Here is a 144,179-nt window from a genome sequence, read left to right on the forward strand (position 1 = left end):
GGAATCCAAGATGGGGTGACCTCTGGGGCTCTGACCAGGTTCTGTTACCCAGAATCCTTTGCAAACCTCAAAATGTGGCTAAAAAAACACATTTTCCTCACATTTTGGTGACAGAAAGGTCTGGAATCAGAGAGGAGCTAAAAATTTCCTTCCAGCCAGCTTTCCCCCAAGTCTCACGATAAAAATGATACCTCACTTGTGTGGGTAGGCCTAGGGCCCGCAACAGGAAATGCCCCAAACTGCAATGTGCACACATCACATTTTTTTTAAAGAAAACAGAGGTGTTTTTTGCAAAGTGCCAACCTGTAGATTTTGGCCTCTAGCTCAGCCGGCACCTATGGAAACCTTCCAAACCTATGCATTTTTTAAAACTAGAGACCTAGGGGAATCCAAGATGGGGTGACTTGTGGGGCTCTGACCAGGTTCTGTTACCCAGAATCCTTTGCAAACCTCAAAATGTGGCTAAAAAAAACACATTTTCCTCACATTTTGGTGACAGAAAGTTCTGGCATCAGAGTGGAGCCACAAATTTCCTTCCACCCAGTGTTCCCCCAAGTCTCCCGATAAAAATGATACCTCACTTGTGTGGGTAGGCCTAGCGCCCGCAACAGTAAATGCCCTAAACCGCAACGTGCACACATCACATTTTTTTAAAGAAAACAGAGGTGTTTTTTGCAAAGTGCCTACCTGTAGATTTTGGCCTCTAGCTCAGCCGGCACCTAGGGAAACCTACCAAACCTATGCATTTTTTAAAACCAGAGGCCTAGGGGAATCCAAGATGGGGTGACCTCTGGGGCTCTGACCAGGTTCTGTTACCCAGAATCCTTTGCAAACCTCAAAATGTGGCTAAAAAAACACATTTTCCTCACATTTTGGTGACAGAAGGTTCTGGAATCAGAGAGGAGCCACAAATTTCCTTCCACCCAGCGTTCCCCCAAGTCTCACAATAAAAATGATACCTCACGTGTGTGGGTAGGTTTAGAGCCCGCGACAGGAAATGCCCCAAAACGCAATTTGGACACGTCACATTTTTTTAAAGAAAACAGAGGTGTTTTTTGCAAAGTGCCTACCTGTAGATTTTGGCCTCTAGCTCAGCCGGCACCTAGGGAAACCTACCAAACCTATGCATTTTAAAAAACTAGAGACCTAGGAGAATCCAAGATGGGGTGACTTGTGGGACTCTGAGCAGGTTCTGTTACCCAGAATCCTTTTCAAACCTCAAAATGTGGCTAAAAAAACACATTTTCCTCACATTTTGGTGACAGAAAGTTCTGGAATCAGAGAGGAGCCACAAATTTCCTTCCACCCAGCGTTCCCCCAAGTCTCACAATAAAAATGATATCTCACTTGTGTGGGTAGGCCTAGTGCCCGCGACAGAAAATGCCCCAAAACGCAACGTGCATACATCACTTTTTTTGAAAGAAAACAGAGGTGTTTTTTGCAAAGTGCCTACCTGTAGATTTTGGCCTCTAGCTCAGCCGGCACCTAGGGAAACCTACCAAACCTATGCATTTTTTAAAACTAGAGGCCTAGGGGAATCCAAGATGGGGTGACCTCTGGGGCTCTGACCAGGTTCTGTTACCCGGAATCCTTTGCAAACCTCAAAATGTGGCTAAAAAAACACATTTTCCTCACATTTTGGTGACAGAAAGTTCTGGAATCAGAGAAGAGCCACAAATTTCCTTCCACCCAGCGTTCCCCCAAGTCTCACAATAAAAATGATACCTCACTTGTGTGGGTAGGCCTAGCGCCCGCGACAGGAAATGCCCCAAAACGCAATGTGGACAACTCACATTTTTTTAAAGAAAACAGAGGTGTTTTTTGCAAAGTGCCTACCTGTAGATTTTGGCCTCTAGCTCAGCCGGCACCTAGGAAAACCTACCAAACCTATGCATTTTTAAAAACTAGAGACCTAGGAGAATCCAAGATGGGGTGACTTGTGGGGCTCTGACCAGGTTCTGTTACCCAGAATCCTTTGCAAACCTCAAAATGTGGCTAAAAAAACACATTTTCCTCACATTTTGGTGACAGAAAGTTCTGGAATCAGAGAGGAGCCACAAATGTCCTTCCACCCAGCGTTCCCCCAAGTCTCACAATAAAAATGATACCTCACTTGTGTGGGTAGGCCTAGCGCCCGCGACAGAAAATGCCCCAAAACGCAACGTGCACACATCACATTTTTTGAAAGAAAACAGAGGTGTTTTTTGCAAAGTGCCTACCTGTAGATTTTGGCCTCTAGCTCAGCCGGCACCTAGGGAAACCTACCAAACCTATGCATTTTTGAAAACTAGAGACCTAGGAGAATCCAAGATGGGGTGACTTGTGGGACTCTGACCAGGTTCTGTTACTCAGAATCCTTTGCAAACCTCAAATGTGGCTAAAAAAACACATTTTCCTCACAATTTGGTGACAGAAAGTTCTGGAATCAGAGAGGAACCACAAATTTCCTTCCACCCAGTGTTCCCCCAAGTCTCACAATAAAAATGATACCTCACTTGTGTGGGTAGGCCTAGGGCCCGCGACAGGAAATGCCCCAAAACGCAACGTGGACACATCACATTTTTTGAAAGAAAACAGAGGTGTTTTTTGCAAAGTGCCTACCTGTAGATTTTGGCCTCTTGCTCAGCCGGCACCTAGGGAAACCTACCAAACTTATGCATTTTTGAAAACTAGAGTCCTAGGGGAATCCAAGATGGGGTGACCTCTGGGTCTCTGACCAGGTTCTGTTACCCAGAATCCTTTGCAAACCTCAAAATGTGGCTAAAAAAACACATTTTCCTCACATTTTGGTGACAGAAGGTTCTGGAATCAGAGAGGAGCCACAAATTCCCTTCCACCCAGCGTTCCCCCAAGTCTCACAATAAAAATGATACCTCACTTGTGTGGGTAGACCTAGCGCCCGCGACAGGAAATGACCCAAAACGCAATTTGGAGACATCACATTTTTTGAAAGAAAACAGAGGTGTTTTTTGCAAAGTGCCTACCTGTAGATTTTGGCCTCTAGCTCAGCCGGCACCTAGGGAAACCTACCAAACCTATGCATTTTTCAAAACTAGAGACCTAGGAGAATCCAAGATGGGGTGACTTGTGGGGCTCTGACCAGGTTCTGTTACCCAGAATCCTTTGCAAACCTCAAAATGTGGCTAAAAAAACACATTTTCCTCACATTTTGGTGACAGAAAGTTCTGGAATCAGAGAGGAGCCACAAATTTCCTTCCAGCCAGCTTTCCCCCAAGTCTCACAATAAAAATGATACCTCACTTGTGTGGGTAGGCCTAGCGCCCGCGACAGAAAATGCCCCAAAACGCAACGTGCACACATCACATTTTTTGAAAGAAAACAGAGGTGTTTTTTGCAAAGTGCCTACCTGTAGATTTTGGCCTCCAGCTCAGCCGGCATCTAGGGAAACCTACCAAACCTATGCATTTTTTAAAACTAGAGGCCTAGGGGAATCCAAGATGGGGTGACCTCTGGGGCTCTGACCAGGTTCTGTTACCCAGAATCCTTTGCAAACCTCAAATGTGGCTAAAAAAACACATTTTCCTCACAATTTGGTGACAGAAAGTTCTGGAATCAGAGAGGAACCACAAATTTCCTTCCACCCAGTGTTCCCCCAAGTCTCACAATAAAAATGATACCTCACTTGTGTGGGTAGGCCTAGGGCCCGCGACAGGAAATGCCCCAAAACGCAACGTGGACACATCACATTTTTTTAAAGAAAACAGAGGTGTTTTTTGCAAAGTGCCTACCTGTAGATTTTGGCCTCTTGCTCAGCCGGCACCTAGGGAAACCTACCAAACTTATGCATTTTTGAAAACTAGAGTCCTAGGGGAATCCAAGATGGGGTGACCTCTGGGTCTCTGACCAGGTTCTGTTACCCAGAATCCTTTGCAAACCTCAAAATGTGGCTAAAAAAACACATTTTCCTCACATTTTGGTGACAGAAGGTTCTGGAATCAGAGAGGAGCCACAAATTCCCTTCCACCCAGCGTTCCCCCAAGTCTCACAATAAAAATGATACCTCACTTGTGTGGGTAGACCTAGCGCCCGCGACAGGAAATGACCGAAAACGCAATTTGGAGACATCACATTTTTTGAAAGAAAACAGAGGTGTTTTTTGCAAAGTGCCTACCTGTAGATTTTGGCCTCTAGCTCAGCCGGCACCTAGGGAAACCTACCAAACCTATGCATTTTTCAAAACTAGAGACCTAGGAGAATCCAAGATGGGGTGACTTGTGGGGCTCTGACCAGGTTCTGTTACCCAGAATCCTTTGCAAACCTCAAAATGTGGCTAAAAAAACACATTTTCCTCACATTTTGGTGACAGAAAGTTCTGGAATCAGAGAGGAGCCACAAATTTCCTTCCAGCCAGCTTTCCCCCAAGTCTCACAATAAAAATGATACCTCACTTGTGTGGGTAGGCCTAGCGCCCGCGACAGAAAATGCCCCAAAACGCAACGTGCACACATCACATTTTTTGAAAGAAAACAGAGGTGTTTTTTGCAAAGTGCCTACCTGTAGATTTTGGCCTCTAGCTCAGCCGGCATCTAGGGAAACCTACCAAACCTATGCATTTTTTAAAACTAGAGGCCTAGGGGAATCCAAGATGGGGTGACCTCTGGGGCTCTGACCAGGTTCTGTTACCCAGAATCCTTTGCAAACCTCAAAATGTGGCTAAAAAAACACATTTTCCTCACATTTTGGTGACAGAAAGGTCTGGAATCAGAGAGGAGCCAAAAATTTCCTTCCAGCCAGCTTTCCCCCAAGTCTCACGATAAAAATGATACCTCACTTGTGTGGGTAGGCCTAGGGCCCGCAACAGGAAATGCCCCAAACTGCAATGTGCACACATCACATTTTTTTTAAAGAAAACAGAGGTGTTTTTTGCAAAGTGCCAACCTGTAGATTTTGGCCTCTAGCTCAGCCGGCACCTATGGAAACCTTCCAAACCTATGCATTTTTTAAAACTAGAGACCTAGGGGAATCCAAGATGGGGTGACTTGTGGGGCTCTGACCAGGTTCTGTTACCCAGAATCCTTTGCAAACCTCAAAATGTGGCTAAAAAAAACACATTTTCCTCACATTTTGGTGACAGAAAGTTCTGGCATCAGAGTGGAGCCACAAATTTCCTTCCACCCAGTGTTCCCCCAAGTCTCCCGATAAAAATGATACCTCACTTGTGTGGGTAGGCCTAGCGCCCGCAACAGTAAATGCCCTAAACCGCAACGTGCACACATCACATTTTTTTAAAGAAAACAGAGGTGTTTTTTGCAAAGTGCCTACCTGTAGATTTTGGCCTCTAGCTCAGCCGGCACCTAGGGAAACCTACCAAACCTATGCATTTTTTAAAACTAGAGGCCTAGGGGAATCCAAGATGGGGTGACCTCTGGGGCTCTGACCAGGTTCTGTTACCCAGAATCCTTTGCAAACCTCAAATGTGGCTAAAAAAACACATTTTCCTCACAATTTGGTGACAGAAAGTTCTGGAATCAGAGAGGAACCACAAATTTCCTTCCACCCAGTGTTCCCCCAAGTCTCACAATAAAAATGATACCTCACTTGTGTGGGTAGGCCTAGGGCCCGCGACAGGAAATGCCCCAAAACGCAACGTGGACACATCACATTTTTTTAAAGAAAACAGAGGTGTTTTTTGCAAAGTGCCTACCTGTAGATTTTGGCCTCTTGCTCAGCCGGCACCTAGGGAAACCTACCAAACTTATGCATTTTTGAAAACTAGAGTCCTAGGGGAATCCAAGATGGGGTGACCTCTGGGTCTCTGACCAGGTTCTGTTACCCAGAATCCTTTGCAAACCTCAAAATGTGGCTAAAAAAACACATTTTCCTCACATTTTGGTGACAGAAGGTTCTGGAATCAGAGAGGAGCCACAAATTCCCTTCCACCCAGCGTTCCCCCAAGTCTCACAATAAAAATGATACCTCACTTGTGTGGGTAGACCTAGCGCCCGCGACAGGAAATGACCGAAAACGCAATTTGGAGACATCACATTTTTTGAAAGAAAACAGAGGTGTTTTTTGCAAAGTGCCTACCTGTAGATTTTGGCCTCTAGCTCAGCCGGCACCTAGGGAAACCTACCAAACCTATGCATTTTTCAAAACTAGAGACCTAGGAGAATCCAAGATGGGGTGACTTGTGGGGCTCTGACCAGGTTCTGTTACCCAGAATCCTTTGCAAACCTCAAAATGTGGCTAAAAAAACACATTTTCCTCACATTTTGGTGACAGAAAGTTCTGGAATCAGAGAGGAGCCACAAATTTCCTTCCAGCCAGCTTTCCCCCAAGTCTCACAATAAAAATGATACCTCACTTGTGTGGGTAGGCCTAGCGCCCGCGACAGAAAATGCCCCAAAACGCAACGTGCACACATCACATTTTTTGAAAGAAAACAGAGGTGTTTTTTGCAAAGTGCCTACCTGTAGATTTTGGCCTCTAGCTCAGCCGGCATCTAGGGAAACCTACCAAACCTATGCATTTTTTAAAACTAGAGGCCTAGGGGAATCCAAGATGGGGTGACCTCTGGGGCTCTGACCAGGTTCTGTTACCCAGAATCCTTTGCAAACCTCAAAATGTGGCTAAAAAAACACATTTTCCTCACATTTTGGTGACAGAAAGGTCTGGAATCAGAGAGGAGCCAAAAATTTCCTTCCAGCCAGCTTTCCCCCAAGTCTCACGATAAAAATGATACCTCACTTGTGTGGGTAGGCCTAGGGCCCGCAACAGGAAATGCCCCAAACTGCAATGTGCACACATCACATTTTTTTTAAAGAAAACAGAGGTGTTTTTTGCAAAGTGCCAACCTGTAGATTTTGGCCTCTAGCTCAGCCGGCACCTATGGAAACCTTCCAAACCTATGCATTTTTTAAAACTAGAGACCTAGGGGAATCCAAGATGGGGTGACTTGTGGGGCTCTGACCAGGTTCTGTTACCCAGAATCCTTTGCAAACCTCAAAATGTGGCTAAAAAAAACACATTTTCCTCACATTTTGGTGACAGAAAGTTCTGGCATCAGAGTGGAGCCACAAATTTCCTTCCACCCAGTGTTCCCCCAAGTCTCCCGATAAAAATGATACCTCACTTGTGTGGGTAGGCCTAGCGCCCGCAACAGTAAATGCCCTAAACCGCAACGTGCACACATCACATTTTTTTAAAGAAAACAGAGGTGTTTTTTGCAAAGTGCCTACCTGTAGATTTTGGCCTCTAGCTCAGCCGGCACCTAGGGAAACCTACCAAACCTATGCATTTTTTAAAACCAGAGGCCTAGGGGAATCCAAGATGGGGTGACCTCTGGGGCTCTGACCAGGTTCTGTTACCCAGAATCCTTTGCAAACCTCAAAATGTGGCTAAAAAAACACATTTTCCTCACATTTTGGTGACAGAAGGTTCTGGAATCAGAGAGGAGCCACAAATTTCCTTCCACCCAGCGTTCCCCCAAGTCTCACAATAAAAATGATACCTCACGTGTGTGGGTAGGTTTAGAGCCCGCGACAGGAAATGCCCCAAAACGCAATTTGGACACGTCACATTTTTTGAAAGAAAACAGAGGTGTTTTTTGCAAAGTGCCTACCTGTAGATTTTGGCCTCTAGCTCAGCCGGCACCTAGGGAAACCTACCAAACCTATGCATTTTAAAAAACTAGAGACCTAGGAGAATCCAAGATGGGGTGACTTGTGGGACTCTGAGCAGGTTCTGTTACCCAGAATCCTTTTCAAACCTCAAAATGTGGCTAAAAAAACACATTTTCCTCACATTTTGGTGACAGAAAGTTCTGGAATCAGAGAGGAGCCACAAATTTCCTTCCACCCAGCGTTCCCCCAAGTCTCACAATAAAAATGATATCTCACTTGTGTGGGTAGGCCTAGTGCCCGCGACAGAAAATGCCCCAAAACGCAACGTGCATACATCACTTTTTTTGAAAGAAAACAGAGGTGTTTTTTGCAAAGTGCCTACCTGTAGATTTTGGCCTCTAGCTCAGCCGGCACCTAGGGAAACCTACCAAACCTATGCATTTTTTAAAACTAGAGGCCTAGGGGAATCCAAGATGGGGTGACCTCTGGGGCTCTGACCAGGTTCTGTTACCCGGAATCCTTTGCAAACCTCAAAATGTGGCTAAAAAAACACATTTTCCTCACATTTTGGTGACAGAAAGTTCTGGAATCAGAGAAGAGCCACAAATTTCCTTCCACCCAGCGTTCCCCCAAGTCTCACAATAAAAATGATACCTCACTTGTGTGGGTAGGCCTAGCGCCCGCGACAGGAAATGCCCCAAAACGCAATGTGGACAACTCACATTTTTTTAAAGAAAACAGAGGTGTTTTTTGCAAAGTGCCTACCTGTAGATTTTGGCCTCTAGCTCAGCCGGCACCTAGGAAAACCTACCAAACCTATGCATTTTTAAAAACTAGAGACCTAGGAGAATCCAAGATGGGGTGACTTGTGGGGCTCTGACCAGGTTCTGTTACCCAGAATCCTTTGCAAACCTCAAAATGTGGCTAAAAAAACACATTTTCCTCACATTTTGGTGACAGAAAGTTCTGGAATCAGAGAGGAGCCACAAATGTCCTTCCACCCAGCGTTCCCCCAAGTCTCACAATAAAAATGATACCTCACTTGTGTGGGTAGGCCTAGCGCCCGCGACAGAAAATGCCCCAAAACGCAACGTGCACACATCACATTTTTTGAAAGAAAACAGAGGTGTTTTTTGCAAAGTGCCTACCTGTAGATTTTGGCCTCTAGCTCAGCCGGCACATAGGGAAACCTACCAAACCTATGCATTTTTTAAAACTAGAGGCCTAGGGGAATCCAAGATGGGGTGACCTCTGGGGCTCTGACCAGGTTCTGTTACCCAGAATCCTTTGCAAACCTCAAAATGTGGCTAAAAAAACGCATTTTCCTCACATTTTGGTGACAGAAAGTTCTGGAATCAGAGAGGAGCCACAAATTTCCTTCCACCCAGCGTTCCCCCAAGTCTCACAATAAAAATGATACCTCACTTGTGTGGGTAGGCCTAGCGCCCGCGACAGGAAATGCCCCAAAACGCAATGTGGACAACTCACATTTTTTGAAAGAAAACAGAGGTGTTTTTTGCAAAGTGCCTACCTGTAGATTTTGGCCTCTAGCTCAGCCGGCACCTAGGGAAACCTACCAAACCTATGCATTTTTGAAAACTAGAGACCTAGGAGAATCCAAGATGGGGTGACTTGTGGGACTCTGACCAGGTTCTGTTACTCAGAATCCTTTGCAAACCTCAAATGTGGCTAAAAAAACACATTTTCCTCACAATTTGGTGACAGAAAGTTCTGGAATCAGAGAGGAACCACAAATTTCCTTCCACCCAGTGTTCCCCCAAGTCTCACAATAAAAATGATACCTCACTTGTGTGGGTAGGCCTAGGGCCCGCGACAGGAAATGCCCCAAAACGCAACGTGGACACATCACATTTTTTTAAAGAAAACAGAGGTGTTTTTTGCAAAGTGCCTACCTGTAGATTTTGGCCTCTTGCTCAGCCGGCACCTAGGGAAACCTACCAAACTTATGCATTTTTGAAAACTAGAGTCCTAGGGGAATCCAAGATGGGGTGACCTCTGGGTCTCTGACCAGGTTCTGTTACCCAGAATCCTTTGCAAACCTCAAAATGTGGCTAAAAAAACACATTTTCCTCACATTTTGGTGACAGAAGGTTCTGGAATCAGAGAGGAGCCACAAATTCCCTTCCACCCAGCGTTCCCCCAAGTCTCACAATAAAAATGATACCTCACTTGTGTGGGTAGACCTAGCGACCGCGACAGGAAATGACCCAAAACGCAATTTGGAGACATCACATTTTTTGAAAGAAAACAGAGGTGTTTTTTGCAAAGTGCCTACCTGTAGATTTTGGCCTCTAGCTCAGCCGGCACCTAGGGAAACCTACCAAACCTATGCATTTTTCAAAACTAGAGACCTAGGAGAATCCAAGATGGGGTGACTTGTGGGGCTCTGACCAGGTTCTGTTACCCAGAATCCTTTGCAAACCTCAAAATGTGGCTAAAAAAACACATTTTCCTCACATTTTGGTGACAGAAAGTTCTGGAATCAGAGAGGAGCCACACATTTCCTTCCAGCCAGCTTTCCCCCAAGTCTCACAATAAAAATGATACCTCACTTGTGTGGGTAGGCCTAGCGCCCGCGACAGAAAATGCCCCAAAACGCAACGTGCACACATCACATTTTTTTAAAGAAAACAGAGGTGTTTTTTGCAAAGTGCCTACCTGTAGATTTTGGCCTCAAGCTCAGCCGGCATCTAGGGAAACCTATGCATTTTTTAAAACTAGAGGCCTAGGGGAATCCAAGATGGGGTGACCTCTGGGGCTCCGACCAGGTTCTGTTACCCAGAATCCTTTGCAAACCTCAAAATGTGGCTAAAAAAACACATTTTCCTCACATTTTGGTGACAGAAAGTTCTGGAATCAGAGAGGAGCCAAAAATTTCCTTCCAGCCAGCTTTCCCCCAAGTCTCACGATAAAAATGATACCTCACTTGTGTGGGTAGGCCTAGGGCCCGCAACAGGAAATGCCCCAAACTGCAACGTGCACACATCACATTTTTTTAAAGAAAACAGAGGTGTTTTTTGCAAAGTGCCTACCTGTAGATTTTGGCCTCTAGCTCAGCCGGCACCTATGGAAACCTTCCAAACCTATGCATTTTTTAAAACTAGAGACCTAGGGGAATCCAAGATGGGGTGACTTGTGGGGCTCTGACCAGGTTCTGTTACCCAGAATCCTTTGCAAACCTCAAAATGTGGCTAAAAAAAACACATTTTCCTCACATTTTGGTGACAGAAAGTTCTGGCATCAGAGAGGAGCCACAAATTTCCTTCCACCCAGTGTTCCCCCAAGTCTCCCGATAAAAATGATACCTCACTTGTGTGGGTAGGCCTAGCGCCCGCAACAGTAAATGCCCTAAACCGCAACGTGCACACATCACATTTTTTTAAAGAAAACAGAGGTGTTTTTTGCAAAGTGCCTACCTGTAGATTTTGGCCTCTAGCTCAGCCGGCACCTAGGGAAACCTACCAAACCTATGCATTTTTTAAAACTAGAGGCCTAGGGGAATCCAAGATGGGGTGACCTCTGGGGCTCTGACCAGGTTCTGTTACCCAGAATCCTTTGCAAACCTCAAAATGTGGCTAAAAAAACACATTTTCCTCACATTTTGGTGACAGAAGGTTCTGGAATCAGAGAGGAGCCACAAATTTCCTTCCACCCAGCGTTCCCCCAAGTCTCACAATAAAAATGATACCTCACGTGTGTGGGTAGGTTTAGAGCCCGCGACAGGAAATGCCCCAAAACGCAATTTGGACACGTCACATTTTTTGAAAGAAAACAGAGGTGTTTTTTGCAAAGTGCCTACCTGTAGATTTTGGCCTCTAGCTCAGCCGGCACCTAGGGAAACCTACCAAACCTATGCATTTTAAAAAACTAGAGACCTAGGAGAATCCAAGATGGGGTGACTTGTGGGACTCTGACCAGGTTCTGTTACCCAGAATCCTTTTCAAACCTCAAAATGTGGCTAAAAAAACACATTTTCCTCACATTTTGGTGACAGAAAGTTCTGGAATCAGAGAGGAGCCACAAATTTCCTTCCACCCAGCGTTCCCCCAAGTCTCACAATAAAAATGATATCTCACTTGTGTGGGTAGGCCTAGTGCCCGCGACAGAAAATGCCCCAAAACGCAACGTGCATACATCACTTTTTTTGAAAGAAAACAGAGGTGTTTTTTGCAAAGTGCCTACCTGTAGATTTTGGCCTCTAGCTCAGCCGGCACCTAGGGAAACCTACCAAACCTATGCATTTTTTAAAACTAGAGGCCTAGGGGAATCCAAGATGGGGTGACCTCTGGGGCTCTGACCAGGTTCTGTTACCCGGAATCCTTTGCAAACCTCAAAATGTGGCTAAAAAAACACATTTTCCTCAGATTTTGGTGACAGAAAGTTCTGGAATCAGAGAAGAGCCACAAATTTCCTTCCACCCAGCGTTCCCCCAAGTCTCACAATAAAAATGATACCTCACTTGTGTGGGTAGGCCTAGCGCCCGCGACAGGAAATGCCCCAAAACGCAATGTGGACAACTCACATTTTTTTAAAGAAAACAGAGGTGTTTTTTGCAAAGTGCCTACCTGTAGATTTTGGCCTCTAGCTCAGCCGGCACCTAGGGAAACCTACCAAACCTATGCATTTTTAAAAACTAGAGACCTAGGAGAATCCAAGATGGGGTGACTTGTGGGACTCTGACCAGGTTCTGTTACCCAGAATCCTTTTCAAACCTCAAAATGTGGCTAAAAAAACACATTTTCCTCACATTTTGGTGACAGAAAGTTCTGGAATCAGAGAGGAGCCACAAATTTCCTTCCACCCAGCGTTCCCCCAAGTCTCACAATAAAAATGATACCTCACTTGTGTGGGTAGGCCTAGCGCCCGCGACAGAAAATTCCCCAAAACGCAACGTGCACACATCACATTTTTTGAAAGAAAACAGAGGTGTTTTTTGCAAAGTGCCTACCTGTAGATTTTGGCCTCTAGCTCAGCCGGCACCTAGGGAAACCTACCAAACCTATGCATTTTTTAAAACTAGAGGCCTAGGGGAATCCAAGATGGGGTGACCTCTGGGGCTCTGACCAGGTTCTGTTACCCAGAATCCTTTGCAAACCTCAAAATGTGGCTAAAAAAACCCATTTTCCTCACATTTTGGTGACAGAAAGTTCTGGAATCAGAGAAGAGCCACAAATTTCCTTCCACCCAGCGTTCCCCCAAGTCTCACAATAAAAATGATACCTCACTTGTGTGGGTAGGCCTAACGCCCGCGACAGGAAATGCCCCAAAACGCAATGTGGACAACTCACATTTTTTTAAAGAAAACAGAGGTGTTTTTTGCAAAGTGCCTACCTGTAGATTTTGGCCTCTAGCTCAGCCGGCACCTAGGGAAACCTCCCAAACCTATGCATTTTTAAAAACTAGAGACCTAGGAGAATCCAAGATGGGGTGACTTGTGGGACTCTGACCAGGTTCTGTTACCCAGAATCCTTTGCAAACCTCAAAATGTGGCTAAAAAAACACATTTTCCTCAAATTTTGGTGACAGAAAGTTCTGGAATCAGAGAAGAGCCACAAATTTCCTTCCACCCAGCATTCCCCCAAGTCTCCCCATAAAAATGATACCTCACTTGTGTGGGTAGGCCTAGCGCCCGCGACTGGAAATGCCCCAAACCGCAACGTGCACACATCACATTTTTTTAAAGAAAACAGAGGTGTTTTTTGCAAAGTGCCTACCTGTAGATTTTGGCCTTTAGCTCAGCCAGCACCTAGGGAAACCTACCAAACCTATGCATTTTTGAAAACTAGAGACCTAGGGGAATCCAAGATGGGGTTACTTGTGGGGCTCTGACCAGGTTCTGTTACCCAGAATCCTTTGCAAACCTCAAAATGTGGCTAAAAAACACATTTTCCTCACATTTTGGTGACAGAAAGTTCTGGAATCAGAGAGGAGCCACAAATTTCCTTCCACCCAGCGTTCCCCCAAGTCTCCCGATAAAAATTATACCTCACTTGTGTGGGTAGGCCTAGCGCCCGCGACATTAAATGCCCTAAACCGCAACGTGCACACATCACATTTTTTTAAAGAAAACAGAGGTGTTTTTTGCAAAGTGCCTACCTGTAGATTTTGGCCTCTAGCTCAGCCGGCACCTAGGGAAACCTACCAAACCTATGCATTTTTTAAAACTAGAGGCCTAGGGGAATCCAAGATGGGGTGACCTCTGGGGCTCTGACCAGGTTCTGTTACCCAGAATCCTTTGCAAACCTCAAAATGTGGCTAAAAAAACACATTTTCCTCACATTTTGGTGACAGAAGGTTCTGGAATCAGAGAGGAGCCACAAATTTCCTTCCACCCAGCGTTCCCCCAAGTCTCACAATAAAATGGATACCTCACTTGTGTGGGTAGGCCTAGCGCCCGCGACAGGAAATGCCCCAAACCGCAACGTGCACATATCACAGTTTTTTTAAAGAAAACAGAGGTGTTTTTTGCAAAGTGCCTACCTGTAGATTTTGGCCTCTAGCTCAGCCGGCACCTAGCGAAACCTACCAAACCTATGCATTTTTGAAAACTAGAGACCTAGGGGAATCCAAGATGGGGTGACTTGTGGGGCTCTGACCAGGTTCTGTTACCCAGAATCCTTTGCAAACCTCAAAATGTGGCTAAAAAAACACATTTTCCTCAAATTTTGGTGACAGAAAGTTCTGGAATCAGAGAAGAGCCACAAATTTCCTTGCACCCAGCATTCCCCCAAGTCTCCCGATAAAAATGATACCTCACTTGTGTGGGTATTCCTAGCGCCCGCGACAGGAAATGCCCCAAACCGCAACGTGCACACATCACATTTTTTGAAAGAAAACAGAGGTGTTTTTTGCAAAGTGCCTACCTGTAGATTTTGGCCTCTAGCTCAGCCGGCACCTAGGGAAACCTACCAAACCTATGCATTTTTGAAAACTAGAGACCTAGGAGAATCCAAGATGGGGCGACTTGTGGGACTCTGACCAGGTTTTGTTACCCAGAATCCTTTGCAAACCTCAAATGTGGCTAAAAAAACTAATTTTCCTCACAATTTGGTGACAGAAAGTTCTGGAATCAGAGAGGAACCACAAATTTCTTTCCACCCAGTGTTCCCCCAAGTCTCACAACAAAAATGATACCTCACTTGTGTGGGTAGGCCTAGCGCCCGCGACAGGAAATGCCCCAAAACGCAACGTGGACACATCACATTTTTTGAAAGAAAACAGAGGTGTTTTTTGCAAAGTGCCTACCTGTAGATTTTGGCCTCTAGCTCAGCCGGCACCTAGGGAAACCTACCAAACTTATGCATTTTTGAAAACTAGAGTCCTAGGGGAATCCAAGATGGGGTGACTTGTGGGGCTCTGACCAGGTTCTGTTACCCAGAATCCTTTGCAAACCTCAAAATGTGGCTAAAAAAACACATTTTCCTCAAATTTTGGTGACAGAAAGTTCTGGAATCAGAGAGGAGCCACAAATTTCCTTCCACCCAGCGTTCCCCCAAGTCTCCCGATAAACATGATACCTCACTTGTGTGGGTAGGCCTAGCGCCCGCGACAGGAGATGCCCCAAACCGCAACGTGCGCACATCACATTTTTTGAAAGAAAACAGAGGTGTTTTTTGCAAAGTGCCTACCTGTAGATTTTGGCCTTTAGCTCAGCCAGCACCTAGGGAAACCTACCAAACCTATGCATTTTTTTAAACTAGAGACCTAGGGGAATCCAAGATTGGGTGACTTGTGGGGCTCTGACCAGGTTCTGTTACCCAGAATCCTTTGCAAACCTCAAAATGTGGCTAAAAAAACACATATTCCTCACATTTTGGTGACAGAAAGTTCTGGAATCAGAGAGGAGCCACAAATTTCCTTCCACCCAGCGTTCCCCCAAGTCTCCCGATAAAAATTATACCTCACTTGTGTGGGTAGGCCTAGCGCCCGCGACATTAAATGCCCTAAACCGCAACGTGCACACATCACATTTTTTGAAAGAAAACAGAGGTGTTTTTTGCAAAGTGCCTACCTGTAGATTTTGGCCTCTAGCTCAGCCGGCACCTAGGGAAACCTACCAAACCTATGCATTTTTTAAAACTAGAGGCCTAGGGGAATCCAAGATGGGGTGACCTCTGGGGCTCTGACCAGGTTCTGTTACCCAGAATCCTTTGCAAACCTCAAAATGTGGCTAAAAAAACACATTTTCCTCACATTTTGGTGACAGAAAGTTCTGGAATCAGAGAGGAGCCACAAATTTCCTTCCACCCAGCGTTCCCCCAAGTCTCCCGATAAAAATTATACCTCACTTGTGTGGGTAGGCCTAGCGCCCGCGACATTAAATGCCCTAAACCGCAACGTGCACACATCACATTTTTTGAAAGAAAACAGAGGTGTTTTTTGCAAAGTGCCTACCTGTAGATTTTGGCCTCTAGCTCAGCCGGCACCTAGGGAAACCTACCAAACCTATGCATTTTTTAAAACTAGAGGCCTAGGGGAATCCAAGATGGGGTGACTTGTGGGACTCTGACCAGGTTCTGTTACCCAGAATCCTTTGCAAACCTCAAAATGTGGCTAAAAAAACACATTTTCCTCACATTTTGGTGACAGAAGGTGCTGGAATCAGAGAGGAGCCACAAATTTCCTTCCACCCAGCGTTCCCCCAAGTCTCACAATAAAAATGATACCTCACTTGTGTGGGTAGGCCTAGCGCCCGCGACAGGAAATGCCCCAAAACGCAATGTGGACACGTCACATTTTTTGAAAGAAAACAGAGGTGTTTTTTGCAAAGTGCCTACCTGTAGATTTTGGCCTCTAGCTCAGCCGGCACCTAGGGAAACCTACCAAACCTATGCATTTTTGAAAACTAGAGACCTAGGAGAATCCAAGATGGGGTGACTTGTGGGACTCTGACCAGGTTCTGTTACCCAGAATCCTTTTCAAACCTCAAAATGTGGCTAAAAAAACAAATTTTCCTCACATTTTGGTGACAGAAAGTTCTGGAATCAGAGAGGAGCCACAAATTTCCTTCCACCCAGCATTCCCCAAAGTCTCACAATAAAAATGATACCTCACTTGTGTGGGTAGGCCTAGCGCCCGTGACAGAAAATGCCCCAAAACGCAACATGCACACATCACATTTTTTGAAAGAAAACAGAGGTGTTTTTTGCAAAGTGCCTACCTGTAGATTTTGGCCTCTAGCTCAGCTGGCACCTAGGGAAACCTACCAAACCTATGCATTTTTTTAAACTAGAGGTCTAGGGGAATCCAAGATGGGGTGACCTCTGGGGCTCTGAGCAGGTTCTGTTACCCAGAATCCTTTGCAAACCTCAAAATGAGGCTAAAAAAACACATTTTCCTCACATTTTGGTGACAGAAAGTTCTGGAATCAGAGAGGAGTAAAAAATGTCCTTCCACCCACCGTTCCCCCAAGTCTCACAATAAAAATGATACCTCACTTGTGTGGGTAGGCCTAGCGCCCGCGACAGGAAATGCCCCAAACCGCAACGTGCACATATCACATTTTTTTAAAGAAAACAGAGGTGTTTTTTGCAAAGTGCCTACCTGTAGATTTTGGCCTCTAGCTCAGCCGGCACCTAGCGAAACCTACCAAACCTATGCATTTTTGAAAACTAGAGACCTAGGGGAATCCAAGATGGGGTGACTTGTGGGGCTCTGACCAGGTTCTGTTACCCAGAATCCTTTGCAAACCTCAAAATGTGGCTAAAAAAACACATTTTCCTCAAATTTTGGTGACAGAAAGTTCTGGAATCAGAGAAGAGCCACAAATTTCCTTGCACCCAGCATTCCCCCAAGTCTCCCGATAAAATTGATACCTCACTTGTGTGGGTAGGCCTAGCCCCCGCGACAGGAAATGCCCCAAACCGCAACGTGCACACATCACATTTTTTGAAAGAAAACAGAGGTGTTTTTTGCAAAGTGCCTACCTGTAGATTTTGGCCTCTAGCTCAGCCGGCACCTAGGGAAACCTACCAAACCTATGCATTTTTGAAAACTAGAGACCTAGGAGAATCCATGATGGGGTGACTTGTGGGACTCTGACCAGGTTTTGTTACCCAGAATCCTTTGCAAACCTCAAATGTGGCTAAAAAAACTAATTTTCCTCACAATTTGGTGACAGAAAGTTCTAGAATCAGAGAGGAACCACAAATTTCCTTCCACCCAGTGTTCCCCCAAGTCTCACAACAAAAATGATACCTCACTTGTGTGGGTAGGCCTAGCGCCCGCGACAGGAAATGCCCCAAAACGCAACGTGGACACATCACATTTTTTGAAAGAAAACAGAGGTGTTTTTTGCAAAGTGCCTACCTGTAGATTTTGGCCTCTAGCTCAACCGGCACCTAGGGAAACCTACCAAACTTATGCATTTTTGAAAACTAGAGTCCTAGGGGAATCCAAGATGGGGTGACTTGTGGGGCTCTGACCAGGTTCTGTTACCCAGAATCCTTTGCAAACCTCAAAATGTGGCTAAAAAAACACATTTTCCTCAAATTTTGGTGTCAGAAAGTTCTGGAATCAGAGAGGAGCCACAAATTTCCTTCCACCCAGCGTTCCCCCAAGTCTCCCGATAAACATGATACCTCACTTGTGTGGGTAGGCCTAGCGCCCGCGACAGGAGATGCCCCAAACCGCAACGTGCGCACATCACATTTTTTGAAAGAAAACAGAGGTGTTTTTTGCAAAGTGCCTACCTGTAGATTTTGGCCTTTAGCTCAGCCAGCACCTAGGGAAACCTACCAAACCTATGCATTTTTTTAAACTAGAGACCTAGGGGAATCCAAGATGGGGTGACTTGTGGGGCTCTGACCAGGTTCTGTTACCCAGAATCCTTTGCAAACCTCAAAATGTGGCTAAAAAAACACATTTTCCTCACATTTTGGTGACAGAAAGTTCTGGAATCAGAGAGGAGCCACAAATTTCCTTCCACCCAGCGTTCCCCCAAGTCTCCCGATAAAAATTATACCTCACTTGTGTGGGTAGGCCTAGCGCCCGCGACATTAAATGCCCTAAACCGCAACGTGCACACATCACATTTTTTTAAAGAAAACAGAGGTGTTTTTTGCAAAGTGCCTACCTGTAGATTTTGGCCTCTAGCTCAGCCGGCACCTAGGGAAACCTACCAAACCTATGCATTTTTTAAAACTAGAGGCCTAGGGGAATCCAAGATGGGGTGACCTCTGGGGCTCTGACCAGGTTCTGTTACCCAGAATCCTTTGCAAACCTCAAAATGTGGCTAAAAAAACACATTTTCCTCACATTTTGGTGACAGAAGGTGCTGGAATCAGAGAGGAGCCACAAATTTCCTTCCACCCAGCGTTCCCCCAAGTCTCACAATAAAAATGATACCTCACTTGTGTGGGTAGGCCTAGCGCCCGCGACAGGAAATGCCCCAAAACGCAATGTGGACACGTCACATTTTTTGAAAGAAAACAGAGGTGTTTTTTGCAAAGTGCCTACCTGTAGATTTTGGCCTCTAGCTCAGCCGGCACCTAGGGAAACCTACCAAACCTATGCATTTTTGAAAACTAGAGACCTAGGAGAATCGAAGATGGGGTGACTTGTGGGACTCTGACCAGGTTCTGTTACCCAGAATCCTTTTCAAACCTCAAAATGTGGCTAAAAAAACACATTTTCCTCACATTTTGGTGACAGAAAGTTCTGGAATCAGAGAGGAGCCACAAATTTCCTTCCACCCAGCATTCCCCAAAGTCTCACAATAAAAATGATACCTCACTTGTGTGGGTAGGCCTAGCGCCCGTGACAGAAAATGCCCCAAAACGCAACATGCACACATCACATTTTTTGAAAGAAAACAGAGGTGTTTTTTGCAAAGTGCCTACCTGTAGATTTTGGCCTCTAGCTCAGCTGGCACCTAGGGAAACCTACCAAACCTATGCATTTTTTTAAACTAGAGGTCTAGGGGAATCCAAGATGGGGTGACCTCTGGGGCTCTGACCAGGTTCTGTTACCCAGAATCCTTTGCAAACCTCAAAATGTGGCTAAAAAAAACATTTTCCTCAAATTTTGGTGACAGAAAGTTCTGGAATCAGAGAGGAGCCACAAATTTCCTTCCACCCAGCGTTCCCCCAAGTCTCCCGATAAACATGATACCTCACTTGTGTGGGTAGGCCTAGCGCCCGCGACAGGAGATGCCCCAAACCGCAACGTGCACACATCACATTTTTTGAAAGAAAACAGAGGTGTTTTTTGCAAAGTGCCTACCTGTAGATTTTGGCCTTTAGCTCAGCCAGCACCTAGGGAAACCTACCAAACCTATGCATTTTTTTAAACTAGAGACCTAGGGGAATCCAAGATGGGGTGACTTGTGGGGCTCTGACCAGGTTCTGTTACCCAGAATCCTTTGCAAACCTCAAAATGTGGCTAAAAAAACACATTTTCCTCACATTTTGGTGACAGAAAGTTCTGGAATCAGAGAGGAGCCACAAATTTCCTTCCACCCAGCGTTCCCCCAAGTCTCCCGATAAAAATTATACCTCACTTGTGTGGGTAGGCCTAGCGCACGCGACAATAAATGCCCTAAACCGCAACGTGCACACATCACATTTTTTTAAAGAAAACAGAGGTGTTTTTTGCAAAGTGCCTACCTGTAGATTTTGGCCTCTAGCTCAGCCGGCACCTAGGGAAACCTACCAAACCTATGCATTTTTTAAAACTAGAGACCTAGGGGAATCCAAGATGGGGTGACTTGTGGGGCTCTGACGAGGTTCTGTTACCCAGAATCCTTTGCAAACCTCAAAATGTGGCTAAAAAAACACATTTTCCTCACATTTTGGTGACAGAAAGTTCTGGAATCAGAGAGGAGCCACAAATTTCCTTCCACCCAGCGTTCCCCCAAGTCTCCCGATAAAAATTATACCTCACTTGTGTGGGTAGGCCTAGCGCCCGCGACATTAAATGCCCTAAACCGCAACGTGCACACATCACATTTTTTTAAAGAAAACAGAGGTGTTTTTTGCAAAGTGCCTACCTGTAGATTTTGGCCTCTAGCTCAGCCGGCACATAGGGAAACCTACCAAACCTATGCATTTTTTAAAACTAGAGGCCTAGGGGAATCCAAGATGGGTGACCTCTGGGGCTCTGACCAGGTTCTGTTACCCAGAATCCTTTGCAAACCTCAAAATGTGGCTAAAAAAACACATTTTCCTCACATTTTGGTGACAGAAGGTGCTGGAATCAGAGAGGAGCCACAAATTTCCTTCCACCCAGCGTTCCCCCAAGTCTCACAATAAAAATGATACCTCACTTGTGTGGGTAGGCCTAGCGCCCGCGACAGGAAATGCCCCAAAACGCAATGTGGACACGTCACATTTTTTGAAAGAAAACAGAGGTGTTTTTTGCAAAGTGCCTACCTGTAGCTTTTGGCCTCTAGCTCAGCCGGCACCTAGGGAAACCTACCAAACCTATGCATTTTTGAAAACTAGAGACCTAGGAGAATCCAAGATGGGGTGACTTATGGGACTCTGACCAGGTTCTGTTACCCAGAATCCTTTTCAAACCTCAAAATGTGGCTAAAAAAACAAATTTTCCTCACATTTTGGTGACAGAAAGTTCTGGAATCAGAGAGGAGCCACAAATTTCCTTCCACCCAGCATTCCCCCAAGTCTAACAATAAAAATGATACCTCACTTGTGTGGGTAGGCCTAGCGCCCGTGACAGAAAATGCCCCAAAACGCAACATGCACACATCACATTTTTTGAAAGAAAACAGAGGTGTTTTTTGCAAAGTGCCTACCTGTAGATTTTGGCCTCTAGCTCAGCCGGCACCTAGGGAAACCTACCAAACCTATGCATTTTTTTAAACTAGAGGTCTAGGGGAATCCAAGATGGGGTGACCTCTGGGGCTCTGAGCAGGTTCTGTTACCCAGAATCCTTTGCAAACCTCAAAATGAGGCTAAAAAAACACATTTTCCTCACATTTTGGTGACAGAAAGTTCTGGAATCAGAGAGGAGTCAAAAATTTCCTTCCACCCAGCGTTCCCCCAAGTCTCACAATAAAAATGATACCTCACTTGTGTGGGTAGGCCTAGCGCCCGCGACAGGAAATGCCCCAAAACGCAATGTGGACAACTCACATTTTTTGAAAGAAAACAGAGGTGTTTTTTGCAAAGTGCCTACCTGTAGATTTTGGCCTCTAGCTCAGCCAGCACCTAGGGAAACCTACCAAACCTATGCATTTTTGAAAACTAGAGACCTAGGAGAATCCAAGATGGGGCGACTTGTGGGACTCTGACCAGGTTCTGTTACCCAGAATCCTTTGCAAACCTCAAATGTGGCTAAAAAAACTAATTTTCCTCACAATTTGGTGACAGAAAGTTCTGGAATCAGAGAGGAACCACAAATTTCCTTCCACCCAGTGTTCCCCCAAGTCTCACAATAAAAATGATACCTCACTTGTGTGGGTAGGCCTAGCGCCCGCGACAGGAAATGCCCCAAAACGCAACGTGGACACATCACATTTTTTGAAAGAAAACAGAGGTGTTTTTTGCAAAGTGCCTACCTGTAGATTTTGGCCTCTAGCTCAGCCGGCACCTAGGGAAACCTACCAAACTTATGCATTTTTGAAAACTAGAGTCCTAGGGGAATCCAAGATAGGGTGACTTGTGGGGCTCTGACCAGGTTCTGTTACCCAGAATCCTTTGCAAACCTCAAAATGTGGCTAAAAAAACACATTTTCCTCAAATTTTGGTGACAGAAAGTTCTGGAATCAGAGAGGAGCCACACATTTCCTTCCACCCAGCATTCCCCCAAGTCTCACAATAAAAATGATACCTCACTTGTGTGGGTAGGCCTAGTGCCCGTGACAGAAAATGCCCCAAAACGCAACATGCACACATCACATTTTTTGAAAGAAAACAGAGGTGTTTTTTGCAAAGTGCCTACCTGTAGATTTTGGCCTCTAGCTCAGCCGGCACCTAGGGAAACCTACCAAACCTATGCATTTTTTTAAACTAGAGGTCTAGGGGAATCCAAGATGGGGTGACCTCTGGGGCTCGGAGCAGGTTCTGTTACCCAGAATCCTTTGCAAACCTCAAAATGAGGCTAAAAAAACACATTTTCCTCACATTTTGGTGACAGAAAGTTCTGGAATCAGAGAGGAGTCAAAAATTTCCTTTCACCCAGCGTTCCCCCAAGTCTCACAATAAAAATGATACCTCACTTGTGTGGGTAGGCCTAGCGCCCGCGACAGGAAATGCCCCAAAACGCAATGTGGACAACTCACATTTTTTGAAAGAAAACAGAAGTGTTTTTTGCAAAGTGCCTACCTGTAGATTTTGGCCTCTAGCTCAGCCGGCACCTAGGGAAACCTACCAAACCTATGCATTTTTTAAAACTAGAGACCTAGGAGAATCCAAGATGGGGCGACTTGTGAGACTCTGACCAGGTTCTGTTACCCAGAATCCTTTGCAAACCTCAAATGTGGCTAAAAAAACTAATTTTCCTCACAATTTGGTGACAGAAAGTTCTGGAATCAGAGAGGAACCACAAATTTCCTTCCACCCAGCATTCCCCCAAGTCTCACACTAAAAATGATACCTCACTTGTGTGGGTAGGCCTAGCGCCCGTGACAGGAAATGCCCCAAAACGCAACATGCACACATCACATTTTTTGAAAGAAAACAGAGGTGTTTTTTGCAAAGTGCCTACCTGTAGATTTTGGCCTCTAGCTCAGCCGGCACCTAGGGAAACCTACCAAACCTATGCATTTTTTTAAACTAGAGGTCTAGGGGAATCCAAGATGGGGTGACCTCTGGGGCTCTGAGCAGGTTCTGTTACCCAGAATCCTTTGCAAACCTCAAAATGAGGCTAAAAAAACACATTTTCCTCACATTTTGGTGACAGAAAGTTCTGGAATCAGAGAGGAGTCAAAAATTTCCTTCCACCCAGCGTTCCCCCAAGTCTCACAATAAAAATGATACCTCACTTGTGTGGGTAGGCCTAGCGCCCGCGACAGGAAATGCCCCAAAACGCAATGTGGACAACTCACATTTTTTTAAAGAAAACAGAGGTGTTTTTTGCAAAGTGCCTACCTGTAGATTTTGGCCTCTAGCTCAGCCAGCACCTAGGGAAACCTACCAAACCTATGCATTTTTGAAAACTAGAGACCTAGGAGAATCCAAGATGGGGCGACTTGTGGGACTCTGACCAGGTTCTGTTACCCAGAATCCTTTGCAAACCTCAAATGTGGCTAAAAAAACAAATTTTCCTCACAATTTGGTGACAGAAAGTTCTGGAATCAGAGAGGAACCACAAATTTCCTTCCACCCAGTGTTCCCCCAAGTCTCACAATAAAAATGATACCTCACTTGTGTGGGTAGGCCTAGCGCCCGCGACAGGAAATGCCCCAAAACGCAACGTGGACACATCACATTTTTTGAAAGAAAACAGAGGTGTTTTTTGCAAAGTGCCTACCTGTAGATTTTGGCCTCTAGCTCAGCCGGCACCTAGGGAAACCTACCAAACTTATGCATTTTTGAAAACTAGAGTCCTAGGGGAATCCAAGATAGGGTGAATTGTGGGGCTCTGACCAGGTTCTGTTACCCAGAATCCTTTGCAAACCTCAAAATGTGGCTAAAAAAACACATTTTCCTCAAATTTTGGTGACAGAAAGTTCTGGAATCAGAGAGGAGCCACACATTTCCTTCCACCCAGCATTCCCCCAAGTCTCACAATAAAAATGATACCTCACTTGTGTGGGTAGGCCTAGTGCCCGTGACAGAAAATGCCCCAAAACGCAACATGCACACATCACATTTTTTGAAAGAAAACAGAGGTGTTTTTTGCAAAGTGCCTACCTGTAGATTTTGGCCTCTAGCTCAGCCGGCACCTAGGGAAACCTACCAAACCTATGCATTTTTTTAAACTAGAGGTCTAGGGGAATCCAAGATGGGGTGACCTCTGGGGCTCGGAGCAGGTTCTGTTACCCAGAATCCTTTGCAAACCTCAAAATGAGGCTAAAAAAACACATTTTCCTCACATTTTGGTGACAGAAAGTTCTGGAATCAGAGAGGAGTCAAAAATTTCCTTTCACCCAGCGTTCCCCCAAGTCTCACAATAAAAATGATACCTCACTTGTGTGGGTAGGCCTAGCGCCCGCGACAGGAAATGCCCCAAAACGCAATGTGGACAACTCACATTTTTTGAAAGAAAACAGAAGTGTTTTTTGCAAAGTGCCTACCTGTAGATTTTGGCCTCTAGCTCAGCCGGCACCTAGGGAAACCTACCAAACCTATGCATTTTTGAAAACTAGAGACCTAGGAGAATCCAAGATGGGGCGACTTGTGGGACTCTGACCAGGTTCTGTTACCCAGAATCCTTTGCAAACCTCAAATGTGGCTAAAAAAACTAATTTTCCTCACAATTTGGTGACAGAAAGTTCTGGAATCAGAGAGGAACCACAAATTTCCTTCCACCCAGCATTCCCCCAAGTCTCACAATAAAAATGATACCTCACTTGTGTGGGTAGGCCTAGCGCCCGTGACAGAAAATGCCCCAAAACGCAACATGCACACATCACATTTTTTGAAAGAAAACAGAGGTGTTTTTTGCAAAGTGCCTACCTGTAGATTTTGGCCTCTAGCTCAGCCGGCACCTAGGGAAACCTACCAAACCTATGCATTTTTTTAAACTAGAGGTCTAGGGGAATCCAAGATGGGGTGACCTCTGGGGCTCTGAGCAGGTTCTGTTACCCAGAATCCTTTGCAAACCTCAAAATGAGGCTAAAAAAACACATTTTCCTCACATTTTGGTGACAGAAAGTTCTGGAATCAGAGAGGAGTCAAAAATTTCCTTCCACCCAGCGTTCCCCCAAGTCTCACAATAAAAATGATACCTCACTTGTGTGGGTAGGCCTAGCGCCCGCGACAGGAAATGCCCCAAAACGCAATGTGGACAACTCACATTTTTTTAAAGAAAACAGAGGTGTTTTTTGCAAAGTGCCTACCTGTAGATTTTGGCCTCTAGCTCAGCCAGCACCTAGGGAAACCTACCAAACCTATGCATTTTTGAAAACTAGAGACCTAGGAGAATCCAAGATGGGGCGACTTGTGGGACTCTGACCAGGTTCTGTTACCCAGAATCCTTTGCAAACCTCAAATGTGGCTAAAAAAACAAATTTTCCTCACAATTTGGTGACAGAAAGTTCTGGAATCAGAGAGGAACCACAAATTTCCTTCCACCCAGTGTTCCCCCAAGTCTCACAATAAAAATGATACCTCACTTGTGTGGGTAGGCCTAGCGCCCGCGACAGGAAATGCCCCAAAACGCAACGTGGACACATCACATTTTTTGAAAGAAAACAGAGGTGTTTTTTGCAAAGTGCCTACCTGTAGATTTTGGCCTCTAGCTCAGCCGGCACCTAGGGAAACCTACCAAACTTATGCATTTTTGAAAACTAGAGTCCTAGGGGAATCCAAGATAGGGTGAATTGTGGGGCTCTGACCAGGTTCTGTTACCCAGAATCCTTTGCAAACCTCAAAATGTGGCTAAAAAAACACATTTTCCTCAAATTTTGGTGACAGAAAGTTCTGGAATCAGAGAGGAGCCACACATTTCCTTCCACCCAGCATTCCCCCAAGTCTCACAATAAAAATGATACCTCACTTGTGTGGGTAGGCCTAGCGCCCGTGACAGAAAATGCCCCAAAACGCAACATGCACACATCACATTTTTTGAAAGAAAACAGAGGTGTTTTTTGCAAAGTGCCTACCTGTAGATTTTGGCCTCTAGCTCAGCCGGCACCTAGGGAAACCTACCAAACCTATGCATTTTTTTAAACTAGAGGTCTAGGGGAATCCAAGATGGGGTGACCTCTGGGGCTCGGAGCAGGTTCTGTTACCCAGAATCCTTTGCAAACCTCAAAATGAGGCTAAAAAAACACATTTTCCTCACATTTTGGTGACAGAAAGTTCTGGAATCAGAGAGGAGTCAAAAATTTCCTTTCACCCAGCGTTCCCCCAAGTCTCACAATAAAAATGATACCTCACTTGTGTGTGGTAGGCCTAGCGCCCGCGACAGGAAATGCCCCAAAACGCAATGTGGACAACTCACATTTTTTGAAAGAAAACAGAAGTGTTTTTTGCAAAGTGCCTACCTGTAGATTTTGGCCTCTAGCTCAGCCGGCACCTAGGGAAACCTACCAAACCTATGCATTTTTGAAAACTAGAGACCTAGGAGAATCCAAGATGGGGCGACTTGTGGGACTCTGACCAGGTTCTGTTACCCAGAATCCTTTGCAAACCTCAAATGTGGCTAAAAAAACTAATTTTCCTCTCAATTTGGTGACAGAAAGTTCTGGAATCAGAGAGGAACCACAAATTTCCTTCCACCCAGTGTTCCCCCAAGTCTCACAATAAAAATGATACCTCACTTGTGTGGGTAGGCCTAGCGCCCGCGACAGGAAATGCCCCAAAACGCAACGTGGACACATCACATTTTTTTAAAGAAAACAGAGGTGTTTTTTGCAAAGTGCCTACCTGTAGATTTTGGCCTCTAGCTCAGCCGGCACCTAGGCAAACCTACCAAACTTATGCATTTTTGAAAACTAGAGTCCTAGGGGAATCCAAGATGGGGTGACTTGTGGGGCTCTGACCAGGTTCTCTTACCCAGAATCCTTTGCAAACCTCAAAATGTGGCTAAAAAAACACATTTTCCTCAAATTTTGGTGACAGAAAGTTCTGGAATCAGAGAGGAGCCACACATTTCCTTCCACCCAGCATTCCCCCAAGTCTCACAATAAAAATGATACCTCACTTGTGTGGGTAGGCCTAGCGCCCGTGACAGAAAATGCCCCAAAACGCAACATGCACACATCACATTTTTTGAAAGAAAACAGAGGTGTTTTTTGCAAAGTGCCTACCTGTAGATTTTGGCCTCTAGCTCAGCCGGCACCTAGGGAAACCTACCAAACCTATGCATTTTTTTAAACTAGAGGTCTAGGGGAATCCAAGATGGGGTGACCTCTGGGGCTCGGAGCAGGTTCTGTTACCCAGAATCCTTTGCAAACCTCAAAATGAGGCTAAAAAAACACATTTTCCTCACATTTTGGTGACAGAAAGTTCTGGAATCAGAGAGGAGTCAAAAATTTCCTTTCACCCAGCGTTCCCCCAAGTCTCACAATAAAAATGATACCTCACTTGTGTGGGTAGGCCTAGCGCCCGCGACAGGAAATGCCCCAAAACGCAATGTGGACAACTCACATTTTTTGAAAGAAAACAGAAGTGTTTTTTGCAAAGTGCCTACCTGTAGATTTTGGCCTCTAGCTCAGCCGGCACCTAGGGAAACCTACCAAACCTATGCATTTTTGAAAACTAGAGACCTAGGAGAATCCAAGATGGGGCGACTTGTGGGACTCTGACCAGGTTCTGTTACCCAGAATCCTTTGCAAACCTCAAATGTGGCTAAAAAAACTAATTTTCCTCACAATTTGGTGACAGAAAGTTCTGGAATCAGAGAGGAACCACAAATTTCCTTCCACCCAGTGTTCCCCCAAGTCTCACAATAAAAATGATACCTCACTTGTGTGGGTAGGCCTAGCGCCCGCGACAGGAAATGCCCCAAAACGCAACGTGGACACATCACATTTTTTTAAAGAAAACAGAGGTGTTTTTTGCAAAGTGCCTACCTGTAGATTTTGGCCTCTAGCTCAGCCGGCACCTAGGCAAACCTACCAAACTTATGCATTTTTGAAAACTAGAGTCCTAGGGGAATCCAAGATGGGGTGACTTGTGGGGCTCTGACCAGGTTCTCTTACCCAGAATCCTTTGCAAACCTCAAAATGTGGCTAAAAAAACACATTTTCCTCAAATTTTGGTGACAGAAAGTTCTGGAATCAGAGAGGAGCCACAAATTTCCTTCCACCCAGCGTTCCCCCAAGTCTCCCGATAAACATGATACCTCACTTGTGTGGGTAGGCCTAGCGCCCGCGACAGGAAATGCCCCAAACCGCAACGTGCACACATCACATTTTTTGAAAGAAAACAGAGGTGTTTTTTGCAAAGTGCCTACCTGTAGATTTTGGCCTTTAGCTCAGCCAGCACCTAGGGAAACCTACCAAACCTATGCATTTTTGAAAACTAGAGACCAGGGGAATCCAAGATGGGGTGACTTGTGGGGCTCTGACCAGGTTCTGTTACCCAGAATCCTTTGCAAACCTCAAAATGTGGCTAAAAAAACACATTTTCCTCACATTTTGGTGACAGAAAGTTCTGGAATCAGAGAGGAGCCACAAATTTCCTTCCACCCAGCGTTCCATCAAGTCTCCCGATAAAAATTATACCTCACTTGTGTGGGTAGGCCTAGCGCCCGCGACATTAAATGCCCTAAACCGCAACGTGCACACATCACATTTTTTGAAAGAAAACAGAGGTGTTTTTTGCAAAGTGCCTACCTGTAGATTTTGGCCTCTAGCTCAGCCGGCACCTAGGGAAACCTACCAAACCTATGCATTTTTTAAAACTAGAGGCCTAGGGGAATCCAAGATGGGGTGACCTCTGGGGCTCTGACCAGGTTCTGTTACCCAGAATCCTTTGCAAACCTCAAAATGTGGCTAAAAAAACACATTTTCCTCACATTTTGGTGACAGAAGGTTCTGGAATCAGAGAGGAGCCACAAATTTCCTTCCACCCAGCGTTCCCCCAAGTCTCACAATAAAAATGATACCTCACTTGTGTGGGTAGGCCTAGCGCCCGCAACAGGAAATGCCCCAAAACGCAATGTGGACACGTCACATTTTTTTTAGGAAAACAGAGGTGTTTTTTGCAAAGTGCCTACCTGTAGATTTTGGCCTCTAGCTCTGCCGGCACCTAGGGAAACCTACCAAACCTATGCATTTTTGAAAACTAAAGACCTAGGAGAATCCAAGATGGGGTGACTTGTGGGACTCTGACCAGGTTCTGTTACCCAGAATCCTTTTCAAACCTCAAAATGTGGCTAAAAAAACAGATTTTCCTCACATTTTGGTGACAGAAGGTTCTGGAATCAGAGAGGAGCCACAAATTTCCTTCCACCCAGCATTCCCCCAAGTCTCACAATAAAAATGATACCTCACTTGTGTGGGTAGGCCTAGCGCCCGTGACAGAAAATGCCCCAAAACGCAACATGCACACATCACATTTTTTGAAAGAAAAACAGAGGTGTTTTTTGCAAAGTGCCTACCTGTAGATTTTGGCCTCTAGCTCAGCCGGCACCTAGGGAAACCTACCAAACCTATGCATTTTGTTAAACTAGAGGTCTAGTGGAATCCAAGATGGAGTGACCTCTGGGGCTCTGAGCAGGTTCTGTTACCCAGAATCCTTTGCAAACCTCAAAATGAGGCAAAAAAAACACATTTTCCTCACATTTTGGTGACAGAAAGTTCTGGAATCAGAGAGGAGTCAAAAATTTCCTTCCACCCAGCGTTCCCCCAAGTCTCACAATAAAAATGATACCTCACTTGTGTGGGTAGGCCTAGCGCCCGCGACAGGAAATGCCCCAAAATGCAATGTGGACAACTCACATTTTTTTAAAGAAAACAGGTGTTTTTTGCAGTGCCTACCTGTAGATTATGGCCTCTAGCTCAGCCAGCACCTAGGGAAACCTACCAAACCTATGCATTTTTGAAAACTAGAGACCTAGGAGAATCCAAGATGGGGCGACTTATGGGACTCTGACCAGGTTCTGTTACCCAGAATCCTTTGCAAACCTCAAATGTGGCTAAAAAAACAAATTTTCCTCACAATTTGGTGACAGAAAGTTCTGGAATCAGAGAGGAACCACAAATTTCCTTCCACCCAGTGTTCCCCCAAGTCTCACAATAAAAATGATACCTCACTTATGTGGGTAGGCCTAGCGCCCGAGACAGGAAATGCCCCAAAACGCAACGTGGACACATCACATTTTTTGAAAGAAAACAGAGGTGTTTTTTGCAAAGTGCCTACCTGTAGATTTTGGCCTCTAGCTCAGCCGGCACCTAGGGAAACCTACCAAACTTATGCATTTTTGAAAACTAGAGTCCTAGGGGAATCCAAGATGGGGCGACTTGTGGGGCTCTGACCAGGTTCTGTTACCCAGAATCCTTTGCAAACCTCAAAATGTGGCTAAAAAAACACATTTTCCTCAAATTTTGGTGACAGAAAGTTCTGGAATCAGAGAGGAGCCACAAATTTCCTTCCACCCAGCATTCCCCCAAGTCTCAGAATAAAAATGATACCTCACTTGTGTGGGTAGGCCTAGCGCCCGTGACAGAAAATGTCCCAAAACGCAACATGCACACATCACATTTTTTTAAAGAAAACAGAGGTGTTTTTTGCAAAGTGCCTACCTGTAGATTTTGGCCTCTAGCTCAGCCGGCACCTGGGAAACCTACCAAACCTATGCATTTTTTTAAACTAGAGGTCTAGGGGAATCCAAGATGGGGTGACCTCTGGGGCTCTGAGCAGGTTCTGTTACCCAGAATCCTTTGCAAACCTCAAAATGAGGCTAAAAAAACACATTTTCCTCACATTTTGGTGACAGAAAGTTCTGGAATCAGAGAGGAGTCAAAAATTTCCTTCCACCCAGCGTTCCACGAAGTCTCACAATAAAAATGATACCTCACTTGTGTGGGTAGGCCTAGCGCCCTCGACAGGAAATGCCCCAAAACGCAATGTGGACAACTCACATTTTTTGAAAGAAAACAGAGGTGTTTTTTGCAAAGTGCCTACCTGTAGATTTTGGCCTCTAGCTCAGCCGGCACCTAGGGAAACCTACCAAACCTATGCATTTTTGAAAACTAGAGACCTAGGAGAATCCAAGATGGGGCGACTTGTGGGACTCTGACCAGGTTCTGTTACCCAGAATCCTTTGCAAACCTCAAATGTGGCTAAAAAAACTAATTTTACTCACAATTTGGTGACAGAAAGTTCTGGAATCAGAGAGGAACCACAAATTTCCTTCCACCCAGTGTTCCCCCAAGTCTCACAATAAAAATTATACCCCACTTGTGTGGGTAGGCCTAGCGCCCGTGACAGGAAATGCCCCAAAACGCAACGTGGACACATCACATTTTTTTAAAGAAAACAGAGGTGTTTTTTGCAAAGTGCCTACCTGTAGATTTTGGCCTCTAGCTCAGCCGGCACCTAGGGAAACCTACCAAACCTATGCATTTTTGAAAACTAGAGACCTAGGAGAATCCAAGATGGGGCGACTTGTGGGACTCTGACCAGGTTCTGTTACCCAGAATCCTTTGCAAACCTCAAATGTGGCTAAAAAAACTAATTTTCCTCACAATTTGGTGACAGAAAGTTCTGGAATCAGAGAGGAGCCACAAATTTCCTTCCACCCAGCGTTCCCCCAAGTCTCCCGATAAAAATTATACCTCACTTGTGTGGGTAGGCCTAGCGCCCGCGACATTAAATGCCCTAAACCGCAACGTGCACACATCACATTTTTTGAAAGAAAACAGAGGTGTTTTTTGCAAAGTGCCTAACTGTAGATTTTGTCCTCTAGCTCAGCCGGCACCTAGGGAAACCTACCAAACCTATGCATTTTTTAAAACTAGAGGCCTAGGGGAATCCAAGATGGGGTGACCTCTGGGGATCTGACCAGGTTCTGTTACCCAGAATCCTTTGCAAAGCTCAAAATGTGGCTAAAAAAACACATTTTCCTCACATTTTGGTGACAGAAGGTTCTGGAATCAGAGAGGAGCCACAAATTTCCTTCCACCCAGCGTTCCCCCAAGTCTCACAATAAAAATTATACCTCACTTGTGTGGGTAGGCCTAGCGCCCGTGACAGGAATTGCCCCAAAACGCAATGTGGACACGTCACATTTTTTGAAAGAAAACAGAGGTGTTTTTTGCAAAGTGCCTACCTGTAGATTTTGGCCTCTAGCTCAGCCGGCACCTAGGGAAACCTACCAAACCTATGCATTTTTGAAAACTAGAGACCTAGGAGAATCCAAGATGGGGTGACTTGTGGGACTCTGACCAGGTTCTGTTACCCAGAATCCTTTTCAAACCTCAAAATGTGGCTAAAAAAACACATTTTCCTCACATTTTGGTGACAGAAGGTTCTGGAATCAGAGAGGAGCCACAAATTTCCTTCCACCCAGCATTCCCCCAAGTCTCACAATAAAAATGATACCTCACTTGTGTGGGTAGGCCTAGCGCCCGTGACAGAAAATGCCCCAAAACGCAACATGCACACATCACATTTTTTGAAAGAAAACAGAGGTGTTTTTTGCAAAGTGCCTACCTGTAGATTTTGGCCTCTAGCTCAGCCGGCACCTAGGGAAACCTACCAAACCTATGCATTTTTTTAAACTAGAGGTCTAGGGGAATCCAAGATGGGGTGACCTCTGGGGCTCTGAGCAGGTTCTGTTACCCAGAATCCTTTGCAAACCTCAAAATGAGGCTAAAAAAACACATTTTCCTCACATTTTGGTGACAGAAAGTTCTGGAATCAGAGAGGAGTCAAAAATTTCCTTCCACCCAGCGTTCCCCCAAGTCTCACAATAAAAATGATACCTCACTGTGTGGGTAGGCCTAGCTCCCGCGACAGGAAATGCCCCAAAACGCAATGTGGACAACTCACATTTTTTGAAAGAAAACAGAGGTGTTTTTTGCAAAGTGCCTACCTGTAGATTTTGGCCTCTAGCTCAGCCGGCACCTAGGGAAACCTACCAAACCTATGCATTTTTGAAAACTAGAGACCTAGGAGAATCCAAGATGGGGCGACTTGTGGGACTCTGACCAGGTTCTGTTACCCAGAATCCTTTGCAAACCTCAAATGTGGCTAAAAAAACTAATTTTCCTCACAATTTGGTGACAGAAAGTTCTGGAATCAGAGAGGAACCACAAATTTCCTTCCACCCAGTGTTCCCCCAAGTCTCACAATAAAAATGATACCTCACTTGTGTGGGTAGGCCTAGCGCCCGCGACAGGAAATGCCCCAAAACGCAACGTGGACACATCACATTTTTTGAAAGAAAACAGAGGTGTTTTTTGCAAAGTGCCTACCTGTAGATTTTGGCCTCTAGCTCAGCCGGCACCTAGGGAAACCTACCAAACTTATGCATTTTTGAAAACTAGAGTCCTAGGGGAATCCAAGATGGGGTGACTTGTGGGGCTCTGACCAGGTTCTGTTACCCAGAATCCTTTGAAAACCTCAAAATATGGCTAAAAAAACACATTTTCCTCACATTTTGGTGACAGAAAGTTCTGTAATCAGAGAGGAGCCACAAATTTCCTTCCACCCAGCGTTCCCCCAAGTCTCCCGATAAACATGATACCTCACTTGTGTGGGTAGGCCTAGCGCCCGCGACAGGAAATGCCCCAAACCGCAACGTGCACACATCACATTTTTTGAAAGAAAACAGAGGTGTTTTTTGGAAAGTGCCTACCTGTAGATTTTGGCCTCTAGCTCAGCCGGCACCTAGCGAAACCTACCAAACCTATGCATTTTTGAAAACTAGAGACCTAGGGGAATCCAAGATGGGGTGACTTGTGGGGCTCTGACCAGGTTCTGTTACCCAGAATCCTTTGCAAACCTCAAAATGTGGCTAAAAAAACACATTTTCCTCACATTTTGGTGACAGAAAATTCTGGAATCAGAGAAGAGCCACAAATTCCCTTCCACCCAGCATTCCCCCAAGTCTCCCGATAAAAATGATACCTCACTTGTGTGGGTAGGCCTAGCGCCCGCGACAGGAAATGCCCCAAACCGCAACGTGCACACATCACATTTTTTGAAAGAAAACAGAGGTGTTTTTTGCAAAGTGCCTACCTGTAGATTTGGGCCTTTAGCTCAGCCAGCACCTAGGGAAACCTACCAAACCTATGCATTTTTGAAAACTAGAGACCTAGGGGAATCCAAGATGGTGTGACTTGTGGGGCTCTGACCAGGTTCTGTTACCCAGAATCCTTTGCAAACCTCAAAATGTGGCTAAAAAAACACATTTTCCTCACATTTTGGTGACAGAAAGTTCTGGAATCAGAGAGGAGCCACAAATTTCCTTCCACCCAGCATTCCCCCAAGTCTCCCGATGAAAATGATACCTCACTTGTGTGGGTAGGCCTAGCGCCCGCGACAGGAAATGCCCCAAACCGCAACGTGCACACATCACATTTTGTGAAAGAAAACAGAGGTGTTTTTTGCAAAGTGCCAAACTGTAGATTTGGGCCTTTAGCTCAGCCAGCACCTAGGGAAACCTACCAAACCTATGCATTTTTGAAAACTAGAGACCTAGGGGAATCCAAGATGGGGTGACTTGTGGGGCTCTGACCAGGTTCTGTTACCCAGAATCCTTTGCAAACCTCAAAATGTGGCTAAAAAAACACATTTTCCTCACATTTTGGTGACAGAAAGTTCTGGAATCAGAGAGGAGCCACAAATTTCCTTCCACCCAGCGTTCCCCCAAGTCTCCCGATAAAAATTATACCTCACTTGTGTGGGTAGGCCTAGCGCCCGCGACATTAAATGCCCTAAACCGCAACGTGCACACATCACATTTTTTGAAAGAAAACAGAGGGGTTTTTTGCAAAGTGCCTACCTGTAGATTTTGGCCTCTAGCTCAGCCGGCACCTCGGGAAACCTACCAAACCTATGCATTTTTTAAAACTAGAGGCCTAGGGGAATCCAAGATGGGGTGACCTCTGGGGCTCTGACCAGGTTCTGTTACCCAGAATCCTTTGCAAACCTCAAAATGTGGCTAAAAAAACTAATTTTCCTCACAATTTGGTGACAGAAAGTTCTGGAATCAGAGAGGAACCACAAATTTCCTTCCACCCAGTGTTCCCCCAAGTCTCACAATAAAAATTATACCCCACTTGTGTGGGTAGGCCTAGCGCCCGTGACAGGAAATGCCCCAAAACGCAACGTGGACACATCACATTTTTTTAAAGAAAACAGAGGTGTTTTTTGCAAAGTGCCTACCTGTAGATTTTGGCCTCTAGCTCAGCCGGCACCTAGGGAAACCTACCAAACCTATGCATTTTTGAAAACTAGAGTCCTAGGGGAATCCAAGATGGGGTGACTTGTGGGGCTCTGACCAGGTTCTGTTACCCAGAATCCTTTGAAAACCTCAAAATGTGGCTAAAAAAACACATTTTCCTCACATTTTGGTGACAGAAAGTTCTGTAATCAGAGAGGAGCCACAAATTTCCTTCCACCCAGCGTTCCCCCAAGTCTCCCGATAAACATGATACCTCACTTGTGTGGGTAGGCCTAGCGCCCGCGACAGGAAATGCCCCAAACCGCAACGTGCACACATCACATTTTTTGAAAGAAAACAGAGGTGTTTTTTGCAAAGTGCCTACCTGTAGATTTTGGCCTCTAGCTCAGCCGGCACCTAGCGAAACCTACCAAACCTATGCATTTTTGAAAACTAGAGACCTAGGGGAATCCAAGATGGGGTGACTTGTGGGGCTCTGACCAGGTTCTGTTACCCAGAATCCTTTGCAAACCTCAAAATGTGGCTAAAAAAACACATTTTCCTCACATTTTGGTGACAGAAAATTCTGGAATCAGAGAAGAGCCACAAATTCCCTTCCACCCAGCATTCCCCCAAGTCTCCCGATAAAAATGATACCTCACTTGTGTGGGTAGGCCTAGCGCCCGCGACAGGAAATGCCCCAAACCGCAACGTGCACACATCACATTTTTTGAAAGAAAACAGAGGTGTTTTTTGCAAAGTGCCTACCTGTAGATTTGGGCCTTTAGCTCAGCCAGCACCTAGGGAAACCTACCAAACCTATGCATTTTTGAAAACTAGAGACCTAGGGGAATCCAAGATGGTGTGACTTGTGGGGCTCTGACCAGGTTCTGTTACCCAGAATCCTTTGCAAACCTCAAAATGTGGCTAAAAAAACACATTTTCCTCACATTTTGGTGACAGAAAGTTCTGGAATCAGAGAGGAGCCACAAATTTCCTTCCACCCAGCATTCCCCCAAGTCTCCCGATGAAAATGATACCTCACTTGTGTGGGTAGGCCTAGCGCCCGCGACAGGAAATGCCCCAAACCGCAACGTGCACACATCACATTTTGTGAAAGAAAACAGAGGTGTTTTTTGCAAAGTGCCAAACTGTAGATTTGGGCCTTTAGCTCAGCCAGCACCTAGGGAAACCTACCAAACCTATGCATTTTTGAAAACTAGAGACCTAGGGGAATCCAAGATGGGGTGACTTGTGGGGCTCTGACCAGGTTCTGTTACCCAGAATCCTTTGCAAACCTCAAAATGTGGCTAAAAAAACACATTTTCCTCACATTTTGGTGACAGAAAGTTCTGGAATCAGAGAGGAGCCACAAATTTCCTTCCACCCAGCGTTCCCCCAAGTCTCCCGATAAAAATTATACCTCACTTGTGTGGGTAGGCCTAGCGCCCGCGACATTAAATGCCCTAAACCGCAACGTGCACACATCACATTTTTTGAAAGAAAACAGAGGGTTTTTTTGCAAAGTGCCTACCTGTAGATTTTGGCCTCTAGCTCAGCCGGCACCTCGGGAAACCTACCAAACCTATGCATTTTTTAAAACTAGAGGCCTAGGGGAATCCAAGATGGGGTGACCTCTGGGGCTCTGACCAGGTTCTGTTACCCAGAATCCTTTGCAAACCTCAAAATGTGGCTAAAAAAACTAATTTTCCTCACAATTTGGTGACAGAAAGTTCTGGAATCAGAGAGGAACCACAAATTTCCTTCCACCCAGTGTTCCCCCAAGTCTCACAATAAAAATTATACCCCACTTGTGTGGGTAGGCCTAGCGCCCGTGACAGGAAATGCCCCAAAACGCAACGTGGACACATCACATTTTTTTAAAGAAAACAGAGGTGTTTTTTGCAAAGTGCCTACCTGTAGATTTTGGCCTCTAGCTCAGCCGGCACCTAGGGAAACCTACCAAACCTATGCATTTTTTAAAACTAGAGACCTAGGAGAATCCAAGATGGGGCGACTTGTGGGACTCTGACCAGGTTCTGTTACCCAGAATCCTTTGCAAACCTCAAATGTGGCTAAAAAAACTAATTTTCCTCACAATTTGGTGACAGAAAGTTCTGGAATCAGAGAGGAGCCACAAATTTCCTTCCACCCAGCGTTCCCCCAAGTCTCCCGATAAAAATTATACCTCACTTGTGTGGGTAGGCCTAGCGCCCGCGACATTAAATGCCCTAAACCGCAACGTGCACACATCACATTTTTTGAAAGAAAACAGAGGTGTTTTTTGCAAAGTGCCTAACTGTAGATTTTGTCCTCTAGCTCAGCCGGCACCTAGGGAAACCTACCAAACCTATGCATTTTTTAAAACTAGAGGCCTAGGGGAATCCAAGATGGGGTGACCTCTGGGGATCTGACCAGGTTCTGTTACCCAGAATCCTTTGCAAACCTCAAAATGTGGCTAAAAAAACACATTTTCCTCACATTTTGGTGACAGAAGGTTCTGGAATCAGAGAGGAGCCACAAATTTCCTTCCACCCAGCGTTCCCCCAAGTCTCACAATAAAAATGATACCTCACTTGTGTGGGTAGGCCTAGCGCCCGTGACAGGAAATGCCCCAAAATGCAATGTGGACACATCACATTTTTTGAAAGAAAACAGAGGTGTTTTTTGCAAAGTGCCTACCTGTAGATTTTGGCCTCTAGCTCAGCCGGCACCTAGGGAAACCTACCAAACCTATGCATTTTTGAAAACTAGAGACCTAGGAGAATCCAAGATGGGGTGACTTGTGGGACTCTGACCAGGTTCTGTTACCCAGAATCCTTTTCAAACCTCAAAATGTGGCTAAAAAAACACATTTTCCTCACATTTTGGTGACAGAAGGTTCTGGAATCAGAGAGGAGCCACAAATTTCCTTCCACCCAGCATTCCCCCAAGTCTCACAATAAAAATGATACCTCACTTGTGTGGGTAGGCCTAGCGCCCGTGACAGAAAATGCCCCAAAACGCAACATGCACACATCACATTTTTTGAAAGAAAACAGAGGTGTTTTTTGCAAAGTGCCTACCTGTAGATTTTGGCCTCTAGCTCAGCCGGCACCTAGGGAAACCTACCAAACTTATGCATTTTTGAAAACTAGAGTCCTAGGGGAATCCAAGATGGGGTGACTTGTGGGGCTCTGACCAGGTTCTGTTACCCAGAATCCTTTGAAAACCTCAAAATGTGGCTAAAAAAACACATTTTCCTCACATTTTGGTTACAGAAAGTTCTGTAATCAGAGAGGAGCCACAAATTTCCTTCCACCCAGCGTTCCCCCAAGTCTCCCGATAAACATGATACCTCACTTGTGTGGGTAGGCCTAGCGCCCGCGACAGGAAATGCCCCAAACCGCAACGTGCACACATCACATTTTTTGAAAGAAAACAGAGGTGTTTTTTGCAAAGTGCCTACCTGTAGATTTTGGCCTCTAGCTCAGCCGGCACCTAGCGAAACCTACCAAACCTATGCATTTTTGAAAACTAGAGACCTAGGGGAATCCAAGATGGGGTGACTTGTGGGGCTCTGACCAGGTTCTGTTACCCAGAATCCTTTGCAAACCTCAAAATGTGGCTAAAAAAACACATTTTCCTCTAATTTTGGTGACAGAAAATTCTGGAATCAGAGAAGAGCCACAAATTCCCTTCCACCCAGCATTCCCCCAAGTCTCCCGATAAAAATGATACCTCACTTGTGTGGGTAGGCCTAGCGCCCGCGACAGGAAATGCCCCAAACTGCAACGTGCACACATCACATTTTTTGAAAGAAAACAGAGGTGTTTTTTGCAAAGTGCCTACCTGTAGATTTGGGCCTTTAGCTCAGCCAGCACCTAGGGAAACCTACCAAACCTATGCATTTTTGAAAACTAGAGACCTAGGGGAATCCAAGATGGTGTGACTTGTGGGGCTCTGACCAGGTTCTGTTACCCAGAATCCTTTGCAAACCTCAAAATGTGGCTAAAAAAACACATTTTCCTCACATTTTGGTGACAGAAAGTTCTGGAATCAGAGAGGAGCCACAAATTTCCTTCCACCCAGCATTCCCCCAAGTCTCCCGATGAAAATGATACCTCACTTGTGTGGGTAGGCCTAGCGCCCGCGACAGGATAGGCCCCAAACCGCAACGTGCACACATCACATTTTGTGAAAGAAAACAGAGGTGTTTTTTGCAAAGTGCCAAACTGTAGATTTGGGCCTTTAGCTCAGCCAGCACCTAGGGAAACCTACCAAACCTATGCATTTTTGAAAACTAGAGACCTAGGGGAATCCAAGATGGGGTGACTTGTGGGGCTCTGACCAGGTTCTGTTACCCAGAATCCTTTGCAAACCTCAAAATGTGGCTAAAAAAACACATTTTCCTCACATTTTGGTGACAGAAAGTTCTGGAATCAGAGAGGAGCCACAAATTTCCTTCCACCCAGCGTTCCCCCAAGTCTCCCGATAAAAATTATACCTCACTTGTGTGGGTAGGCCTAGCGCCCGCGACATTAAATGCCCTAAACCGCAACGTGCACACATCACATTTTTTGAAAGAAAACAGAGGTGTTTTTTGCAAAGTGCCTACCTGTAGATTTTGGCCTCTAGCTCAGCCGGCACCTCGGGAAACCTACCAAACCTATGCATTTTTTAAAACTAGAGGCCTAGGGGAATCCAAGATGGGGTGACCTCTGGGGCTCTGACCAGGTTCTGTTACCCAGAATCCTTTGCAAACCTCAAAATGTGGCTAAAAAAACACATTTTCCTCACATTTTGGTGACAGAAGGTTCTGGAATCAGAGAGGAGCCACAAATTTCCTTCCACCCAGCGTTCCCCCAAGTCTCACAATAAAAATGATACCTCACTTGTGTGGGTAGGCCTAGCGCCCGCGACAGGAAATGCCCCAAAACGCAATGTGGACACGTCACATTTTTTTAAAGAAAACAGAGGTGTTTTTTGCAAAGTGCCTACCTGTAGATTTTGGCCTCTAGCTCAGCCGGCACCTAGGGAAACCTACCAAACCTATGCATTTTTGAAAACTAGAGACCTAGGAGAATCCAAGATGGGGTGACTTGTGGGACTCTGACCAGGTTCTGTTACCCAGAATCCTTTTCAAACCTCAAAATGTGGCTAAAAAAACTAATTCTCCTCACATTTTGGTGACAGAAGGTTCTGGAATCAGAGAGGAGCCACAAATTTCCTTCCACCCAGCATTCCCCCAAGTCTCACAATAAGAATGATACCTCACTTGTGTGGGTAGGCCTAGCGCCCGTGACAGAAAATGCCCCAAAACGCAACATGCACACATCACATTTTTTTAAAGAAAACAGAGGTGTTTTTTGCAAAGTGCCTACCTATAGATTTTGGCCTCTAGCTCAGCCGGCACCTAGGGAAACCTACCAAACCTATGCATTTTTTTAAACTAGAGGCCTAGGGGAATCCAAGATGGGGTGACCTCTGGGGCTCTGACCAGGTTCTGTTACCCAGAATCCTTTGCAAACCTCAAAATGAGGCTAAAAAAACACATTTTCCTCACATTTTGGTGACAGAAAGTTCTGGAATCAGAGAGGAGTCAAAAATTTCCTTCCACCCAGCGTTCCCCCAAGTCTCACAATAAAAATGATACCTCACTTGTGTGGGTAGGCCTAGCGCCCACGACAGGAAATGCCCTAAAACGCAATGTGGACAACTCACATTTTTTTAAAGAAAACAGAGGTGTTTTTTGCAAAGTGCCTACCTGTAGATTTTGGCCTCTAGCTCAGCCGGCACCTAGGGAAACCTACCAAACCTATGCATTTTTGAAAACTAGAGACCTAGGAGAATCCAAGATGGGGCGACTTGTGGGACTCTGACGAGGTTCTGTTACCCAGAATCCTTTGCAAACCTCAAATGTGGCTAAAAAAACAAATTTTCCTCACATTTTGGTGACAGAAAGTTCTGGAATCAGAGAGGAACCACAAATTTCCTTCCACCCAGTGTTCCCCCAAGTCTCACAATAAAAATGATACCTCACTTGTGTGGGTAGGCCTAGCGCCCGCGACAGGAAATGCCCCAAACCGCAACGTGCACACATCACATTTTTTGAAAGAAAACAGAGGTGTTTTTTGCAAAGTGCCTACCTGTAGATTTGGGCCTTTAGCTCAGCCAGCACCTAGGGAAACCTACCAAACCTATGCATTTTTGAAAACTAGAGACCTAGGGGAATCCAAGATGGGGTGACTTGTGGGGCTCTGACCAGATTTTGTTACCCAGAATCCTTTGCAAACCTCAAAATGTGGCTAAAAAAACAAATTTTCCTCACATTTTGGTGACAGAAAGTTCTGGAATCAGAGAGGAGCCACAAATTTCCTTCCACCCAGCGTTCCCCCAAGTGTCCCGATAAAAATTATACCTCACTTGTGTGGGTAGGCCTAGCGCCTGCGACATTAAATGCCCTAAACCGCAACGTGCACACATCACATTTTTTGAAAGAAAACAGAGGTGTTTTTTGCAAAGTGCCTACCTGTAGATTTTGGCCTCTAGCTCAGCCGGCACCTAGGGAAACCTACCAAACCTATGCATTTTTTTAAACTAGAGGCCTAGGGGAATCCAAGAGGGGGTGACCTCTGGGGCTCTGACCAGGTTCTGTTACCCAGAATCCTTTGCAAACCTCAAAATGTGGCTAAAAAAACACATTTTCCTCACATTTTAGTGACAGAAGGTTCTGGAATCAGAGAGGAGCCACAAATTTCCTTCCACCCAGCGTTCCCCCAAGTCTCACAATAAAAATGATACCTCACTTGTGTGGGTAGGCCTAGCGCCCGCGACAGGAAATGCCCCAAAACGCAATGTGGACACGTCACATTTTTTTAAAGAAAACAGAGGTGTTTTTTGCAAAGTGCCTACCTGTAGATTTTGGCCTCTAGCTCAGCCGGCACCTAGGGAAACCTACCAAACCTATGCATTTTTGAAAACTAGAGACCTAGGAGAATCCAAGATGGGGTGACTTGTGGGACTCTGACCAGGTTCTGTTACCCAGAATCCTTTTCAAACCTCAAAATGTGGCTAAAAAAACACATTTTCCTCACATTTTGGTGACAGAAGGTTCTGGAATCAGAGAGGAGCCACAAATTTCCTTCCACCCAGCATTCCCCCAAGTCTCACAATAAAAATGATACCTCACTTGTGTGGGTAGGCCTAGCGCCCGTGACAGAAAATGCCCCAAAACGCAACATGCACACATCACATTTTTTTAAAGAAAACAGAGGCGTTTTTTGCAAAGTGCCTACCTGTAGATTTTGGCCTCTAGCTCAGCCGGCACCTAGGGAAACCTACCAAACCTATGCATTTTTTTAAACTAGAGGCCTAGGGGAATCCAAGATGGGGTGACCTCTGGGACTCTGACCAGGTTCTGTTACCCAGAATCCTTTGCAAACCTCAAATGTGGCTAAAAAAACTAATTTTCCTCACAATTTGGTGACAGAAAGTTCTGGAATCAGAGAGGAACCACAAATTTCCTTCCACCCAGTGTTCCCCCAAGTCTCACAATAAAAATGATACCTCACTTGTGTGGGTAAGCCTAGCGCCCGCGACATTAAATGCCCTAAACCGCAACGTGCACACATCACATTTTTTTAAAGAAAACAGAGGTGTTTTTTGCAAAGTGCCTACCTGTAGATTTTGGCCTCTAGCTCAGCCGGCACCTAGGGAAACCTACCAAACCTATGCATTTTTTAAAACTAGAGGCCTAGGGGAATCCAAGATGGGGTGACCTCTGGGGCTCTGACCAGGTTCTGTTACCCAGAATCCTTTGCAAACCTCAAAATGTGGCTAAAAAAACACATTTTCCTCACATTTTGGTGACAGAAGGTTCTGGAATCAGAGAGGAGCCACAAATTTCCTTCCACCCAGCGTTCCCCCAAGTCTCACAATAAAAATGATACCTCACTTGTGTGGGTAGGTCTAGCGCCCGCGACAGGAAATGCCCCAAAACGCAATGTGGACACGTCACATTTTTTGAAAGAAAACAGAGGTGTTTTTTGCAAAGTGCCTACCTGTAGATTTTGGCCTCTAGCTCAGCCGGCACCTAGGGAAACCTACCAAACCTATGCATTTTTGAAAACTAGAGACCTAGGAGAATCCAAGATGGGGTGACTTGTGGGACTCTGACCAGGTTCTGTTACCCAGAATCCTTTGCAAACCTCAAAATGTGGCAAAAAAAACACATTTTCCTCACATTTTGGTGACAGAAGGTTCTGGAATCAGAGAGGAGCCACAAATTTCCTTCCACCCAGCGTTCCCCCAAGTCTCACAATAAAAATGATACCTCACTTGTGTGGGTAGGCCTAGCGCCCACGACAGGAAATGCCCCAAACGCAATGTGGACACGTCACATTTTTTTAAAGAAAACAGAGGTGTTTTTTGCAAAGTGCCTACCTGTAGATTTTGGCCTCTAGCTCAGCCGGCACCTAGGGAAACCTACCAAACCTATGCATTTTTTAAAACTAGAGACCTAGGAGAATCCAAGATGGGGTGACTTGTGGGACTCTGACCAGGTTCTGTTACCGAGAATCCTTTTCAAACCTCAAAATGTGGCTAAAAAAACACATTTTCCTCACATTTTGGTGACAGAAGGTTCTGGAATCAGAGAGGAGCCACAAATTTCCTTCCACCCAGCATTCCCCCAAGTCTCACAATAAAAATGATACCTCACTTGTGTGGGTAGGCCTAGCGCCCGTGACAGAAAATGCCCCAAAACGCAACATGCACACATCACATTTTTTGAAAGAAAACAGAGGCGTTTTTTGCAAAGTGCCTACCTGTAGATTTTGGCCTCTAGCTCAGCCGGCACCTAGGGAAACCTACCAAACCTATGCATTTTTTTAAACTAGAGGCCTAGGGGAATCCAAGATGGGGTGACCTCTGGGGCTCTGACCAGGTTCTGTTACCCAGAATCCTTTGCAAACCTCAAAATGAGGCTAAAAAAACACATTTTCCTCACATTTTGGTGACAGACAGTTCTGGAATCAGAGAGGAGTCAAAAATTTCCTTCCACCCAGCGTTCCCCCAAGTCTCCCAATAAAAATGATACCTCACTTGTGTGGGTAGGCCTAGCGCCCGCGACAGGAAATGCCCCAAAACGCAATGTGGACAACTCACATTTTTTTAAAGAAAACAGAGGTGTTTTTTGCAAAGTGCCTACCTGTAGATTTTGGCCTCTAGCTCAGCCGGCACCTAGGGAAACCTACCAAACCTATGCATTTTTGAAAACTAGAGACCTAGGAGAATCCAAGATGGGGCGACTTGTGGGACTCTGACCAGGTTCTGTTACCCAGAATCCTTTGCAAACCTCAAATGTGGCTAAAAAAACTAATTTTCCTCACAATTTGGTGACAGAAAGTTCTGGAATCAGAGAGGAACCACAAATTTCCTTCCACCCAGTGTTCCCCCAAGTCTCACAATAAAAATGATACCTCACTTGTGTGGGTAGGCCTAGCGCCCGCGACAGGAAATGCCCCAAACCACAACGTGTACACATCACATTTTTTTAAAGAAAACAGAGGTGTTTTTTGCAAAGTGCCTACCTGTAGATTTTGGCCTTTAGCTCAGCCAGCAACTAGGGAAACCTACCAAACCTATGCATTTTTGAAAACTAGAGACCAGGGGAATCCAAGATGGGGTGACTTGTGGGGCTCTGACCAGGTTCTGTTACCCAGAATCCTTTTCAAACCTCAAAATGTGGCTAAAAAAACACATTTTCCTCACATTTTGGTGACAGAAAGTTCTGGAATCAGAGAGGAGCCACAAATGTCCTTCCACCCAGCGTTCCGCCAAGTCTCCCGATAAAAATTATACCTCACTTGTGTGGGTAGGCCTAGCGCCCGCGACATTAAATGCCCTAAACCGCAACGTGCACACATCACATTTTTTGAAAGAAAACAGAGGTGTTTTTTGCAAAGTGCCTACCTGTAGATTTTGGCCTCTAGCTCAGCCGGCACCTAGGGAAACCTACCAAACCTATGCATTTTTTAAAACTAGAGGCCTAGGGGAATCCAAGATGGGGTGACCTCTGGGGCTCTGACCAGGTTCTGTTACCCAGAATCCTTTGCAAACCTCAAAATGTGGCTAAAAAAACACATTTTCCTCACATTTTGGTGACAGAAGGTTCTGGAATCAGAGAGGAGCCACAAATTTCCTTCCACCCAGCGTTCCCCCAAGTCTCACAATAAAAATGATACCTCACTTGTGTGGGTAGGCCTAGCGCCCGCGACAGGAAATGCCCCAAAAACGCAATGTGGACACGTCACATTTTTTTAAAGAAAACAGAGGTGTTTTTTGCAAAGTGCCTACCTGTAGATTTTGGCCTCTAGCTCAGCCGGCACCTAGGGAAACCTACCAAACCTATGCATTTTTGAAAACTAGAGACCTAGGAGAATCCAAGATGGGGTGACTTGTGGGACTCTGACCAGGTTCTGTTACCCAGAATCCTTTTCAAACCTCAAAATGTGGCTAAAAAAACACATTTTCCTCACATTTTGGTGACAGAAGGTTCTGGAATCAGAGAGGAGCCACAAATTTCCTTCCACCCAGCATTCCCCCAAGCCTCACAATAAAAATGATACCTCACTTGTGTGGGTAGGACTAGCGCCCGTGACAGAAAATGCCCCAAAACGCAACATGCACACATCACATTTTTTGAAAGAAAACAGAGGTGTTTTTTGCAAAGTGCCTTCCTGTAGATTTTGGCCTCTAGCTCAGCCGGCACCTAGGGATACCTACCAAACTTATGCATTTTTGAAAACTAGAGTCCTAGGGGAATCAAAGATGGGGTGACTTGTGGGGCTCTGACCAGGTTCTGTTACCCAGAATCCTTTGCAAACCTCAAAATGTGGCTAAAAAAACACATTTTCCTAAAATTTTGGTGACAGAAAGTTCTGGAATCAGAGAGGAGCCACAAATTTCCTTCCACCCAGCGTTCCCCCAAGTCTCCCGATAAACATGATACCTCACTTGTGTGGGTAGGCCTAGCGCCCGCGACAGGAAATGCCCCAAACCACAACATCCACACATCCCATTTTTTGAAAGAAAACAGAGGTGTTTTTTGCAAAGTGCCTACCTGTAGATTTTGGCCTTTAGCTCAGCCAGCACCTAGGGAAACCTACCAAACCTATGCATTTTTGAAAACTAGAGACCAGGGGAATCCAAGATGGGGTGACTTGTGGGGCTCTGACCAGGTTCTGTTACCCAGAATCCTTTGCAAACCTCAAAATGTGGCTAAAAAAACACATTTTCCTCACATTTTGGTGACAGAAAGTTCTGGAATCAGAGAGGAGCCACAAATTTCCTTCCACCCAGCGTTCCGCCAAGTCTCCCGATAAAAATTATACCTCACTTGTGTGGGTAGGCCTAGCGCCCGCAACATTAAATGCCCTAAACCGCAACGTGCACACATCACATTTTTTGAAAGAAAACAGAGGTGTTTTTTGCAAAGTGCCTACCTGTAGATTTTGGCCTCTAGCTCAGCCGGCACCTAGGGAAACCTACCAAACCTATGCATTTTTTTAAACTAGAGGCCTAGGGGAATCCAAGATGGGGTGACCTCTGGGGCTCTGACCAGGTTCTGTTACCCAGAATCCTTTGCAAACCTCAAAATGTGGCTAAAAAAACAAATTTTCCTCACATTTTGGTGACAGAAGGTTCTGGAATCAGAGAGGAGCCACAAATTTCCTTCCACCCAGCGTTCCCCCAAGTCTCACAATAAAAATGATACCTCACTTGTGTGGGTAGGCCTAGCGCCCGCGACAGGAAATGCCCCAAAACGCAATGTGGACACGTCACATTTTTTGAAAGAAAACAGAGGTGTTTTTTGCAAAGTGCCTACCTGTAGATTTTGGCCTCTAGCTCAGCCGGCACCTAGGGAAACCTACCAAACCTATGCATTTTTGAAAACTAGAGACCTAGGAGAATCCAAGATGGGGTGACTTGTGGGACTCTGACCAGGTTCTGTTACCCAGAATCCTTTTCAAACCTCAAAATGTGGCTAAAAAAACACATTTTCCTCACATTTTGGTGACAGAAGGTTCTGGAATCAGAGAGGAGCCACAAATTTCCTTCCACCCAGCATTCCCCCAAGTCTCACAATAAAAATGATACCTCACTTGTGTGGGTAGGCATAGCGCCCGCGACAGGAAATGCCCCAAAACGCAACGTGGACACATCACATTTTTTGAAAGAAAACAGAGGTGTTTTTTGCAAAGTGCCTACCTGTAGATTTTGGCCTCTAGCTCAGCCGGCACCTAGGGAAACCTACCAAACTTATGCATTTTTGAAAACTAGAGTCCTAGGGGAATCCAAGATGGGGTGACTTGTGGGGCTCTGACCAGGTTCTGTTACCCAGAATCCTTTGCAAACCTCAAAATGTGGCTAAAAAAACACATTTTCCTCACATTTTGGTGACAGAAAGTTCTGTAATCAGAGAGGAGCCACAAATTTCCTTCCACCCAGCGTTCCCCCAAGTCTCCCGATAAATATGATACCTAACTTGTGTGGGTAGGCCTAGCGCCCGCGACAGGAAATGCCCCAAACCGCAACGTGCACACATCACATTTTTTGAAAGAAAACAGAGGTGTTTTTTGCAAAGTGCCTACCTGTAGATTTTGGCCTCTAGCTCAGCCGGCACCTAGCGAAACCTACCAAACCTATGCATTTTTGAAAACTAGAGACCTAGGGGAATCCAAGATGGAGTGACTTGTGGGGCTCTGACCAGGTTCTGTTACCCAGAATCCTTTGCAAACCTCAAAATGTGGCTAAAAAAACAAATTTTCCTAAAATTTTGGTGACAGAAAGTTCTGGAATCAGAGAAGAGCCACAAATTCCCTTCCACCCAGCATTCCCCCAAGTCTCCCGATAAAAATGATACCTCACTTGTGTGGGTAGGCCTAGCGCCCGCGACAGGAAATGCCCCAAACCGCAACGTGCACACATCACATTTTTTGAAAGAAAACAGAGGTGTTTTTTGCAAAGTGCCTACCTGTAGATTTGGGCCTTTAGCTCAGCCAGCACCTAGGGAAACCTACCAAACCTATGCATTTTTGAAAACTAGAGACCTAGGGGAATCCAAGATGGGGTGACTTGTGGGGCTCTGACCAGGTTCTGTTACCCAGAATCCTTTGCAAACCTCAAAATGTGGCTAAAAAAACACATTTTCCTCACATTTTGGTGACAGAAAGTTCTGTAATCAGAGAGGAGCCACAAATTTCCTTCCACCCAGCGTTCCCCCAAGTCTCCCGATAAATATGATACCTCACTTGTGTGGGTAGGCCTAGCGCCCGCGACAGGAAATGCCCCAAAACGCAATGTGGACACGTCACATTTTTTGAAAGAAAACAGAGGTGTTTTTTGCAAAGTGCCTACCTGTAGATTTTGGCCTCTAGCTCAGCCGGCACCTAGGGAAACCTACCAAACCTATGCATTTTTGAAAACTAGAGACCTAGGAGAATCCAAGATGGGGTGACTTGTGGGACTCTGACCAGGTTCTGTTACCCAGAATCCTTTTCAAACCTCAAAATGTGGCTAAAAAAACACATTTTCCTCACATTTTGGTGACAGAAGGTTCTGGAATCAGAGAGGAGCCACAAATTTCCTTCCACCCAGCATTCCCCCAAGTCTCACAATAAAAATGATACCTCACTTGTGTGGGTAGGCATAGCGCCCGCGACAGGAAATGCCCCAAAACGCAACGTGGACACATCACATTTTTTGAAAGAAAACAGAGGTGTTTTTTGCAAAGTGCCTACCTGTAGATTTTGGCCTCTAGCTCAGCCGGCACCTAGGGAAACCTACCAAACTTATGCATTTTTGAAAACTAGAGTCCTAGGGGAATCCAAGATGGGGTGACTTGTGGGGCTCTGACCAGGTTCTGTTACCCAGAATCCTTTGCAAACCTCAAAATGTGGCTAAAAAAAACACATTTTCCTCACATTTTGGTGACAGAAAGTTCTGTAATCAGAGAGGAGCCACAAATTTCCTTCCACCCAGCGTTCCCCCAAGTCTCCCGATAAATATGATACCTAACTTGTGTGGGTAGGCCTAGCGCCCGCGACAGGAAATGCCCCAAACCGCAACGTGCACACATCACATTTTTTGAAAGAAAACAGAGGTGTTTTTTGCAAAGTGCCTACCTGTAGATTTTGGCCTCTAGCTCAGCCGGCACCTAGCGAAACCTACCAAACCTATGCATTTTTGAAAACTAGAGACCTAGGGGAATCCAAGATGGAGTGACTTGTGGGGCTCTGACCAGGTTCTGTTACCCAGAATCCTTTGCAAACCTCAAAATGTGGCTAAAAAAACAAATTTTCCTAAAATTTTGGTGACAGAAAGTTCTGGAATCAGAGAAGAGCCACAAATTCCCTTCCACCCAGCATTCCCCCAAGTCTCCCGATAAAAATGATACCTCACTTGTGTGGGTAGGCCTAGCGCCCGCGACAGGAAATGCCCCAAACCGCAACGTGCACACATCACATTTTTTGAAAGAAAACAGAGGTGTTTTTTGCAAAGTGCCTACCTGTAGATTTGGGCCTTTAGCTCAGCCAGCACCTAGGGAAACCTACCAAACCTATGCATTTTTGAAAACTAGAGACCTAGGGGAATCCAAGATGGGGTGACTTGTGGGGCTCTGACCAGGTTCTGTTACCCAGAATCCTTTGCAAACCTCAAAATGTGGCTAAAAAAACACATTTTCCTCACATTTTGGTGACAGAAAGTTCTGTAATCAGAGAGGAGCCACAAATTTCCTTCCACCCAGCGTTCCCCCAAGTCTCCCGATAAATATGATACCTAACTTGTGTGGGTAGGCCTAGCGCCCGCGACAGGAAATGCCCCAAACCGCAACGTGCACACATCACATTTTTTGAAAGAAAACAGAGGTGTTTTTTGCAAAGTGCCTACCTGTAGATTTTGGCCTCTAGCTCAGCCGGCACCTAGCGAAACCTACCAAACCTATGCATTTTTGAAAACTAGAGACCTAGGGGAATCCAAGATGGAGTGACTTGTGGGGCTCTGACCAGGTTCTGTTACCCAGAATCCTTTGCAAACCTCAAAATGTGGCTAAAAAAACAAATTTTCCTCAAATTTTGGTGACAGAAAGTTCTGGAATCAGAGAAGAGCCACACATTCCCTTCCACCCAGCATTCCCCCAAGTCTCCCGATAAAAATGATACCTCACTTGTGTGGGTAGGCCTAGCGCCCGCGACAGGAAATGCCCCAAACCGCAACGTGCACACATCACATTTTTTGAAAGAAAACAGAGGTGTTTTTTGCAAAGTGCCTACCTGTAGATTTGGGCCTTTAGCTCAGCCAGCACCTAGGGAAACCTACCAAACCTATGCATTTTTGAAAACTAGAGACCTAGGGGAATCCAAGATGGGGTGACTTGTGGGGCTCTGACCAGGTTCTGTTACCCAGAATCCTTTGCAAACCTCAAAATGTGGCTAAAAAAACACATTTTCCTCACATTTTGGTGACAGAAAGTTCTGGAATCAGAGAGGAGCCACAAATTTCCTTCCACCCAGCGTTCCCCCAAGTCTCCCGATAAAAATTATACCTCACTTGTGTGGGTAGGCCTAGCGCCCGCGACATTAAATGCCCTAAACCGCAACGTGCACACATCACATTTTTTGAAAGAAAACAGAGGTGTTTTTTGCAAAGTGCCTACCTGTAGATTTTGGCCTCTAGCTCAGCCGGCACCTAGGGAAACCTACCAAACCTATGCATTTTTTAAAACTAGAGGCCTAGGGGAATCCAAGATGGGGTGACCTCTGGGGCTCTGACCAGGTTCTGTTACCCAGAATCCTTTGCAAACCTCAAAATGTGGCTAAAAAATCACATTTTGGTGACAGAAAGTTCTGGAATCAGAGAGGAGCTACAAATTTCCTTCCACCCAGCGTTCCCACAAGTCTCCCGATAAAAATGATACCACACTTGTGTGGATAGGACTAGCGCCCACGAAAGGAAATGGCCCAAAACACAACGTGGACACATCAAATTTTTTCATAGAAAACAGTGCCTACCTGTGGATTTTGGCCTGTAGCTCAGCCGGCACCTGGGGAAACCTAGCAAACCAGTGCATTTTTAAAAACTAGAAACCCAGGGGAATCCAAGATGGGGTGACTTGCGGGGCTCTGACCAGGTTCTGTTACCCAGAATCCTTTGCAAACATCAAAATGTGTCCAAAAAAACACTTTTCCTCTCATTTCGGTGACAGAAAGTTCTGGAATCTGAGAGGAGCCACAAATTTCCTTCCACCCAGCGTTCCCCTAAGTCTCTCGATGAAAATGGTACCTCACTTCTGTGGGTAGGCCTAGACCCATGAAAGGAAATGGCTCAAAACACAACGTGGACACAACACATTTTTTCACAGAAAACAGAGGTGTTTTTTGCAAAGTGCCTACCTGTGGATTTAACCCCCCCCCCCCCGGAGCTACTCTTGCCTACGGGGTTGCTCCCCCTGCGTGACATTGGCGCCCCAAAAAAAATTCCCGGTGCCTAGTGGTTTCTGCCCCCTTGGGGACAGATTGACCTAAAATCGGCCAATCTGCCCCCAAGGAGGGCAGAAATGGTCTAAACACAATTTGCCCCCCAGGGGAGCGACCTTTGCCTAATGGGTCGCTCCCCATCTCTAAAAAAACAAACAAACCCAAAAAAAACACAAAAAAAAAATTGCCCTGGCGCCTAGAGGTTTCTGCCCCCCCCCTGGGGGCAGATCGGCCTAATAATAGGCCGATCTGCCCCCAGGGGGGGCAGAAATGGGCTAAAATAAATTTGCCCCCCCAACCCCCACCCCCCCAGGGATCGACCCTTGCCTACGGGGTCGCTCCTCCTGCGTGACATTGGTGGCAAAAAACAAATCCCCGGTGCCTAGTGGTTTCTGCTTGGGGGCAGATTGACCTCAAATCGGCCAATCTGCCCCCTAGGGGGGCAGAAATGGTCTAAATACAATTTACCCCCCAGGGGAGCGACCCTTGCCTAATGGGTCGCTCCCCATCTCTAAAAAAACAAACAAACAAAAAAAAAACACACACAATTTTTTTTTCCTGGCACCTAGAGGTTTCTGCCCCCAGGGGGGGGCAGAAATGGCCTAAAATAAATTTAACCCCCCGCCCCCCCGGGAGCGACCCTTGCCTACGGGGTCGCTCCCCCTGCGTGACATTGGCGCCAAAAATAAAATCCCCGGCGCCTAGTGGTTTCTGCCCCCCTTGAGGGCAGATTGGCGTAGCAAAAATTGGCCGATCTGCCCCCAAAGGGGGCAGAAATGGCCTAAATACAATTTTCCCCTCCAGGGGAGCGACCCTTGTCCAAGGGGTCGCTCCCCATCTGTAAAAAAAAAAAAAAAAAAAAATCCCCGGTGCCTAGTGGTTTCTGTCCTCCTTGGGGGCAGATAGGCCTAATCAAAATAGGCTGATCTACCCCCCAGGGGGGCAGAAATGGCCTAAAATAATTCCCCCCCCCCCAGGGGAGCGACCCTTGCCTAAGGGTTCGCTCCCCTTGCGTGAAATTTACAAAAACAAAAAAAACTCCCTGGTGTCTAGTGGTTTCTACCCCCCTTGGGGGCAGATTGGCCTCATCAAAATAAGCCAATCTGCCCCCAAGGGGGGCAGAAATGGCCTAAATATAATTTGCCCCCTAGGGGAGCGACCCTTGCCTAAGGGGTCGCTCCCCACCTAAAAAAAACAAAAAACAAAACAAATAGAAACAAAAAAAAAATATCCCTGGTGCCCTAGAGGTTTCTGCCCCCCCTGGGCCCTGGCCCTAATAATAGGCCGATTTGCCCCCAGGGGGGGCAGAAAAGGCCTTCCCAAAAAAATGCCCCCCCCGGGAGCTACCCTTGCCCAAGGGGTCGCTCCCTTATGTCACTTTCAGAAAAGAAAAAAAAATCCCTGGTGTCTAGTGGGGTTTCAGAAGCCGAACCCTGGGAGAGACTTCAAAGGGAAGGAAATACATTTCCTTCCCTTTGAAGCCCCTCCGGGCCTCCCCCACGTGATTGAAAGAGAAATGCTGAGCATTTCTCTTTCAATCGCGCTGGATGCAGAGCTCCCAGCGCGATGAGGGAGGCTCCTGTTTCAAATCAGCGCGCGCTCGCGCGCTGACGTCACAGGAAGGGTGGGGGGGTCGGGGTGGAAGGGGAAGGTCTTCTCCTTCCATCCCCACCTTGGGGAGGGGAGGGGGGTGCACATGGGGGCGCGCTAGCGCTCCCCCAAGTTCCCGTGCCTTGGACGAGGTGACCTCGTCCAAGGCACACGGGAACTGTAGCCTTGGACGAGGTCACCTCGTCCAAAGCACAGAAGCGGTTAACCAAACTCTGTCATCTATAGTTCTCAAATGATATAAAGAATATTACAGGTTTTTAATGCAAGTAATGTGCATAAATCACACTACTAGTTTAAAAAGTGTCCGTAAACATCACCCTTGGTAGGCCGCATGATGTCAGAAACTCCACTCATCCATTAAAGAGGACTATAGTATGTCATCATTTTTTTTTATCTTCAGCAGATGCATATTACAGTTCACTGATTGTAATGCCCATTTTCAGTTTAGTAGTATGTGTCCGATTTCCATCCAATAAGAAAAATATTTCTACATTTAAAATCCCTTAGAAATATATCACACTTGCTAGGCTGTATGATGCCTTATATTCTACTTTTAAAACACACATACAGTTATTGTTCTATTCCTCCAGTAGTAATCTTCCTCAGAACTTTAGTTCAAGAAACAGAAGGTACAAATTTGGTAATTTATATGGTAATCTCTGCTTAAAAGTAAGCTTATTATCATTACACTCAGTTCATCCTGTTGTATTCTTTATGTAAATGGTATAAAGTCCAGATGTAACACTTACTATATGTTTTACCAGAAACAGAGATTTGCCCTGCTTTGAAATTTGTGATTTGAGTTTCTAATTTAGTTCCATCTGCTTTACATCGTTATAGTATCAAGATGATATACTTACCAGTTTTTCTTATGTTCAAACGTGAAAGGAGGAGTGAGTTGCACTTCATGCATGTATTATTTTGTGAAACATCTTCAAACAACTTTTCAAAACTGACAGTTTTTGAATCTGGAGAGCTAGATAGATAAATCGTTCTGAATCTATTTCTGTTGTTGAAGAAAAGGAACAATTTTCCCAGTCATGCTGCCACGAGTAACTTAGCCCAAACAGTTCATCAATCAATGCCATCTCTTCTTCTAAAATTCCTAGTAGGACTGTCAAAACTTTTGTGCATCTTATTTATTTATATATAATTTTTCAATACTGTACCAATCCAGAGCGCATATCTACAATATTTCTAATAGAAGATGCAGTGTATGTTTTTGTTCTATCACTCAACAAGCATTCTAACAAAGCCAATAGTGCAGAGGGTATTTTTTTCCCTTTTCTCTTTAAGTTCATGGACTAGAGTAGGTAAGGGGAACTGTGCATTAACAAATACATTAGTTTAGCAGTTCACTCCAGACAACTTGGTAACCAACAATTTCACCATTACTATTACTTTTGTTTTTCTCTGATACTTCTTTCTTTTCTTTTTTCTACTTTTTCTCTGGAACACCAGTTAGATCTTTTGCCATTTTTTCATTTTGGTAAGATAGTAGGTTATTTATAAACAGGATACTGCGCTAGGCGGGGAGCATACAGGGTTCTCAAGCGGTTGCACACCAATACACAATTGGAATCAGCATTTACCTTACTGTCATCAAAGTCTATTAGAAACAAACCAGGCAAGCTTCTTATGCCTGATAATGCTACATAAGACATACTTTCCTTAAATACAGTGCTATCAATATTAATAAAAGCTGCATCTACATTTAAACATTGAGATTTATGTATTGTTACAGCATAAGCTCGAGATATAGGAAACATCTTTCTATTTACATTTAGGTCTTTCACAAGTAAGAAACGCGCAACAGATCTTGCTATCTGTTTTACATCTTCAGGATCATCAAAATTAATTGCCAGATACTGAACTTCACTTCTGTTTGGATACAGAATAAAATCTATTATTTCTCCAATAGCTCCATTAACTAATCCTTCTTCAACATTTAAATTACACCGCAAAATTACTCTATAGTTCTTACAAACATGCAAACACTTCTCTAATACTGCAGTTTTGGAAACAGATTTTTCCAAAGAATCCAGTTTGACTGTACTTTATCATTCAATATTATTGTTACTCCTCGGTGTTCCGTTTTATCAATTGATATCAAATCTAATATTTCCTCATTCTATAGTTGTAGTAATTACAATTTGTGCATTCTTGAAATTTAAGCATTAAGCAGAGAATTTACTTTTTTCTTGAAGAAATTCAAACATTTTTGCAGACGTTTTCCTTCTTTTGACAGTATTCCAACTCTAATATCCTTCAAAGTACTTCCATATTCTGTATCGCATACTTGACACATGCTTATTATCAGTTCCTTGTTATGAAAATGTACCCAAATTTTATATTTCCAATGCTTCCTAAATAACTATGAGTTTCTTCATGTCATGTGATAGAGTCATAAATATAGGTTGTCCTTTCACAGGGGTAAGTTGTAACAAATGACCAAAAACAATCACTTGCTTTCCTCCGAAGAGCACATAATAGTCAGTTTTTTAAATATCTGGTGTATTCTCAAATGCACGAAGGCAAACATTACGTTTGACACCATGCTCACCTCATCAATAATTAAAAGCTTTAGCTTCTTCAAAACTCTGGAAATTCTTGGCAAGCATCAGCAGATACATTTTGGTATTCAAATGTATTATTGTGTTCTACAGGGAGCATTAGTAGACAATGCAAGGTAATTCCTTTTATATTGTGTGCAGCTAATCCAGTTGGAGCTGTTAGTACACATGATAAAATAGGTACTGTAGTCTCCTGTAGCTCTATTGTTAGAACTTATATTAAAATGCTTTTCCCAGTACCTGCTTGTCCACTGGCATGTAAAGGAATTAGTTTAAAACTTGAACACTTACATTGATTGCTTTCCATGGTCTGTTTTTCCTTTGACTTCCATATATATTTCTTTCTGCCCACTATTGAGTTGATCTACTAAATCTTCCAACATAACATTTTCTTCTCTTACTCGTTGCATTGCTGTTTCCACTTCATTCATTGCTATGGCAGCTTCTCTTTCTATTACTGGTTGTCCAAGAGGATCTTGACGAAGAGGTGCAGAACTTTGGCTGCTTTATGAACTTTCCTTTGCAATCTCAGTAGCAATTGTTTCTTCATTTAACATTTTATATAACTTGGAAATAATGCACACTGAATAGTGCCATTGACAGCATTAAAAGAGTTTTCATGGCAGTCAAATTGTCCAAGCAACTCTGTTTCAGATCTCCAAGGTTTGAATAGCAGAAAAAGTGCCAATAGAAAAATTACCTTTTTTCAGCAATTTGACACGTAAGTTAATTAAGTTACCCTTCCCATGCCAAACTAAACAACCATCACAACCAGCTACACTATATTTGCCTTCATCAATATTTTCTGAAACATTATTTCTAACCTATAAGTTCTGTAGAATTTCATAAAGACACATATTTTGAAAGTGTACACTTCTTTTTGGATAGCATGTGTCTAACCTATTTGTTTTTACAGTATCCGTATTCCCTGGATCAAATTCTGCTAAGTACTGAATTTCTGGAAAAATTTCAAAACTCTGTTTCATGTGTTCTAAGGGCATAGGCTAACCCAAACAATTCCTCTAGACCTTGAGAACAGCTAGCTGAACTCAACCTATCACAACACTCATTAGAACTTATCACTCTGTGTGAAAGAAATTTCAAGCTGAAACTGTACAATTTCTTGGATGGAGACTTTTCTGCAGAAATATCCTCCCATGTTTCCTTCATCTCCATTTTTTCTGACTTAGTGATGTATGAAGTGACATACTGAGCAACAGCAATAGAATTGTCAGCAACAAACTGTATGCTCATATTTGGATTCCATAATATCAGGATAAGAGGATGATAATCATTAATATATTTGGAAGCCTCTGCTTTCTCACAGTGTATGTATTTTTGGTGAATGATTTTCTTATGACTGTGTGCCTTATAGCAGCCATAAAGCTGTTTACTCTTTCCTTAGAGAGCATAGGCCTTGGAAATCCAAAACGACATCTAGTAAAAAAAACTTTCCTTTTCATCTACATGATTTTGCTACACTTATGTGTTTGGAAACATATAGCTTGGTGTCTTAAATGTTTGTTGTAATTGTCATCTGGAATACCACATGCAACATACTGGTCTATAAAAGACAGCACACACTCATCAGGGTTCGTTCTAAATTTTGGGGCACCCTTTGTCCACAATAGCATGTGTATATGAGGGGCTTCTTTCGCTTGGTATTCTTTTCTCCCCTAAAAAATCTGTAAGTTCTCCAAGAGGAGTATTTGTTATATTGCATGAGAAAGCCAGCATAGCTTGAAACTTGTGATTGAAATATCCACAACCATTAGCTGGATCCAAAGAAGAAAGTCCTCCTGCTGTCTTCGAATAGATATCCTTTATGTTATTAGAGTTTGCTACTCTTAGAAAAGTTAGTAAATCGCTCCATGCATACTCTGCACAACTAAGTGTTACAAACCATGTAGGAGGACCTAGATTATGTAGTATACATTTAACTTCTCCATGACAACAGTACCAGTATTTTTTAGTTCCACGATGACAAGCCATCAAATTGATTAATGTACTTCAGATTTTCATCTTTTCCTTGTATCTTATCCACAAAATCTCTTACAGAAAAGTTTCAGAGATTACCTCCTGTTTTAATAATATGGTTAACAGCATAAAAGAGTCCAAACAAATCACTCTCAAATAAGAGATGGAACATATAAGGAATAATTTGTCGAAACCTAGGATACTCTGAATATAGTCTTGTAGACCTCTACTGAGCTGCTGGTATCTGTACAGGTCGGTCTTCTTTACGTCCACCGACTCCTGTAGTAGACAAGTCTCTAAACCTTTTTCCCAGACACTCAAAGGAGTTCCTCTGGCTTGTTTCATTTGAAACAAATCAATAGAATATCCTACAACACCTTTGGAATGTAGTAGATGAATACTATACTGTACTGTTCATATATTTCTTCTATTATACTTCTGCTTGTCCACCTTTTCAATCTGTCCACTAGATTGTACTATTTCATCTTCAACAAGGTTACATCTCCAGTAAGATCAATGTTAGTATACAAAATGTTATTTTGTTTTAAATAAAATTTAGCTTTTTTCCCTTTATTAACATCTAGTAATTCTTGCCAGATTTTTTTTACTTTTTGTGGGAACTCCATTTACTAGAATAATATACTATTCTTCCCTTTAGACCTTTTTGTAGTTCTGTTTTTGTCAGTTTCCCTGTTTTTGGCTCCATTTGAACAATTGCTTGAACTGGATGTAGAGTTTGTATTAAAATTAATTCATACACATTTAATTCATTAAGTTCATCTGGCATAGGTACCAACTATAATTTATTATGAATTGCTCTAGCTGGCATTTTCTTCTCTTGTAACTTGTCATAACAATACTTACATATAATTTGCTTTGTACCTAAATCAAAGCGTTCTTCTACAAATAGATATGCACCAAATTCCTGCCACTTATCATTATCATATTCTTCAGTTTTAGAAAATATATCTACATAACCAGTTTGTTTTTTGTAGTGAGTATTTCGACAAGAGACACAAACATATCCAGGTTTCTCAGTACACACTGAATTTAATTTCTCTATTTGTTTTCTAAATCTTTCAATATTAATTTCTGTGTTTATTTCCTGTATAGCTTCCAACATTACCTGGTCATTTTCCCTTTTCTCTTCTTCAGGGCCAAAGAAACAAAGCTGAATGTCTTCAGAAACGTTTTCAACCTCTGCTATAGTACCGTGTAAAAGAGCTCTATTTAAATATCCTAAACATAAAGCTGTAGTCTTCACGTAAAATTTTGCATTCTTGAATGATGCATGGCTAGCGTACCAAAGTGATGAAAATTACTTTGACATACTTTCTTTGAAAGACATGCCAATGAATGCCCTTCATTCATGCAGTGAATGCCCTAACTATATCTTATAACCCTGCAAGATCTAATTCTTGAAGCATTTACATTTTATGTTTTAGAATTCTCCATGAAAATTCTCTTAAGAAATGTTTCAATGTATCAATTGATTCCTGATGGATACTACAAATACTACTACACTTTCACTTGTACACTGGAGCCTCTTCATATCTTCCTAGGAGTTCTTCAGCTATCATTTTGTCTACATTACTAGCAACTATCTCTTCTTTTTCTATAGTAGTACCATCTTTCATCTCATAACAACAACCACTTGCATCAACTGCATGTACTAATGCATTCTCCTGGAAGTAACTCTCTTCATTAAAAAACAGTTCTGTACTAGATGTGTGCATCCATTCACCTTTAAAAAGTTAGCAAAAATTACTTTTGTTAATAATTCTCTTTCTTAAACTCCTCTTCCTCATGAACATGACTGTTTTATCCAGTGTCTTCATTCTGTTCAATATTAATATAAACAGTTTCCTGTTCACAACAAATGCGTTATCAACTACATTCTCAATATAGTGCTTTTGTTTGATAATATCACTTCTCCTCTTATACTCCTTCATCTTCTTCAACAAATTTTGAAATACTCTGTTTCAAAACATTTTTACTTTCAACTCCTTAAATTATTGCGATCAAAAAGTCTGTGGCTTCCTATTGGATTTCCTTTTTCTTATGACATCCATATGTTGCAATTCATCACTACATTCCAGGTTTCCACTTTTAATTACCGTCTTCCTATCATTTCGCATTTTACAGCATATTTTTTTTTAAGTCCTTAGTACTCTTACCAGTATCTCTTGTCTTCTTCGGAACATTTTCCACCTTATTTTGTTTTTTCCTTCAGTTTTGAGCAGATAGTACAGTTGTTTCTCTTTTTCCTTGTTTCTCTTTTATAGGGCATTCCCACTCTTGTGACTTAAAAAAAACCAATACCTGGAAACCAAATACAGAACACATTTACACGAGTAGAAAAAAAGTTAACATTTTCTAATACAAAATTTACTTTACACTAAATTTGCAAACATACAGTACATCACTGTTTACCTGTCTCTGTGAGACTATGGCCCTCATTATGACATTTGCGGTAAATCCCACTTACACCCATGCTTACTGCCGCCAACATACTGCCGCCGCAGCGTATATCCGTTCACCATATTATGACACACCCACCAATCCATCACTATTCAGACACAAGTCCGCCACACCAAGGTCAGTGATAAACTGGCGGTATTAAAACCCACACCGTTATGCCAACTGAACAACGCCACCACATTATGACCCACGAATCACCACAGTGGACATTCAATGGCGGAAAACCATTGGTGGTACACACAGTTGCGCTCAAAATACACACACACAAACAAAACAACACCACATTGGACAATTCAAACAACACACACCTGACACCCATACACACACAACACCCACACACTCACACCACTCTAAAACACACACCCACATTACCCACAACCCTTTACCATTCCTAACCATTGGCACGAGACAGACACCACGACCACAGACAAGACCAGAGCCACACACCACACACCCCTATGCACCACTCACACACCCCACATCACACACCCCAACACATCACCCTACACACCCTCACATACACACCTCACACAACACCCATGGCACCACAAAGACACCCCCGATTATCAGAGGAGGAGCTAAGGGTCATGGTGGAGGAAATCATCAGGGTAGAGCCACAGCTATTTGGAGCACAGGTGCAGCAGATATCCATTGCTAGGAAGATGGAACTATGGTGGAGGATCGTGGGCAGGATCAACGCTCTGGTGCAGGACCCAATAACTAGAAATGAAATCAGGAAGAGGTAGAATGACCTACGGGGGAAGGTACGTTCTATTGCAGCAAGACACCAACTCGCTGAATAGAGGACTGGGGGTGGATCATCTCCTCCCCCACAACTAACAACATGGCAAGAGCAAGTCTTGGCAATCATGCATCCTGGGTGCCTGGCAGGAGTAGCAGGAGGACTGGGCTCTGGTAAGTCAACTCTCTATTACTATCCCCCCTACCTGCATGCCATCACATACCCCACCCTCACCCTCACCCTCACTCCCATCTCACTCCACCACCTCCCACACACCCCACTATCACATCTCACTCATCCCAATGCCACTCCTTGCATGCCATACCAATGCATGGATACCACTCATAGACCTGCATGGACACCTGTCACCAAAGCATGCACACTAGAGAGAACTATACATCCCATCATACACCAACGTACACAAGTGAAACCTGCCAGGGCAAATACAACCAAAGAGGGCAACCCACCGATGCACAATTGTGTCACAAACAGAAACAATAACACTGCATTTAGATCCCCAGAGGGTCCCCAGCCAATGTCAGCAGAGAGGAGGTGCCAGCAGTATCCAGTCCGTCCACAGAAGAGGCCCACAGTGATGACAGCAACTCTGGTCGCCTGGATCTGGATGACCAACCTGGCCCATCAGGGACCTCTGGACAGTCCGTTACCCAGGCACAGTCACACATCACCACAGAACCTCCCCATCTGTAAACACCACCACAGCACCCACCCAGCATACCCATACCTCTGTCCCCAGGACATGTCAATCAGCAGTGTGTCCCCCACTACAGGGACCCCAGGGAACACCTCCCCCCCAAGACAATCAGGGACCTGGGGCAGTGCAGTGGGCACACGGTTCAGGGCACAGAGGCGCAGGTCAACAGGGACACTGGTAGGACTGCTGTGCGCCAGGGGGAGGACAGGCTCAGGGAACTGACTCTCCAGGAGGCACTCTCCGAGATCCTGGGAGCCTACCAACATTCTCGGAAAACGATGGGCCAGATCCTGGCCAACATGCAGGAAAACAGGTGGCTGCAGGAGGGAAAGTGCGAGGGGATCATTGAGGACTTGAAGGCCATTAACACCACCCTGGTCTCCATAGCAGGGGTGCTGGCAGACATGGCCAACATTATGGGGGAGGCAGTCTTACAACAGCGGGCCCCTGCCACTAGCCAGTCATCTGAACTGCCTTGCACCTCCGCTGCCGCTAGTGGACAGGAGGACCCGCCACAGGACCAACAGGCCACCAGCACCCCTACCCCTGCAGAAGGAGAGCCACCCTACAAATGTTCCCTGCGATCCAGGCAGAAGCCAGAGACTATTGCCAAGACCCCTCCAGGAAATTAGACTCTCCTGATTGTCACCCTTGTGTCTCACTCTGTCACCCTGTCCACCTTGAACTGCCATTTGTCCCCTTTATATGTCCCCTTGGACAATGCACCTGTGCTACAAATAGATTGGAACAATACCAAGGACTTTCCTCAATCATCACTCCATCCCAATGCACTTGCCCCGCTCCTTCTTAGCACTTCAATAAATACCCTTTGAAAAAATACAAGTATGGAGTATGTCAATTGTTTTAAGTATGTATTTGTTTAACCAGGTTCAAACATTGCAATTCAACTGTACAGCAATGATCACATAGGAAAGACCTGTATTTGGCTGCAGTGATCACACCAGGAGCAATAGTGGGGCACCAACATCTGCAAAATGAGTTGCCAAAGGGTACAGTGAGTGGGCATAGAAGTGGGAAATAACAGCATGCCAGTGACAAAGATAAACCAAAAAATGACAATAAAATGTGAAGTAACAATGTCTTACCTGTGTGTCATTGGAAGTATTGTCGAATCACTGCAGTCCTGTTGTCCTCATCCTCTGCCTCCTCATCTTCACTGTCCACAGGGTCCACTGCTGCCACACAGCCATCTCCAGCCTCCTTCTGCAGAAAAGGCACATGGCATCTCAAGGCAAGGTTGTGCAACATGGAGCATGCCACGATTATCTGGCAGACCTTCTTGGGTGAGTAGCACAGGGATCCACCTGTTAGATGGAGGCACCAAAACCTGGCCTTCAGGAGGCCAAAGGTACATTCGTTAATCCTTCTTGTTCGCCCATGTGCCTCATTGTAACGTTCCTCTGCCTTTGTTTTGGGATTCCTCACAGGGGTCAGTAGCCATAATAGGTTGGGGTAATCTGAGTCATCTGCAAATATCGAGGGACAACACTTAGGCACACACTATCCCATATGGCCCACACCATACCCATACACCAACATCTACTGAGTGGGAACCAGGGCTCACTTATTAGCCACACTCTGTGCCTCTGTAGTTGGGACATCACATTTGGGATGCTACTATTCCTCAGGATAAAGGAATCATGCACCGACCCAGGATACTTAGCATTGACATGGGAGATGTACTGATCCGCCATGCATACCATCTGCACATTCATGGAGTGAAAACTCTTTCGATTTCTGAACACCTGTTCATTGTGCCGGGGGGTGGGACAAATGCAATATGTGTTCCATCAATTGCTCCAATGATGTTGGGGATATGTTCCATTGCACAGAAGTCAGCTTTCGCAGTGGCCAAATCCTCCACCTGGGGGAAAACAATGTAGCTGCACATGTGTTTAATCAGGGCAGACAACACTCTGGTAAGCACTATTGAGAACATTGGCTGTGACATTCCTGCTGCCAAGCCCACTGTCACTTGGAAAGAACCATTTGCCAAGAAATGGAGCACAGATAGGATTTGCACAAGAGGGGGGATCCCAGTGTGGTGACGGATAGCACATATTAGGTCAGGCTCTAATTGGGCACACAGCTTCATGATTGTGGCCCTGTCAAGTCTATAGGTGAGTATAATGTGCCACCAGGGGTTGTACACTTGGTAAGTCTCCATCTCCTATTCATCCGCAGCGATCGTAACCTTTGGTGCAAAAGAGTGAGGAGCCAGTCATAAACTGAACATCATAGCCACAACAGTACAGTGCATGATGTTAATTTTAAGGTATAATTGGTATTTGTCCATTATGTCCTATTATGAACTGTGATGCAGTTGTTATCCAGGGCTTGACCCAACCCCCCCTGAAAAGGCATCCGCCTGTCCTGTGTGGAGGGACAGGAGGAAGTGAGGTAATTTCGCTGACGTTGTGCGCCGTTACGTGTGTGTATTTCACTGCAGGTCAGCACCCATCAAAAGAAGGGCATATGGCGTGCCATCGCCAAGGACGTGCAGACCCTGGGGGTCTACAGCATGCAGAGCACCCACTGTCAGAATCGGTGGGAGGACCTGAGACGCTGGGCACGGAAGATGGCAGAGGCCCAGCTGGGGATGGCCTCCCAACGAGGAAGGGGTGCCCGTCGAACCCTGACCCACCTGATCGTCCACATAGTGGCAGTGACCTATCCGGAGCTGGATGGGCACTTGAGGGCATCACAGCATCAACAAGAGGGTAGGTACAGTTCCCATCATTACAACTTACGTATGGTAAGGGGGTACCCGGGTGGGGAGTTGTGTGTCAGTGGTTGCCCCTAGGCCTAGCCTGACATTGCAGAGTAGGTCCCATGTTGGCTAGGATTCTGAAGTGATAATCCTGCTACCTAACTTGTAGGCATCCACTACTGGTCAGGGCTGTGTGGGTCCCAGGTGTGTTGCAGTTGGTGGTATGTGCCCCTCCCCATGCCCTGGTGGCTAGCATTATTACTGGTATTGCATTGCACAGTGTGTGGGGCTGTTCCCTGTGTGTGAGTGTGTTGTGTACGCCAACGGTGGTGTTGGTGCAGCCACTGACCCAGTGTATCATTGGTCTCCTTCCCCCCTTTTTTGTTTTGTCATCCTGTCCTTATGTGCATTAGCATCATCTGGCGGAGGAGCAGAGGCACTGGTGACGGAGGGAGCTGCATCCTACAGGACCCAGGAGGCAGAGTCCACTGACGCTGAGGGCACCAGTGGGACGGAGGACGAGGGGAGCACCACGGCAGAGACTGGAGGGGACAGTTCGGACACAGATACCTACTCCGATGGGAGCTCCCTGGTGGTGGCGAACACTTCTTGACCACCCCAGCTACAGCCGCCACCGCCATACCAGCACTGCCCTCCCAGCAAGTTGCCCATGCCCGCTCACCCAGGAGGGTGGGCATTTCCTTCGCCCCAGGCACCTCAGGCCCTGCCTCAGTGAGCCCTGCTGCCCTGAGCGAGGAGGCTATTGACCTCCTGCGATCCATCTCTGTAGGGCAGTCAACCATTATGAATGTCATCCTGGGGCTGGCAGCCCAAATGCAACTGACAAATGCATTCCTGGAGGGCATTCACACTGGCTTGGTGGCCCAACAGAGATCAATCCTCCTCTCTAATGGCAGCCATTGTCCCTGTTTCCACCCTCTCCCCTCCAACTTCCTCTTCCCAATCCCATTCCCCTCAACCCCAACCTATCCCAAGCACACAGGCAGATGAGCATGCACACAGGACAACACACAAGAGTAGAACAGGCAAACACATAAACACCATCCAGATGCAGACACACCAACAGCCACTGCCTCCACTGTGTCCTCCTCATCCTCCTCCACCTCCCTCCCGCCAACGGTAATGGTGTTGCATGCACTGAACATGTCTTTCTTCTGTCTTTCCCCCCCACTTTTTGTGGTCTCCCTGTTCTTGTGTGCAATAGCATCATCAGGCGGAGAAGCATTGGCACCGGAGCAGGAGGGAGCTGCAACCCACTTGGCCCTGGAGGGTGAAGCAACGGAGTCTGAAGCCACCAGTGGGATGGAGGGCGAGGGAAGCTCCACGGCGGGAACAGGAGCAGACAGAAGTGACAGCGACTCCTCCTCTGATGGGAGCTCCCTTGCGGTGGCAGGCACCTCTGTGCTCACTGCATCAACAGGTACAGCTGCCACCCCCCCTACCAGCACCGCCTTCCCAGCAGCCTCTCAGCGTGTGTCCGGTGCCTGCTCACCCAGGAGGGTGGGCATCTCCTTCGCCCCAGGCACCTCAGGCCCTGCCCCAGTCAGCCCTGCTGCCCTCAGTGAGGAGGCTATTGACCTCCTGAGATCCCTCACTGTTGGGCAATCTACCATTGTGAATGCCATCCAGGGTGTAGAGAGACATTTGCAACAAACAAATGCATACCTGGAGGGCATTCATTCTGGCCAGGCAGCCCAACAGAGAGCATTTCAGGATCTGGCCTCAGCACTGATGGCAGCCATTGTCCCTGTGTCCAGCCTCCCCCACCAACTTCTTCCACCCAGACCCAATCCCCTGTACCTCAGCCTATCCCAAGCACACCATCAGACCAGCATGCACACACAACACACAAGGCAAACATAAGCTCCACACATCCCACAGGCACTCACACAAGCACCATCCCCATGCAGACACAGCAACATCCAATGCCTCCACTGCGTCCCTCTCCTCCACGTCCTCCTTCTCCTCCCTGTCTCGTCTCCACTCACACCTGCATGCACTGCATCCTCAGCTACTACCTCCATCACCAGCACGCCCATCTCCACACACCGCTCATGTGCACTCACCACCCCCACTACCATTCACACATCCCCAGTGTCCTCTCCCAGTGTGTCAGTGAGCCCTCCTCCCAAAGTACACAAACGCAGGCACACACCCACCCAACACCTCCCCTCCCCCTGAGGTGCCTGTGTATTTTCGATCTGATGCCCCAGCAGTGTTCTCTCCGTTTCCAGTCAGGTATCATGTGTGGGCTTCGCCCATGCATTTTGGGCCCAGTGGTCCACGGACAATGATTGGTACTCTATCCGGACTTGTGTAGTTGGTGTACATATTTGTATATATTGCATTTTGACTTTTGACTAATGGATTTTTCATGATTACAATCATTACAATCATTTCCTTTTGTCCTTATGTTCTTCCAGGGGGCGGGGGGTATATATGTAATGTTGATGCATGTATTTGTGTGTATGTTGTTGGATGTGAGGGTGAGGGTGAGGGTGGAGGTGTTGCGTGTTGCGTGTTGCGTGTGTGTTTCACTCTCTTTCCTCCCCCCTGCCCTGTGTTTGAGGTGCAGTACTCACCGTAGTCACCGCCGCCGTTTGCACTCCTGGTAGAAGAGGAGGTAAACCAATATAGGTAACACCTGAAGTTCGGGCTCCATGGCGTCCTGGTTCCTCGTTGGGTGTCGAGAGGTGAGTGGTTTCCCTTCTGTGTACTGTTTCCACCGTGCTTTTGATAGCGTTGGTTCCGCCCCGGAAAAGGTGGCGATAGGTATCTTGAAATACAGTGGGCGGTACTTTGTCTTCCGCCTGTCTGTTGGCGGTTACCGCTGCGGTGTTTGTTTCTACCGCCGTGGCGGTCGGAGTGTTAAAGTGGCTGTCTATGTTGGAGGTTTCCGCCACGTCGTAATCCCATTTTTTTTCCTGCTGCTTTAACACCGACCGCCAGGGTTGTAATGAGGGCCTTTATGTCCATTCTCACCCAAATGATTCAATAAGGCATTAGTATCTTGCTACATGCTTCCTTTGTCTTTAAAGCAACCAAAAGATATTCAATGTACTGAACTAATGCTTTTTGGAAAGTAATTTCCAATGATTCCAAATTCTCTTTCAACACCTAATTAAATATGGATGGAGATTCTGAAAAGCCTTGTGGGATCCAACACAAGGAATATACACGATTGCTAAATTTAAAACAGAAAAGAAATTAACTATCTTCATGAAGGGTGTTAGACTTGGCAACCTTGGCGTGGCCTCCCCCAACTTTTTGCCTGTTTCCCAGGTTGTTGATGTGTGCTGGACTCTGCTTTTGCTGTTTTTGATACTCTGGGTACCTTACCACTGCTATCCAGTGCCAAAGTGCAAGTGCTCCTATGTAAAATGTATGTGTAATTGGCTTTCCATGATTGGCATATTTGATTTACTATTAAGTCCCTAGTACAGTGCACTAGAGGTGCCCAGGAGCTGTAAATCAAATGCTACTAGTGGGCCTGCAGCACTGGTTGTGCCACCCACATGAGTAGCCCTGTGAACATGGCTCTGACCTGCCAATGCAGTGTCTGTGTCTGCAGTTTTAAACTGCCAATTCGACTTGGCAAGTGTACCCCCTTGCCATGCCTAAACCTTCCCTTTTTATACATGTAAGGCACCCCCAAGGTAGGCCCTTGGTAGCCCCATGGGCAGGGTGCAGTGTATGTGAAAGGTGGGACATGTACTTATGTGTTTTACATGCCCTAACAGTGAAATAATGTCAAAATCGGTTTTCACTGTTACAAGGCCTATCTCTCTCATAGGTTAACATGGGGGCTGCCTTTAAATATATTAAAGTGCAGATTCCCTTTGGGAGCAGATATATATGCTTAGTTTAGGGTCTCTGAGCTCACCATTTAAAAATACATCTTTTAGTGAGGTTAGGTTTTAGATTGTAAGTTTGAAAATGCCACTTTCAGAAAGTAAAAAGAACAGATGATGGACGGAATGCTGAACAATGCAAACATTCACCCCAGTCACAAAGATCTGGGTTTAATCCATTGTCTTTTTGCTCACTACGCCACCCCAGTTTGGACCCAGCCATTTGCAAATCAGTCTTGACCCTGTTTCCCATGGGAACAGTCCAGCCCAAACTGCCAAGCCATATCCTCCTTGGACCGGAAACAAGCTTCCTAGTCGGGCAGGTCGAGCTGGACTGTTCCCATGGGGAACAGGGTCAAGACTGTTTTCCATATGGCTGGGTCCAAACTGGAATGGCATGGTGAGCAAAAAAACTGATGGATTAAACGCAGATCTGTGACTGGGGTGAATGTTTGATTTGTTCTGCGTTCCGTCCATCAACTGTTCTTTTTGCAATTGTCACCCCAAGTGAGAAGGGTACGCACAGACGTGGGTCCCATGCTCACGTTGCCACCAGATTCAAGCTAGCCTGGCTGAAGAGGGGTGATAAGCCGAAATCGGTCCCAGGATGCTTGTTTCTGGTCCAGGGAGGACCTGGTCTGGCAGTTTGGGCTGAACTGTTCCCAGGGGGAGCAGGGTCAAGACTAGTTTGCATATGGCTGGGTCCAAACTGGATTGGCGTAGTGAGCAAAAAAACTGATGGATTAAACCCAGATCTGTGCTGAATGTTTGATTTGTTCTGCATTCTGTTCATCAACAGCCCTTTTTGTAATTGTCACCCCAAGTGGGAAGGGTATGCCTAGACGTGGGTCCAGATTCAAGCTAGTCTGGCTGAAGAGAGGTAATACCTCGAAACTGGTCCCAGGATGCTTGTTTCTGGTCCAGGGAGGATTTGGTCTGGCAGTTCGGGCTGGACTGTTCCCCAGGTCAAGACTGATTTGCATATGGCTGGGTCCAAACTGGAATGGCGTGGTGAGCAAAAAAACTGATGGGTTAAACCCAGATCTGTGACTGGGGGTGAATGTTTGATTTGTTCTGCATTCCGTCCATTCTTTTTGCAACTTTTAGAAAGTAGGCATTTTATTGCTTAAACCATTCTGTGACTCTGGCTGTTTGTGATTCCCTGTCTGGGTCAGTTTGACAGTGGGCTACAACTCTCCTCTAGACAGTGGCACAAAGGGAGCTGGGGTGTAGCCTGAATATCCTGATGAGACATCTGAGCTAGAGTGGAGGGAGGAGTGGCACTTACACCTGAAAGGGCTATGCCTGCCCTCACACAATGCAGCCTCCAATCCCCTGGTGTGTTTGTGGGGACTGGCCTGGGTAAGGCAGAATCTTGAAAACAACAGAGACTTCTCTTTGAAGTAGGCCTACTTCAAAGGCAGAAAGGAGTATAAGAAGAGGACCCAAACCACCTGAAAATGAGATCACTTCTGGAATCAAGAGAAACCTCTACCAAAGAGAAGAGCTGAAGAGCTGAGAATTGCTTTGTTGGCTTATCCTGCAGTTGTTACTTCTACCTGTGAAAAGGGGCAAAGACTGGACTTTATTGTGCATTCCTGCTTGGGAAGAATCTCCAAAGGCTTGAACTGAGCTTGCCTCCTGTTGTTGAAGTCTCAGGGCCATCAAAGACTTCCCCTGCCAGCACCAGGACTCTCTGCTGAGACTCCTGCCCTGCCAAGTGATGCTCTATCCAGTCCCTGGGAAGTGAATCTGGCAGCTAAGAACTGAAAATCCACGCAAAGACCGCTGTGGGGGAAACTTTCGACACACCACCCGCCTCGTGGCTGACAAATGATGCGCCGTCGGCCTCGCGGCTAAAATCAATGCTCCACCTACATTGCGGCTGGAAGATTGACACAACATGACTGGAGAAATGACACACAACTCCCTTGACACTATGCAATTGGATTTTAACGCAACATCGCTGGGTGTGGAAAATCATTGCAAAGCCTGCCCGGACCCGAGGTGCCCATCCGGATCGACGCATCACTCTCTGGCAGGAGAGAAGAAACAATGCATGCCGACCCAACCGAAGGGGGAACAACGCACATTCTCACTTACGGGTAAAAAATTGACGCATCGCTGGCCTTTTTCAGCGCACATTCGCCCGTGCAGACTTATTTTTTTATGCCAACCAGGTACTTTGTGTATCAACAGCATTCTCACTGATTTCTGAGGATTAAGACTCTTATTCGTTTGAAAATTCATAACTTTACTTCTGTATGTTGGATTTTTGTTGTTTTGGTCTTGTTTTGTTTAGATAAATATTACCTATTTTTCTAAACTTGTGTTGTGTCATTTTATAGTGTTTTCACTGTGTGTGTGGTACAAATACTTTACACATTGCTTCTGAAGCTAAGCCTGCCTGCTCGTGCCAAACTACCAAGGGGGTGAGCGGGGATTAGCTGAGGGTGATTCTCATTTACCCTGACTAGAGTGAGAGTCTTTGCTGGGATGGGGGTAACCTGACTGCCAACCAAAGACCCCATTTCTCTCAAAGAGGAACTGAGAAAAATGTTTGTGATAAGTCCACCACTGTGAACCCTTCTGCGTCACACGGGATCTGAACCAAAATCATTGCTGGATTTGGTACCACTGGGCAACATTAAACCACTATGGTGGTCATTCTGACCCTGGCGGTCTTTGACCGCCAGGGCGGAGGACCGCGGGAGCACCGCCGACAGGCCGGCGGTGCTCCAATGGGGATTCCGACCGCGGCGGTAAAGCCGCGGTCGGACCGGCACCACTGGCGGGGTCCCGCCAGTGTACCGCCGCCCCATTGAATCCTCCGCGGCGGCGCAGCTTGCTGCACCGCCGCGGGGATTCCGACCCCCCCTACCGCCATCCAGATCCCGGCGGTCGGACCGCCGAGATCCGGATGGCGGTAGGGGGGGTCGCGGGGCCCCTGGGGGCCCCTGCAGTGCCCATGCCACTGGCATGGGCATTGCAGGGGCCCCCGTAAGAGGGCCCCTACATGTATTTCACTGTCTGCTGCGCAGACAGTGAAATACGCGACGGGTGCAACTGCACCCGTCGCACAGCTTCCACTCCGCCGGCTCGATTCCGAGCCGGCTTCATCGTGGAAGCCTCTTTCCCGCTGGGCTGGCTGGCGGTCTGAAGGCGACCGCCCGCCAGCCCAGCGGGAAAGTCAGAATTACCGCCGCGGTCTTTCGACCGCGGAACGGTAACCTGACGGCGGGACTTTGGCGGGCGGCCTCCGCCGCCCGCCAAGGTCAGAATGAGGGCCTATATCATTAATTTTTCTCAAATCTTGAACAATCCTAAATTTCCCTCTTGGTTTTTGCAAACCCATAATAGGAGAATTACACGGGTTACTCAACACATCTATATAAAACTCCCTGCTTCACAAGATCTGCAATTACAGGAGTAAGCCCTTCAATTACATCTGGTGCCATATGATACTACAGAGTTTGCAGAAAAACTGCATTAGTCTTGACTGTTACCTTAACTGTTTCAACTCCTCCGATCAGACCAATGCCTTTCCCAGAAAAATCCCAAACTTTTAATCAACTGTACCCTGTAGGTCAATTGGCAGATCTTGTACTGCAAATGCAGGATAGAAACTAATCATTTGAAATTCTTCCTTAACTGAATAACATTCAATTTGCAAAGATGAATCATCATCACTATTCATCTGATTAGCAATTCCATTATTTGTACAGGTAATCAAATATTTTGTTTTGCACAACAGATCTTGTCCCAGTAAGGAAACTGGACTTGAGTCACAGACTACAAATGTGTGCAAACCTTTAAAACTGCCAGCCTTAACAGGAACAGGTTTAGTCAGGAATTGTTTTGAAACCCCTACAATCTGCACTGGTTTCCCCAAAGTTCCAGAAACGTCTTCAGTTCTCACTGTAGATGGTGTAGTTCATGTATCAACTAGAAATTAAACCTGATGACCCTTTACTTTTCCATTTACATAAGGACCCTTTTGATCCAATTCGAATGAACCTGCTAACAGCCATCGTTCTTCATCCGAACTCTCACTCATCAAGTCTTTATGCGATTCATCCTCACTGTGAAGTGTAAATTGCTGCACTATCTGATTACTTAGATTTAACTTTTGGCATGTGCTCTGCTGAGGAAGCATTTGGGGCTGCATTTGTTGGTTGCTGTGACACCTGAAAATGTGGAACCTGTATCTGTTGCATTGATTGAGAACTTTATATTTGCTGAGGAATTCGAATTTGATTATTCACATTTTGGAAATTTAAATTAAGACCCCTGATTCTCAGTTCTCTCAAATTTGGAAAAAGATTGCTTTCTTTCATCTGTGTAATAACACATTCCTGTACCACCATTGGACACTCCCGTTTCCAATGTCCGAGGCCTCCACAAGCGTGACAAGGTTACATCCTTTTCATTGTCTGCATATCACATGGATTACCAACAGTATTCAAATAGATGCCACAGTTTCCATTTCCATTTCCATCACAACCTCTACTTCTTGCCTATCCCTGATTTTGAAATACTTACATGTTTCCCTGCATTTCTGATTGTGCAGCTTTAATCTGCATCACCATCGCCTTTTCCTTTAATTTCATCTGCTTCATTTCAATCTCATCACTACAGTATTTGGTAAACTGCAATACTTCATCAACCAGTTTTATTTGCCAGCAAATCAAATGACTCTTAAGTATCTGGCTAATTTCAGGTTTCAACCCTTCAACAAATCTGAACACAAAATGAACCATGTCTTTGGGCTCAATTGTTTCTGTACCACTGTTATGTTTGAATGCTTGCAACAATCTCTCATAATATGCATGTATTGACTCTTTTGCTTCCTATGCTGTTCTATCGATTCTTTGCCAATCAATACTTTTAGGAGAAATTCTCATTTTAAACAAATTCAGTCACTTTGTAATAGTATTTCATTTCATCAAGCAGGAGACGGTGCACCTGTAATTGGATCTTGTGGAGGCTCTCTTGTTGGCCAATCAACACTCCTTTTGGATTGCACCCACAAATCAGCTGGGACCACTATTTCCAATAAGGTATTCAAATCCTCCCACAGACATTTTGCGAGCTTCACAAATCTGTCTGTCTGTTGGTACCATTCACCGGAACTCATCTGCCTTATGTGAGTCAATTGGATTTAACTCATATGTTCACTCAGTCATTTAATTTAATTCTAATGTGAGTCTTGCCAGATTCAATTAATTTCCTCCTTCAGCATTTGATTTTGCTACACTCATTTTTTTTAACCAGTCTGTTAACTGCTGAGCTGTCAGACCTTGTAATGAAACATTATTATTTACGTGGGGCACATTCTGTTGAGTAATACATGGCATCTCAGGAGTAATCAGAAACTAATTTGAATTCAAATCTGACTTTCCCATATTCTGTGAAGTCATAGAATAATTTAGGTCAATCAGTGGACCTGCCTTGCCAAAAGTCTTATTCATTGGAGACATGTCTCCAGCAGTAACATTGAATCTCTCCATTTCTGCATTTGAGTTAAATATATTATATACACTATTCTCTTTATTTTCCTGGGCATACAATGGTACAACAAGGTCAATAGTAACAGATACTGTTAATGCTTCTGGACTTGATTGAACATTTTGATTTCTTGAGTACTTTACTCCAGAACTCTTACCTGACAGCACTGAAGAATTTGATTGTGATATTGTCACAGGTGTATACCTCAACATTTTCTGAAATTACACTGAAGCCATTGAACTAGGTGTAGACTCCACCTGAACCTTCATTGGTTTCTGGCAAATATGTGATATCTGTGATGATGGCTCCACTGGTGCCGTCATGGTTGGTGCAGAATTTACAACAGGAATTGCAGGATAGAGTATAGGTAGCTCAAGCTGAGTCATTGTGTCTGAGTAACTCTGATAATAGGAATGTTAGTTGTGACTTATATTTGGCTTTGGGTTGCTACAACTGGTACTGGAGAACTAGGACCAGTACTAGTACCTGGACTTGTCTCTTGTGCTGCATATGGTGGAGGACAACTTCTGAGTAACTGCATTATAAATTCATCAACATCTGAGTCATCATCTTAGGTCAATAATTTACTAGCCTCATCTAACTTCGACTCATCTTCTTCAGAAAAGTCCTTATTCTTTCTCTTTGTCTTTTACATGACACTGGTCTCTTTCTCTTTTGTAATTCCAGGAAACATTTTAATACTCTGTGAGTTTTCAGTTCTCCAACATTTTTGCTCAGTATCCCACCTTGCCTCTAACAATGTCTTAACATTTCCCATTCTCCTCTCAACCTTTAATTTCTTTTGTTGTGTGGCCACTAATTCCCAAATGGTTAAAGCGTAAAATTATGCTGGTCTCTGAGGACGTTTTAATCCATATAGCACTCTTCTCAAATTCTCTAAAGTTCTTATGGTAAAAGTTCCATAGGCAAGCTATGTGGGCTGCGAAGAGATAGCCGTTTACATACTGTGATCTTGTTTTTACGCATGGGTGACTGCCTGGGGGATCTCACTTGATATTGCAGCATGTAAAGGGCTAAGATCTGTAACTGAAAACACACCACTAAAGCTGCCCCTGGGCCTTTGTCCCTTCTGGCCATATCAGCTCATGCAAATCGATTATGGATAACTTCATAACACGGGCAGTTGGTATTATGGATAAAGAAATTGAGCTGGTCGCAGTGCCGGCTCTCTGACTCTTTGCAATATTTTCCCTCTTTAGGATTATTGGGGGCTTCTCCACCCTGTCCTGATGATGATAGAGAGTCGCCTCGCAAGACGGAGGGTCTTTCAAGATGACTTTTGCAGATGTAGCTCCAGAAGGGGCCTTGGGGGAACCCCTAGGCCTGTACAGGCACCAAGACAGGTGCTTGTTCCTCTAAAGCCCATAGTTACAGTCACAGCCCTCACCTTTAGGCCAGGTGAAGATCTGCTGATGGCAGGGAAAAAGAAATGACTGGAGACAGAATGCAGAAACGCCAAAGGATTGGCATTCATCAGCCTGCTATCGAGCGTACTAGTCAAATCACCAACAAGAAGGCGCTAGAAAAGGAGGCTGGGCAGGTTCAGTGGGTGATGATCACCTGGAAGCCATGCTACATACTATTCTGGATTTAAAACTGGAATCTTTAATTGAATGTCTTAGCTCCATTGAATTAAAACTTAAACAATTTGGAACTGCCCACATCAGTGGATCATCTTCTCCAAGCTCTACGAATGTGTCTGGCCACAAGAATTGGGAACATAGTGTAGCCATCGAGGCCCAGCCAGTTTGTTCAATTGGAACTAATGATGGACTGTCTCAGCACTCTGTAGTGAGCACGGAGAGTAGGTCCCTTGTTGTTAACAGACCTAATGAGGGCATCTCGCATCGCCCATGTAGTGACCACCCCGCAGAAGTGCTAGTGGGGCTGTAGCCCCAGTTAGTAGCATGGCGGTACTGGGGTTCTCTTCTTCAAGTTTTGGAACTTCCAATGTTAGATCCAGTATCCCACCGTAATGTACCCCATATATCATTGTTTTTGAGAATGTTCCATGGATACCCATAGAGAAGCGGGAGTCGCATGATTCATTATTAAACAAAGTCGTTCATTGGTTACGAGAACATTCTGGTTCGACACATGATCATAGCAGGGACATTATTACCACTCGTAAGGTCTTTTGCGTGGGCCCCACACCAAAATCCTCACAGGGTGACTGTGTAATTGTGAAGTTTAAAGCACTGCGTTGTGATCAATCCTTGTACATCTGCTTAGCCAAAAAGGTCATGGAAATGAGGGCATTAGAGCCCTCCCCCTGTTTTTGTTTTTTACCCCCCTGCAGCATTGGGCACTAGCATTATACAACCTGCCATGCAGAGTACTTTACAAACCCGGGACAATCCCACACTAACTTTGGTATTCCCACTCGTAATCGATTTGATCCTATTGTCTAGTTAGACCAGCTGGATTGACTACATCAGCTGGGGCAACAGACTGCTAGTGGAAGTATTCACTTGACTAGTGTCGCTGCAGATGGGCAAACATTGGGTTTTCCCTCTACAGGGGCATCTTGACCATTTGTTGATGTAGAACACGAGAATCTTCCTCTCATAAGGATGGCTACTTGCAAGAGAGATCTTCACTTCGTCTCATGGAATGTGGTAGGGAGAACGCAAAGCTGGTTCTCCCTTATAGGGAAGTATGATGTCTATCTGTTTCAAGAAACTTGGGCTGTTACCAAGGTTTTTGTTGGTGGGTTTACCACTTACAGTGTTGAGGCAATACCACCTAGGAAAATAGGGTTGGGTATGGGGGTCTTTCGATCTTGGTTAATAGTAACATTGCTTGCGTGCAGGAACCACTCAAGATAGATTCACCCAATTTAATGGGAATTAAACTAAAGTTTCCCAGGGGCTTGGCACTGGTTATATTGAATTTGTATGCTCGCTCAATTCCACCGAAAAGTGAGTCTGTAGTCTTAGGCATGTTAGACAATTTAGTGGAGATCCATAAACAGGACTCCAGAATAACAGTGGCTGGTGATTTGAATACCTCATTTGTACCTTTCAGTGCTCTCAATTTGGTAACCAAGGAAGAGACTGAGTACTGGGGTGTCCCACAGATGGCTAGCAGGCCGCAGAGCGACTTTACCAAGACTGCTCTACAACCAGCCGCATTGGTGGTGGCACACAGGCTGCGAGCCCGTAATGGGAGAACCCGCTCTGATCTGGATGGAGCGTGTACATTTAGAAGAGGATGCCAGACGAGTGTTATCGATTAAGTGCCAGTGGACGTCTGGTTGGGGCCGGACCTTAATGATATGGAGGTGTTGAGTGTCACTGATAGTGATCATAGTCTCTCTTTGGGAGGGGAACAATATTTCAGGTCACCTGCTTTGGAACAAGAAGCATTGCTGATCCACTGTCAAAGAGTAGCATGGCCTAGAGTTGTGGCGGACTAGGATACACATGCATATTTGTATAATATATTGCAGAATTTGCAGGATCAACTATTGACCCTGACTTTATGCCAAGTATTCACACTTTATTTTTCGATAAACTCAAATTTATTTTTGGCAGGGTCTGTCAGAGCAGACCAAGGTCAGGTGGGAAATCCTTTAAATGGTTTAACCAAGAATGTAGACTGGCAAAATGATCCATAGTGACAGCAATAAGGGAGTGTAATCGGGTAGACACTAAGGGCCTCATTACGAGTCTGGTGGTCTCGCAGTAGTGCACGGACCACCGCCGTAAGAGTGCGGTCCGCCCACCCTATTATGAACGTGGCGGAGGCGCCACGGTCCAACCACCAGCACTGCCAGGTTGGTGCCATCCTGGCGGTGCTGGTGGTCTCAATCCTCCAGGGCAGCGCTGTTTGCAGCGCTGCCCTGGAGATTACAAGTCCCCTTTCTGCCAGCCTTTGCATGAGGGTAGCCCTGCTGTGCAAGGGCTGGCTGAAAGAGGGTGCTGGGGGCTCCACTGGGCACCTGAACTGCCCATGCACGTGGCATGGGCAGTTCAGGGGCCCCCATGGACAGCTTTTCACTGCTGTCATTCCCGACACACTGTCACATTGCCGCTGGCTCAATTATGAGCCGGCGTCAATGTTAAGGCCCTGTTCCCCGCTGGGCCGGCGGGTGGAAACTCAATTTCCGCCTGCCAGCCCGGCAGGCAACTCTTAATTGGGCCGGTGGGTGGAAGACCGGCGTGGCGGTCTTCTGTGCGAATGAGTTTGGCGGGCAGCCTCCACCACCTGTCAAACTTATAATGAGTGCCTATATGTGTTCGTGCTAGGTATAAAAGGGCATTTAAAGCGACAAAGAAAAAAATGGGATGAGGATAAATAGCAGGAACTACTCCAGTCCCTGAAAGTGAGAGATAATTATATTTTTTGGTCATTAATCGCAGATGGAACTAGAGAACATGGTAATCCTAGGTTTTCCCATATCACACCAGACAAGTGGGAGGACCATTTTGGTGCTCTATACTCTGTTAGTCATAACGAAGAGAATCACTTGGATGTAGGGGAGGCGAAAACGCCTACTGCCACTTCTGTTGTAGGGCCTAACAAATGTGTTTTACCATTTGTCTCAATGGAGGAAACCTTGGCAGCCATAGACAGTTTGAAACCTCTAAAAGCCCCTGGCCCGGACTATATTCCAGTCAGAATCTTGACTGTGGGCCTAGTTCATAAATACCCTAGCAAATGCAATAGCTAGAGGGGGGTAAGATGCCGGATACTTGGAAAGGGGCTGAAATAATTCAAGTATTTAATAAAGGTGACGCAAGCTGCCCTGCTAACTACTGCCCTATTAGCTTACTGGATAATCTTCAAAAATCTTCGTGTGACAAGTGCTTGACAAATTTCTGTCCTGGGCAGCCAGCGAAGATGCCTTCTGGTCCCTGCAGGCAGGTTTCCGGCCACAGACTAGTACTATTGACCAGGTATTAAGATTTTCTGTTTTATACTTGAAACAGATTCTCCTCCATCATCAGAAGTTATTTGTAGTTTTTGTCGATCTTTGAGCCACCTTTGATCTGATTCCATGTGATAATCTTTGGATTCTGAGGAAGATGGGCACCCCTAGCGACCTAATTGACAACTTGATTAGACTGCATAATGGGAATTTTGCTCAGGTACACTGGAGGGAGTCCGGAGAACTGATGTCCATATTCCCTGGTGAATGCGGAATGCGCTTAGAATGTGTGCTGGCCCCTACACTCTTTTCTCTTTACATAAGTGATGTTGCCGAGTACCTTGGGCAATGTGTCAACGACTCTCCCACCATAGATGGAGGGAAAATTCCAATCCTTTTATTTGCGGATGACTCGTTGCTCATTTCTAAATCCCCAATGGGGCTTCAAAACCTGTTGACAAGGTTGGGGTCATTCTGTGCCGAAAGAGGATTGGAGATAAAATGTGCACAAAAAAAAATATGTGGTCTTTGGCAAGTGCCCTGCAAGAACGAAGAGTATTAGGGTGGGCAAAGTAAACCTTGTGCCCTATTTGTAAATTTCTGCCCGAGACAGTGAACCACATTGTCATTGTATGCCCAGGGTACCGCAACATAAGGCGGCACTGGCTTAGGCCCATTTGTTTATCTCTGGGATTGGAGATTACCGGACGGCGTTACGCCTATTTACAACTAACTCTGCAGAGCCCATTGTTTACTCGGTAAGTCATTTTGGATCAGAGCCAATTAACGTCACTCCACGTTTCAGAAGTATTTTTTCTTCATTTTCTCCATTCACGATTGGCTCATCTTCTCTCGCTGCAATCACCAGTTTCTGCAGAAGATTACAATTGTTGCAGGTTATTCATGAGCATTGAAGAATACTGTTCCTGGGTACACATTATCTCACCCTACGAAGACAGATGAAAGTTACAACATAAGAACATAGGTTTGCGGCAGTGTACGAGCTACACATGATGCTTAGAGAAACATTATTTTGCAGAGTTAACACTTTTAAAACATTGCCTCTGGAAAATGACTAAAATGTGAAGCCTTTTTAAAACTAGTGCCAGAACATGAAGAATAAAACATTTCAGAATATTTAAACAATTAATCCTTTTAGTAGATATTAATATTCATTTTCAGTACATTTAACCATCACTAAACACAATACATTTCATTAGACATCATTTATTACATATTTATATATTGTTTATGGCATCCACCATATCAGCTACATGTATTTATTTATTAATACTTATTTATTAATACATGATTTCAGTGGAGCTTTTTAGTACATGTTATTTCACACTATATTTTAATGACACAACTTTTATTCATAATGTTTGCACTCCAACACTTGCAGCCGAGATACCACAGTGTTATTGAATCATTTGGTTGAAAATGGATTCAAGCTTTCCCCGACCAAAGTACAATATTGTCAGAAAGAAGTAATGTTTGTGGGTCACCAAATTGAGAAGGGTGCAAGGAAAGAGGCCCGAGAATCAATTGCAGCAATTATGCAAAGGAATCCCCCAGTTACAAAGAGAGATGTCAGAATGTTTTTGGGAATGGTGAGCTACTGTCCCCAGTGTATCCCACATTTTTTCAGTAACTTCCAAATAGTTACAGTAATTGACAGACAAAGCAGGTAAAGACCCAGTTCCCTTTAATGAACAATGCATGAAAGCTTTTACTAGGTTCAGAGAGAGTTTGTGCAGAGATCCAGCTTTGGCAAGCGTTGTCACACCAAAGGCTTTTAATTGTTTTGTCATGAACTTGATGGTTGTGCTCTGTTTTGACACAGTTACATAGAGGAACGAACAGACCTGTGGCAGATTTCTCTGCCACGTTGGTTCCTGTTGCTATTACTTTGCCCAGCTGTTTAAAAGCTGTGGCTGCCATGGGTGTAAGCATAGGTCAATACAAAGACATTGTGATGGGACACCCTTTAACCATTTATGTCCCACACTCAGTTGAAGTTCTCCTGACGAGGACAAAGACCCAATATTTGACCAGTGCCTGCTTACTTGTTTTGAGTTATTGATTCTTGGATCTACTAATGTTGTGGTCAAGAGGTGTGCTACAAGGAACCCTACCAAATTATTGCCTGTCAGTGTTAATGATTCAAATAATGTTAATGGGGTGTAACATGACTGCCTCAATGTCACTGAACCATGCACCAAACCCAGTCCTGATATTCAGGAGACTCCCTTAGAGGAGAATAACCAATTTGTATTTCTTGATGGCTCCTGCTTAAGAAACAGTGATGGTACTCTGAGAGCTGGGTATGCAGTTTGCACCCTCTCTGGAGTGGTCAAAGCCTCATGGCTTCCAGGAGTCGTTTTTGCCCAGCAGCTTAAAGTGACAATATTCACAAATAGTCAGTATGGATTTGATGTTGTGCATGACTTTGGGCAGTTATGGCACCAGTGAGGTTTCATGAGCTCATCAGGATCACCCATTCGAAATAGTGAAATAATTCATAAATTGTTAAATGTTTTGCAGTACCCTGAGAAGATTGTGGTTGTGAAATGTACCACCCACCAGAAGTTAAATGATTATGTATCAGTGGGTAATGCCTATGCTGACCAAATTGCCAGATATTGTGCTCCATTGCATCACCCTCAATGAAGAGTGGATTGATTGAAGTGACAGCTGTGAGACAAATCAAAGTTTCTTGATGTTGGTGGTTGATACCTGGGATGATATCAAGAGGTTGCAGGAAGAGGCAACAGGTGAAAAACACAGAGTTTGGACAAAAGCAGGTTGTGTTCAAAGGGAGGAAGATGATGCCTGGATTTCAAATGAAGGAAAAGTTGTGTTGCTGGATTGTTTGTGGAACTCAGTGGCAAGGTATTATCATGGTCAGGTTAATCTCAACAGAGATGCAATTATTCAAATTTTCAAACAGACATGGTATAACTCCAGTTTTAGATTGATTGCAGAATCAGTCTGTCATAGATGTGTTACATGTCAACAAATGAACATAGGGAAATGCACTGTGAGTAATTTGAGCCATATAGGCAGATTGGGATGCCCATTTAAAAGGAGCAGCTTGATTTTATTGAGATGCCTGCATGCAATGGATTAAAGTATTTAGTGGTTATTGTGTGCATGTTCTCCCACTGGATCAAAGCTTATCCAACACATAGAAATGATAGTCTTACTATAGGGAACTGATACCCAGGTTTAGGTTCCTGACTTCTTTGGAATCAGATCAGGGAACTCATTTTAATAATGAGATCATAAAGTTGTCATATGCAGCACTGAACATTGAGCAAAACATTTAGCTGTACTTACAGACCAGAGGCATCTGGATTGGTGGAACAAATGAATGGAACACTGAAAGCTCGATTGGGAAAGGTTTGTGCCTCTACAATATTGATATGGCCTGATGCACTGACACTTGTCCTGATGAGCATGTGTAGAACCCCTGACAGGAATTCAGGACTGTCTCCCCACAAGATTCTAATGAGACATGCAATGAGGTTACCAGCAGTACTTGCAAATGCACTTGTGAACATAACAGATGACTTAATGCTGGATTATTGCAAAGGTCTGGCTGGTGTAGTTCACTCTTTGTCTCATCAGGTTAAAGCATCAACAGTGCAAACAGCTCAAAAACAGTGTCACAGCTTGAAAGTTGGTGATTGTATTTGTGTTGAGAAGCATGTTAGGAAGACTTGCCTAGAGTAAAGGTGGAAAGGACTGTTTCATGTTATCTTGGGGGCAACAACAGCTATGAAGTTTACTGGTCTTCTGAACTGGATCCACGCAAGGAATACATGCAAACTTCTGTGTCCTCCTCTTGAAAACACAGAGTCTGATCCCACAAGAACGAATGCTGATGGAGAAGGGGTTCGGCTTGACCAAGCTGTGAGGATGGAACGAGTGGCTAAAGCAGAATACGTACATAAAGATGAAGGTATAAGCAGTTTGAATGCAGGCAAAGATGTAGGAGAACAAAGTCAAAGTCAACTGACTCCTGCTAGCACAGCAGAAGTTGTGAGTGCAGTTGCACCTGAAAAGAGAACTGTGAAAGGAGATGAATGGCCTGCAGGTGCACATGAACTGGTTGCTGATCAACTCCCATCAATAACGGAGGCAGTTGAAGAGTCAAATCAGTGTGAAGATGAAGATGATGCTTTGAGGAGTACGAAAAGGAAAAGAGTGCCTAGCCTCAGGTACTCTTCAGCTGAATGTATCTAACTTGTCACAAATGAATGGAAGAGCAAATTTAATGACTTTTGTTTTGACTGTGAAAATTCAGTTGAACATCATGGAACTTGAAATCGCATATGAACCGAGTTTTGAAATAACCATGCCAATTGATCAACAAAGACATTACACACTGGAATCAGACTGTGTAATGAACATTTGAACTGCTTTTGAGAACTTTTAGCGGAACTCAAAGAATGTTTTTTTTTTAGATCAAGAACTGCTGTAAATAGCGCAACACTTTGAAAAGCTGCTTTCTTTTGATTTAGCTAATTTTGCCTTTTTATATATATATTTTTTTCTTTTCTCCTCTGATTCTATAGAAGCCATGAACTCAGCACAGGGCAATCAAAGTAAATGTAAATATATCTGCATTAGTTTGGTTACAGTACGTATGATTGTGTGTATTTTATTGATTGCAGGAATGAGTGTTTCAATGAAAGGAGAGGTGCAAAAGCACAGCAACTCCAGTGCAGAGAATGACAACATCTAAGCAGGAAACATTTTATAAAGATGAGGGATTGCTTCATTTAGATGACACAAAGGGAGATTTTTCTTGCAATGTTTATTATATTTTGCTATATGACTACATGGACACAATGAATGTGCGAGATTATGTGTATATACAAATTCCTTCATCAGTGCACCAATAAGTTATGGTATTAGTTGCAGTTTATTATTAACACGTTTGTACAATCAAGAATACATTCAGGGGCATATTTATACTCCGTTTGCACCGAATTTGCGTCGTTTTTTTCGACGCAAATTCGACGCAAAACTAACTCCATATTTATACTTTGGCGTTAGACGCGTCTAGCGCCAAAGTTCATGGAGTTAGCGTCATTTTTTGCGTGAACACCTTCCTTGCGTTAATGATATGCAAGGTAGGCGTTCCCGTCTTAAAAAATGACTCCGAAGCATATGCGTCGTATTTATACTCCCGGGCAAAAATGACGCCCGGGAGTGGGCGGGTCTAAAAAACCCGCATTAGCGCCGGATTTTAGCGCCTGGGTCAGGGCAGGCATTAAGGGACCTGTGGGCTCATAATGAGCCCAGAGGTGCCCTCCCCTGCCCCCAGGGACACCCCCTGCCACCCTTGCCCACCCCAGGAGGACACCCAAGGATGGAGGGACCCACCCCAGGGACATTAAGGTAAGTCCAGGTAAGTATTTTTTTATATATTTTTTTGTGGCATAGGGGGGCCTGATTTGTGCCCCCCTACATGCCACTATGCCCAATGACCATGCCCAGGGGACAGAAGTCCCCTGGGCACGGCCATTGGGCAAGGGGGCATGACTCCTGTCTTTGCTAAGACAGGAGTCATTTCAATGGGGGATGGGCGTCGTAAAAAAGTGGCGCAAATCGGGTTGTGGCGATTTTTTTGCCTCAGCCTGACTTGCACCATTTGTGGACGCCCATACGCCATTTTCCCCCTACGCCGGCACTGCCTGGTGTACGTCGTTTTTTTAAACGCACACCAGACAGCGCCGGCGGCTAACGCCGGCTAACGTCATTGAATAAATACGGCGCCCGCATGGCGCTTCAGAATGGCGTTAGCCGGCGCTGATTTTTTTGGCGCAAATCTGCGTTAGCGCAGTTTTGCGTCAAAAAGTATAAATATGGCCCTCAATATTTCTATTCGAACTACAATTTTGTTTTCTCTTTTGTTTGCAATAATTAGCATTTGAGCAGCATTACAAAGGCTAGGAACATAGATAAAGAAGGTTGATTCTTTGAACACTCACTGAGGTTTGGAACAGCATACGCACACCAGAATAATCTAACATGTCTTTTTACACAGATAGAAAAAGAGGTCATTAATCAATTCCATGACAGAAGGAAAGCAGTGAAAAAAGATAGATAAGAATATAGTTTCCAGAAACAAATCAGTTCACAACACACCAGATTCACAAGGGTGCTTAGCTTTAGATTGGCAACGTGTAGAGAAGTGTTATCTATATAGGCCGCAATCAAAAGCTGACAATAAGTTTGTAGGAATGAGTGAATGCAAACGTGTTTTTGTTTAAGAGTGTATGGATTTTTATGCTAAATGGGCAAGACCCTACTGTTCCTGGCGTATGTTACGTCTGTGGTGAAAGTACTTATTACTAGTTACCTAAGGGTTAGCATGGGACATGCTGTTTAGGAGTGTTTTTTACAAAGAATCTACCAAGTAGATAACATTGACAATCCAGCAAGGATTGAGAGATTTAAAATGAGACTTAAAAGAGGAGCAAATAGTTCGGAGAATACTGGAGGCATTTTTGAAACTTTTATTCAATCAGTGGAGGTGATCTTGAATTACATAAAGATAAGGAAGTTATCCATGATTATAGATAAGATGTCAACTGATTTTTCAGGTGCAAGGCTCCTAATGGACACAAACATGGTTTTGGCAAGGTCTATGATTTTGCATAATCACCTTGCATTAGACATCCTTTTAGCAAAGGAAGGTGGAGTCTGCCTAGTTTTAAAGTCACAGCACTGCTGCACTTACATTCCTGATAGCAGTAAGGAGATAAAGATATACTAACCTAATCTGACAACTCTGAAAAATTATTAGAATAACCCGAAACAGACAAGGTCTCTCTAAGATAGGATCTTGGTTTGGAAACTTGGGAGATGTTTTTGTGAGGATGATCCTGAAACCTATACTGATCATGACAGTGTGCATAATTTGTGCACTTGGATTTTACAAGGCTTACAATTTTTGGAAAAGACAAAGAATACAGAATAAACAGAGGAGGGAAGAAATGGAAATGGAGAATATGAGAAACAAATATTATCAGACAATGAATAGAATTGACAATTACCGCAGACCTAGACCTATGTGCTACCAAACTGCAAGATTTTGATTTGTCTCATTGTAAATGAGAACAGTTATTTTGTGACGGCATAGATTGCCATCATAGGAGGGACTGATATAGATCAAATTTTATTAATTCATTAGTGGCATATAAGTTAGCATATGGTGACCTATTTGCTCTAATTTAAAAGCCTAACAGAGAAAATAACGTGGAAAAGTAAAATATGCACGTTTGAATTATGGTGGACCATGTGAGCGCCATTCATATTAAACACTATGTTTTAGCATGAAAGATGTTTTGCACTCATATTAAATGAAATACTAAAATGAGTTAGTCTTATTAACATGAACATCAGAATGAAAGTATTAAATGAAGACAAATTAATCGTACTTATGTTGATTAAATGAATTCTATTAATGCAAGTTAAATGTGTGCAGAAAAATAAATGCATATTTAAAACTGTTCTAACATGTAAATGATGTTGCAATAAAATAATTTGCTTTGCACATTTGATTATACTTGTATGGTGCACATTAGGTTTATTGATGTATAAATTGTAATAATATGCATTTAGGCTTTGTTTGCTTGGCTAGGACTGTGAGATTAATTTTGCAGCAGTAGTGGAAAATCACTTGTTTATTCTGTTCACTCTGACCAGAATTTGTTTCCTAGGTTGCTGAAGTGATTTTGAATGTCCTATTGTTTTGAAGGAGAAGGACACGTTAGCTATTGACAAAGTAACATTATTTGTTCCAGCTGTCGAACAAGACAGGAAATCTATGATTCTCATAAGAAATGTCTAGTTTATATTGTGTGCGGTGAGAGAGAAATGTAAAGAAACAAATAACCAGAAAATGTAATATTTTGGCGGCACTGTTTGAAATCATTGCAATGACAACGCACTTTTGCTGAGAAAATTCATAATAGTTGCAAACTTGGTGGTGCCATTGATGACCATTGGACAACTTATTCAGAGTTTGGCGGTGGAAGGACTGTTATGGTGGCGATGGTGGTCAAACCACCGCCGGGTCAGTGGAGAAGAACTCCATATTATGACCATGGCGGTCTTCTGAACCGAACACAGCCAATCCACCGCCAGTGCCGGCAGTGCAGACGGGCAGCGGCGGACGACGGTAGGCATCTCCAGGCCGGCTGGGACCATGATCCCAACAAACGTATTACGAGGTTGCACACAACCAGGATTTCTGGCACGGTTGCACTGCCACTAAAACCCTGGCGGAAACAAACCATATAAAAAGAGACACTCACCTTCAGGAACACATACACATAAGGAGCCACCATGGACCCCAAACTTGAAGTCTTCCCACTGCTCCTGACGGCCTTGCGTCCCCAGAACCAGTGACAACAAACGTAAGTACACCCACCTCGCACACACTGGAAAGAAAGGTATTACACACACACACAACACACACATTAGGGACGGATAGACACACCCATACCAAGACATACACAGCCACACGCACACACAAAACACACAAACGCACATGACCAATAAATACACCAGGGCCAGCACAGTGACGTACACACCCCACCCCGCACACACATCACTCCCACAGGCTAACACATATGTACACAACACCACCGACTCACACAACTTCACAATAACAACTAGACAAACACATTGCCAACCCATAGAACTGCACACCAACACATTACAACACGTACCAACAACACGAAAGGACTGTTCAAAACCAATCAACAACACTACACACCCATACAACATACCAAATGTCACACCACACACACGCTGCATACAATGTAAATGACATAACCATCACCACACACATGGATGCACACACAACAGCCACACAATGGCACACAACACCACCACAACACATCACATTACGTACAATGCACAACTCAGTAACATACATGCATGGGGCTACACCAGTGGTTCCCAAACTGTGCGCCGCGGCTCCTTGGTGCGCCGTCAAAATTAGCCAGGGGCGCCGCACACAGTCTGGAAACCACTCGGAGGTGCTTTTAATCGGTAGCTTTTCACCGTGGTTTTGGAAACAAAACCCCCTGCATTAATTATTGTGACCAGCGGAGGGCGCCAGAGTACCATTAATAATATCCCTATGACAAAAGAAAAGAAATAGTTTAAAATAAATGGTTTTCAGGAACCTGAACGAGAGAATAAAGAAGTCAAACTGTAAATAGTGTAGGTACAGGTACAGGCTGGGATTACGTTCCCCCACCCGCCAAAAAAAAGTAACATAATGGGGAGCCGTGGCCAACACGGCCAATAGGTCAAAGGAGCCGGGGATCGAAAAAGTTTGGGAACCACTGGGCTACACAATCATATCACAGACACAAAACACACCAATAACAGTGGGACCAATGGCAGGCTCACAAGCACACATGCAGCCCAGGCACAATAGCTAGCACAACCAATACACACAACTCATATACAAACACAAACCAAATCCCACAAACACAACACATCCATGTCGATGGAAAGGCAGGACAAGTATGTTACCATCGATACCAACTGCAGGTTGGTCCTTATGTAATAAATTAACAGACTTTTGGCACAAAACTATAAACAAAATAAGGCCATTGACCAGTCCATTGTCAATTGTACCCATGGCACATATGGCACAACACAGTGCCCCAACGTGACTCCTGACTGCAAAGTGACCTCCACAATGTAGGGGCATCAAGGGGGCAGGTACCTCAGGGATGTTTGGGAGGTGGTGGTGGTGGTGGTGGTGGGATTTTGGGCTTGGGAAGGGAGTCCTTGGGCTTGGGTCTGGGTTTGGGTGGGGGCTCCTGGGCGAGGGGGCCTTAGGTTTGGAATGAGTAGGAGCCACCTTAGATTTTTCCTTGGGAGGTGCACCTTGGATGTGGGGGGTGGACGTCTTTGCAGGGGGAGGGGCACAGGCATCACAGGGGTAGCAGGGGAGGACTGGGAGGTGGAAAGGCTGGACTTGGGGAGGGACACAGGACATTTTGGGGAACCATAGGGTGGGGGAGGGGTAAGGAACAGGGAAAACTCTGAAAGAAAATGTTTCGTAGGGACACAAGGGTGGTCATGGGAAAAGCATTTGGGAATGGAGGGAGTGGGAGTGGGAGTGGTTGTAAGATGTGCTCTTGCCGGTGTCTTGGGTGCAGGTGCAGTTGTGTGCGTGGATTGAATGTGTGTGCTGGGTGACTGTTGGGTGGGTGAGTGCAGGCATTTAGGTGTCTTGGGAGGAGGGGCTAGGAGGTGCTGGGAGATGCCATGCTGGATGGGTGACTGTTGGGGTTGTGGCTGCAGGTATGGATGATGTGCTGCATGTGAGTGTGTAGGTGGTTGTGGTGAGTGAGCATGTGGTGAATGGTATATGCGATGTCTGTTATTGTGCTCACTGTGGGTATGATGGTACAAATCATTAGAACAGGGAGTGTTAGTGTCGTGCCAGCAGGTGTGAGTGGTGTAGGTTCTGTGAAGGAGGGGGTAGTGTCGGAGTCAGTACAGGGAGTGGATGTTGTTGTGTGTGTAGGTGGGTGTTGTCTTTGTGCATGCCAGTGGTGGGACTTGTGGTGGCTGGGTTTGTCACTGCGAACTGTGTCTGTTGACATGGGTGAATGCCTGTGTGAATGTGTGCTCTGGATGGGTGTGGGGAGAAGAGTTTAGGATTGGGAAGAGGTAGGTGGAGGGAGGACAGGAGACAAAGGGACGCTGACTGCTGTCAGTGAGGCAGCCAGAGCCTGAAAGGATCTCTGCAGGCCAGCCAGATCACCATTAATGCCTTCAGGGAGTGCATTGCTCCATTGGATTTGAGCTGCCAGTCCCTGAATGGCATTCACAATGGTCAACTGACCCACAGAGATGGACCTCAGGAGGGAAATAGCCTCCCCATTGAGGGTACCAGGGGAGACTGGGGCAGAGGTCCCTTAGGCGAAGGACACACCCATGCTCATGGGTGAGTGGGCACGGGTAACTGGGTGGGGAGCTACTGGGAGGACGGTGATACTAAGGGGGTGGTGGACAATGATGTTGTTGGGGTGGTCCCAGGTGGGTCCGCCACCACCAGGCATTGTCCATGGGAGGAGGAATCTGAATATGAAGTGGTCATTCCTGTTTCCCCCATGGCACTCCCCTCACCCTCCGTCGCACTGGGTCCCTTGGCCTCAGTTGTATCAGCCTCCTAGGTCCCATGGGATGCTGCTTCCCCACTCCCCTTCTCCTCCGCCTGATGATGCTGATGCACACAAAGAGAGACAAGAAGAGGGAGGGTGAGAGAGAGAGAGAGAGAGAGAGAGAAAGTTAGGGTGGATAAGGGTCAATACATACTTCCCATAGACACATATCAACATTTACATCTCTGACATAACATATCATGGCAGGGCATGCCATTACAATTGCACCCCAAGTCTGCTACTATCGATAGGCCAAGGCAAGCTGTAATGGTAACTGAACAACAGATGTGCACACAAGTTGACATAGTGGCATAATGAAGTCTCTGACTCTGCATAGCAGCAATTTAATTGCCAGGGCCATGTCATACATGACAGGTAAACACAATGGTGAAACATCAGGGACCTCCCAGGGGAACTACCTCATCTAACACCATCCCATTGTTGAAATGGCAAGTCCAGAAAATGAGTGGCTCCAAAACTGATTTTGCTGGGCAATCTGCCCTCATTCAATCACATATAGCAGTATCCCATTGTTGTTTCCTTGCACATTTCCTACACTCTGAATTTAACATATGACTGCATAGTCAGCTTTCAAGGCAATACTCCTGTCCCATTGAGGCCCTTTGTGTGGTGGAACTGTGAAGCCAGCCCCACAATCAGTCAACGGCAACTACGGTACAACATCCTTATTATCTCAATTATTGCAGAAAACAACTACCGATGGTAATACACTAACACCCCTGATCCACTGATGCAAATAGATGGAGCTGGTCACACACAATGCTTGGGGTGTCCAAACCGTGGGAAATCTGAAAAGTACCTCCACTGGCAGCATAGTATTGTCACACATCAACAACAGTGAGCATGCCTGCGTGACTGATACCCATTGTTGATTTGGCTGTACCATTGATCACATGCACATCTTGCCACTAGTAAGCCACCCAATCCCAAACAGAGCCTGCCATGTGCGAGGTAACAGTCAGTTCTTATCTCCTTGTGGTGTGGCTGCTGCTCCGCCCTCAAGCGCCCATCCACCTCAGGTAGGCCACTGCCAAAATGCGGGCCATTAGGGGCGTCAGGGGCTGATGCCCCCCCCCCCTTATTGGGAGAAAATCCCCAGCTGGGCCTCTGTGGTCTCCTGGGCCCGGCATTCCAGGTCCTCCCCCCCACCTTCTGCAGTGGGTGCTCCACCAGGCAAGGATCCCCAGGGTCTGCACTTGCTTGGCGATGGCACGCCAAATCTCTTTCTTCTGATGTGCGCTGACCTGCATGGGTGATACAGACAGAAGGAGAAGGTCATGTAGAGTGGCACCACAGCAACAGCAATGGACTACACACATCAAACACACCACATGCCCACACAAACCTATTCTCACGGTACAGATGCATGTACTCCATGCAACCCTGCATGCATCCACTTCCTGTCTGGTGTGACAATGCCTTTCACTCTCACACACACCCCTATCACACAGAATGATGGCATTGGGCTCACCTGCTCCTCTGGTACCTCATACAGCTGTCCATACAGGGGTAGTACCCCATCCACAAACTTCTTCAGCTCTTCCTGGCTGAAGGCTGGGGCCCTATCACCTGCAGGACTTGGCATCGTGGCTTCCAAAGACAGAACACAGCAGGAGTGTCAGGAGTCAAGTGAGCTAGGGGCCAGAAACTAGTGGTCACGGCCGCTGCGTACATGATTGTCACCGCCAGCGGTGATCATCATTGGCCCCAGTCTACCACAGGCAGCAGTGTTATCCAATATGGAGTTGCACGGCGGTTGCAACCGCCTACCGCCATGATGACATACATCGGCGGAATTAGGTCACTTTCATCTGTCCAGTTCATACAGGGCAGATGCCTGCCATTTTGGGCACATATAATGGTTTTTAAAGGAAGAATAAGTGTGTCATGCTAGATATATGATCAGAATGCTGTTTAGGCCTATGTTCTGCCATCATGGCTGGGCCCATATATGTGATATTCATACCACAGTGGTGTACGATGGGTGGATGTCAATTCCAGTGCAAGTCCAGCAGCTCATGCCTCATAGGCGGTGTAACCATATGAGGCACTGGCATTATTATATACGTGGTCCGTGCTGGGGCAATATGCAGCTTTTACATGGAACATTACACATGTTAGGTGTGTGACATAGTGTTAGTCAGGGCCTACAGTGGGTAGCTAGGTTGGTTTACGTGACCCGTCTACATGGCCAGTATGGTATGTGGCAACTGGTGGGGCATGTCTACAGTGTTTGTTGTGTGCAACAAGAATTTTGTCAGGTAGCATGTGTAGATTGCTGATCAAATTGTACATTCTCTCCTCTTTATACTGAATACCCTGTATTGGGGAGAAAGAGACATGTACCAGTGTACCGCCTCCTAGTAGACCTTGCTACCCTGGAGGAGAGACAATTCATCAAGATCTATCGTCTGAATCGTCAGACCATAGTGGATCTATGTATTCAGTAGTAGCCAGATCGATTGCCTGCCATATGTAATCCCTATGCCATCCCTCCCACAGTACAGGTTTTGTCTCTGCTACACTTTCTTGCCTTTGGCTGATTCCAGATTACAGTCGGCTTGGCAGTAGGGATGTCACAGCCCATGTTCAGTGTTGTGTTGACAGATGTACTGTCTACTTTACTGAAACACCTGGACAGCTACATCAGGTTCCCCCAACATGTGGATTGGCCTACTGTTAAAGCTGACTTCTATAATATTGGAAGCATCGCCCGTGTGATAGGGGCCATAGATGGCACCCACATTGCTTTAGTCCCTCCCAGGGCCAATTAATAAGTCTAAAGGAAGAGGAAAAACTGCTATTCCTTCAATGTACAGGTGGTGTGTCTCTCAGACTAGTACATCTATCAAGTGACTGCCAAGTATCCAGGATCTGTGCATGACTCCTTCATTCTGAGGAACAGCAATGTCCCACACATGATGGCACAACTACAGAGAGGGAGAGCTTTGCTAATTGGTATGTATGCATTAGGATATGTGGGTTGGAGGCTGGCCTTCTACGCATTGAGCAAAACCAGCACACCATGCAGAGGATTCACGCAATCACATGTTGGTTTCCAGAGGTAAAAATTAGATCACCTAATGCTCCAATTTTTAAGGTAGCTGGTCAAGCAGTTAGGCTAATCCAGGAGATATGCTAAGTATTTGCTGTACTCACAAATCCAATTATGTACCACACACACTCAATGAATAACTCGAGACCAGAATTGATAAAAATACTTCAGACTTTCAAATACATTTTAAGACCAAGATTTTTAGAGTATGTTAAGAACTTTTCAAGTTATGACTTTTTGAAGTTTTAATAAAGTTAGTCTTTTTGAGCGTAATTACGCACCATTGGAATCAGTAGGCAGTCACTTTTAAAAATGCATTAAAAATCACACAGGTGAGTTAGCAGTCTCTTCTTTTGCAGGATGGTCACAGTAGTCGGGGGCACCTCCGGGCAGCTGGAGAGCCTCCAGTGGCTCCCGATGCCGGTGAGAGCAGCGTTGGAAAGTCTCTTGGCACAGGCACAGGGCAACCTGGGTAGGCCACTTGGAAAAGGAGCTGGTTTGCAGATTTAAAGTTGGTGCCTGGTGGTCCCCTTGGGCTGTTGAGGTCACAAGGATTTGGGGACCCGGGGAACACATCAGATCCCGTGACGCAAGGCCCAGGGCGGCCAGGTGCAAAGCATGTTGGAGGTCTTGGATGCTGTGCGCAACGGCATCCTCTGGAGCTGGAGGTGAGTCTTGTTGAAGGCAGCTTACAGGACAATGGAGGCACTCTGGTCGGAGCTCCAGGGTGTTCCTGTAGTTCCCCAACTGGGGCTTCCTCCTGATCCTTTTTCAACTCTGGGGGAGCGGGTTTGCAGCTGGTCCGATGTCAACTGACCAGTACCCAGGGTATTGCTGTAACCCGACCACTAGAGATTGCAGTGCCACCAAACTTCAGACAGATGCGGGTCACATCTGGGTGGTCGTCGGTGTGTTTTAGGGTCCAGCTGAGACTTCTGGACACAGAGATATCGGTGATTCAGTGAAGTGACCCTCCCTGGTTTGTTGGTCCTTTGCAGGTTTCTTGATTTTCTTGAATGGTGCCTCCACTCCGGAGGGAGATTTAGGCTATTTGGAAAGCCTGGAGGTCCTCTGGGCTTTTGAAGTCGGTCAGCTCCTCCGCAGTGGGGATTGTTGGGACTGTGGTACAGCAAGTGGGGTCTTGGAGCCTCTACTGGTGCAGCAGGTCCTCTCTTCTCTCCTTGTCACAATTTTAATCCTGTCATGATTTTGCATCCTAGTTCTTGCAGTACATGCTTTATTATCTAAGATGCAGTTGCTTCATTTAAACCTTATTGAAACATATACTGCCTCTGATTGTCCTTGTATATGGGAGATTAATGTAAATGAGAGAAACAATGCGATCTGAGTGACCACGATTTCCCTGAGGAGTCAATTGTGTCATGCGCTTGGCTGCCCAATCATCCCTGCTCTTGGGTAGAGATGACCTAAATATACACAAAATGCTTCACAAGACACCCACAATAAACCGTAACTCAAATTTCACAAAAAAGACCGTAACTCAAATTAAACAATGAACACCACCTTACGGTGAAGCCCTATCTATTAAATTGGTGGTCACTGTTAACATTTCACATGTGATCCACTTTTATGTGCTAAGGATTGAGCTTTAACATGCAAACAATTACCAACGTATTGTGCATTTCTTTCACACTACCGTGATAAACGTGCAAATCAAATCTTTACAGAATAGTCCATTATTTGTCAAGCCCAATACACTTGCTATACAAAAGAAGTCAACGCGTTTCGGCCAGATGGTTTAAGGCCTCATCAGGACTGTAGAAGGGCAATGGAAGTTCTTAATCAAAAACCCCCCGAGGGACACAGATCTTATATCTCTTCCGATAGTTTTAAATAGTGGACCCAGTTGTTTGCACGCGTCGGTCCCAAGTCCCAACAGTGCTGTAGTTCTCGGTTCTTGTCTGCTTCGCTACGCTGAAGTGTAGAAAACGCTTTTTCTATAGATAACTGCAATACTTGGGACCGACGCGTGCAAACAACTGGGTCCACTATTTAAAACTATCGGAAGAGATATAAGATCTGTGTCCCTCGGGGGGTTTTTGATTAAGAACTACCATTGCCCTTCTACAGTCCTGATGAGGCCTTAAACCATCTGGCCGAAACGCGTTGACTTCTTTTGTATAGCAAGTGTATTGGGCTTGACAAATAATGGACTATTCTGTAAAGATTTGATTTGCACGTTTATCACATTAGTGTGAAAGAAATGCACAATACGTTGGTAATTGTTTGCATGTTAAAGCTCAATCCTTAGCACATAAAAGTGGATCACATGTGAAATGTTAACAGTGACCACCAATTTAATAGATAGGGCTTCACCGTAAGGTGGTGTTCATTGTTTAATTTGAGTTACGGTCTTTTTTGTGAAATTTGAGTTACGGTTTATTGTGGGTGTCTTGTGAAGCATTTTGTGTATATTTAGGTTATAGTTGTTTTTGTAAATGCACAAATTTTGATACCACCGTAAATTCTTGTGGCTAGTTGAAAATACGTCTGAAATAAATTTGAGGAAGAAATAAACTCAATAACAAAAGAATGTAGGTCTGTTCTTATAAATTGAGATATAATTTATCTCTACCTGCCATCTTTTCTTTGGTTGCGTTACATTGACCCTGGGCAGGGTAGAGTGATAGGGTTCCCCCTTGTTTTGTATGGATTCTTGGGTAGAGATGAGGCACTGCTAGTTAGCCAGAGCAAAACCCGGATTAGGCCGACAGGTGTCCCCTGTAGTGGGTTAGACTCAGTCCCCCACAGTGCAAGTGATTCTGCTGCCCAAATCCAGTAGTCTCATTAGAATAATGAGAGCCTATGTGACATGGCGCCGCCAATGTTTGGTCAGGCTCTAATTTTCGGGTCCTCCTGAGTATCTCTGTCTCACTACATACAGTAGGGAGTACCTAACTTGAACTCTAAAAGGATAATCCCTATTTGGTGTGCTTATCTCCAAACAAAATTTATCCTTTGTTATGACGATCCCGCAACAGGTACGAATTGCAGTCAATATACGACCACCCCTTACTGCACATTTATTGACACATGGCCTAACGGCCCAGGGGGGTCCAGTTACATTTGTTGTTGAGGCTCATCCAGCCTATAGAACATAAATATTTTATCCTTCGGTCACATTTCCAGCAGCTGATGGGAACACAAATACATTTCATCACTATACACCTGCAAATATACCTGCACAATACAGAGCATATGCATATCTAGAAATACCTCTATCTTATCAAGAACATAATAATTAGCTTGATGGTGCACTACCCCATACAATTTTGAACGTTAGGTTAGGTCCTCTAAGTAATGACGGTCTTTCCTGGCCTTTATTGGCCACATATACACCCCACCCTGATGCAGCAACCTTGACGGTAGCTGAAGTCCACTGCTTAGATGTTGAGCTGATGGAAATATATAGACGATTAGAACAGTTTGTAATGCAAACATTAAATACAAACGCAGCATGTGCTGTTCCGGCGCAACCACATGCAATAAAGTCAGGCATTAATCTGGCGACTGTACATTAGATCATGGGTAAAGTAACCACCAAACGAGAAGAAATTCAGTTCTGGTTAGCTAAAAAAATAAACGCACTGGAAGCAATATTTCCCCACATGGGACCTCAGGATAAGAATAGGATATTAACTATGTGCTTGCCATTTGGGATGGTTCCCTCAATAGATAACTGCAATACTTGGGGCACGGTATTTGCCACACTCTATACTACCGCACATGGTACACCGACACTTGCCAATTTACCGGAAGTGTTGAAACAAATTCAAGATGAATACGGGGCTGCCCCAGCCCTGGACTTGGGGATGAAACTAATGGGCAATTTTGCCACAGTAACCTCAATTATATTAAGTGACCTTAAAGGGGAAGAAGTTGCACTAGCAGTGTGCATGCGGCTCCGGGACGTTCCTCCACAGGATCAAGAACATGAGCTGCCAAAGATTATCACGTAGACCTACTCAAGCATTGGTCGAGATTGTCTGGTGGCCGGACCCACAAAACAACAGTTACAGGGAAATCTTACAACGATTCTACCAAGCAAGCTCCTGAGCCTACTAAGAAGAAGAAATGCTGGGATAAAAAACAACAAACACATAAAAAAGAAAGGGGAGAATATCCACATACGGAGACCCCACAGAACAGATATAGGTGGTCATTACAACCCTGGCGGTCGGTGTTAAAGCGGCGGTAAAACCGCCAACAGGCCAGCGGTAAACGAAATGGAATCACAACCGTGGCGTAACCGCCAACATAGACAGCCACTTTAAGACTCCGACCGCCACGGCGGTACAAACAAACACCTTGGCGGTAACTGCCAACAGACAGGCGGAACACAATGTACCGCCCACAGTATTACAACAGTCCAATCCGCCACCTTTTCCGGGGCGGATTCACCACGAACAAAAACACGGCGGAAACAGGACTTGGAAGGGAAAACGCTCACCTCTACACACCCCATGAGGAACCAGGATGCCATGGAACCGGAACTTCAGATACTCCCTGCCTTTGTCTTCCTGCTCCTCTACCAGGAGCACGAACACCAGCGGCGAAGACCACGGTGAGTACTGCACCTACGACACAGGGGAGGGGGGAGGGAAAAAAGAGTGACACACACACGCAACACCCCCACCCACACCCACTACAACACACACACTGTTACATCATGATACATTACAGTTACACCCCCCGGAAAAATGCAAAGACAAAAGGAAATCATTTGACCGTTTGTAATCGATTAAAATCCAGTACTCAAAAAATATATATACACTATAAACAAATATATACACCAAGAATACAAGTCCAAGGTATTGTACCATAAAAGTCCGTGGGCCCTCGGCCCAAAATGCATGGGCGAGGCCCACACAAGATACCCGATCAAAACGGAGAGAACACTGCAGGGGAATCAGATGGAAATACAACAGGCACCTCAGGGGGAAGGGAAGGGGGGGCACCTCAGCCGGATGAGTGCACAACGCCAGATCCACGAGGGGGCTCCATGCCCACTGCTGTATCCTGGGGAGTGCAAAGCCACAGTCTCACAAGTCTCTCCAGTGGGTGATTTGCTTACTGCCTTGTCCTGGGGAGTGCAAAGCCACAGTCTCACAAGTCTCTCCACTGGGTGGTTTGCCCACTGCTTTATCCTGGGGAGTGCAAAACCACAGTCTCACAAGTCTCCCCAGTGGGTGGTTTGCCCACTGCTGCATCCTGGGGAGTGCAAATCCACAGTCTCTCTAGTGGATAACAGCTTCCACTAGTTCTGGAGGGGGCTTTGTGCCCAGAGTGCTTCTTCCTGCCAAGGACAGAGGTAGTGGATGCCTTTCTCCACTGGTTCTGGAGGGGGCTTTGTGCCCAGAGTGCTTCATCCTGCCAAGGACAGAGGTAGTGGATGCCTTTCTCCACTGGTTCTGGAGGGGGCTTTGTGCCCAAAGTGCTTCATTCTGCCAAAGACAGAGGTAGTGGATGCCTTTCTCCACTGGTTCTGGAGGGGCCTTTGTGCCCAGAGTGCTTCATCTTGCCAAGGACAGAGGTAGTGGATGTGAATCTCCACTGGTTCTGGAGAGGTGTAGGAGGCTGGACTGGCTTGTAGTGAGTACCAAGGGGTACTTACACCTTGCACCAGACCCAGTTATCCCTTATTAGTGTATAGAGTGTCTAGCAGCTTAGGCTGATAGATAATGGTAGCTTAGCAGAGCAGCTTAGGCTGAACTAGGAGACGAGTGAAGCTCCTACAGTACCACTAGTGTCATATGCACAATATCATAAGAAAACACAATACACAGATATACTAAAAATAAAGGTACTTTATTTTTATGACAATATGCCAAAAGTATCTCAGTGAGTACCCTCAGTATGAGGATAGCAAATATACACAAGATATATGTACACAATACCAAAATATGCAGTAATAGTATTAGAAAACAGTGCAAACAATGTATCGTTACAATAGGATGCAATGGGGACACATAGGGATAGGGGCAACACAAACCATATACTCCAAAAGTGGAATGCGAACCACGAATGGACCCCAAACCTATGTGACCTTGTAGAGGGTCGTTGGGACTGTAAGAAAACAGTGAGGGTTAGAAAAATAGCCCACCCCAAGACCCTGAAAAGTGAGTGCAAAGTGCACTAAAGTTCCCCAAAGAGCACAGAAGTCGTGATAGGGGAATTCTGCAGGAAAGACACAAATCAGCAATGCAACAACGATGGATTTCCAAACGAGGGTACCTGTGGAACAAGGGGACCAAGTCCAAAAGTCACAAGCAAGTCGGAGATGGGCAGATGCCCAGGAAATGCCAGCTGTGGGTGCAAAGAAGCTGCTACTGGACAGTAGAAGCTGAAGACTCTGCAGGAACGACCAGGGCTAGAGACTTTCCCTTTGGAGAATGGATCCCCCATGCCGTGGAGAGTTGTGCAGAAGTGTTTTCCTGAAGAAAGACCACCAACAAGCTGCAAATCGTGCGGTTAGGGTTTTTGGGTGCTGCTGTGGCCCAGGAGGGACCAGGATGTCTCCAATTGCGTCAGGGGACAGAGGGGGTGCCTAGCAGGACAAGGAGCCCTCTCAAAAGCAGGCAGCACCCGCAGAAGTGCCAGAACAGGCACTACGAAGAGGAGTGAAACAGTGCTCACCCAAAGTTACACAAAGGAGTCCCACGTCGCCGGAGGACAACTCAGGAGGTCGTGCAATGCAGGTTAGAGTGCCGTGGACCCAGGCTTGGCTGTGCACAAAGGATTTCCGCCGGAAGTGCACAGAGGCCGGAGTAGTTGCAAAAGACGCGGTTCCCAGCAATGCAGTCTGGCGTGGGGAGGCAAGGACTTACCTCCACCAAACTTGGACTGAAGAGTCACGGGACTGTGGGAGTCACTTGGACAGAGTTGCTGGACTCAAGGGACTTCGCTCGTCATGCTGAGAGAAGACCCAGGGTACCGGTGATGCAGTTCTTTGGTGCCTGCGGTTGCAGGGGGAAGATTCTGTCGACCCACGGGAGATTTCTTCGGAGCTTCTAGTGCAGAGAGGAGGCAGACTACCCCCACAGCATGCACCACCAGGAAAACAGTCGAGAAGGCGGCAGGATCAGCGTTACAGAGTTGCAGTAGTTGTCTTACTACTTTGTTGCAGTTTTGCAGGCTTCCAGCACGGTCAGCAGTCGATTCCTTGGCAGAAGGTGAAGAGAGAGATGCAGAGGAACTCTGATGAGCTCTTGCATTCATTATCTAAGGAATTCCCCAAAGCAGAGACCCTAAATAGCCAGAAAAGAGGGTTTGGCTACTTAGGAGAGAGGATAGGCTAGCAACACCTGAAGGAGCCTATCAGAAGGAGTCTCTGACGTCACCTGCTGGCACTGGCCACTCAGAGCAGTCCAGTGTGCCAGCAGCACCTCTGTTTCCAAGATAGCAGAGGTCTGGAGCACACTGGAGGAGCTCTGGGCACCTCCCAGGGGAGGTGTAGGTCAGGGGAGTGGTCACTTCCCTTTCCTTTGTCCAGTTTCGCGCCAGAGCAGGGCTGAGGGGTCCCTGAACCGGTGTAGACTGGCTTATGCAGAAATGAGCAACATGTGTGCCCATGAAAGCATTTCCAGAGGCTGGGGAAGGCTACTCCTCCCCTGCCTTCACACCATTTTCCAAAGGGAGAGGGTGTAACACCCTCTCTCTGAGGAAGTCCTTTGTTCTGCCTTCCTGGGCCAAGCCTGGCTGGACTCCAGGAGGGCAGAAACCTGTCTGAGGGGTTGGCAGCAGCAGCAGCTGCAGTGAAACCCCTGAAAAGGCAGTTTGGCAGTACCCGGGTCTGTGCTACAGACCCTTGGGATCATGGGATTGTACCAACAATGCCAGGATGGCATAGAGGGGGCAATTCCATGATCTTAGACATGTTACATGACCATATTCGGAGTTACCATTGTGAAGCTACACATAGGTAGTGACCTATATGTAGTGCACGCGTGTAATGCTGTCCCCGCACTCACAAAGTCCGGGGAATTGGCACTGAACAATGTGGGGGCACCTTGGCTAGTGCCAGGGTGCCCACACACTAAGTAACTTAGCACCCAACCTTTACCAGGTAAAGGTTAGACATATAAGTGACTTATAAGTTACTTAAGTGCAGTGTAAAATGGCTGTGAAATAACGTGGACGTTATTTCACTCAGGCTGCAGTGGCAGGCCTGTGTAAGAATTGTCAGAGCTCCCTAAGGGTGGCAAAAGAAATGCTGCAGCCCATAGGGATCTCCTGGAACCCCAATACCCTGGGTTTCTCAGTACCATATACTAGGGAATTATAAGGGTGTTCCAGTATGCCAATGTAAATTGGTAAAATTGGTCACTAGCCTGTTAGTGACAATTTGAAAGAAATGAGAGAGCATAACCACTGAGGTTCTGATTAGCAGAGCCTCAGTGAGACAGTTAGTCATAACACAGGTAACACATACAGGGCACACTTATGAGCACTGGGGCCCTGGCTGGCAGGGTCCCAGTGACACATTCAACTAAAACAACATATATACAGTGAAATATGGGGGTAACATGCCAGGCAAGATGGTACTTTCCTACAAGAGGGCTTTGTGCCCCGAGTGCTTCATCCTGCCAAGGACTGAGGTAGTGCATGTGAATCTCCACTGGTTCTGGAGGGGGCTTTGTGCCCAGAGTGCTTCATCCTGGCAAGGACTGAGGTGGTGGATGTGAATCTCCACTGTTTTTGGAGGGGGCTTTGTGCCCAGAGTGCTTCTTCCTGCTCGTGGCGGCCTCAGTAGCGTCGGAGCTGTTGGCGCTCATTGGCCTGTGGTGCTGGCGGTGTTCTTGGCAACGGTGCTGGTGGCGGCGGTGTCCTTGCCAGCGGTGCTTGTGGCGGCGGTGTCCTTGGCAGCGTTGCTGGTGGCGGCGGTGTCCTGTGAAGTGGTGCTTGTGGGAGCGGTGTCCTTGGCAGCGGTGCTGGTGGCGGCAGTGTCCTTGGTAGCGGTGCTGGTGGCGGCGGTGTCCATGGCAGCGGTGCTGGTGGCGGCGGTGTCCTGTGAAGCGGTGCTTGTGGCGGTGGTGTCCTTGGCAGCAGTGCTGGTGGCTGCGGTGTCCTGTGAAGCGGTGGTGGTGGAGGCGGTGTCCTTGGCAGCGGTGCTGGTGGCGGCGGTGTCCATGGCAGCGGTGCTGATGGTGGCGGTGTCCTGTGAAGCGGTGCTTGTGGCGGCGGTGTAATGTGAAGCGGTGCTGGTGGCGGCGGTGTCCTTGGCAGAGGTGCTGGTGGCGGCGGTGTCCTTGGCAGTGGTGCTGGTGGTGGCAGTGTCCTGTGAAGCGGTGCTGGTGACGGCGGTGTCCTTGCCAGCGGTGCTTGTGGCAGCAGTGTCCTTGGCAGCGGTGCTGGTGGCGGCGGTGTCCTGTGAACCGGTGCTTGTGGCGGCGGTGTCCTTGGCAGCGGTGATGGTGGCAGCAGTGTGCTTGGCAGCAGTGTTGGTGGCGGTGGTGTCCTGTGAAGCGGTGCTTGTGGCGGGAGTGTCCTTGGCAGCGGTGCTGGTGACGGTCTTGTCCACCGTGCAGGTTTTCAGCGACTTGCAAGTCTTCCTGTGCCCCTTCCCCACCTTGGATGGTGGCCCAGCTGTCTTCCCACTCCCAACTGTACTCCTGGGAGAGCCTTTGGTGGTAGATGTTTTGCCTTTCTCCCACCGGGCAGTGGTCAACTTTTTCTGCTTCTGAGGTGGGGGACTGTCCGTGGTCTGGCTCCTTGGCACACTGGCTGCCCTGCTGCTTGGCGCACTCCAGAAGCCGGTTACTGCTGGCACCACTGTTCCCGCTGAAGTTGTGGCTGAGGTGCTGTGTTGGGACCTGGAAAGGCGGGCCCTAGGGGACTGAAGGGGTTGGGGAGGTGAGGGAAAGAGGTCAAGGTTGGACAGGAAAAGATTTTTAGACACACTGGGACGGGTAGATGGAGGGGATTTGGGAGTGGAGGAAGAGGTAGTGGTTGTAGGGGTTGTACGTATGCTGGCTTTGGGTGAAGGTGCATGGGTTGGAGGCCATCGTGAGGTGGATGGCTGTTGGGTGGGTATGTGGCTGTGTTTCTGTACCTTGGGAGGTGGGCTCACAGACACACTGGGAGAGGACACAGGGGATGTGTGAATGGTAGTGGGGGTGGTGAGTGCAAGTGAGCGGGGTGTGGTGATGGGTGTGCTGTGATGGACGTAGTGGCTGAAGATGTAGTGCATGCAGGTGTGAGTGGAGACGAGACAGGGAGGGAGGAGGGAGACGAGGAGGAGGGGGACACAGTGGAGGCAGTGGATGTTGGTATGCGTGCATGGGTATGATGCTTGTGTGAGTGCCTGTGGGATGTGTGGTGCTTATGTTTGCCAGATCTTCCCTTGTGTGTTGAGGTGGGTGCATGCTGGTCTGATGGTGTGCTTGGGATAGGCTGAGGTACAGGTGTTTGGGTCTGGGTGGAGGAAGTTGGAGGGGGGAGGCTGGACACAGGGATAATGGCTGCCATCAGTGCTGAGGCCAGAGTCTGAAAAGCTAGCTGTTGGGCTGCATGACCAGAATGAATGCCCTCCATTTATGCATTGGTCTGTTGCAACTGCCTCTCTACACCCTGGATGGCATTCAAAATGGTAGACTGCCCAACAGTGAGGGACCTGAGGAGGTCAATGGCGTTCTCAATGAGGGCAGCAGGGCTGGCAGGGGCTGAGGTGCCTGGGGCGAAGGAGATGCCCACCCTCCTGGGTGAGCGGCCACGGTGCACACGCTGAGGGGCTGCTGGGAGAGTGGTGCTGGAAGGGGGGGTGGCAGCTGTACCTGTTGATGCAGTGGGCACAGAGGTGCCTGCCATCGCAAGGGAGCTCCCATCAGAGGAGGAGTCGCTGTCACTTCTGTCTGCTCCTGTTCCCTCGCCCTCCATCCCACTGGTGGCTTCAGACTCCTTTGCTTCACCCTCCAGGGCCAAGTTGGTTGCACCTCCCTCCTGCTCCAGTGCCAATGCTTCTCCGCCTGATGATGCTATTGCACACAAGAACAGGGAGACCACAAAGAGTGGGGGGAAAGACAGAAGAAAGACATGTTCAGTGCATGCAACACCCCTTCCGTTGGCGAACACAACACACAAGGAGCAGCCCTCTGCACTACGCCATGCACTGACAGTTCCTAGAAATTTCAGCTGACTATGGGGTACGAGGCCTGAGACCAATTGCTGCACACCTGGAAGTCACAGGAGGCTGACTAGGTGTAGATGGCTCTTACCACTGGTGGGGTTGGGGTGCCACATTGCCTGCCTCACAAGGGACCTTGTCTACCAAGTTCGCCCTGGCCTAGGGAAACCCACTGCCCACCTCCCCCACCCAGACACCTCGTAATGTGCACAGAGTCAGCTGAATGAGAGTGTACTCACCCCCTTGTGGCTGCTGTGATGCCCTCAAGTGCCCATCCAACTCCGGATAGGCCACCGCCAGGATTCGGAACATCAGGGGGGTCATGGTGCGACAGGCACCCTTCCCACGTTGGGAGGCCATCCCCAGCTGGGCCTCCGCCGTCTTTTTGCTCCAGCGGCAAATGTCCTCCCATCTTTTCCGGCAGTGGGTGCTCCTTCTGTGGTGGACCCCCAGGGTCCAGACTTCCTTGGCGATGGCAGGCCAAACATCCTTCTTCTGGTGGGCGCTGACCTACAGGAATAGTACAGGGGAAAAGTAAAAGATATAACCGTGCGCACCGTCACAGTCATTGGCCCGCATCCCTACCCTTGCCATGACACACATGCACTCACCGTCGTTTCATGCATGCCTCATTATCCCCCCACCTATCTTCCATCCACACCACTCCAAACAGGCATTGCCCATTCGGCATGCTCACAGTGTACTTACCTGTTTGTCTGGAGGACCGTAGAGTAGCGTGTACTGGGGGAGGACCCCATCCACTAGTTTCTCCAACTCCTCCGTGGTGAAGGCAGGGGCCCTTTCCCCAGACACATGAGCCAATGTCTCTTCCAGACTGAGGTCACAGCAGCACTTGCAGTGTAGGTCCTCTCCTGTCGAAGATCAGGGATCAAGTGAGTGAACAGAGAGAAAATGGTGGTCACGTCCGCGGAGGTGCGTACCGTCACCGCCGGCGTACATCGTCATTGGCTCCTGGGACCCATAGGGTCCAATGTTAACCAATGCAGGATTGCGCCGCGCTCTTCGACCGCCTACCGCGACAGTATACAACACCAGCGCAGTACCACCCTTGTCCCACATTACAGGTCAGGCAGCCGCCATTTCAGGGGGCCACATGGCATTAATTTTAAATGCGTCACACATATCTAGGCCTTGCATACACACTAATACAGGCACATAGCGGATTAAAAAAATTGTGGAATAAAGTTGTGTTTTCGTACCTCAGTGTTGGCTGCCTCTCTGCTCGCTGTTCTCCTCCATAGAGCACATCCTCTGGGGCCGGTGAGGAGATGGCGGCATCCTCCGGTGTACAGACCGCTGGTGGACCTGTCGACAATGGATGAGCGGCATGTAATTGTCACCTACAGACTGGACCGTGCCACAATCCAGGAACTGTGTGCCCAGTTGGAGCCAGACCTGATGTCAGCTATCCGCCATCCCACAGGAATCCCCCCTCTAGTGCAGGTGCTGTCAGTACTCCATTTCCTGGCCAGAGGGCCTTTTCAAACAACAGTGGCCATTGCATCAGGGATGTCCCAGCCTATGTTCTCAAACCTGTTGTCCAGAGTGTTGTCTGCCCTGCTGAAACACATGCACAGCTACATTGTTTTCCCCCAGGTGGAGGATTTGCCTACAGTGAAAGGTGACTTCTATGCCCTGGGACATATCCCCAACATCATAGGTGCCATTGATGGGACACATGTGGCCTTGGTCCCCCCCGCAGGAGTGAACAGGTGTACAGAAACCGGAAGAGTTACCATTCTATGAATGTGCAGATGGTGTGTTTGGCCGACCAGTACATCTCCCATGTGAATGCCACATTTCCTGGCTCAGTGCATGACGCTTACATTCTGCGGAATAGCAGCATCCCTTATGTGATGGGGCAACTCCAGAGGCACTGTGTGTGGCTATTAGGTGAGGACATGGACCCTATACAGTGTGACTAGGTGTCTGGGTCTGGGGATGCCCCTAAGAGTTAGTGCGTGTCTAACAGTTGTCCCTCGACATTTTCAGGTGACTCTGGTTACCCCAACCTGTCATGGCTACTGACCCCAGTGAGGAATCCCAGGACAAGGGCAGAGGAACGCTACAATGAGGCCCATGGGCGAACTGGGAGGGTTATAGAGAGGACCTTCGGCCTCCTGAAGGCCAGGTTCCGGTGCCTCCATATGACAGGTGGTTCCCTATTCTACTCACCAAAGAAGGTGTGCCAGATCATCTTGGCCTGCTGTATGCTTCACAACTTGGCTTTTCGATGACAGGTGCCTTTTCTGCAGGAAGATGGTCCAGATGGAGGTATTGTGGCAGCTGTGGAGCCTGTGGACAGTGAAGATGAGGAAGCAGAAGAAGAGGATATCGACAACAGAAACACAGTGATTCATCAATACTTCCAGTGAGACACAGGTAAGAAGACTTCACTGCCTGCTACATCTGATACCCTTGTTCTACCTCTCATCTGTCTGTCACTTTCACCCAGTGTATGGACCCTGAGTTGTCACTTTCCCTTTCAATTTCACAGATGTGGGTCCCACTGTGTGATGTCTGCTGTGTTTCCGCATGGACTAGAGCTGTGTGACATAGGTATGTTGACAATAAAATGGATATAGCAGTTTTCCACAGTTATTGCAAATACAGATTTTCAAAAGCACAGACTGACTCCAGATTGTTTTGTGCTTTTAGGGTGTTTATTTAAGTGCTAAATATTGGAGGGTGGTGTGAAATGGTCAGGGGTGATGGTGGAGGAATGTCCATGGCAGAGTCCAGTCTATTAGTCTCACAGGTGCATTGTCCAAAGGGGCATAGGAAGTGGAGCTGGGGCAGTTGATGGATGGACAGGGTAACAAAGTGGGACAGAAGGATGACAATCAGGGTGGTCCCATTTTTTGGCAAGAGTCTTGGCATTGTTCTCTGTCTTTGTCCTGGATCTCAGGGACCGTTTGCGGGGTGGTTCTCCATCTGCAGGGGGTGGGGTGCTGGTGTCGTGGTCCTGTGGCGGTGCCTCCTGTCCACTAGCGACGGTGGAGGTGGTGGCCAGTTCATCGTCCAGGCTAGTGTTAGGGACCCCTTGTTGTGCCACAGTGTCCCTCCTGGTGTTGACGAGTTCCTTCAGCACCCCTACAATGGTGTCCAGGGTGGTATTGATGGATTTGAGTTCCTCCCTGAACCCCAAATACTGTTCCTCCTGCAGCCGCTGGGTCTCCTGAAACTTGTCCAGTACCGTTGCCATCGTCTCCTGGGAATGGTGGTAGGCTCCCATGATGTTGGAGAGGGCTTCATGGAGAGTGGGTTCCCTGGGCCTGTCCTCCCTCTGTCGCACAGCAGCCCGCCCAGTTCCCCTGTGTTCCTGGGCCTCTGTCCCCTGAACGGTGTGCCCACTGCAACTGCCCTGGTGTTGTTGGAGTGGTGGATTAGCCTGGGTTCCCTGTAGTGGTGGACACACTGCTGTTTGACGTGCCCTGGGGACCGAGGTATGGGCCCGCTGGGTGTGTGCTGTGCTGGTGTTTCCAGAGGGGGGAGGCTCTGTTGTGGCTTGTGCCAGTGTGAGGGGAACCGACTGTCCAGAGGTCCCAGATGGGCCGGGCTGGTCATCTAGATCCAGTTGGACAGAGCTGCTGTCATCACTGTGGGCCTCTTCTGTGGGGGGAGTGGACATGTCTGGCACCACCTGTCCGGTGACGTTGGGTAGGGGTCCTGCAGGGGTGTAAAGACATGATTATTGCATCTGTGTATGCCATGGTGTGCAATGGGTGGGTGACCCTGTACCCCAGTGCTTGCATTCTTGGGTAGGACCTTGTGTGCTAAATGTTTAGGGGTGTGTGTGGGTATGTGCAGTGGCCATGCATTGGTGATGGGTGTCCATGCTTTGGTGTTGCATGCAGGGCTTGGTGTTGGGATGGGTGGGTTGTGATAGAGGGACATATGTGAGGAGTTGGAGTGATGGGGGTAAGGGTGGGGGTATGTGATAGCATGCAGGTAGGGTGGGGGATGAAGTAGTGAAAGATTTGCCTTGCCAGAGTCCATTCCTCCAGCTACTCCTGCGAGGCCCTCAGGATGCAGTATAGCCAAGACCTGCTCCTCCCATGTTGTTAGTTGTGAGGGAGGAGGTGGGGGTCCGCCGCCAGCCCTCTGAACCGTGATGTGATGTCTTGTGACCACGGAACGCACCTTCCCCCGTAGGTCGTTCCACCTCTTCCTGATGTCATCCCGTGTTCTTGGGTGCTGTCCCACTGCATTGACCCTGTCCACGATTCTGCGCCATAGCTCCATCTTCCTAGCTATGGTGGTGTGCTGCACCTGTGATCCGAATAGCTGTGGCTCTACCCGGCTGATTTCCTCCACAAATGACCCTGTGCCCCTCCTTAGAGAACCTGGGGTGTCTTTGCGGTGCTATGGGGTGGTGTGGGTGATGTGTGAGGTGGTGTGTGTTGTGATGTGTGGGGTGATGTTTAGGGGTGTGTGGTTGTGTATGTGTGATGGTGTTGTGTGCCTCTGTATGCTTGTGTTGTCTTTGCTTTGCGGTCTCTCTGGCCTTCTTCGGATTTGTGGGTAGTAAGGGTTTGTGGGTAATGAGGGTGTGTGTTTTATATTGTATTGGGTGTGTGGGAGTGGTGTGTGTATCAGGTGTGTGTATTTGGAATTGTCCAATGTGGTAGTGTTTTGTAAATGTGTGTGTATTTTGAGCGCAGCGGTGTGTACCGCCAATGGAATACCGCGGTTGAAAGACCACCGAGTGGATTCGTGGGTCTTGATAGTGTGGGCGTATTCCTGTTGGTGTGACAGTGGAGGTTTTGTTATCGCCAGTTTATCACTGACCTTTGGTGTGGCGGACTCGTGTGGGTGTCTAAATTAGGCGGATTCCGAGCTGTGGGTAGTAATAGCTGTGGAAAAATTCCGCTGCCGCGGCGGTGTGTTGCCGGTCTTCTGCATGGCGGTAAGCGGCATTTACCGCCAGTGTTGTAATGACCCCCATAATCTCAGAAATATAGATAAAGTAAAAACATCTGACAGATATCAATATACTGATACACGCCAATCTCGTTCCTTTCAGGACTCACCGGAAAAAAGCAGTGAGAGAGGTGGGCGGTCAGAGTGAAGAACTGAGTACGTGAAACCGAGACAGCAATCACAAAGCTCAACAGAAGTTTCGGTTAAAAAAGAAGAAAAACTTCCCCAACAAAAACCCCAATTCAAAAAGAAAAAAGTGGCAGCAGTTGTAGTTGGACATGCCACTCAAGAAGAGGGCTCTATTGAAGAACACGAAGTGGGCATTAGTGCTATTAGACAGCACGGCAGAGGTCACAATAGTTTGCCGGAATATTATAGAGCATCTGGAGGTGAAAGCAGCTGATGATTTCTTACAAGTTGAAACTGCGGACATGCATGTCTCCACGCCTGATAGGGTGTACAAAGTAACGTTACAGTTAAAAGGAGACATTGAACACAAAATCGACGCAATCTTTTGGAATTACATTGTAAATATATATGATCTTCTATTGGCCGAAAGGGATTGGCCACCTGAATTTGTCCGTACTTGCCCATATGGGGAAGATTTTATCAAACCTTCTTTCTCGCCCCTTGTTCCTGATGAGCTCACAGAATCCTACTCCATCGATTGGGCATTGGCACAGGCACCACCGTTATATCTCAACCACGTAGGATGGGATAAAGATTCCCCCTGTCATGTAATTCCTATTAAAAATCAACCCCAACAACAACCCCAGTATCCAATAAAACATGATGCTAAAGCACCCGTGAGGGAAATCCTCACACAACTAGAGTACCATGGAGAAATCGAATGCTGTGTCTCACCAATGAATAATCCTTTATTCCCAGTAGCTAAACCGGACCATTCGTACAGAATAGTCTTAGACTACAGACATCTAAACAGTCATACATGCACATACGCTATACAAGACTCACATAGCATGAACAACATAGTGCCCAAAAAATACAAAACAACCCTGGACATTTCCAATGTTTTTTTTTGCCAACATATAGCGCCTGAGAGTAGAGACTTAACAAGTTTCAGTGCACTAGGCTCGCAGAAAAAATTCTGTCTTTAACCCCAGGGGTACAATAACAGTCCAGGACTGTTCGGAGCTCGTGTGACTTCAATATTGCACAACATTGACCCTGAAGCATTGTCCTATGTAGCTGATATATATCTCACGGATTATAAATTACTGCAACATCTAAGACGGGTAGCCCGCATTGTTGTAGGATTTGCCGAATTCAGCTATATATTCAATTTGCAAAAAACGAAAATAGCCTTCCTTACCGTCCTATTTTTGGGATACGAGCTATCAATTGAAGGCACGAGCCTAGGGCCACAATTCTTGGAAAAATGCACAGTTACAACCTCCAAATACAATTAAAAAACTCCAACCCCTATTGGGTTTCCCAAATTTTGGCAGAATTTACATTCCAGATTATGCATCACGCATAAAACCTTTATATGACTTAATATGTACTGACTTTTCCAGTAAATTCTGGACAGTCGAACACACACGCATTCTGAGAGCTTTGCAAACAAACATGCTTGCAGCACAACACTTACAGACAATGGACAACAAAAAACATCTGGTCATCAGAGTAATTGCTGGTGCCATTGGTTTCACCAATGTAAATTTCAATGAGGGTGAGGCAGTTCCGATTGTATACGAATCACATTTGTATTCAGCAGCAGAACAACGCTTTGCTCCCACTGAGAAAATTAAATTCTCACTGCTGTTCAGATGGCTGTCATCAAAGAAAGACCACTAGCCCAGGGGAAACTCATTATTGTCGTATCTCCAATTCCAGCCCTTGAGGCTGTTACCAAAGCCAGCATTCCAAATGCTAAAGCATTACATCCACGTTGGATTCAATGGGTAACGTCTTTGACAACCACTGATGTTGAATATATTTTTGACCCAAAATTACAAACTCAAGAATGTTTGCAAAATGAACTAGAACACCCAGTTCCAGCAAATACACTGCTGATTGATCAATATCAAAACGTCATGTACAACGATGGCTCCGCACAACCTGCAATAGACACAAAATATCAACACTCCGCTGCTTGCGCAGTCGTAAGTGGCTACATGGAGGATAATAAATTCTGTCCCCAACATACATTCACGCAAACCCTAGGGCAGTGGTTCCCAACCTTTTGACTTCTGTGGACCCCCACTTTATTAATTCTGGAGCCCGGGGACCCCCATTGAATCTTTATTGGAATCCATGGACCCTCCCACTGAGTCATTAATAAAAGCTGGTGACCTAATCTGTTAATAATATATAATTTTCTAAGCTGTCGCGGAACCCCTGAAGAGGCTTCGCGGACCCCCGGGGGTCCCCGGACCACAGGTTGGGAACCACTGCCCTAGGGGACTGCACAGCACAACTAACAGAGCTAAAGGCTCTGGTGATGGCACTGGAACACACGGATCCTGCACAGCTCACACTGATCGTCTGTGATTCGTACTATTGTGTCCAGTCCTTCAATAAATACCTGCATTATTGGCACCAGAATGGGTTCAGAGATTCTAAAGGCAACACCATCAAACACAGACTTCTGTGGGGGAAAGTAGCGGATATGAAGGAAACACAGGTGCTACGGCTGCTGTTGCTACAGTAACTTGTTCTGGAATGAAACTGGACAATGACATATGGGCTGCCGTGAAAGATACGGCTGAAGGCACGTCCTATCCAAAAGCATTTCCTGATACATATTCCTACTGAAAGGGAGGCTTCCTTGACGCGGAAGTAAAAATACCAGGTGTGGGAGTTCGAGAAATTCCCAACAAAGACATAAGACCAGAGTTGATTAAAGCAGCGCATGAGGGGGTTGCATCTGCTCATGCTGGTGTGGCGGCTACAATATCATTATTGCAAATACGTTATTGGTGGCCAGGTCTATACAAACAGACCAAGCAGTATGTCCTTTGTTGTGACATCTAGCAACAAATTAAGGGCTCCACCGCCAAATGCCCGCGGCAGAGACCCCTCCTAATTTCCAACAAACCATTACAATGTGTGTATTTGGACTATTGTCGTCCCCTAAGACTGAACAGTGCATATACAATACATCTTAGTCGCTGTTGACTCTTGCTGCAGATTTCTAAGGGTGTGGCCACAACACTTGGCTGACGCTCGGACTGGTATTAAGATTTCCACTTCTTTATCTACACATATGCAGTTGCGTCTTTCCATTCGGACCAGGGCCCTACTTTTGCCTCAAGGGCATTCATGGATGCCATGGCTTCATTAGGGGTCCAACTCCATTACTCGTCTCCATTTCATCCTGATGGAAATAGTGTCGTGGAGCGACAAAACCGTGATTTAAAGCAGTCCTTAACAGAAAGAGTATTAGGTATGGGTCGTAGTTGGCTTAATCAGCTGTATGGAGTCCAGAGGACACTTAACAATCTGCCTAGAAGGTCCCTGGTGGGTCGTACTTCATACAAGGCCCTGTTTGGAACTCAAATGTATGTTCCAGATCTTGATGGTCCTGGCGTGGAGGCGGCAGAAACACCTTTTGACATAAATGAACGTGTCACTGTCTTGAAGGAATTACAACAGTTCCGTGACGACAACGCTTCTGCCAGTGCTGCCTCTGCAGGAATTAAGGATATACCAATAACATCCACCGGCTGGATTCCAAAAGATGGGGATCTAGTGCGTGAAAAAGTTGCTGCGAAAAAGGAGTTTGGTCCTTCTTATCGTGCATCGGTCCCAGTCTTTGGAATACACGTTATCAGAACTGTCATTCTACCACCGTTGGCTGGTGCTAATGAAAATCACTTTGTATCTATTGACAATGTCAAGTTACACCATGTGGCTGATCCTGCACAGCAGCCCAAGAGGAGCAGCCAGTATTTCCTGAATCACTGTCACTACTGGTCAAGATATCCCTTTACAAGTTTTGAACGGCAATGCTGACATCTCTCCGAGCTTGGGAAGGATGGAAAATGACCTTGCATTAGTTCCTCCAACATCTGTTACAACAAACGACATAGAAATTACTGATCAATTTGACACAACTTCAAGACAGACAGATGGCGTCATTTACTTTGAACCACCGCAGGAGACCCCTACCAGTCCTTCTCCCACAAATACAGCTCCAGTTTTTGCACGAACTGCTTGTGGATACTTTGCCAACATCAACAACACTTTCTCAGACTCATTTGCCTCTTCTACATCTGAACTACCAAAAACACATAGGCCCTCATTACAACATCGGTGGTAAATCCCGCTTATCGCTGTGCAAAAGACCGCCAACACACCGCTGCGGCCGCGGAATTCCGATACAGCTATTACAACCCACTGCTCAGAAACTGCAAAAAATCTAGACACCCACACAAGTCCGGCACACCAAAGGTCATTGATAAACTGAAGATAACAAAACCTACACCATCATGCCAACAGGAATATGCCCACACTATCAAGATGCACAAATCCACGCAGCGGTCTTTCAACCACGGTATTCCAATGGCGGTACACACCGCCACGCTCAAAATACACACACTCTTACAAAACACAACCACATTGGACAAATCGAAATACACACACCTGATACACATATACACACCACTCCCACACACCCAATACAATATAAAACACCCACCCACATTACCCACAAACCGTTACTACCCACAAATCCGAAGAAGGCCAGAGAGACCGCAAAGCAAAGACAACACAAGCATACAGAGGCACACAACACCATCACACATACACATCCACGCACAAAACACTACACACCCCTAAATATCACCCCACACATCACAAAACACACCACCTCACACATCACCCACACCACCCCATGGCATCGGAAAGACGCCCCAGGTTTTGTGAGGAGGAGCTCATTGTCATGGTGGAGGAAATCATCCCGGTAGAGCCACAGCTATTCGGATCACAGGTGCAGCACACCACCATAGCTAGGAAGATGGATCTATGGCACAGAATCGTGCACAGGGTCAACGCAGTGGGACAGCACCCAAGAACACAGGATGACATCAGGAAGAGGTGGAATGACCTATGGGGGAAGGTGCGTTCCGTGGTCTAAAGACACCACATTGTGGTTCAGAGGACTGGGGGCGGACCCCCACCTCCTCCCCCGCAACTAACGACATGGGAGGAGCAGGTCTTGGCTATACTGCATCCTGAGGGCCTCGCAGAAGTAGCTGGAGGAATGGACTCTGGTAAGGCAACCTACCTGCATGCTATCACATACCCCCACCCTCGCCCTCACCCTCATCACTCCAACTCCTCACATATGTCCCACTAGCACAAACCACACATCCCAACACCAAGCCCTGCATGCAACATCAAAGCATGGACACCCATCACCAATGCATGTCCACTACACATACCCACACAGACCCCTAAACAATTATCACACAAGCTCCTAAACAGGAATGGAATCACTGGGGTACAGGGTCACCCACCCATTGCACACCATGGCACACACAGATACTAAAACTATGCATTTACACCCCTGCAGGACCCCTACCCAATGTCACCGGACAGGAGGTTCCAGACATGTCCACTCCCCCCAAAGAAGAGGCCCACAGTGATGACAACAGCTCTGTCCAACTGGATCTAGATGACCAGCCCGGCCCATCTGGGACCTCGGGACAGTAGGTTCCCCTCACACTGGCACAGGCCACCAGAGAGCCTCCCCTCTCAGGAAAGACCAGCACAGCACCACCCAGCGGGCCCATACCTCTGTCCCCAGGACATGTCAAGCAGCAGTGTGTCCACTACTACAGGGAACCCAGGCTAACCCACAACCCCAAGAACAGCAGGGACCTGGGGGCTGTGGTAGTGGGCACACGGTTCAGGGGACAGAGGCCCAGGAACACAGGGGAACTGGGAGGGCTGCTGTGCAACAGGGGGAGGACAGGCCCAGGAAACCCACTCTCCACGAGGCCCTCTCCAACATCATGGGAGCCTACCATCATTCCCAGGAGACGATGGCAATGGTACTGGCCAAGTTTCAGGAGACCCAGCGACTGCAGGAGGAACAGTATTTGGGGTTCAGGGAGGAACTCAAATCCATCAATACCACCCTGGGCACCATTGTAGGGGTGCTGAAGGACCTCGTGAACACCAGGAGGGACACTGTGGCACAACAAGGGGCCCCTGACACTAGCCTGGACGATGAACTGCCCTCCACCTCCGCCGGCGCTAGTGGATAGGAGGCCCCGCCACAGGACCACGACACCAGCACCCCAACCCCTGCAGATGGAGAACCACCCCGCAAACGGTCCCTGAGATCCAGTCAAAGACAGAGAACAATGCCAAGACCCCCGCCAAGAAATGAGACCACCCTGATTGTCATCCTTCTGTCCCACTTTGTCACCCAGTCCATCCTTAAACTGCCCTAGCTCTACTTCCTATGCTCCTTTGGACAATGCACCTATGAGACAAATAGACAGGACTCTGCCATGGACATTTCTCCACCATCGCCCCTCACCATTTTACAACCCCCACCACTATTTTGCACTGAAATAAACACCTTTGAATCATAAAACAATCTGGAGTTAGTCTGTGCTTTCACAAATGTGTATTAGCAAAAACTAAGGAAAATAGCAATGTCCATTCTATTGTCAACATACCTGTGTCACACAGCTGTGGTCCATGAGGTTACATAGCAGAGGTCACACAGTGGGACCCACATCTGTGAAATCGAAAGGGAAAGTGACAAATCAGGGTCCATACACTGGGTGAACGTGACAGACAGATGAGAGGTAGAACAATTTTATCAGATGTAGGAGGCAGTGATGTCTTCTTACCTGTGTCTCACTGGAAGTATTGATGGATCACGGTGTTTCTGTTGTCTATGTCCTCTTCTTCTGGCTCCTCTTCTTCACTGTCCACAGGCTCCACAGCTGGCGCAAAATCTCCATCTGGACCATACTCCTGCAGAAAAGGCACCTGTTGTCGCAAAGCCAAGTTGTGCAGCATACAGCAGGCCACGATGATCTGGCACACCTTCTTTTGGTGAGTAGTAGAGGGAACCACCTGTCATATGGAGGCACCGGAACCTGGCCTTCAGGAGGCCGAAGGTCCTCTCTATAACCCTCCTAGTTCGCCCATGTGCCTCATTGTAGCGTTCCTCTGCCCTTGTCCTGGGATTCCTCACTTGGGTCAGTAGCCATGACAGGTTGGGGTACCCAAAGTCACCTGCAAATGTCAAGGGACAACTGTTAGACACACACTAACCCGTAGGGACAACCCCATACCCAGACAACTAGTCACACTGTATAGGGTCCATGTCCTCACCTAATAGACACACAAGGTGCTTCTGGAGTTACTCCATCACATAAGGGATGCTGCTATTCCTTAGAATGTAAGCGTCATGCACTGAGCCAGGAAACTTGGCATTCACATGGGAGATGTACTGGTCAGCCAAACACACCATCTGCACATTCATTGAATGGTAACTCTTCCGGTTTCTGTACACCTGTTCACTCCTGCGGGGGGTACCAAGGCCACATGTGTCCCATCAATGGCACCTATGATGTTGGGGATATGTTCCAGAGCATAGAAGTCACCTTTCACTGTAGGCAAATCCTCTACCTGAGGGAACACGATGTAGCTGCGCATGTGGTTCTGCAGGACAGACAACACTCTGGACAACAGGTTTGAGAACATAGGCTGGGACATCCCTGATGCTATGGCCACTGTAGTTTGAAAAGACCCACTTGCCAGGAAATAGAGTACTGACAGGACCTGCACTAGAGGGGGGATACCTGTGGGATGGCGGATAGCTGACATCAGGTCTGGCTCCAACTGGGCACACAGTTCCTGGATTGTGGCACGATCAAGTCGGTAGGTCACTATTACATGTCGCTCTTCCATTGTCGACAGGTCCACCAGCGGTCTGTACACCGGAGGATGCCTCCATCTCCTCACCTGCCCCAGCGGATGTGCTCTATGGATGAGGCCAGCGAGCAGAGGGTCAGCTAACACTGAGGTACGAAAACACAATTTTTTTGCACACATTTGTCAGTCCGCTATGTGCCTGTCTTAGTGTGTATGCAAGGCCTAGACATGTGTGACGCATTTAAAAATAATGCCATGTGGCCCCCTGAAATGGCGGCTGCCTGACCTGTAAGGTGGGACAATGGGATATGAGGTAACTGTGCTGGCGTTGTACACCGTCGCGGTAAGCAGTCGAAGACCGCGGCGCAATCCTGCATTGGTTAACATTGGACCCTATGGGTCCGAGGAGCCAATGATGATGTACGCCGGCGGTGACGGTATGCACCTCCGTGGACGTGACCGCCAATTTCTGTCTGTTAACTGACTTGATACCTGATCTTCGACAGGAGAGGACCTACACTGCAAGTGCTGCTGTGACCTCAGTCTGGAAGCGACAATGGCTCAAGTGTCTGGGGAAAGGGCCCCTGCCTTCACATCAGGGGAGTTGGAGAAACTTGTGGATGGGGTCCTCCCCCAGTACACGCTACTCTACGGTCCTCCAGACAAACAGGTGAGTACACTGTGAGCATGCTGTATGGGCAATGCCTGTTTGGAGTGGTGTGGATGGAGGATGGGGGGAGGAATGAGGCGTGAATGAAACGACGGTGAGTGCATGTGCGTCAGGGAAAGGGTGGGAAAGTGGGCCAATGACTGTGATGGTCCGGACGGTTATAGTTTCTCCTTTTCCCCTGTACTACTCCTGTAGGTCAGCGCCAACCAGTAGAAGGATATTTGGCGTGCCATCTCCAAGGAAGTCCGGACCCTGGGGGTCCACCACAGACGGAGCACCCACTGGCGGAAAAGATGGGAGGACATTCACCGCTGGAGCAAGAAGATGGTGGAGGCCAAGCTGGGGATGGCCTCCCAACGTGGGAGGGGTGCCCGTCGCACCATCACCCCCCTGATGTTCTGAATCCTGGCGGTGGCGTATCCGGAGTTGAATGGGCGCTTGAGGGCATCACAGCAGCCACAAGGGGGTGAGTACAGTCACATTCATCTGATTCAGCACGCATGGGAGGTGTCTGGGTGTGGGAGGTGGGCAGTGGGTTCCCCTAGGCCAGGGTGTGTTTTGCAAGCAAGGTCCCTTCGTGAGGCAGGCTATGTGGCACCCCACTCCACCAGTGTTAAGAGCCATCTACCCCTAGTCGGGCTCCTGTGACTTATATGTGTGCAGCAATCGGGCATAGGCCTTGTACCCCATGGCCCTGTGATTAATTTGGGAACTCTAAGTGCCTGGCGTAATGCAGAGGCCTGCTGTGTCTGTAGTGTCCGCCAACGGTAGCGGTATTGCATGCACTGAACATGTCTTTCTACTTTCTTTCCCCCCCTTTTTGTGCTCTCCCTGTTCTTGTGTGCATTAGCATCATCACGCGAAGGAGCAGTGCCACCGGAGCAGGAGGGAGCTGCATCCCACATGGCCCTGGAGGGCGAGACTACGGACTCCGAATTCACCAGTGGGACGGAGGGCGAGTGGAGCTCCACGGGTGGGACAGGAGCTGAGACCAGCTACACGGACTCCTCCTCTGATGGGAGCTCCCTTGCAGTGGTGGGCTCCTCTGTGCCCACTGCATCTACAGGTACAGCCGCCACTGCCGCTACCAGCACCGCCCTCCCAGCAGCCCCTCAGCGTGTGCTCCGTGGCCGCTCACCCAGGAGGGTGGGCATCTCCTTCACCCCAGGCACCTCTGCCCCTGCCCCTGTCAGCCCTGCTGCCCTCAGAAAGGAGGCCATTGACCTCCTCAGATCCCTCACTGTTGGGCAGCCTACCATTCTGAATGCCATCCAGGGTGTAGAGAGGCAGTTGCAACAGACCAGTGCATACCTGGAGGGCATTCAGCCCAACAGCGAGATTTTCAGACTCTGGCCTCAGCACTGATGGCAGCCATTGTTCCTGTGTCCAGCCTCCCCCCTCCAACTTCCTCCACCCAGACCCAATCCCCAGTACCTTAGCCTATCCCAAGCACACCATCAGACCAGCATGCACACACCTCAACACACAAGGGTAAGTCTGGCAAACATAAGCACCACACATCCCACAGGCACTCACACAAGCATCATACCCATGCAGACACACCAACAGCCACTGCCTCCACTGTGTCCCCCTCCTCCACGTCTCCCTCCTCCCTCCCTGTCACGTCTCCACTCACACCTGCATGCTCTACATCCTCAGCCACTACCTCCACACCAGCTCGCCCATCACCACACACTGCTCACGTGCGCTCACTACCCCACTACCATTTACACATCCCCTGTGTCCTCTACCAGTGTGTCTGTGAGCCCACCTCCCAAACTACACAAACGCAGTCACACACCCATCCAACAGCCATCCACCTCACGACAGCCTCCAGCCCATGCACTTCACAGAAAGTCAGCAAACGTACACCTCCTACAACCACTACCTCTTCCTCCACTCCCAAACCCCCTCCATCTCCCCGTCCCAGTGTGTCTAAAAAACTTTTCCTGGCAAACCTTGACCTCTTCCGTACACCTCCCCCACACCTTCTGTCCCCTAGGGCCCGCCTTTCCAGGTCCCAACCCAGCACCTCAGCCACCACCTCACCGGGAACAGTGGTGCCAGCAGTCACCGGCTTCTGGAGTGCGCCAAGCAGCAGGGCAGCCAGTGTGCCAAGCAGCCAGGCCAAGGACAGTCCCCCACCTCATAAACAAAAGAAGGTGGCCACAGCCCGGAGGGGGAAGGGCAAGAAACCTGCCACCAAGGGCTCTCCCAGGACTACAGTTGGGAGTGGCAAGACAGCAGCGCCACCATCCAAGGTGGGGAAGGGCCAGAAACAGAAAGGGAAGTTATCAACCTGTACGGCGGACAAGACCGCCACCGGCACTGCCACATGTACTGCCGCCACAGGCACAGCTGCGCATGATCCTGCCGCCAACAGCACGCTCACTGAGCCACTCACCAGCACCGCTGCCCAGGACACCGCCGCCAGCACACGCTCACTGAGCCACCCACCAGCACCGCTGCCCAATGAGCGCCGCAAGCACCGCCGCTACTGAGGCCTCCGCCAGCAGCGCCAGCGGCCACGCCACATCCTGTGCCAGTGGCACCACCGCAGACATGGATGCCATCCCCAGTGGCCAGTCGTACGAGTCTGGTGGTCAGTTCCAGGGGCCTGGACAGCTTCCATGTTGGCCCACCATCAGTGGAGTATCACATCCACTACCTCAGTCCTTGGCAGGATGAAGCACTCTGAGCACCAAGCCCCCTCCAGAACCAGTGGGGCGATACATCCACTACCTCAGTCCTTGGCAGGATGAAGCACTCTGGGCACAAAGCCCCCTCCAGAACTAGTGGAGACTGTTATCCACTTGAGAGACTGTGGCTTTCAACTCCCCAGTATGCAGCAGTGGGCAAACCACCCACTGTAAAGACTTGAGAGACTGTAGTTTTGCACTCCCCAGGATAAAGCAGTGGGCAAACCACCCACTGGAAAGACTTGAGAGACTGTGGCTTTGCACTCCCCAGGATAAAGCAGTGGGCAAACCACCCACTGTAAAGACTTGAGAGACTGTGGCGTTGCACTCCCCAGGATAAAGCAGTGGGCAAACCATACACTGGAGAGACTTGAGAGACTGTGACTTTGCACTCCCCAGGATACATCAATGGGCATTGAGCCCCCTCGTGGAGCTTGCGTCGTGCACTCATCCGGCTGAGGTGCCCCCCCTTCCCTTCCCCTTGAGGTGCCTGTTTTATTTCGATCTGATGCCCCTGCAGTGTTCTCTCCGTTTGGATCGGGTATTGAGTGTGGGCCTCACCCATGCATTTTGGGCCCAGTGGTCCACGGACTATGTAGGTGCAGTACATGGACTTGGAATCTTGGTGTACATATTTGTTAATAGTGTATATATATTTTTGAGTAATGGATTTTTCCTGATTATAATCGTTCAAATCATTTCCTTTTGTCCTTGTGTTCTTCCAGGGGGATTGGGGGGTGTAAATGTAATGTTTCGACATGTATTGGTGTGTGTGTTGTTGTGTGTGAGGGTGAGGGTGGGGGTGTTGCGTGTTGCATGTGTGTGTCACTCTCTTTCCCCCCTACCCTGTGTCATAGGTGCAGTACTCACCGTGGTTGTCGCCGCCGTCGGTCGTGCTCCTGGTAGAGGAGCAGGAAGACAAGGGCAGGTAGAATTTGGAGTTCCGGCTCCATGGCGTCCTGGTACTTCGTGGGGTGTGTAGAGGTGAGCGTTTTCCCTTCCAAGTCCAGTTTCCGCTGTGTTTTTGTTCGCGTTGAATCCGACCCGGAAAAGGTGGCGGATTGGCCTCTCATAATACAGTGGGCGGTTCATTGCCTTCCTCCTGTCTGTTGGCGGTGACCGCCATGCTGTTTGTTTGTACTGCCATGGCGGTCGGAGTGTTAAAGTGGCTGTCTATGTTGGCGATTTCCGCCACGGTCATGATTCCATTTTTTTTCCGACGGCCTGTTGGTGGTCTTACCACCGCTTTACCATTGACCGCCAGGGTTGTAATGAGGGCCATAAGCTGATAAACGGGCTTAAAACAAATCACTTTATTTTCCCATGGAACTATCTGTGGCTTTCCTTGACTGTATTAGCTTTCCTCCTTTGTATTGGCTTTGCCATAGCATTCTTTCTATTGATACATGGTCATTTTCTTCCTGAAACATCAACAGTCAAACTAGTGGATGAGGTCCTAAAACCCAATTTTTCTTCACACAAGGTCCGCGGAGACTTGTCTTTCATGAACATTTCCGCCATACCAATTCCTGATGGTATTGTATGTGATAAAGTCACATTTGACATGTACAGCCCCACGGAGATCATTCAAATACCATAAGGTTCTAACCTTTTAAAGAACGATGTAATAATACAGTTGTTTCTGATGACTGGGATGTGAAAACAGTTGATTCTATGATGACTGAATTGCAGTATTTCACTATATTCGAAAGTGAAGATGTTTATAAATCTGAAGAGAATTATGGTGATATGTTTTGCTATAATTATTATGGGCACCATTTCATTCACAGAGCAAGTACCCCAAAGACTATTTTTAATTACACACAATGGGAACATTGTCCAACTCCACCACAAGGGAGTACTAAAACATATTCTGAAAAGTTTGCATATTTTTCCGGGCACAATGTTTAAAATGCTGATTCATGTTATTTCAAATTGCCATTGATGGAAATTGTACCTATATTATTGACAGATACAAAATTCATTTATTCTGATTCCTTCGTTTCCCGTTTGGCTACAGAAGGCTATGAATATTATCAGAAGTCGATTGACTTAAAAAGTGTGGGGGAACAAGAAATTGGCAAATAAGAGGGAAGGAAGTTTTTTTCAGAGCATGCCTGTTACCTGGTCAAATGATATTTTTAAATGAAAACGTACAACAAACAAGTTGCTTAGACTTAGAAAAGATTAAGGAATTGAATGCGCCCAGTATTCCTACCCCTGCAAAATTTTACAAATGGCATAAATATATAAATGCAACTGAAAATCAGCTCGATGAATGTGTCCAGAATGGCACGTTTAATGCTTCACTGTCACGTCCTGGCGGGTGGTTATTCTGGCCAATAAATACCAACGGGTGTCATGAACGTTTTATAAATTCCATGGGGGTTTTAGAACAAGTAGGCTGGACCGTTGCTATGTGCCATCCGAACATGCGGGTATAGTAACAACATACAGTGTAGGGAAACTATGCCAGCAATGGTTGAAGAGTTCCTCACTAGATGCTGTTAGAGAACACCTCAGTCTCCTGTCTAATAACACTGACTTATAGGATTCCCTGTTAGGCTCCAGAAAACAACGCAGAAAGCGCTTCTTATATGCAGTCTTTAATGAAATTTGGAAGCTTTCTCAACAGGAAGCTGCTGCCCAGTTAAGGCAAATAGATCAGGAAAACTTACAGAAGGCATTAGCTGTTGTAGATAATGGAATGAATACCCTGTCTAACCATATATACACCTTAAATAACATAGGGGGTCATTCTGACCCCGGCGGTCTCTGACCGCCGGGGCCAGGGTCGGCGGGAGCACCGCCGACAGACCGGCGGTGCCCCGCAGGGCATTCTGACCGCGGCGGTTCGGCCGCGGTCAGATGCGGGAAACCGGCGGTCTCCCGCCGGTTTCCCGCTGCCCTGCAGAATCCTCCATGGCGGCGGAGCGCGCTACGCCGCCATGGGGATTCTGACACCCCCTACCGCCATCCTGTTCCTGGCGGGTCTCCTGCCAGGAACAGGATGGCGGTAGGGGGTGCCGCGGGGCCCCTGGGGGCCCCTGCAGTGCCCATGCCAATGGCATGGGCACTGCAGGGGCCCCCGTAAGAGGGCCCCACAAAGTATTTCAGTGTCTGCTATGCAGACACTGAAATACGCGACGGGTGCAACAGCACCCGTCGCACCTTCCCACTCCGCCGGCTCAATTCTGAGCCGGCGTCCTCGTGGGAAGGTTGATTTGCCCTGGGCTGGCGGGCGGCCTTTTGGCGGCCGCCCGCCAGCCCAGGGCAAATCCCAAAATACCCTAAGCGGTCTTTCGACCGCGGAGAGGTATTTTGGTGGGGGAACTTTGGCGGGCGGCCTCCGCCGCCCGCCGAAGTTAGAATCACCCCCATAGTTTCTTCTGCAATAGACATAGGGGGTCATTCTGACCCTGGCGGTCGGTGATAAAGCGGCGGCCAACCCGCCAACAGGCAGGCGGTCAAAAAAAAGGAATTCTGACCCTGGCGGGAACCGCCAACACAGCCCGCTACTTTAACACTCCGACCGCCACGGCGGGACAGACAAACAGCGCGGCGGTCACTGCCAACAGGCAGGCGGCAGACAATTTACCGCCCACCCTATCACAACTCACCAATCCGCCACCTTTTCCGGGGCGGGAGCCCCGCCGATAAAAGCACGGCGGAAACAGACTACGAACGGGAAAACGCTCACCTATACACACTCCACTAGGAATCTGGACAGCATGGAACCCGAATTACACATCCTACCAGCTATTGTCTACCTGCTCATCTACCAGGAGTAGGAACGCTGGCACAGACGACAATGGTGAATACTGCACCTACGACACAGGCGAGGGGGGAGGAGGAAAGCTTACAGGCACACACATGCGCAATACACCCACCCCCCCACCACAAATACCTACACCCCAATGCCGAGCAACAAGTCAGAGTGACACCACCCAAAACCCCCGGAATAATGCAAAGACACAATTAAAATGATCTATAAAATATATGTATAAATAGCTCCATTGAAGGTATGGGAAATATGCTATATAAAAGATACAAAAATAAGGAATGAACATAGTCAACAATATATACATAGGCAATAAGTCCTGCACATTCCGTCAAAGTTCCATAGTCCGTGGGCCAATGTGCACAAACACATGGGCAAAGCCCACACAGGAGACCAGATACCATTGGAGAGAACACTGCTGGGGCATCAGATGATAAAACTACAGGCACCTCAGGGGGAAGGGAAGGGGGGGCACCTCAGCCACATGAGTCCACGACACCAGATCCACAAGGGGCCTCCATGCCCACTGTCCCATCCTGGGGAGTGCAAAGCCACAGTCTCACAAGTCTCTACAGTGGGTGGCTTGCCCACTGTCCCATCCTGGGGAGTGCAAAGCCACAGTCTCACAAGTCTCTACAGTGGGTGGCTTGCCCACTGTACCATCCTGGGGAGTGCAAAGCCACAGTCTCACAAGTCTCTACAGTGGGTGGCATGCCCACTGTCCCATCCTGGGGAGTGCAAAGCCACAGTCTCTCAAGTCCCTACAGTGGGTGGCATGCCCACTGTCCCATCCTGGGGAGTGCAAAGCCACAGTCTCTCAAGTCTCTACAGTGGGTGGGTTGCCCACTGGACCATCCTGGGAAGTGCCAAGCCACAGTCCATCAGATGGATTACCGACTCCACTGTTAATGGAGGAGGCATGGTGCCCAGAGTGCTTCCTGAAGCCCTGCTCGACACAGAACTGGCACTGTCAATGGGCCAGCGGTGCTTGAGATGAAGGCCCCAGCGGAGCGGTGCTTGACAGGAAGGGCCCAGCGGAGCGGTGCTTGAGACGGCGGGGCCCAGCGGAGCAGTGCTTGGGACGGCGGGGCCCAGCGCAGCGGTGCTTGAGATGAAGGCCCCAGCGGAGCGGTGCTTGAGATGAAGGCCCCAGCGGAGCGGTGCTTGAGATGAAGGCCCCAGCGGAGCGGTGCTTGAGATGAAGGGCCCAGCGGAGCGGTGCTTGAGATGAAGGGCCCAGCGGAGCGGTGCTTGAGATGAAGGCACACGGTTCAGGGGACAGAGGCCCAGGAACACAGGGGAACTGGGAGGGCTGCTGTGCAACAGGGGGAGGACAGGCCCAGGAAACCCACTCTCCACGAGGCCCTCTCCAACATCATGGGAGCCTACCATCATTCCCAGGAGACGATGGCAATGGTACTGGCCAAGTTTCAGGAGACCCAGCGACTGCAGGAGGAACAGTATTTGGGGTTCAGGGAGGAACTCAAATCCATCAATTCCACCCTGGGCACCATTGTAGGGGTGCTGAAGGACCTCGTGAACACCAGGAGGGACACTGTGGCACAACAAGGGGCCCCTGACACTAGCCTGGACGATGAACTGCCCTCCACCTCCGCCGGCGCTAGTGGATAGGAGGCCCCGCCACAGGACCACGACACCAGCACCCCAACCCCTGCAGATGGAGAACCACCCCGCAAACGGTCCCTGAGATCCAGGACAAAGACAGAGAACAATGCCAAGACCCCCTCCAAGAAATGAGACCACCCTGATTGTCATCCTTCTGTCCCACTTTGTCACCCAGTCCATCCTTAAACTGCCCTAGCTCTACTTCCTATGCTCCTTTGGACAATGCACCTATGAGACAAATAGACAGGACTCTGCCATGGACATTTCTCCACCATCGCCCCTCACCATTTTACAACCCCCTCCACTATTTTGCACTGAAATAAACACCTTTGAATCACAAAACAATCTGGAGTTAGTCTGTGCTTTCACAAATTTGTATTAGCAAAAACTAAGGAAAATAGCAATGTCCATTCTATTGTCAACATACCTGTGTCACACAGCTGTGGTCCATGAGGTTACATAGCAGAGGTCACACAGTGGGACCCACATCTGTGAAATCAAAAGGGAAAGTGACAAATCAGGGTCCATACACTGGGTGAACGTGACAGACAGATGAGAGGTAGAACAATTTTATCAGATGTAGGAGGCAGTGATGTCTTCTTACCTGTGCCTCACTGGAAGTATTGATGGATCACGGTGTTTCTGTTGTCTATGTCCTCTTCTTCTGGCTCCTCTTCTTCACTGTCCACAGGCTCCACAGCTGGCGCAAAATCTCCATCTGGACCATACTCCTGCAGAAAAGGCAGCTGTTGTCGCAAAGCCAAGTTGTGCAGCATACAGCAGGCCACGATGATCTGGCACACCTTCTTTTGGTGAGTAGTAGAGGGAACCACCTGTCATATGGAGGCACCGGAACCTGGCCTTCAGGAGGCCGAAGGTCCTCTCTATAACCCTCCTAGTTCGCCCATGTGCCTCATTGTAGCGTTCCTCTGCCCTTGTCCTGGGATTCCTCACTTGGGTCAGTAGCCATGACAGGTTGGGGTACCCAAAGTCACCTGCAAATGTCAAGGGACAACTGTTAGACACACACTAACCCGTAGGGACAACCCCATACCCAGACAACTAGTCACACTGTATAGGGTCCATGTCCTCACCTAATAGCCACACAAGGTGCTTCTGGAGTTACCCCATCACATAAGGGATGCTGCTATTCCTTAGAATGTAAGCGTCATGCACTGAGCCAGGAAACTTGGCGTTCACATGGGAGATGTACTGGTCAGCCAAACACGCCATCTGCACATTCATTGAATGGTAACTCTTCCGGTTTCTGTACACCTGTTCACTCCTGCGGGGGGTACCAAGGCCACATGTGTCCCATCAATGGCACCTATGATGTTGGGGATATGTTCCAGAGCATAGAAGTCACCTTTCACTGTAGGCAAATCCTCTACCTGAGGGAACACGATGTAGCTGCGCATGTGGTTCTGCAGGACAGACAACACTCTGGACAACAGGTTTGAGAACATAGGCTGGGACATCCCTGATGCTATGGCCACTGTAGTTTGAAAAGACCCACTTGCCAGGAAATAGAGTACTGACAGGACCTGCACTAGAGGGGGGATACCTGTGGGATGGCGGATAGCTGACATCAGGTCTGGCTCCAACTGGGCACACAGTTCCTGGATTGTGGCACGATCAAGTCGGTAGGTCACTATTACATGTCGCTCTTCCATTGTCGACAGGTCCACCAGCGGTCTGTACACCGAGGATGCCTCCATCTCCTCACCTGCCCCAGCGGATGTGCTCTATGGATGAGGCCAGCGAGCAGAGGATCAGCTAACACTGAGGTACGAAAACACAATTTTTTTGCACACATTTGTCAGTCCGCTATGTGCCTGTCTTAGTGTGTATGCAAGGCCTAGACATGTGTGACGCATTTAAAAATAATGCCATGTGGCCCCCTGAAATGGCGGCTGCCTGACCTGTAAGGTGGGACAATGGGATATGAGGTAACTGTGCTGGCGTTGTACACCGTCGCGGTAAGCAGTCGAAGACCGCGGCGCAATCCTGCATTGGTTAACATTGGACCCTATGGGTCCGAGGAGCCAATGATGATGTACGCCGGCGGTGACGGTATGCACCTCCGTGGACGTGACCGCCAATTTCTGTCTGTTAACTGACTTGATACCTGATCTTCGATAGGAGAGGACCTACACTGCAAGTGCTGCTGTGACCTCAGTCTGGAAGCGACAATGGCTCAAGTGTCTGGGGAAAGGGCCCCTGCCTTCACATCAGGGGAGTTGGAGAAACTTGTGGATTGGGTCCTCCCCCAGTACACGCTACTCTACGGTCCTCCAGACAAACAGGTGAGTACACTGTGAGCATGCTGTGTGGGCAATGCCTGTTTGGAGTGGTGTGGATGGAGGATGGGGGGAGGAACGAGGCGTGCATGAAACGACGGTGAGTGCATGTGCGTCAGGGAAAGGGTGGGAACGTGGGCCAATGACTGTGATGGTCCGGACGGTTATAGTTTCTCCTTTTCCCCTGTACTACTCCTGTAGGTCAGCGCCAACCAGAAGAAGGATATTTGGCGTGCCATCTCCAAGGAAGTCCGGACCCTGGGGGTCCACCACAGACGGAGCACCCACTGGCAGAAAAGATGGGAGGACATTCACCGCTGGAGCAAGAAGATGGTGGAGGCCAAGCTGGGGATGGCCTCCCAACGTGGGAGGGGTGCCCGTCGCACCATCACCCCCCTGATGTTCTGAATCCTGGCGGTGGCGTATCCGGAGTTGAATGGGCGCTTGAGGGCATCACAGCAGCCACAAGGGGGTGAGTACAGTCACATTCATCTGATTCAGCACGCATGGGAGGTGTCTGGGTGTGGGAGGTGGGCAGTGGGTTCCCCTAGGCCAGGGTGTGTTTTGCAAGCAAGGTCCCTTCGTGAGGCAGGCTATGTGGCACCCCACTCCACCAGTGTTAAGAGCCATCTACCCCTAGTCAGGCTCCTGTGACTTATATGTGTGCAGCAATCGGGCATAGGCCTTGTACCCCATGGCCCTGTGATTAATTTGGGAACTCTAAGTGCCTGGCGTAATGCAGAGGCCTGCTGTGTCTGTAGTGTCCGCCAACTGTAGCGGTATTGCATGCACTGAACATGTCTTTCTACTTTCTTCCCCCCCCTTTTTGTGCTCTCCCTGTTCTTGTGTGCATTAGCATCATCACGCGAAGGAGCAGTGCCACCGGAGCAGGAGGGAGCTGCATCCCACATGGCCCTGGAGGGCGAGACTACGGACTCCGAATTCACCAGTGGGACAGAGGGCGAGTGGAGCTCCACGGGTGGGACAGGAGCTGAGACCAGCTACACGGACTCCTCCTCTGATGGGAGCTCCCTTGCAGTGGTGGGCTCCTCTGTGCCCACTGCATCTACAGGTACAGCCACCACTGCTGCTACCAGCACCACCCTCCCAGCAGCCCCTCAGCGTGTGCTCCGTGGCCGCTCACCCAGGAGGGTGGGCATCTCCTTCGCCCCAGGCACCTCTGCCCCTGCCCCTGTCAGCCCTGCTGCCCTCAGTAAGGAGGCCATTGACCTCCTCAGATCCCTCACTGTTGGGCAGCCTACCATTCTGAATGCCATCCAGGGTGTAGAGAGGCAGTTGCAACAGACCAGTGCATAACTGGAGGGCATTCAGCCCAACAGCGAGATTTTCAGACTCTGGCCTCAGCACTGATGGCAGCCATTGTTCCTGTGTCCAGCCTGCCCCCTCCAACTTCCTCCACCCAGACCCAATCCCCAGTACCTTAGCCTATCCCAAGCACACCATCAGACCAGCATGCACACACCTCAACACACAAGGGTAAGTCTGGCAAACATAAGCACCACACATCCCACAGGCACTCACACAAGCATCATACCCATGCAGACACACCAACAGCCACTGCCTCCACTGTGTCCCCCTCCTCCACGTCTCCCTCCTCCCTCCCTGTCACGTCTCCACTCACACCTGCATGCACTACATCCTCAGCCACTACCTCCATCACCAGCTCGCCCATCACCACACACTGCTCACGTGCGCTCACTACCCCACTACCATTTACACATCCCCTGTGTCCTCTACCAGTGTGTCTGTGAGCCCACCTCCCAAACTACACAAACGCAGTCACACACCCATCCAACAGCCATCCACCTCACGACAGCCTCCAGCCCATGCACTTCACAGAAAGTCAGCAAACGTACACCTCCTACAACCACTACCTCTTCCTCCACTCCCAAACCCCCTCCATCTCCCCGTCCCAGTGTGTCTAAAAAACTTTTCCTGGCAAACCTTGACCTCTTCCGTACACCTCCCCCCCGCCTTCTGTCCCCTAGGGCCCGCCTTTCCAGGTCCCAACCCAGCACCTCAGCCACCACCTCACCGGGAACAGTGGTGCCAGCAGTCACCGGCTTCTGGAGTGCGCCAAGCAGCAGGGCAGCCAGTGTGCCAAGGAGCCAGGCCAAGGACAGTCCCCCACCTCATAAACAAAAGAAGGTGGTCACAGCCCGGAGGGGGAAGGGCAAGAAACCTGCCACCAAGGGCTCTCCCAGGACTACAGTTGGGAGTGGCAAGACAGCAGCGCCACCATCCAAGGTGGGGAAGAGCCAGAAACAGAAAGGGAAGTTATCAACCTGTACGGCGGACAAGACCGCCACCGGCACTGCCACATGTACTGCCGCCACGGGCACAGCTGCGCATGACCCTGCCGCCAACAGCACGCTCACTGAGCCACCCACCAGCACCGCTGCCCAGGACACCGCCGCCAGCACACGCTCACTGAGCCACCCACCAGCACCGCTGCCCAATGAGCGCCGCAAGCACCGCCGCTACTGAGGCCTCCGCCAGCAGCGCCAGCGGCCACGCCACATCCTGTGCCAGTGGCACCACCGCAGACATGGATGCCATCCCCAGTGGCCAGTCGTACGAGTCTGGTGGTCAGTTCCAGGGGCCTGGACAGCTTCCATGTTGGCCCACCATCAGTGGAGTATCACATCCACTACCTCAGTCCTTGGCAGGATGAAGCACTCTGAGCACCAAGCCCCCTCTAGAACCAGTGGGGCGATACATCCACTACCTCAGTCCTTGGCAGGATGAAGCACTCTGGGCACAAAGCCCCCTCCAGAACTAGTGGAGACTGTTATCCACTTGAGAGACTGTGGCTTTCAACTCCCCAGTATGCAGCAGTGGGCAAACCACCCACTGTAAAGACTTGAGAGACTGTGGTTTTGCACTCCCCAGGATAAAGCAGTGGGCAAACCACCCACTGGAAAGACTTGAGAGACTGTGGCTTTGCACTCCCCAGGATAAAGCAGTGGGCAAACCACCCACTGTAAAGACTTGAGAGACTGTGGCGTTGCACTCCCCAGGATAAAGCAGTTGGCAAACCATACACTGGAGAGACTTGAGAGACTGTGACTTTGCACTCCCCAGGATACATCAATGGGCATTGAGCCCCCTCGTGGAGCTTGCGTCGTGCACTCATCCGGCTGAGGTGCCCCCCCTTCCCTTCCCCTTGAGGTGCCTGTTTTATTTCGATCTGATGCCCCTGCAGTGTTCTCTCCGTTTGGATCGGGTATTGAGTGTGGGCCTCACCCATGCATTTTGGGCCCAGTGGTCCACGGACTATGTAGGTGCAGTACATGGACTTGGAATCTTGGTGTACATATTTGTTAATAGTGTATATATATTTTTGAGTAATGGATTTTTCCTGATTATAATCGTTCAAATCATTTCCTTTTGTCCTTGTGTTCTTCCAGGGGGATTGGGGGGTGTAAATGTAATGTTTCGACATGTATTGGTGTGTGTGTTGTTGTGTGTGAGGGTGGGGGTGTTGCGTGTTGCATGTGTGTGTCACTCTCTTTCCCCCCTACCCTGTGTCATAGGTGCAGTACTCACCGTGGTTGTCGCCGCCGTCGGTCGTGCTCCTGGTAGAGGAGCAGGAAGACAAGGGCAGGTAGAATTTGGAGTTCCGGCTCCATGGCGTCCTGGTACTTCGTGGGGTGTGTAGAGGTGAGCGTTTTCCCTTCCAAGTCCAGTTTCCGCTGTGTTTTTGTTCGCGTTGAATCCGACCCGGAAAAGGTGGCGGATTGGCCTCTCATAATACAGTGGGCGGTACATTGCCTTCCTCCTGTCTGTTGGCGGTGACCGCCATGCTGTTTGTTTGTACTGCCATGGCGGTCGGAGTGTTAAAGTGGCTGTCTATGTTGGCGATTTCCGCCACGGTCGTGATTCCATTTTTTTTTCCGACGGCCTGTTGGTGGTCTTACCGCCGCTTTACCATCGACCGCCAGGGTTGTAATGAGGGCCATAAGCTGATAAACGGGCTTAAAACAAATCACTTTATTTTCCCATGGAACTATCTGTGGCTTTCCTTGACTGTATTAGCTTTCCTCCTTTGTATTGGCTTTGCCATAGCATTCTTTCTATTGATACATGGTCATTTTCTTCCTGAAACATCAACAGTCAAACTAGTGGATGAGGTCCTAAAACCCAATTTTTCTTCACACAAGGTCCGCGGAGACTTGTCTTTCATGAACATTTCCGCCATACCAATTCCTGATGGTATTGTTTGTGATAAATTCACATTTGACATGTACAGCCCCACGGAGATCATTCAAATACCATAAGGTTCTAAACTTTTAAAGAACGATGTAATAATACAGTTGTTTCTGATGACTGGGATGTGAAAACAGTTGATTCTATGATGACTGAATTGCAGTATTTCACTATATTCGAAAGTGAAGATGTTTATAAATCTGAAGAGAATTATGGTGATATGTTTTGCTATAATTATTATGGGCACCATTTCATTCACAGAGCAAGTACCCCAAAGACTATTTTTAATTACACACAATGGGAACATTGTCCAACTCCACCACAAGGGAGTACTAAAACATATTCTGAAAAGTTTGCATATTTTTCCGGGCACAATGTTTAAAATGCTGATTCATATTATTTCAAATTGCCATTGATGGAAATTGTACCTATATTATTGACAGATACAAAATTCATTTATTCTGATTCCTTCGTTTCCCGTTTGGCTACAGAAGGCTATGAATATTGTCAGAAGTCGATTGACTTAAAAAGTGTGGGGGAACAAGAAATTGGCAAATAAGAGGGAAGGAAGTTTTTTTCAGAGCATGCCTGTTACCTGGTCAAATGATGTTTTTAAATGAAAACGTACAACAAACAAGTTGCTTAGACTTAGCAAAGATTAAGGAATTGAATGCGCCCAGTATTCCTACCCCTGCAAAATTTTACAAATGGCATAAATATATAAATGCAACTGAAGATCAGCTCGATGAATGGGTCCAGAATGGCACGTTTAATGCTTCACTGTCACGTCCTGGCGGGTGGTTATTCTGGCCAATAAATACCAACGGGTGTCATGAACGTTTTATAAATTCCATGGGGGTTTTTAGAACAAGTAGGCTGGACCGTTGCTATGTGCCATCCGAACATGCGGGTATAGTAACAACATACAGTGTAGGGAAACTATGCCAGCAATGGTTGAAGAGTTCCTCACTACATGCTGTTAGAGAACACCTCAGTCTCCTGTCTAATAACACTGACTTATAGGATTCCCTGTTAGGCTCCAGAAAACAACGCAGAAAGCGCTTCTTATATTCAGTCTTTAATGAAATTTGGAAGCTTTCTCAACAGGAAGCTGCTGCCCAGTTAAGGCAAATTGATCAGGAAAACTTGCAGAAGGCATTAGCTGTTGTAGATAATGGAATTAATACCCTGTCTAACCATATATACATCCTTAAATAACATTGTTTCTTCTGCAATAGACATAGGGGGTCATTCTGACCCTGGCGGTCGGTGATAAAGCGGCGGCCAACCCGCCAACAGGCAGGCGGTCAAAAAAAAAGGAATTCTGACCCTGGCGGGAACCGCCAACACAGCCCGCTATTTTAACACTCCGACCGCCACGGCGGGACAGACAAACAGCGCGGCGGTCACCGCCAACAGGCAGGCGGCAGACAATGTACCGCCCACCCTATCACAACTCACCAATCCGCCACCTTTTCCGGGGCGGCAGCCCCGCCGATAAAAACACGGCGGAAACAGACTACGAACGGGAAAACGCTCACCTATACACACTCCACGAGGAATCTGGACAGCATGGAACCCGAATTACACATCCTACCAGCTATTGTCTACCTGCTCATCTACCAGGAGTACGAACGCCGGCGCAGACGACAACGGTGAGTACTGCACCTACGACACAGGCGAGGGGGGAGGAGGAAAGCTTACGGGCACACACATGCGCCATACACCCACCCCCCCACCACAAATACCTACACCCCAATGCCGAGCAACAAGTCAGAGTGACACCACCCAAAACCCCCGGAATAATGCAAAGACACAATTAAAATGATCTATAAAATATATGTATAAATAGCTCCATTGAAGGTATGGGAAATATGCTATATAAAAGATACAAAAATAAGGAATGAACATAGTCAACAATATATACATAGGCAATAAGTCCTGCACATTCCGTCAAAGTTCCATAGTCCGTGGGCCAATGTGCACAAACACATGGGCAAAGCCCACACAGGAGACCAGATACCATTGGAGAGAACACTGCTGGGGCATCAGATGATAAAACTACAGGCACCTCAGGGGGAAGGGAAGGGGGGGCACATCAGCCACATGAGTCCACGACGCCAGATCCACAAGGGGCCTCCATGCCCACTGTCCCATCCTGGGGAGTGCAAAGCCACAGTCTCACAAGTCTCTACAGTGGGTGGCTTGCCCACTGTCCCATCCTGGGGAGTGCAAAGCCACAGTCTCACAAGTCTCTACAGTGGGTGGCTTGCCCACTGTACCATCCTGGGGAGTGCAAAGCCACAGTCTCACAAGTCTCTACAGTGGGTGGCATGCCCACTGTCCCATCCTGGGGAGTGCAAAGCCACAGTCTCTCAAGTCCCTACAGTGGGTGGCATGCCCACTGTCCCATCCTGGGGAGTGCAAAGCCACAGTCTCTCAAGTCTCTACAGTGGGTGGGTTGCCCACTGGACCATCCTGGGAAGTGCCAAGCCACAGTCCATCAGATGGATTACCGACTCCACTGTTAATGGAGGAGGCATGGTGCCCAGAGTGCTTCCTGAAGCCCTGCTCGACACAGAACCGGCACTGTCAATGGGCCAGCGGTGCTTGAGATGAAGGCCCCAGCGGAGCAGTGCTTGACAGGAAGGGCCCAGCGGAGCGGTGCTTGAGACGGCGGGCCCAGCGGAGCAGTGCTTGAGATGGCGGGGCCCAGCGGAGCGGTGCTTGAGATGAAGGCCCCAGCGGAGCGGTGCTTGAGATGAAGGCCCCAGCGGAGCGGTGCTTGAGATGAAGGCCCCAGCGGAGCGGTGCTTGAGATGAAGGCCCCAGCGGAGCGGTGCTTGAGATGAAGGGCCCAGCGGAGCGAGCTTGAGATGAAGGCCCCAGCGGAGCGGTGCTTGAGACGGCGGGGCCCAGCGGAGCGTGCTTGAGATGAAGGGCCCAGCGGAGCGGTGCTTGAGATGAAGGCCCCAGCGGAGCGGTGCTTGAGATGAAGGGCCCAGCGGAGCGGTGCTTGAGACGGGGGGGCACAGCGGAGTGGTGCTTGAGATGAAGGCCCCAGCGGAGCGGTGCTTGAGATGAAGGGCCCAGCGGAGAGGTGCTTGAGATGAAGGGCCCAGCGGAGCAGTGCTTGAGACGGCGGGGCACAGCGGAGCGGTGCTTGAGATGAAGGGCCCAGCGGAGCGGTGCTTGAGACGGCGGGGAACAGCGGAGCGGTGCTTGAGATGAAGGGCCCAGCGGAGCGGTGCTTGAGATGAAGGGCCCAGCGGAGCAGTGCTTGAGGCGGCGGGGCACAGCGGAGCGGTGCTTGAGATGAAGGCCCCAGCGGAGCGGTGCTTGAGATGAAGGGCCCAGCGGAGCGGTGCTTGAGATGAAGGCCCCAGCGGAGCGGTGCTTGAGATGAAGGCCCCAGCGGAGCGGTGCTTGAGATGAAGGGCCCAGCGGAGCGGTGCTTGAGATGAAGGGCCCAGCGGAGCGGTGCTTGAGACGGCGGGGCACAGCGGAGCGGTGCTTGAGATGAAGGCCCCAGCGGAGCGGTGCTTGAGATGAAGGGCCCAGCGGAGCGGTGCTTGAGATGAAGGCCCCAGCGGAGCAGTGCTTGACAGGAAGGGCCCAGCGGAGCGGTGCTTGAGACGGCGGGGCCCAGCGGAGCAGTGCTTGAGATGGCGGGGCCCAGCGGAGCGGTGCTTGAGATGAAGGCCCCAGCGGAGCGGTGCTTGAGATGAAGGCCCCAGCGGAGCGGTGCTTGAGATGAAGGCCCCAGCGGAGCGGTGCTTGAGATGAAGGCCCCAGCGGAGCGGTGCTTGAGATGAAGGGCCCAGCGGAGCGAGCTTGAGATGAAGGCCCCAGCGGAGCGGTGCTTGAGACGGCGGGGCCCAGCGGAGCGTGCTTGAGATGAAGGGCCCAGCGGAGCGGTGCTTGAGATGAAGGCCCCAGCGGAGCGGTGCTTGAGATGAAGGGCCCAGCGGAGCGGTGCTTGAGACGGGGGGGCACAGCGGAGTGGTGCTTGAGATGAAGGCCCCAGCGGAGCGGTGCTTGAGATGAAGGGCCCAGCGGAGAGGTGCTTGAGATGAAGGGCCCAGCGGAGCAGTGCTTGAGACGGCGGGGCACAGCGGAGCGGTGCTTGAGATGAAGGGCCCAGCGGAGCGGTGCTTGAGACGGCGGGGAACAGCGGAGCGGTGCTTGAGATGAAGGGCCCAGCGGAGCGGTGCTTGAGATGAAGGGCCCAGCGGAGCAGTGCTTGAGACGGCGGGGCACAGCGGAGCGGTGCTTGAGATGAAGGCCCCAGCGGAGCGGTGCTTGAGATGAAGGGCCCAGCGGAGCGGTGCTTGAGATGAAGGCCCCAGCGAAGCGGTGCTTGAGATGAAGGCCCCAGCGGAGCGGTGCTTGAGATGAAGGGCCCAGCGGAGCGGTGCTTGAGATGAAGGGCCCAGCGGAGCGGTGCTTGAGACGGCGGGGCACAGCGGAGCGGTGCTTGAGATGAAGGCCCCAGCGGAGCGGTGCTTGAGATGAAGGGCCCAGCGGAGCGGTGCTTGAGATGAAGGCCCCAGCGGAGCGGTGCTTGAGATGAAGGCCCCAGCGGAGCGGTGCTTGAGATGAAGGGCCCAGCGGAGCGGTGCTTGAGATGAAGGGCCCAGCGGAGCGGTGCTTGAGACGGCGGGGCACAGCGGAGCGGTGCTTGAGATGAAGGCCCCAGCGGAGCGGTGCTTGAGATGAAGGGCCCAGCGGAGTGGTGCTTGAGATGAAGGGCCCAGCGGAGCGGTGCTTGAGAAGGCGGGGCACAGCGGAGCGGTGCTTGAGATTAAGGCCCCAGCGGAGCGGTGCTTGAGATGAAGGGCCCAGCGGAGCGGTGCTTGAGATGAAGGCCCCAGCGGAGCGGTGCTTGAGATGGCGGGGCCCAGCGGAGCGGTGCTTGAGATGAAGGGCCCAGCGGAGCGGTGCTTGAGATGAAGGCCCCAGCGGAGCGGTGCTTGAGATGAAGGGCCCAGCGGAGCGGTGCTTGAGATGAAGGCCCCAGCGGAGCGGTGCTTGAGATGAAGGACCCAGCGGAGCGGTGCTTGAGATGAAGGGCCCAGCGGAGCGGTGCTTGAGACGGCGGGGCACAGCGGAGCGGTGCTTGAGATGAAGGCCCCAGCGGAGCGGTGCTTGAGATGAAGGGCCCAGCGGAGCGGTGCTTGAGATGAAGGGCCCAGCGGAGCGGTGCCTGAGATGGCGGGCCCCTGTTCAGCGGTTCTTGTCCCGGCGGGCCCCTGTTCAGCGGTTCTTGTCCCGGCGGGCCCCTGTTCAGCCGTTCTTGTGCCGGTGGGCCCCTGTTCAGCGGTTCTTGTCCCGGCGGGGCCCTGTTCAGCAGTGCTCCTCCCAGCGGGGCCCTGTTCAGCGGTGCTCCTCCCGGCGGGGCCCTGTTCAGCGGTGCTCCTCCCGGCGGGGCCCTGTTCAGCGGTGCTCCTCCCGGCGGGGCCCTGTTCAGCGGTGCTTGTCCTGTGTGTCTAGGGAGCCAGACCTGGCCAAGACTTCCCGCTCATTCGCCATCTGAACTTGCGGTCGCGGGCCCTCCTGTGATGGAGTCCTGGGCCCGTGGGTGTCGTCCGTCACAACCGGAATGGGGCTGGTGGGGCCCTCCTGGGCAGCTCGCCTGCTGCCTGACTTCTCCGCCCTGCTGCCCTTGCCCTCCTTCGCTGAAGCTCTGTGGCCCTTGCCTCCCTTGGATGATGTGGTAGGTGACGGGGCAAGGCTACTGTCCTTGGTGGCAGCCGTCTCAGTCTTTTCGCGCCGGGCCTTTTTCTTTTTTGTCCTCTTCCCAGGGGGTGGGCTGGCTGTCCCCTTGCTGCTGGCCGATGTTCCTGCCCTAGGATCTGGTGGACTCCAATAGCCCTGCACTATGGTCACAGTAGATGCAGGGCTGGTGGTGGCTGAGGTGCTTTTTTTACTCTTACCAGATGGAGGGGGTGGGTCAGTGATTGGAACGAGCTCAAGGTTGGAAAGGAAAAGGACTTTTGAAGGACAGGGACGGGTAGGTGTAGTGGGTATGGGAGTGGAGGAAGAGGATGTGGTTGTAGGAGGGTCAAGTGTGCTGTCTTTGGGTGCAGGTGCTTGTGACGGAGGTTGTCGTGAGGTGGATGGCTGTTGGGTGGGTGGCTGCCTGCGTTTGTGTGGTTTGGAAGAGGGGGTGACAGACACACTGGGAGAGGACACAGGGGACGTGTAAATGGCAGTGGGGGTGGTGACTGCACGTGTGCGGACTGTAATGGAGGGTGTGCTGGTGATGGAAGTACTGGCTGATGGTGGTGTGCATGCAGGTGTGAGTGGAGACGTCACAGGGAGGGAGGAGGGAGGACACAGAGGTGGTAGTGACTGTTGGCATGTCTGCATCTGGATGTTGCTTGGGTGAATGCTTGTGGGATCTGTGGTGCTTATGTCTGGATGAGCTGCCCTTGGGTGTAGAGGTGTGTGCAGGCTGGTCTGATGGTGTGGATGGGATAGGCAGAGGAACAGGAGACTGGGACTGGGTGGAGGGAGTCAGAAGAGGGAGGCTGGAGACAGGGACAATGGCTGCCATCAGTGCTGAGGCCAGAGCGTTGAACGATCGCTGATGGGCAGCCTGACCCGAATGAATGCCCTCCAGGTATGCATTGCTCCGATGCACCTCCCTTTCTACACCCTGGATGGCATTCAAAAGGGTAGACTGCCCAACAATGAGTGTCCTGAGGAGGTCAATGACCTCCTCACTGAGGGCAGCAGGGGTAACTGGGGCAGGGCCTGAGGTGCCTAGGGCGAAGGAGATGCCCGCCTTCCTGGCCGAGCGGGCACGGAGCGAAGGCTGAGGGGCTGCTGGGAGGGTGGGGCTGGTGCGCTGGGTGGTGGCTGTACCTGTTGTGGCGGTGGGCACGGATGTTGCCGCCACCGCTAGGGAGCTCCCTGCCGAGGACGTGTCGGTGTCGCTGACGTCTCCATGGGTCCCCGTTGTGGAGCTCCACTCGCCCTCCGTCTCACTGGTGTACTCGGAGTCTGTTGTACGGCCCTCCGGGGCCATGTAAGATGCAGCTCCCTCGTGCGCCGATGCCACTTCTCCTCCGCCTGATGATGCTAATGCACAAATGAACAGGAAGACAAAGAAAATGGGGGGGGGGGAGAAATGAAGACAGGTTGAGTGCATGCATTGGCAACACCGTTGTCGGAGAGGACAGACACAGAAGCCCCCTGAACTAGGCCGCGCAATCGGGGTACACTACTCAGTTATTGTGACAAGGCCTACAGGTCTATGGACGACAAATGCACACATGGGTGAGGCCGGACCATGGATAGCTGTACTTGGCACCCTACAGAGGTGGGGGGCGGGGGCACAGGGCCGTGTCTAACGGAGGGGCCTAGGCTACAGAATGCGCCCTACCTGGAGATAGCCACAGCCCTCCTCCCCCACCCAGACACCTTCACTGCGCGTAAAGATAGCAAAATGTGCTGATACTCACCCCCTTGTGTCTGCTGTGATGTCCTCACGCGCCCATCCAAATCGGGGTAGGCCACCGCCAGGATCCGGGACATCAGGGGGGTCAATTGGCGGGTGGCACCCCTCCTACGTTGGGAGGCCATCCCCAGCAGAGACTCGGCGGTCTTTCTGGTCCCGCGGCGGATGTCCTCCCACCTCTTTCGGCAGTGGGTGCCCCGTCTGTTGTGGACCCCCAGGGCCCGGACGTCCTTGGCGATGGCACGCCAAATGTCGATCTTCTGATGGGCGCTGACCTATGTGACATGTACAGGGTGGTAAAGGAAATCGCATCAGTTTTCTGCCTGGTCAATGTGAGTGGCCCCCCCCTCCCCAACCTTGCCATGTGGCACATGCTCTCATCTTTCGTGCATTGCACTCCTCATTCGCTCCCCTCCCCACCATCTTACATACACCCCTCTCAACACAGGCATAGCCCATTCAACGTGCACCCTGTGTACTAACCTGTTGGTCTGGAGGACCGTAGAGTAGCGCATACTGGGGGAGGACCCCATCAACAAGTCTCTCCAATTCTTCGGATGTGAAGGCAGGGGCCCTTTCCCCAGTTGCAGCAGCCATTGTATCTCCCAGACCGAGGTCACAGCAGCACTTGCAGTATAGGTCCTCTCCTGTGGATGATCAGGTCTCGAGTGATTAATCAGATAGAAAATGGCGGTCACGCCCGCGGCGGTGCGTACCGCGGCGGTGTGTACCGCGACCGCCGGCGCACATCGTCATTGGCTCCTGAGACCCATAGGGTTCAATGTTAACCAATGCTGCTTTGCGCCGCGGTCTTCGACCGCCTACCGCCACGGTGTGCCACGCCAGCGCAGTGACCTCACATCCCACTGTCACACTTCACAGGTCAGGCAGCCGCCATTTCAAGGGCCCACATGGCATGATTTCTACTGCGTCACACAGGCCTAGGCCTTGCATTGCCACTCATACAAGCCTTTCAATGCATAGCGATTTGTGTACTGTGCAAGCTGTGTGAACGAACCTGTGGGTTGCTTGACTCTGTGCTCCATGTTGTCCTTCCTAGGCACCGTCCGCTGGGACTTGCGAGGAGAAGGATGAATCCTCCCGTGTACCGACTGCTGGTGGACCTGTCGACAATGGAAGAACAACATATCATACTTACATACAGGCTTGACAGAGCAACTATACATGAACTATGTGCCCAGCTGGAGCCAGACCTGATGTCCCCCATCCGCCAACCCACAGGGATTCCCCCTCTGGTGCAGGTTCTGTCAGTACTGCATTTTTTGGCAAGTGGGTGTTTTCAGACAACAGTGGCCATATCATCTGGGATGTCTCAGCCTATGTTTTCTAAGGTTTTGTCCAGAGTGTTGTCTGCCCTGATGAAATACATGCGGAGCTACATTATTTTCCCTGAGGTGGGCGAATTGGCTACAGTGAAGGGTAATTTCTATGCCCTTGGACATATCCCCAACATCATTGGTGCCATTGATGGGACCCATGTGGCTTTGGTTCCCCCCAAAGAAAGTGAGCAGGTGTACAGGAACAGAAAAAGTTATCATTCGATGAATGTCCAGGTGGTCTGTTTGGCTGACCAGTACATCTCCCATGTAAATGCCAAGTTCCCTGGGTCAGTGCATGACGCGTATGTCATGCGAAATAGCAGCATCCCTTATGTGATGGAACAGCTACAGAGACACCGTGTGTGGCTAATTGGTGACTCTGGTTACCCCAACCTGTTGTGGCTACTGACACCAGTGAGGAGTCCCCGGACCAGGGCAGAGGAACGGTACAATGAGGCCCATGGGCGAACTAGGAGGATCATAGAAAGGACCTTCGGGGTCCTGAAGGCCAGGTTTAGGTGCCTGCATATGACAGGGGGATCCCTCATGTACTCACCAAAGAAGGTGTGCCAGATCATTGTGGTCTGCTGTATGCTTCACAATCTTGCATTGCGACGCCAGGTGCCTTTTCTGCAGGAGGATGGTCCAGATGGTGGTGTTGTAGCAGCTGTGGAGCCTGTGGAGAGTGAAGAGGAGGAAGACGACGGGGACGACACGGACAACAGGGATACCGTCATACAACAATATTTTCAGTAGCACACAGGTAAGAATCAGCCACCCCATTTTACATTTACTTAAGGCCTCATGCGTCTCCACTGTCTGTGTTTTCCCCCAGTTCCTGTTGACTGATTTGTGACTTTCCCTTCCCTTTTCAGAGCTGTATGACCCACTGCCTGACTTCAGCTTTGTTTGCCCATGGACTAAAGCTTATTGAAATTGGTATGTTGTCATCACAAAGTAACTGGACATTATTGCACCATTATGTGTAATACATTTGTTAAGAATACAAGCAGACTCCTGTTTTTTTAAGTGCAATAAGTGATTTATTTTAAGTGCTACATATAGGTACATGATTGGGAAACGGTGATGGGTGGGGGTGGAGTAATGTCCATGGCAGAGTCCTGTTCTCAGTGGCACAGGTGCATTGTCCATATGCCTGGGGAAGGATGGAGCAGGGGCAGTTCAAGGTTGGACAGGGTGACAATGTGGGACAGTGGGATGACATCAGGGGGTATCTTAGGCTGGCGGGGGTCTTGCAATCCTACTCTGTCTTCTTGTGAGATCTCAGGTTCCTCTTGCGGGGTGGTTCTTCTTCTGCAGGAGGTGGGGTTCTGGTGGCCTGTCGTTGTGTGGGGGCCTCCTGTCCACTAGCGCCGGCGGAGGTGGTAGGCTGTTCCTGGCCTGGGCTAGTGACAGGGGCCCTTTGTGGTGCCACATGGTCCCGCAATGTGGTGACGATCTGGGTAAGGGCCACGACGATGGTCCCCATTGCGGAACCGATGTTCCTCAGTTCCTCCCTGAACCCCATGTACCGTTCCTCCTGCAGTTCCTGGATCTCCTGGAACCGGCCCAGTACCGTCGCCATCGTCTCCTGGGAGCGGTGGTATGCTCCCATGATGGAGGAGAGGGCCTCTTGGAGAGTCGGTTCCCCGGGCCTGCCCCCCCCGTCGCACAGCAGCCCTCCCAGTTCCCCTGTGTTCCTGGGCCTCTGTCCCCTGGACGGTGTGCCCACTACCACTGCCCCCAGGTCCCTGTTGTTGTTGGGGTGGTGGATCAACCTGGGTGCCCTGTAGTGGTGGACACACCGCTGATTTACGTGTCCTGGAGACAGAGGCATGGGCCCGCTGGGTGGGAGCTGTGCTGGTGTTCCCAGAGGGGGTTGGGTCTGGTGTAGCCTGTGGCTGTCTGTGGGGAACCGACTGTCCAGAGGTCCCCGATGGGCCGGGCTGGTCATCTGGGTCCAGGGAGACAGAGCTGCTGTCATAGCTGGGGGCCTCTTCTGTGGGTGGGATGGACATCTCTGGACCCTCTGTGGCGGTGTGGTGGCGTTCGGGTCCTGCAGGGGTATAAAGGTATGGTTATTGCTTCTGTGTGTGGCATTTCGTGTGATGGGTGGGTGTCCGTGTACCCAAGTGCAGGCATTTCCTTGTGGGGGCTTTTTTGAGGGTGGCTTGTGGGGGTGATGTGTGTGTGCAGTGGGCATGCTTTGGTGATGGGTGTCCATGCTTTGTGGTTGCATGCAGGGCTTGGTGTTGGGATGGGTGGGTTGTGATGGTGAGCCTTTTGCTAGGTGTTGGTGTGATGGGGGAGGGGGTGAGGGTGGGGGTATGATTTGGCATGCAGGTGGGTGGGGTGGGAAGCAGTAGTGAAGATTTGCCTTACCAGAGTCCATTCCTCCGCCTACTTCTGCGAGGCCCTCAGGATGCAGGATGTGCAAGACTTCCTCCTCCCATGCGGTAAATTCTGGGGGAGTAGGTGGGGGTCCGCCGCCAGTATTTTGCACCGCAATGTTGTGCCTTGATACCATGGGACGCACCTTCCCCCGTAGGTCGTTCCATCTCTTCCTGATGTCCTCCCGATTGCGTGGATGCTGTCCCACCGCGTTAACCCTGTCCACTATCCTTTGCCATAGCTCCATCTTCCTGGCAATTGTGGTGTGCTGCACCTGTGCCCCGAAGAGCTGGGGCTCTAC

Source organism: Pleurodeles waltl, chromosome 2_2 (genome assembly GCF_031143425.1).
Source record: "Pleurodeles waltl isolate 20211129_DDA chromosome 2_2, aPleWal1.hap1.20221129, whole genome shotgun sequence".
Lineage (NCBI taxonomy): Eukaryota > Metazoa > Chordata > Amphibia > Caudata > Salamandridae > Pleurodeles > Pleurodeles waltl.